This window comes from Bemisia tabaci, chromosome 4 (genome assembly GCF_918797505.1).
Source record: "Bemisia tabaci chromosome 4, PGI_BMITA_v3".
In the NCBI taxonomy this organism is placed as follows: Eukaryota; Metazoa; Arthropoda; class Insecta; order Hemiptera; family Aleyrodidae; genus Bemisia; species Bemisia tabaci.
This window is the reverse complement of record NC_092796.1, coordinates 53,158,235-53,302,413: the sequence shown is the minus strand read 5'-3', so window position 1 is coordinate 53,302,413 and position 144,179 is coordinate 53,158,235. Positions and strand designations below refer to the sequence as shown.

At 38.5% G+C, this 144,179-nt stretch overlaps 3 protein-coding genes across 12 annotated transcripts; 2 read left to right on the top strand and 1 right to left on the bottom strand.

The window, feature by feature from the left end:
- Positions 1-33,626: 33,626 nt before the first annotated feature.
- Cul3 (cullin 3) lies at positions 33,627-64,469 on the bottom strand. 2 transcript variants are annotated; one of them, XM_019047093.2, is made up of 17 exons: positions 64,271-64,469; positions 62,532-62,795; positions 59,761-59,958; positions 57,740-57,925; positions 56,853-57,056; positions 55,935-56,114; positions 53,677-53,871; positions 52,856-53,032; positions 51,505-51,675; positions 50,750-50,857; positions 48,490-48,614; positions 46,931-47,192; positions 45,674-45,843; positions 44,920-45,058; positions 43,761-43,888; positions 42,355-42,394; positions 33,627-38,220 (listed from the first exon to the last, which is right to left on the bottom strand). In XM_019047093.2, the coding sequence occupies exons 2-16, from the start codon at positions 62,586-62,588 to the stop codon at positions 42,370-42,372; spliced, it is 2,325 nt and encodes a 774-aa protein (XP_018902638.1). In that variant the 5' UTR covers positions 62,589-62,795; positions 64,271-64,469; the 3' UTR covers positions 33,627-38,220; positions 42,355-42,369. The 2 variants fall into 2 exon arrangements, with proteins under 2 accessions (XP_018902638.1, XP_018902637.1); XM_019047092.2 differs by lacking the exons at positions 62,532-62,795; positions 64,271-64,469 and adding an exon at positions 60,529-60,861.
- LOC109034129 (putative protein MSS51 homolog, mitochondrial) lies at positions 61,216-70,213 on the top strand. 2 transcript variants are annotated; one of them, XM_019047096.2, is made up of 3 exons: positions 61,216-61,570; positions 66,159-66,285; positions 67,664-70,213. In XM_019047096.2, the coding sequence occupies exon 3, from the start codon at positions 67,832-67,834 to the stop codon at positions 69,167-69,169; it is 1,338 nt and encodes a 445-aa protein (XP_018902641.2). In that variant the 5' UTR covers positions 61,216-61,570; positions 66,159-66,285; positions 67,664-67,831; the 3' UTR covers positions 69,170-70,213. The 2 variants fall into 2 exon arrangements, with proteins under 2 accessions (XP_018902641.2, XP_018902639.2); XM_019047094.2 differs by lacking the exon at positions 61,216-61,570 and adding an exon at positions 64,780-65,023.
- Positions 70,214-74,435: 4,222 nt separating this feature from the next.
- On the top strand, positions 74,436-143,904 carry Hmgcl (hydroxymethylglutaryl-CoA lyase). Of its 8 annotated transcripts, none has more exons than XM_019047111.2 (7): positions 74,436-74,673; positions 86,896-86,977; positions 127,366-127,529; positions 136,615-136,738; positions 137,315-137,527; positions 138,160-138,348; positions 139,141-143,904. In XM_019047111.2, the coding sequence occupies exons 1-7, from the start codon at positions 74,564-74,566 to the stop codon at positions 139,429-139,431; spliced, it is 1,173 nt and encodes a 390-aa protein (XP_018902656.1). In that variant the 5' UTR covers positions 74,436-74,563; the 3' UTR covers positions 139,432-143,904. The 8 variants fall into 8 exon arrangements, with proteins under 8 accessions (XP_018902656.1, XP_018902658.2, XP_018902661.1 ...); XM_019047116.2 differs by having other exon boundaries at positions 74,523-74,869; XM_019047112.2 differs by lacking the exon at positions 74,436-74,673 and adding an exon at positions 78,561-78,619.
- The last annotated feature ends 275 nt before the right edge of the window (positions 143,905-144,179 follow it).

Sequence of the window (144,179 nt, the reverse complement as noted above, 5' to 3'; positions counted from 1 at the left end):
ATATCGTCATCAGCCTTCGGTTTCCGTCGACTTTTCATTCGACAAGTTGCGTCCAAGAGTTGGATGAAAAGTTCGATAGTATGAATTGGGCTTTAGATTAAATGGAAATGTTGCATGTGCGAGGAATTGGCGATTTGATTATTGAGTTTTATGTTAAAGATTGCGAGAAACACGATGGTCCTACTGATTTTTCCTGAAATCAACTCCCAAGCTCAAAAAAAGCTCTCAAAGTTGATGGCGTAATGGAGGGGATATCCCACGCTATCCTGAGAGTCGACGTCTACATCAATACAAAATCTCCATGCAAATATAGGGAGCACATACATTGACACGGCCGCCACTTTATTTGGGGACTCTAAAACTGAAAACACGGCATCCCTGCTACTGTATATTTGCTCCCAATCTTTACATGGAGAGTTTGTCTTGATGTAGACGTTGACTCTCAGGACAGCGTGGGATATCCCCCCCCCCCCCCCCCATTACAGCTTCAACTCTGAGAGCGTTTTTGGAGCTTGGGAGTTGATTTCAGAGAAAATCAGTGGAACCATCGTGTTTCTTTTTTTTTTTTTTTTTTTTTTTTAAAAAGAAATTTTATTTAAATATATCGTAACTACTACAAGTGTTTCTTGTATCTATCTACGTGGCTTAAAACTAAAACTTAACAAACTGCATTAATTTTATATGTTAACGTTAGATAATACTATGATTATCTAAAAGAACAGGAATTGTAAATTCTCTGCCTTCTTTCTTAAATGTATTATAACATAAAGGTTTTTAGTTTAATGGTTTTGCATTCTTCCTTTCACCCTCATTCACACTCCATTCACACTCTCACTCATACCTTACAGACTACTTAAATCTTGATGGGAGTTCAAAGGTCTCCCACCTTTTTAACCTTTTCACAGGTATTGTACTATCTAAAAGGTTTAAAGCCTCTACATTGATATGCTTTTCAATACGACATTCATATCTCTTCGTTGTCTCAGCAATTACTTGTCTAACCGTGGGTACCTCTAATTCTCTCCTTATGTCTTCGTTCCTTACGAACCATGGTACTCCAATAATTTCTCGTAGAACCTTCGACTGGAATCTTTCTACCTTATTTATATTAGATTTGCTTGCACAACCCCATAGTTGTGAAGCATACTGCCATATAGGTTTTAATATTTGATTATACAGCAAAATTTTGTTTTTCTTTGACAATTTTGATCTTTTGCCTAACAACCAATACATTTTTTTATACTTTTTATTTAATTCTTTCACCTTGATTCTGATGTGATCTTTAAAAGTAAGTCTAGAGTCTAAATAAACTCCTAAATATCTAGCGCTTGTAACGTAAGGAACTTGTTCATCTTCTATGAGAACTGGTAATTGTGGTATTTTCCTATTTGTAAAAACAGTATGAGCAGATTTACATGCGTTGAGCGTGGCGCCATTGTCAGAAACCCACTCAACCATTTCATCGATAGCTTTTTGTAATCTATGATTAGAGATAAATATGTCTTTGTCTCTTTCTGCTAAGGCAGTATCATCTGCAAAAGTGCCGATAAAGCCCCTCTTCGGTTTTGGGATGTCGCTAGTGAAGATATTGTATAAATATGGGCCCAGGCATGATCCTTGCGGTACTCCTGCCTTTATTCTTCTATATGTTGAATAACAATTATTAAATCTAACTCTAAATTTTCTGTTCTCCAGGTAAGATTTGATTAGCTTATAATGATTAAATGGTAAAAAAATTCGTGTTTTGAAGAGAAGACCCAGATGCCAGACTTTATCAAAAGCTGCTGAAATATCTAAAAAAATCATCGAACATACTTCTTTATTTTCCAATGTTCTCTCTATAAGACTCACAACTCTGTGCACTTGTTCTATGGTAGAATGTGACGCCCTGAAACCGAATTGGTGATTTGGTATTATCTTTCTTTCTTCTAAAATTGGTAATAGTCTTTTTAAGTAAGCCCTTTCAAATAGTTTACTTACCACTGACAATAATGAAATCGGCCTGTAGGAATCTACCTTTTCCATGGGTTTATTTGGTTTCGGGATAACAATTACTTCCGCAGTCTTCCAGGATTCTGGCACATATCCTATTGTAATAATTGCATTAAAAATTTCGGCTAGTTTGGCAATCACTCTCATTGGGAGCTGTTTTAGAATCTCACCAGTGATCCCATCAGCGCCCGGGGCTTTTTTTAATTTAACTTTATATTTAATTAGATCAAATAATTCTGTTTTTGTAATTTTAGGAACTTCCAAATTGTCTCGCTCTTCTATTTCTAGCAATTTGTCAGCAAGATCGCATTCGTCCTTAAGACTTTTCCTAGGAGTGAATATACTTTCCAAATGATCAGCGAAAACTTTAGCTTTCCCTTCATCGTCTTTTACTTTAACATTATGTTTATCTAATATGGGCGGTGAATAAAAAATCTGATTTTTAAGGTACTTTGTCGCCTTCCAGAGGGAATAATCAGTAGGGGCCGTAGGTGTTAAGTGTTTCAGATCGTGTTTCTCGCGAACTTTTACATACGAATCAGTAGTCAAATTGCAAATTCCTCACACATGCAACATCTGCATTGCGAACAAAATGATCTGAAAAATCGAACACTGGAAAAAAATCACATTGGATCTAGAGTCCAGACTCTTAAAAAATCGACAAGAGAAAGTACTCTTGATTCAGTCAGAGTCTAGCTTACATCAAGAACCAAGCCTCTTAATTTAAGCGGATTTTGTTTTGATTCAAGCAAAAATCCGATTGAATCAAGAGTATTTTTTCTTGTCAATGTTTTTAAGAGTCTGGACTCTATTTCCAATGTGTTTTTATTTTTTTTCCAGTGAAAGAAAGATACTCATAATGTCCCAATAAGATCGTATTTGATCAAAGGAAATCTGGCAAGGCCTGAGGGTTCATACGACGTTTTTGCGGAGCACGAGAGTAAGGGTGGCCGGGTGGCGCGGGAAAGGGACGGATTCGAGGCGACCAACGAGCCATGACGCCCCCGTTGTCCGTCTTCCGACACTAAGTGCTCGCTCTTCCTGATTAAAAGGAATTAATCACCACCACACTGGATTCGCGGAAGCTGCCTCCTCCCCGTGTCTCCACGAAATAAATCAATTACCCCATAAGAAAGTCACCCCTCGATTTGCGGCCAGAGAGAGGCTCAAAAATAGACAGCGTCAACTCAAAATGCAAGAGGATACCACCGAAAATAACGGAGTCGGCTAAACAGTCCGCCCGAGTGAACGTTCAGAACGGCAGACTACTACATGATAGTTGCGGGGATTTTTGATAGATTTTCTTGGGGAAAATCGAAAAAATTAATTGAATCGTGTCAATTTTATTGGATTTGATTAATCAGACTGGAAAAAAAACACATTGGATCTGGAGTTCAGACTCTCAAAAACATCGACAAGAAAAAGTACACTGAAAAAAAAGTTCGGTAGGTAAATCCGAACTAGTTAGGATCATATGGAACCACGATTTTGTTCGGTACACACGACCGAATTATTCGGTCTGCTCAGCCGAACTGTTCGGTCCACCGAGCCGAACTGTTCGGTCCACCGAGCCGAACTGTAAGAATTTATTATGGTTCGGTCGCACAAACCGAACAATTCGGTTGAACAGACCGAATAATTCAGTTGTTTGTACCGAACAAAACCTGGTTCCATATGATCCTAACTAGTTCGGATTTACCGAACTTTTTTTTTCAGTGTACTCTTGATTTAATCAGATTTAAGCTTAAATCAAGAACCAAGCCTCATAATTTAAGCGGATTTCGTTTTGATTCAAGCAAAAATCCGATTGCGAATCAAGAGTATTTTTTCTTGTTAATATTTTCCAGAGTCTGGACTCTAGATCCAATGTGGTTTTTTTTTTTTTTTCCAGTGTACATTTTTTCTAATATGAGTTCGTCCCTTAGTATTTCGTGCAGTCCAGTTTTTCTTCTTTTAGGTTATAAGAGACGTGGGATGAATTTTTGCAATGCTGAGTGGCAAGATCGGAGAAAGATCAACCCGAGCAGCATAAAAGTCACCGCAGCACACCGAATTCCGAACGCCCCGTGTCCTCTCATGCGACGGCAGGTGGCGAGGGATGATTGAATGGCCGCCTTTTTCCTGTGAGCTTTCTCAGGTAGAGTCTAAAAGTCAGTGATGCCACACGAAAAAATATTCTCGATTCCCGTTAGAACCCCCATACAAAATCGCGACTCTGCAGACTTCGCAACTCGGTATCGAAATGCTGTTTTTGCACGTGCAGCTTCGGGAATCGTCGGTCGAATAGCGTGGTTACTTCGTGCCAAATTTCCAGGAAACCGATCGAGAGCTGCAGTATTGCGACCGGAAAAGTCGGAACTTTATGATAGATTTGAGCGGTAAAAATCCGGAATCGGACGTGCCCGCGAGACTGCTTCGCCACGCACTTTATACGGCTGACAGATGTTCCCGATTGTAAATCAAAAGTGATTTTCCTCCTCACCTCTTCGCTCATCATCCTCTTAGACTCTCATCGTTTCCTCCTGATTTCGATGGAGGCTGTTTTTATCAATCAGGCGATACGTATTGCCCGAGTTCCGATGCGCGAACAATAACGCGTTTCATGTGGAGTGCAGTATCTTAATATGGAGTGAAATCTATCCTAAAGTATTTACAGCTTTTCTTTTTTTCAATAGAAAAAGGGGGGGTGGTACTTTGAAGTGAAAATATGTTGAGCTGTTAATCATTTAAGTGGTCGTGTATGATTGAGCTGCATTTAAAGTTTAGGTCTCATAATTTTCCTCGGTGTGATCATAGTTTTTATCTATATACTACAAGCTTACGAATTTGATAAACTCCGTACCTGCTTTAATCGAGACACTCTATGAGGACTTAACAATAATTAATTATAAAAAGTGAAGCATTCAAACCCAGGTTTATAGGACATTTCGTCGACGATTTTTTGTCCGCGCACCTGTTTTTTCCAGTAATTTACGTCCACGCGATTTTTCGGCATGGAAATGAGAAATTGAGAGGGAAGGAGGTGTTGTTATGGTTTCTCATTTTCTAAATGAAATGTTACTTTCTCCTTTTCATTCATCTTTTTAAATTGTCATTGGTGAATATTTGGTTTTATTTCTATCCTTAAAATATTCGATGTACAATATACCTTACATATGTATAGATACTTTTTTTTCATTTTTTTAAAATTTTTTTTACGAAATTACTACTTCATTTTGTAAACATTTATATTTTTAAAACGTGACAAATATTTGTAAAACCTTTTCCAAGCGATGGCATCGATATTAATCTCAATGAGCCGCAGTTGTGCCGACGGAAACTGCAAAAATGAATAAAAGAGGGGAAAAAACCAAGAAGCACACAATCTTTAGTTTTAACCCATTTGTACATCGATATTTTAGAGTCAAATACATCAAATTTTGAGCGTTTGGTTGCGCGTACTAAGTGTACCTCGCTGCAACACAATAAAAGCACAAAATGTAAAAACAAAAAATTAAAGTGCTTTGGAAATCATTAAATTTGACACGGAACCACCAGTATTTAAAAAAACACATTATATTATTATTCTACTTTGATAAATTGATACATATTTTTTTTCCATCAATTTAAATGAGAATAATCAATGCAGAGTGTGCAAACATTTCAAAATCATGAGTTAAAAAACGCTGACTATGCGAGTATAAATATTAGAGCCTAACAGAGCGGAGCGGCGCGTGCTGCCAGCATGAGAGGCTCACTGGCGCCTACAAACCTAAGTGGATACTCCACGCATTGCACGATGCTTGAAGTATCCACTTAGGTTTGTAGGCGCCAATGCGCGTTTCGCGCTGGCCGCCCGCCCGCCGTGCGGCGGCGCCTGAAGCAACTATTTCACAACAGAGGTGTTGCACAGTGTTATACGAAATTGAACGTATTAAGAATGACAGGCATCCTTAAAGAGTACAGATCTTTCCTCGCGAAAATAAATCAAGGTACTTATCGTACACAGGAAAAATCAGCCTTTAGCTGAAGCAAATCAAGAGGTTTATCCGGTTCAGGTATAACAAGGTGGGAATTTCTTGAAAGATAATTAAGTCCTGTTACACCAAAGAGGTGTAGAGAGTTTTAGTGAATTTTGTCTAATGGAATTGACGCTCCCCCATTTTTACCAAAAACCTCAATTATATATTATTCTCCGTTGGACCAAACAAACAAACAAACCCTCATTCTTCCAAGACATTATACATTTTCATCCAAAAACGCCGTGAGCAATTGTCGTTTGTATTTACATGTGGACCAATTAACTTTGCGGGTCTCAACTGGCACGTGGACCAAAACGCTTGGACTAAGTCACTGTTGCTTATTATACGTGTGGGCGTAAACTACGGACAAAAGTGCGCGACAAATATCGTTGACAAAATGTCATGAAACCAAACCGAGAGTATAACGATCTACATGTTGGCTCACAATCAGTGGATTAAATTATATCTGCGAGGTACAAACAGGTACAATTCAATGCGGTCGACTTTTTCCGGACTGAATTTATTCCCAATAGCACTTCTTTTGACACGTTTTATAAGGGTACATAATTCAAAGACACTCGTTTTTAAAGCATTCTGAACTCTCAGGTTTTTTGAGAAAACTTCGAAAGAAGTTGAACTAGTATTGAATTGCAAAATGAGACAATAATTGATACAGAAATTAGTCTATTCTAAATTATGAGCGTTTCAGCCATGGCAGAGCGGGCTCCTTGAACATCTCCAATCTTTTAATTTTATTTTCCTGTCGAACACTTCAATGTTTAGCATAAGACAGGGAACTTTTCTCGTCTGGAGAAAAAATATAAATAACTCAAAGACTGCGCGAAATAGAAATACTGTCGTGCTATAAGGAAGAACGCCGTATGAACATTCGAGAGTTGCCAAATTTTCCCGGATTAAACATGTACTTTTGACGTAGTCTATGTATATTTTTCCTCAAAATTTTCAAATGTTTTAAATTAAATTGCGTACAAAATAGTCTCAAAAATCGGAAGAAAAATATTTAAAATTTCCCCGATAAATTTTGTATCTTATCATAGGAAATTTGGCAACGTCTGGGGGTTCATACGGCGTTTTTCTTTAGTATGGCAGAATAGGTCGATCGACCCAACAATAGGGAATGCAAATACGCAGCAGTGAAAAGCGGAAGAGCTGTTTACTCCAAATGAAAAGTAAACTTCGATGGACCGAGGAGAAAGTTACAAGTTTCCGAGGGGGAAATAACGAAGAGAAAACTTTCGGAGGGCGCAATGCCACTACCTTCAGCCACTTCGGAAAACATGTGGTGCAAATTAGATAAAAATAATTGTTACGGCGCCAGACATTTTTCTCGCCCGACATTTCGTAAACAAATTCAATCTCCATTTGATTGCCGCGCCTGGGAGACACCTCGATTTTGCCGAGATTAAATCGGCTGAAATAAACCAGGGAACATAAAATTCTCGCTCCTGAGGAAAACCTGCTCTGCGTTCCGGTGGCGTGGCGTGAATTGCGATGTATCGATTGTTATGCCATTTAAACCTATGGTAAAGAATCGATTGTTAAGGCATTCGCTGCGAACACCCTGTTTATCGATCCTTTTCCATAGTTTTAAATGGCATAACAATCGATAGATCGCAATTCACGCCACGCCACTGCAGCGTTCGTCTCTCTGCGTGTGTCCTAGCACATTCGTGCTCAGAGATCGGCACCAATGCACTGTAAATGTAAGAATCTCCTTTAAAAGTAAATTACGGAAGCTACGGAGTGTTTCTTTGGCCGGGGGAAAAGATACCTGTAAATTCACGCTAACAAGTCTCGGAATGATTAGGTATTTAATGATTCAATTGCCACGATCGTAATTCATAATCCAGTGATTCCTAATCGTAAATTATCTTATGGATGATCCAAGTTTAAGAAAATTCCTTCACGAACGAAAAGTAAGGGTAGTAATTTCAAATGACCAGAAGCAAGAGCTAACTATCCGGATGATCTTTGAATGCAAATAAAATTTTAAGACATTAAATATAAGAAACAACTTAAAACAAAGCCATGCTAATTAAAATCTATTTACACTGTAATATTGGAAGATACCCTCAACAAATCATGATTTTGCAAAATAAAAAGTGCTTACCTCCAATTTTGAGCTGATAATGTTGACTGGTATTATTTCAAAAATTAGGAGCGAACGAAATTTGTAGGTATGTACCAACAATTCGGATGAATGTTTGCAGCATTGAACTATGTATAAACCAAAAAAAAAAAATGTTAAAATTAGGCGTGGTATTCAAAATTTTTAACAAAGTAAACAAAGTACGTACTAAGGTATGAAGGATATTTGCGAAAGTCATAAAAAACTTGAAGTTCAACTTTTTGGGAATAACAGTTGAATGTTAGAAAGGAAAATATGCTTATGATACCTAATAATGAGGGAGTTTCAAAAATGTTGACACAGCAACTTGAGGGGAAAATCCCATAAATTTCTCCATAGGTTTCTTAGGGACCCTAGAAAACATCTTGAATTTTACGATTGAAAGTTTATTGACGTGCTCAACATGGAGAAAAAAACCAACCGTCAATTTTAAGATTGACCTTCGTCTTTATTTTTACATTCCGAGATTTACGTTCCAAGGACTGAGAAAACTCAAAACTGATGACCAAAAAACAGGGGCAGGAGTAGAATATCAGTCAAAGTTTGAACGCTTTCTGTTCAATTTTTGGGCATATCTTATTTGGTGTTTCCCGATTTGCCTGTCATGTTCGTATAAATACTCAGAACTGTAGCATTTATGAAAATATGACAACGAATTTTCGTCACTGTATTTTTCAAACGTAATAGAAATAAATATAATACAGCTTCCCTCTGGTGCCTCACTAAGGAAAAAGAACTCCAGCCGTGGAAGCTGTACTTACGGGCTAAATGGATATACCGTCCACGTTCCGGGCTCGGAGGCCGAAAGTTCCAGGCGTAGCACCATAGAAGCACCTGAGGCTACGGCTCCAGCACCCGGAACTTTCGGCCTCTGAGCCCGGAACGGACAGTATGTCTATATAATCTGTATATTATTCAGTGCTTATACTGATTTTGTTCTTTAAAAAAAAAAAAATTTAATGGGAGTATTTTTATTTCGCTGGTAACTTTTACAGATATTTAATCATAAACAGGATTAATTTCATCGATATTTTCTCAGGAAATACTTTTCTGCACGATCTCGCTCCTATTTTTCCTGCTGCTCCGACCTTCACTGAAAAAAAAGTTACGGACTGTATAGACATACCGTTCGTTCCGTCCTCAGAGGCCGGAAGTTCCGGGTGCTGGAGCTGTGGCTTCAATTGCTCTGGGTCCTACGCCCAGAACTTTCGGTCTCTGAGCCCGGAACACGGACGGCTATCTTATAGCCCGTAAGTACGGCTTCCACGGCCGGAGTTTTTTTTTTTTTTTTTTTTTTTTTCAGTGTTTGAGAAAAGTACACTAGAAAAAAAAAAAACACATTGGATCTAGAGTCCAGACTCTTGAAAACATTGACAAGAAAAACTACTCTTGATTCAATCGGATTTTTGCTTGAAACAAAACGAAATCCGCTTAAATTAAGATGCTTGGTTCTTGATTTAAGCGAGATTCTGATTGAATCAAGAGCACTTTTTCTTGTCGATGTTTTTAAGAGTCTGGACTCTAGATCCAATGTGGTTTTTTTTCCGGTGTATTGGATCGAAAGGTCTTTTTGGGGAATGGATTTGCGAGAGGGGAAAATTGCGGCAGATGTTTTCACGCGATGGGAAAATCTAGAGGAATAATTAATGCGAGAGTCGGCGAATTCACGGCCGCGCGGTGGAATTATTACGTGACCCCTGCCCTGACTTTGACCCCGCTTCGCAGCCTCTCAACAAATCGTTGGTCACTCTGGAGAGAGCGGCGGCGGGCGGGCGGGCGTGCTCTTGAATATTTTACCACTTAATTGAGCTCGGCAGACACTCTAATCTTTTCAACCAGTTTTCAAGCAGTTAATTGAAATCCCGGCCTCCGATTCCTTAAATAACCCCGCGGACAAACTCGAATTTTCGGTCGGCGTAGTTTTTCATTATTCTAATATGGAATTTTGGATGCTTTTGAAAAAGAGTCGACTTTTAAGCTCACCAGTAGGGCTCGCTTTTTGAAATTACTAGGATGTACCATAGCACAGCTACAGCACACCAATAAACCAATGCTATTCAATGAGCGGTCCAAATTTGTTTTCCGTCGGATCCATTTTTTCGTGTTTGAACCGTTATACTGTCCAACTCTCATGTTCACTCACCGAAGAACCGAATCGACTTCTCAGGGGAAACCCTTGAAAAGTCCTTCATAAAATCAGCCACATGTTCCCCCACAATAACGATGTCATTTTATTTTTTCAATGAAGCTAATTTACATTCATTTTTACATGATGATTAATATATTTTCCTGAATGTAGCAAAAAGTACTCATTAATACAAACAGCAAAGACATGAAAATAGTATGTCTCCAACATATCATGATCCTTATATCACCCCAACTTATAATGATCGATGGCATCTTTCAAAAGCACGAAGTTCCCTCGCAAATTAAATCGAGTGACGACAACAAAAAGAGAGCGGTAGTCGAAAAACTTAGTGTCCTAGTATCTGTATTTAATAACGTTTAGAATGATTTTTAACTTCATTAAAGGAACAAGTGACCTAATTTAAGGAGAAATATCCTTAAATTTACCGCCGAGAAGATTTCCTTATGAGTTAATAAAGGAAATAATGTTTTCTTAAAGAAGTAGAGATGCTTTTATAAAAAGGAAAGTCACTTACATCAAGCAGAAACCCGCTTTTGTTCACCTATTTTATTCTTGATTCAAAATAAAATCTTCTTGACGGGATACTCAAGAATGTTCCTTTCGCTCTCTTATCTCGACTTATTTTGCAAGGAAAGTTTCGTACTCAGCAAAAATTAAATGTCGTGGAGAGTTGCCCGGAGGTTTTTTTCGTCACAAAAGGGCTAAAACAAGGCTGTTGTTTGTCACCAACACTATTTAAGGTTTACCTAGAGCACGTGTTAAAGGAATGGAAAAATAAGGTTGCGGGAATGGGCGTTCCACTCGTTGATGGGCAGACCCTTTATACTCTATGCTTTGCCGATGACCAGATCGTTGTAGCTCAAGATGAGGAAGATGCAGATTACATGACGCGGAAGTTGGTCGAAGAATATCGGAAATGGGGCATGGACGTTAGTGTGTCCAAGACAGAGAAGCTGGTCGTGGGAGCAGCGCATCAACGGCAAAGCATAGAGCTTGAGGATGGACGGCGCATCGAAGAGTGTGACGAGTATAAGTATCTCGGTGTTTGGCTCGATCAGGATGGAAGGATGGATAGAGCAATTAAGGACAGGATCATCCAGGGCAGGAGAGCCATCGCGATGCTGAACGGGGTGCTCTGGGATCAGAGCATCTCAAAGGCAAACAAGCACCGGATATATGACGCCATCGTTAAAAGTATCGTGCTCTATGGTAGTGAAGTGTGGCCTTTGACAAAAAGAACGCAAGAAATGTTGAGGGCAACTGAAATGGATTTTTGGCGGCGATCTGCCGGCATTTCGAGACGGGACCGTGTCCGTAATGAGAGAATTCGCCAGGTGATGAAGGTTGAGAAAGATATCGTGCACGACGTCATGTCCAGGCAGTTATGCTGGTATGGACATGTGCAAAGAATGTCGGAGGAGAGGTTGCCCAAACAAGTTTTGGATTGGGTACCACCTGGGAAGAGGCGACGGGGACGTCCCGTAAAGGGTTGGCGGCAGGGCGTTGACGAAGAGATGTTGCGGTGTCAGTTGCCCGATAACCTCTGGGAAGACAGGCATATGTGGCGTTTGGGTGTCGTAGAACGCCAGAGTGCGTTATAAAGCGACTTTATATATATATATAAGTTTCGTACTCCTAATGGATGCCTGAAATTCTTAATATGTTGGGACTTCTTCAATCATATGATACTGTACAACACCTCTATTGTGAAATAGTGCAGCGCCGTGGGTGGCACGCTGCGGCGGCGCGGCGCGGCCAGCCAGCCAGCACGGAACGCGCATGGGCGCCTACAAACCTAAGAGATACCTCAAGCATTGCGCAATGCGTGAAGTATCTGCTTAGGTTTGTAGGCGCCAGTGCGCGTTTCCTGCTGGCAGCACGTCGCATCACTCCGCTTTATGCTAGGGCCTATTATTTAAACTCGCGGAGTCAGTGTTTTTCAACTCATGATTTTTATATGTTTGCACACTCTGCATGGATTATTTTGAGTTGATTTGAATTGATAAAAAAAATATATACATATGGAAGGAAAATTTAATGTGTGTTTTGTAAATATTAAGGTGTTACCTTGTCGTATTTAATGATTTTCAAAGCACATTAATTTTTTCTTTTATATTTTGTGCTTTTACTGTGCTGCAGCGTGGTGTGAGCGCAACCAAACGCTCAAACTAGGACGTATTTAACTCTGAATTTCTATGAGTGCTCTGTCCTATGATGCTAATAACACTTTAACGGGATCCGATTTCCACAGGAGATCAAGAATTCTTAATTTATAAAATTGATCATTTTTTAAAAAAAACGGGGTTTCCTGCTAAAAGATATCCTTGATCTATTGTATATTAATGTAAAGATTTTGTTTTGATTTCTTTCAGGAGATTGGCGCATATTTCAATAAAATACTTTCTAATAAGCGGAATTAAATCTGCTTCCTTGTGCGTCAGAGGTGGCCATTGAAGTAGCTTAGGGTTTTTTCTTTCATTTTCTTCTCGAAAATGAGGGCACTTTTTGATCCATTCTCGGTAGAAATGAGAATTTTCGGCTGGTCACCCTTGCGTAGAGAGATACATCTCTTTTCCGACCGTACAGAATGAAAGTAGGAAATAAAATTAAAGTACCAACAAAATTCCCGATTCCCGGAAGAGGGAGAGACGCTTCGAAAAAGCCACCTCAAGAATTCGCAGCTACGTTGCCGATTGTGATCGCGCAGATGAAATATACGGGTCGATACGATACGCAACTTGACGAATCCCGGGGCAGTTTGACAAAGACTTGGACCACACATGAGAGAAGAAACAATGGCTGCGATGTCTTAAATGAATAATTCCATCAAAGCAAGCACATTAGTGCCGACTTAATGGCGTTTTGATATCCCAGAGCGCGCACTTAAGCGCATTACCCCCGTGGAGTATGGATCGGAATGTTGTCACACTTGACAAAAAATTCAAATTAATTCGTCGAGACATTTGACCTATCGGTGCATCGTAGATATTTTAGACGTTTAATTGGGACAAAAAAAGCTCCGATGCGCTAAATAGTGACCCAGTATTGCATCTTTTTTGTTTTTCACAAATATTGAATCAGTTTGCTTTTGGATTTTTCCCCCTTTTTTAAATCCATACGATTGCGAACGTGTCAGTCAAATTATTTTGGTAATTATGTGTTTTTGTAAGTTTTTGATAGTTGTTTTCCCTCCCTATTAATATTCAGTCCCTATACTGATTTGTAATACGTGGAGACGCTTTCCATGATAGCAAGTAGTTTCGTCGAAAAGAAATTTTAAAGCAGACCTTTTCTTTTGAGCGGAAGGAGATTGAAGAAGGGAGGGTGGCTAATTTTTTGCAGTATTCCACGCGCTTTCCCTGCAATGCGCAGTGTCAACACATGTTGATCTACCAGCTCCAGAAGCCTACTGGTATCAAAAACGTTCGACAAGACTTATAAGACTACTGCTTGACAGTGTTCGAACTGCAGGCCAATCTCGCTAAATGGCCTAAAAATCGCCATGGCGCTCTATAATTCTGCGCAGCTGGATTGTTGTTTCTGGATTCAAGCAAAAAAATCCATCTATTAGAATCAAAAACTCAGTATTTTCAGCTCAATGTTTGTGAAAGCTTTCTACTCTTACGATTCCAGCTAGTGCTTTTGTCTTCCCCAGTTACATGGTACTATGTGTCACATCATGTTTCTGTACCAGCTCCACGAAGCCTACCTGGGTCAATCAGACTAATATATCGTTCAGTGACCATACTTTCCTCATGAAGGACTACGGCTATGAAGAGAAATCCGATGGAAGAACCGACAAATTGATGCCCGATTTGGCAGTGGCGGAGTGTTGGGCCACTCTCTCCACGCGCTTTTCCGTACAGCATCCGCGATTTCCTTGGGCAGCGCGAGACTTTTACATGAAAGCCCCATAACATTTTTATTCCCGTGCCTTCCGAGTGCGCGCGCGGTATCATAATGTATTGTTCGCCGCCACCGTGCAACTGGTGAGGGGCTGAGAGGTTCAAAAGGTTGAAAAGGTCCCGGTAAAAAGCTCGTTTCGGCCGTGCGCCCCTCCCTCCCCATCGGCCCCGCGCCCTCCTGCCAATCACGATGGGATAGGAGACGGATGCTTTGGGCAACCCGTGGATCTTAATGGGCGCCTTCGGCGGTCCAACATCGCGGATATAATAGCCTCCGAGAGTAGGGTTATTTTGACCTAAAAGGTACTATCCGGTATCGCTCGCAATTACCGTGTTACATCGGCGAGTCAAGAATGGGACCCTTTGGGGTTTCGCTATTACCTAATCCGACATCGATGATGTAGACACTGGATTACATGAATCGCGATCATCCGAACTACGTAAGTATCTGATCTCAATTTTCAGCGGATTACATCGAATAAATTTCTGTAATTGTCGGAGCACGTGTCTAAAGTTATAGATTTTCATTTGATCACTTAAATATTAGATTTATACTTCATATAACTTTAATTTATATCGTTAGAGATATTGAAATTACAAGCACGTGGAACTTTATATGTGACGTTGAAAACTATATGCCATTTCGATGGCCAAAGTCGCAAAATGCGTATCTCCGATTGCGAATCAGTGGCGTGGCGTGAATTGCGATGTATCGATTGTTATGCCATTTAAACCTATGGTAAAGAATCGATTATTAAGGTGTTCGCTGCGAACACCCTGTTTATCGATCCTTTTCCATAGGTTTAAATGGCATAACAATCGATACATCGCAATTCACGCCACGCCCACTGTTGCGAATCTCTACTAATGTTAATAATTTTTTAAAAGAGGAGTAATCAATACTTCCCTTAAAAATTGTTGTGAATTTTCTTCGCAAATTCAAAATATTTAAGGGAAATCTCAAGAGAATATGTTGGTTTTCTTGTGAAGAATAATATATGTTTGGAAAAATTGATATTGTTTCAATGGGAATACGCACTTTTCGACTCTAACCATTATTGATATTATAATTCAGTGTAGTAAAACTGACTGCTATTTTAATCAAAATATTTTGTAACATCTTTTTTCAGTGAAAATTCAAGAAATATTGCGGTGATAAGGCTATCAAGTGCCAGCTCAGGCGTCAGTCTTTCTCCAGCGATAGTCGGCTCACGGTTCTCCTTCAATTAGCAGGATAGGCAAATTGAGCTCCGCGCTGCTCGAATAGTGGTATCACAAATTTAGCACGTTTATATATGGTAGAACCGAAGGCGAAATGAAAGCTTTCCAATTTTCAAGTTGTGTTTTTCTTTGCCCATTCGACGTGTAAGGAGCCATAATAGTCGAACACTTGACATGACATGACATGAATGTAAATTATACTGCATCGGCATCGGTAAAATCAACTGATCTAAACCAACTTACATTTTTTTCTTTCCAAATTGCAGGCTGGGTGTATGTGAATGACTTTCCACTGGAACTACGAGACTATTCTGATTTGGTTTGTTTTAAGTGTTTAGCAAAGGGGTTGTCTTTGTGTAGAAATGAATAGCTACTTTGTCATCAGATTTTATTTCTGTTGTGCTTGAGGAGCTTGGGGGAGATGCATGGGTGCAGTCTGCATAAAAATTAAGATATTAACAATTTCAACTACGACTAGTTTTAACATATTATATTCTCAGAAAAATTCACTGCTAAAATCCAATTTTCTAACTTCAAAAATTGAGTTCGAGTATACTTCCCGCCATGAGTCGCCACGTAATTTTAAAACTTTAAACACGTACTTCCTGAATTACCAAAAACTGCACAATAAATTTAAATCGATCTAATCAATTTTTTTTTTACTTACCTTAATGTAAATTACATTTTAGATTTAAACGATTAAAAGCTTTAAAAGATAAATGTTAAACCAAAATCAATGAAACCAAGAAAAACATGTATTTTGTCCTCCAAGACCCTCATTTCAATTTTGTAGTTTTTTTAGCCAATTTCGTTAGGGCACGATGTTGTTGAGTTGAATTTACATTCTTTTGTTTTCTTATACTGGATTTTAGCCGGTCCGTTATTCAATAAATAAATAAATGGCAGCACCCTCACAATTCCTGTGAAATGTGCTGTCGTCCTTCCAGGAAAAACGCCACGTCCTTTTCGCAAGTGAGAAGTGTCCTCTAATTTTTTGGATCGCGGCTAGATGGAGTTCGCGTTCTATGCTACCGTGCTGAGGAAGAACGCCGTATGAGCATTCGAGAGTTGCCAAATTTCTTTCAATAAAATGTTAATTTTTGAGAAAGTTTAAATATGAATATTTTTCCTGAAATGGAGAGGTTGCATGTGTGAGGAATTTGCGATTTGACTGTTGATTCTTAAGTAAAAGTTCGCCATGGGTAAAAATGGTGCCACTGGTTTTCTCTGAAATCAACTCCCAAGCTCAAACAAAGCTCTCAAGTTGAGGCCAAAATGGAGGGGATATCCCACGCTATCCTGAGAGTCCACCTCTATATCAAGACAAACTCTCCATGCAAAGATAGGGAGCAGATATATTGACAGGGCTGCCACTTTATTTGGGGGACTCTAAAACTGAAAACACGGCAACCCTGCGAATGTATTTCCTCCCTATCTTTGCATGGAGAATCTGTCTTGATATAGAGGTGGACTCTCAGGATAGCGTTGGATATCCCCTCCATTTTGGCCTCAACTAGAGAGCTTTTTTTTTAGCTTGGGAGTTGATTTCAGAGAAAACCAGTGGCACCATCGTGTTTCTCGCGAACTTTTACATAAGAATCAACAGTCAAATCGCAAATTCCTCACACATGAAACATCTCCATTTTCAGGAATTTCCGGTGAAATTGCAAGAAAAAATTATCTAAAAAATTTGAGGAAAATATTCATAAGTTTACCGGGAAAGTCGTGTTTTAGCTAGGGAAATTTGGCAATGCCTGAGGGTTCATACGGGGTTTTTCCTGAGCACGGCAGTATGGCGGGGTTACGAGCCAGCGAGTCCGGCGATAAAGAGGCCGCAACAGTGGTTGGTCATCGCAACCCATTTACTTTTATGCCCTTTAGCGCCTTTTTATCCCGTCGCGGCTCCTGGCACGTCATCAAGGACGTTAAACCGCTGCAAATGTCGACTCCGCCCGACGCCGCTGTATCTTTCGGCCGCTTTTACGGTCCCCGATTCAATTGAACGTATTTATGCTAAAAGGAACTACGTCTCACGGCAACCCTAGGCGCATAGTCCCTTTTAGCATAAGCACGTCCAATTGAAGTGCAATCAACATGAACATGGGGCTTTAGGACGCAACACACTCTCGTTCGAGCCGGAGCCGAACCGCAGATTCTATCCAATGACAAGCGCTAACGACGGAAATACGAGCGCCAAGTCCAACGCTAGCTCGTTTGTGATGGATGAATAACCGTTGAGCGGGATTCATAAAATACGGAATCCCCCGGATGTCGATCACATTCAAAACTAATGTTTCAGAAGGAAGAGAAGTGTACATTGAAACTATCACGGTTCGGAAAAGTAACCGGCACTTTGTGTTCAATTGGGAAGTAGAACACGAAGTACACTGTAAAAAAACACATTGGATCTAGAGTCCAGACTCTTAAAAACATCGACAAGAAAAATACTCTTGATTCAATCAGATTTACGCTTAAATCAAGAACCAAGCCCCTTAATTTGAGCGTATTTCCTTTTGATTTAAGCTTAAATCTGATTGAATCAGGAGTCCTTTTTCTTTTCAATTTTTCAAGAGTCTGGACTCTATATCCAAAGTGTTTTTTTCCAGTGTAACCTAAACGAGGGGTTTATATTTTCACTGAAACATTTTTTTCTCGAGGTATTATTCTGACTGAAATTGTCGTTTCTTGTCGACAAAATATGGTTGCGGAGCTTCTTTCCCCCGTTAAATCCGTGCAGATTTACCTAAAAGTCGGTTTATTTTTGTAGAAGAATCGTTTTTTCGTTGTCGTTAAGGTTAAGTTAAAAAATGATGACAAAACAACGTTTCTTAAACTCGGAAAAACTGACTCTAAGTTAAATTTGCACGGATTTAACTCGAAAAAATCAAATTTTATCGACAAGAAACGACGCTTTCAGTCAAAATAATATCTCAAGAAAATTTCTTTTCGGCGTTTTCGTCAAGTTTTCTTTGGGCTGAAAGTCGACAATATCGTTAAAAATGGGGTGTGAACCGCCAGTAGGCTGATCGTTGGAATTGATAGACAAAGCCAAAGCCGAAGAAGACAAAATGAATACTGAGCGATCCTATTGATTAGAAAAGTTTGTTGTTATTGACTAAGGTATACAATGATGGACTAATCAAAGGGTCTCTCGTGGGTTGCCGTTAGTTAGTCTATTACTCTCCTCTTTTGACATTACATTCATCTGTTCCCACCAATTTCCTCGCATTTCTGTTTTACCTAATTGTCTATGGCTTTCCCTTTTTGTCTATAGCTTTACCTTTTGTCTATAGCTTTACCTCTTTGTCAATAGCTTTGTCTCTCAATTTTAAAGACCAGCCCACAAGATTGAACCTGGATCGCATTGATGAGTCTATTGTGCTGACCACTCGCAAGTCGCAACCTTTGCGTGACATGGAGAGCAACAAAAGTACATTGGTTCAACAGGACACTTTATTCATCCCAAATGTCTCAGCTAACCTACAAAACCGGAAACTTGATGATCAAACAAGTACTTTCAGTTGATGGGACCTGGAAAAAGTAACTCATAGTAACCTTAAACACGGACACGTTTAACTTTGAGAATTCACACTCCTATAAATGAGAACCACCCCGTCCCTGTAAATTGTACTTCTATACGTGCGTGTGTTTAAAATAATTGACAGCTTTAATTATAAAGTGCGCCAATTGAATTTTGCGAAGACCACTGAAGTCCATTTTTCTATCTTCGCGCTTTTCTAAGTTTACAAAACTTTTCAAGAGTCGCGATAAATTAAAAAAGTGGCGCATGGACTCGTTCTAAGGTTGAGATAGGTAAACCCAGAACGAGTGTTTACACCGCTTTCATGAATCTGCTATCTTTCTTTGAAAATTATTATCAATTCAAAATAGCTAAGGACTGGAAAGGTGGACATTAGCAGTGCTAAACGTGCTATCTCGTTGCCAGCATTGAGCGGGGCATTGCGAATTCTCGCCTCGCGCCATCGCGCCTTCAATTTTGCAGATGCGACACAGACATCCATCAAGCACGAATAGTTGTATCTCTGCGCCGTTGTCAACGCGAGTCCTTCCTTTCGCTCTATTTCAATACTGTGTTTGTTTCCGTTGGTCTCAGTGAGTTCGAAAACACACCAACTCGGGGAAAAAAAATTGTTCAGGAAACACCTAAAACTGCGCAGCGAACGAAGAAGTTAGTTTAAGAAAAACCTTTTTGGTGCCAAAGGACAAGAACTTAGAGACTTTGTAAAGCACCAAGTTGAAATCGATACACAATGTTTCATGACAGAGACTTAAGTGTTTCAAAATTTCCGAGTTGGTGTGTTTTCGTTCTCACCGACTTTCAGATACTGATTTTTCATAGTCTGCCCTGAAAAATGTATATTTTTCGACCTGGATAACGCTTGAATATTTATATAACTTGTTGGTACAAGGTATACTGAACCGGAAAAAGAAAACCGCAAAATCGGATGGTCACCCGTTTCCCCTGAAATGGCCAAATATTGGTATTTCCAATGAAATACTTCGATTTTCCCCTTTTCCCGTCGCTGTTTCGAGGACTTCCGATTGCAATTTCGAAATTCCCTTTTGCGTGCAGATGCTTCTATCCATAAGTGTTACTAAACCGTAGAAAAGTGAAAATCGAAAAAAACCCGAGTTGGTGTGTTTCCGAACTCACTGATTCATTTATAGACGACGTGCCTTGATGAAATAAAATAAAATACCCATAACACGCAGACCTAAGATGTTTCAAACGAATGGGTCGAGAGATCTTGGAGGCAGAATATTACTACGGATGGCGCGAGGCACGTTACTTCGGTGCGTAACTAAAAAAGAGAGGAAACGGGGGGAACAAGAATATACCTTTACGATAAGTTATCTCTCACCTCTACTCGTGACAGCACAGCCCCTCGGTTCCTTGCCGCATGGTTTATTTCCCGAATCGTCGGCAGATCAAGGTCATTAAGAGGACATTAAATTGCTATAGCTTAAATTGTGGGGTGCGGTGGTTAGCACGTTCCGTCCCTCCGCGTTGCCGCTAGAATGCGCGTAATTCGCTCATTTTTCCGTAACAGGACGAAATCGATTGACTCCAGTTAGTGTCAAGGTAGATTTACACAGGTATGGAAAAGTTGAAAATTTCCCATGAGCCTCAGTACGTGTCACATGACCTCGTGACGTAGGTTAAAGGGCCCGTTTTTTAATTAAATTACAATCAAATTAACATTCAAACGTTTGTGCGTTTAAACGCTAAAATTAATATCGCATAACCAAAATTGTGCAAAAAATCCCACAAAATTTTGACAAACGATAAACCGAACATAATAAATCAAAATAATCAAAACATCCAAAATGGCTGACGTTAAGGGGCCGCTGGAGAGCCAATCAGAGGCCAGTTGTTTAGTTCTGTCCATACCTGTGTAAATCTACCTTGAGTTAGTGTGTTCTAGTGGAGAGGAATCAAGTTACGTCCAGCTACGGAGGTTTGCCGTTTGCAGTTCAGAAAACTTGGTTCTCGAGAAAAGCCTCTAATCTGCCAGGCTGATTATTGAAATTGATCATACACAAAGCGACAGACAAAGAGTACACGGGGAACATGGAGCAATCCTATTGGTTGAAACGGGTGATTGTTATAGACTAAGGGGAAATGATGGACTAACCATAGGGTCTCTCGTAGGTTGCCGTTAGTTTGTCTTACTTACCTATTTTGTCAATTGGAACCACCCCCTTCCACCAATAGGATCGCTTTATTTCCCTTTTGTCTGATTTTCTTTTTGTCCATAGCTTTGTATATGATTGTCGATAGTCAGCCCAGGGGGCACAATTTCCGCATTATAATGCAGATTTACACCCTCTATTAGCACAAAAATCCTCGCTCCTCTAACATAACGGCGTACTTTGTTTTTTTAAATGAGCCCCAGAAAGCATGGATTCATACGTGAGACAGGGCTCAATTGGAAATTGAGGTACGCCCTTACGCCAGAGGGGCGACAAAATGTGATGCTTCCTCTATCTACTCCTAACAGTAAAGTTCTTAACACTGGGTAATACGTTTCTTCTAATTGTCTTGATTTTTATTGGACAAAATGTTGATACTTAGGAAACTATGCAAAGCTTGGACGCTTTTGTGCTGGAAGGAACTATGTATGAATGATTTCCATGTTTTCGGTGTTGCTTTTGACTCCATTCATTTGTAGCTCACGTAGCTCTTTTTATTATGAACACGCTCTGTTTAAGTTAGGTAGATCACTCAAAAATATGCAAAAGCAACATCAATCAATTATTGAACTATTTTATTCTTGATTCAAAATAAAATCTTCTTGACGGCATACTCAAGAATGTTCCTTTATCTCTCTTATCTCGACTTATTTTGCAAGGAAAGTTCCGTACTCTTAAAGGATGCCTGTCATTCTTATTGTTGGTATGTTGAAGTGCCTTCAATTTCGTATAGTACTGTGCAACACCTCTATTGTGAAATAGTGAAGCGCCACGGCACGTGGCACGCTGCGGCGCGGCCAGCCAGCCAGCACGGAACGCGCATTGGCGCCTACAAACCTAAGGGATACCTCAAGCATTGCGCAATGTGTGAAGTATCTGCTTAGGTTTGTAGGCGCCAGTGCGCGTCTCGTGCTGGCAGCACGTCGCATCACTCCGCTTCATGCTAGGGCCTATTATTTAAACTCGCGGAGTCAGCGTTTTTCAACTCATGATTTTAATTGGGGGTTGGGCTGCGTAGCGGCCAGGGGACAGACCCACTAGTGACCGATTATTTAGATTTCCGTGCGGCTGATTACATTTAAATACGTGATACTAGAGTTTGAAAGTAGCCGACTCCAGGTTATTGATTCGAGTCTATAGTGTGCTGGAGTGAAATTTGACAACCGAGCGATCTGTTTTCTTATTTTTAGGCGTGTTCGTGGGCTAGTGCGGAAAGCCAATGTTTTTCATCTCGATGTGCACGGCAGACAAAGAGGAGAAAATGGGGAGGCTGCTCGTAGCCTAATTTTTAGCCTCGTCCCTAGCTCTTCATTAGGTATCAAAAACTCATTAAAGGATCGCTTGTCTTTGCTCTCGGGGTAATTTTTATCGCTTCTCGCCCCTGCTGCCTTAGTTGAGCCATCCTTCCCAACTTTCGAGATACTCGAGGGGATGATTCCTCGCGACGAGACAACGTTGATTTCAGCGACTGCTGGTAATTGCCGGTTTTATTCCCGACCTTTCCGTGCTTCATTAGTCGAAATTAAACATAAGCTCCTCGGGGCATAGCGAAGAAGCAGTCTGAGAATAATTTTAATAAAAAGAGGAAACAAGCGGGCTTGTCTATTTTATGAGGTACTTAAAGGAAAGGTTTCTGATCGGGCTTCGTTGTTTTACGCACGGAATAATTTTATCGGAAGTTGCTCCAGTCACGGAATCTTATTTTAATGGTCGAAGTTCATATTTTAGAAAAAACATTGGAATCGGCAAAGATACTTTCTCAGTCCGGCTAACAGAGGTAAAGACTTCGAAATTCTGTTAGACGGTCCGCAATGTTTTCCTTCACACCACGCGTGTTTTTGTATAGAGCCTAGAAAGTATGCAATCCCCTGCGCGTTGATTCTTAGAGTAGTTTGCCTGCAAGATCGCGATTGTGCAGTCAGTCTGTTAATCTCCAAGTCACCGATGAAGTGTTTACTGTTTACGTCATTTTTTTCGCAATTTAAGCGAAAATGTCAAATTTTCGAATATCGTCAAATGGAGGTACTGAACAAATACAGAACTTTTCTGTTGAGGAGGTACTACATTTCTCGAGAATGTACTGAAAAAGTACTGTGGAAGTACCGATTTTTGGCCGGCCTGTTTCATTCGATAATTTGATCTCAATAATTAATCCTTTTCCATAGATTTACATGCCACATCAATCGACTTATCGTAAAACACGCCCTGCTACTGTCAGATACTCCTGTTATTTTCAAGGGGACGTTGAATCCGGGAAACGTAAAGAAGCAGTTGCGAGGTATTAATGGTCGATTATCGATATTTCCCCATTTGGAGGTGTGGTAAAGAATCGAATATTAAAGTGTTCGTTGCGGACACCCTGATGGAGATGTTGCATGTGTGAGGAATTTGCGATTTGACTGTAGATTCTTATGTAAAAGTTCGCGAGAAACATGATGGTGCCACTGGTTTCCTCTGAAATCAACTCTCCAGCTCAAAAAAAGCTCTCAAGTTGAGGCTAAAATGGAGGGGATATCCCACGCTATCCTGAGAGTCCACCTCTACATCAAGACAAACTCTCCATGCAAAGATAGAAAGCAAATACATTAGCAATGCCGTGTTTTCAGTTTTAGAGTCTCCAAATAAAGTGGCAGCCCTGTCAATGTATTTGCTCCCTATATCTTTGCGTGGAGAGTTCATCTTGATGTAGAGATGGACTCTCAGGATAGCGTGGGATATCCCCTCCATTTTGGCCTCAACTTGAGAGCTTTTTTTGAGCTTGGGAGATGATTTCAGAGAAAACCAGTGGCACCATCGTGTTCCTCGCGAACTTTCACAAAATAATCAACAGTCAAATCGCAATTTCCTCACACATGCAACATCTCCATTATCGATCCTTTTCCGTAGGTTTCAGTAGCAGATCAATCGATGCATCGCAAAGCACGCCACGACACTGTAATGAGGGACCAGTATCAAAAGAGTGATATAGGAGGAAAAGAAGAGGAAAGCTAAGAAAAAAGGGAGAGATGGAAATGAAAACAAATGAGTCGGGGGCGAACAAGATTAATGGGAGATTGAGATTGTAATTAAAACTAAGAAGACGGAAAAATAGAGGAGCCGGAGAGAAAAGTAAGAAAGACGGCGTTGGAGAAAAGGAATGGAGCGGAGGGGGAGAGGTTAATCCGAATGTAATTACGGGCACCATGTGTTTCGTGCCGCATCGTGTTCGGGAGTGCATCTTCCCCCGTAATTTATCGCCTCTTCATAATCGGACTTAACTTTATTTCAGTACCACACAAGTGTGGGTACTCCCCGAACGTGGCGCGAAGCCTGGCTCACTCTCAGACGAACCTGCGTTTCCTAACCTACTCTCGGTTCATTGTATACGCACCTGAAAATGTTGCGGGTATACATTTACTGCCAACGAGTATACTGCCGTGCTAAGGAAGAACGCCGTATGAACATTCAAGAGTTGCAGAATTGCCCCGGATAAACTATGTATTATTAAAGAAAAGTATGCGTATTTATTCTTGAAATTTTCAGACGTTTTAGATAAAATTGCGAACAAAATTGTCTGAGAAAATTGAAGGAAAATACTAACGATTTTCCCAGTAAATTAGGTTTTTATTGAACTTAAAAGTCAGAAAAAAGTCACAACTTTTGTTTTTAATACATTACATTTTGAATTAAACCACATGTGTTTTAAAATGTCTGATGCCACTTAGCGTGTCGGTACAAATGCCTCCTTAATCATATTGTTGCGGGTGTCCACTGAAAACAGATTTTGAGTGTCGCACTAGAGAAAATTTCATCTAATAAACGTCTTATTCATACCGCGAGTGACAAAAAATCGTGCAACGATGACGTATGAATGTAATGAGTGACACATTTTGTGATCACAAGCGAAAAAATAGACGGTCCTCCAGCTTTTTCTACGACCAGGTCTGGATGCAACTATTCGTGTTCTAGGGATATGTCCGTGTCGCATACACGACACAGTGTAGGCGCTCTGGTTTTCTTAAGCACAACGCGTGGCTGATGCGTTTGTTGATGCGTAAAGTGTACCGCTACCAGGGAGTTCTTGAGCGTTTCCAACTAAAAATTTTCACCGATCTTTTTTCTGATTACACGCAATAAAAATCAAATTTTGAACAAAAACTGCAGTCATTTTTTGGTAAAAAAACTGAACTGTCAACTTTGCAACTTTATAGGATGGCAGAGTTGCGTTCTTCTGCCTAAAAAACGAGTGACTCTTAATGTAGAGGCTTGGAAATTTTGACCGTGATGCCACATTAATGTTCTCCAGGGCGAAATTTATCAACGTTTTAAACCCAGGAATGCCGGAGCTTTCCCATGCATTCCCACAAGCTATAGGTTTTGAGAATTTAATTAAATTCCCTACATTTGCGGCTAAAGGAAACTTACAATTTAGAAATTGTAACTTAACGAGGGAAAAAAAGAAAACGAAGAAACTCGGGAGAGTTGGCCTTGCGAGATACTGCTTGGCAAGGATAATTTTCTTGGCCATCGATTTGTCAATATATCCGGGAGCTGTAGCAAGTAATTATAAGCAGCAGCGCTTGAAAAATGATCTCACTAATTTGCGGAAGTTTCGTGGAAATTTAAACGAGAAAGTTGAACGGCGCTGTTAATTCCCGAGTGTCGAAAAAAAGGTAGAGAATTATTTAAAACTGTTTGGAAGTTTGTTGCTTGTTAGGTATTTCATAATTTATCAACTGCGAGGAAAAATGTGCGAGTCTGAACGAGGCTTGGGAAAGAAAGTTGAGAACTTGGGAGGCTGCCGGAGCGAAAGCTCGGGCCGCTTTCACTTGAGGCTCGGGAACTGGGAAGAGAATCAATGTAAATAACACGCCGATTCCGGTCCGTTTGAAGAGAGCTCATTTAAATATTTGTTACTTGAGAGGAGTGCGGTGCAACTTCAATTCACTCAATGCCCCTCAGATTTCCCCTTGAAAAAGGGAAAGGATCCCGGGAAATGGGACACGAGTTGGCCGACGTCTCGCGGAAATACTTACCCTTCTCAGTTAACGTCGCTCCCCGAGCATTTTTGCCCCCGTCCCCTTGTGCAGTTTTGAGAACCTTACCTACTTTTTTTATCCCTCCAATATATTCGCCGCGACTGAGATAGACAAGTTCATTAAAGATACACATTTGAAATTTCAAGGTGAAAGAGCTTGATGCAAAAACGGCTTTTTTCGCCCCCCCCCCCCTCTAGAAGTTCTTCAGACTTTGTCTATTGATTACTCATGCTTGAGCGCTTCTTTTCCCAAATTTTCAGACCCCCAAAAAATTTTGGAGGGAGCTAGGGGGGGGGGGTGGAAGTCAAAACCTGTGAACCTCGATATCTCTTGAACAAAGAAAGATATCGAGGTCCGGTTTGGACGAAAAATCGTCTAAAATTGCATTCTTTAAGATTCTAAAGGTCGAAATCCCGATATCACATTTTTAAGTCAACATATGTGCTTTTTTCCACTTTTTAGGTCTAGAAATTTTCTTTTAAACGAAAAATTTACAAAGATCTCAATTTTTTATTTGAACCAAAACCAGTTTTTTAAATTGTTCGTCTTTTTCCGCATCCAACGAGTGGTCCATTAAGATGGGGAACCAAACGGTTCCGGAGTTATGATCGATTGAAGTTTCCGCTCAACGCGCGCCAACCGATTTTCGCGCGCAAAAAAGTCGGATTTGACTGTTATTAGATCAGATTGAATGTTCAAACTGAGCAAAATGCTTTATTAGGGACTTTTGAGGGTCGCTGAGTTCAGAAATTACAGATACTTCCAAATAATTTACGTTTTTAAAATTACAGCTCCGCAGCGCTATTTTAGAGGCCCACTGAGCGCCGCCCGGTCGCTCAGTGGTCCTGTCCGAAGCTGCAATTTTAAAAACGTGAATTTTTTGGAAGTATCGGTAATTTCTGAACTCAGCGACCCTCAAAAGTCCCTAATAAAGCATTTTGCTCAGTTTGAACATTCAATCTGATCTAATAACAGTCAAATCCGACTTTTTTGCGCGCGAAAATCGGTTGGCGCGCGTTGAGCGGAAACTTCAATCGATCATAACTCCGGAACCGTTTGGTTCCCCATCTTAATGGACCACTCGTTGGATGCGGAAAAAGACGAACAATTTAAAAAACTGGTTTTGGTTCAAATAAAAAATTGAGATCTTTGTAAATTTTTCGTTTAAAAGAAAATTTCTAGACCTAAAAAGTGGAAAAAAGCACATATGTTGACTTAAAAATGTGATATCGGGATTTCGACCTTTAGAATCTTAAAGAATGCAATTTTAGACGATTTTTCGTCCAAACCGGACCTTGATATCTTTCTTTGTTCAAGAGATATCGAGGTTCACAGGTTTTGATTTCCACCCCCCCTAGCTTCCCCCCAAAATTTTTTGGGGGTCTGAAAATTTGGGAAAAGAAGCGCTCAAGTATGAGTAATCAATAGACAAAGTCTGAGAGTCTTCCAGAGGGGGGGCGAAAAAAGCCGTTTCTGCATCAAGCTCAATTTCACGAGACATTTCATGAGATTTTCCCGTGGGATTTCAATGCATTGAATTTTTAGCGCTGAGCCCTGATACTTTAGGTAAAATAGCACCAACTACAGGCAGTAAGGCTGAGCTCTACAGCTTGTAAGGCTAGACCTAAAAGCTGTATGGCTGGACCCTAAGGCTGTGGGGCTGAGCACTACGACCTGTGGTTGGCGCTCCCAAGTAGCACAGATTGCAATAAGTAGCAATTGCATGGTAAAAATATTGCAATTCCACTGACCGAGTGTTGTGTATGTTGCCTTACTCCTATTTGAAGGAGCCCCATTTATTGAAACTTATTGTTAGTCAAATTGAAACTTGTTGCAATTTTTCATTACATTGCACATTGCCTATCTTTCTGACACATGAAGCTCATTTTGTTGCTTGTTTAAAATCGGCATAAATCGACTAAATGATGTAAAAATATTGCAATTTAATGTTAAAAAATTACAATTTTATTGAAACCAAATTGCAATGTAATTTCAATGTGTTTGTTGCACTGTGCTACTTGGGTATATTTTACCTTAAGTGTTATGGCTCGGCGAAGTTGTTTTATCCATGTTCATGAACTTTCAGGCTGTTCTTCATGAAAGTTCAGAAACTTTTTGAAATATCATTAAATTTCATGTGAAACAAAGATAAGATCAGCGCCGCGAGAGTAAATTGCGCTTTATGCACCTCGGCAATTATTCAGTCTGCAAACTAATGAAAACACTAAAGAACCAATTGTAGCGTTGAGACCTACACTGTGGTGCTGAGCCAACTACACGCAACTTGTGCTGAGCCCCGGACGGTTTTAGGGTAGGTCACTGAGGATACTGTGGAGGGTCCAGCCCTACAAGCTGTAAGGCTTGAAGTACTTGCATACGGGAGAGTATTGCCATCTCTGTGCCGCTCTTTGATTGGTTTATCAGTTTTAGGCTATCATGGAGCTCCAAAGTTCGACCAATGTAGAGTAGTAAGACAATCCCGACAATCCGTGTCCCAAAGGGACAAATTAATCGGGACGTATTATCGGCTGAAAAATGAATGATAATCATATCCATATCCATCGAAGGTCGATCCAAACTCCTCAGAAGTTGGATATGAAAAAAATTTACATCACATCCAAAATCACGCGTCTAGAACTTGGTAGAACTTTGTCGTCATCTTGTTTTCGATCGTTGCAGGTTCCGTTTCAGCTTGGAATAAAGAAATCGAACGGCCGTAGATGCCAATTCTGAGGTGAAGGGATAGACACGACGATACTTACTTTCCCTACGAAGATAATCCCAAGTGATCTGACGTTAATGTGGAGCTAAGCGAACATCTCACGGTATAGACATCGTTGGATTCAAAAGGCGAGGCGTCGATGATCGATTATCGACATTTCCCCATTTGAAGCCATGGTGAAGTATCGATTATTAAGGTGTTTGTTGCAAATATCCTGTTCATCGATCCTTTACCATGGGTTTAAATGGCAGATCAATCGATATATCGCATAGCGCGCCACGCCACTGGGCGAGATGAATTCAAACCGCGGACGGGTATCAGGATGGAAAGGAGTGGGATTAAATTTCTCCAGACCAGAACTTGCTTGCAACATACCTTAACAGGATGACGTGATTTCAGAGTAAAGCTTACCTTTCATGCGAAGGCCCAGCGAACACCTAAGTACAAAATTAATGAGAAACAGCCGATTTCCCTAAAAGTTCAACAAGTTTGACTCAAAGGCTTAATCTAATACGGTTCTACGAGGTATCTGGATGGGTCAGTTGCGGTGGTCACAGAACCGTATTTTGATGCTTTCTGGTAGATTAGCTAAAATAATAAGTTCTGTTCAAACCGCAACTTTGTGCTTTCAATATTAACCGAGCTATCGCCCTTTGAAAGGTCGGGTTTTTGACGTCATCCACCGCGGTAGTGACACCCTTGGTTTCTTCCACCTTGCCAACATCCGAGTTTCACGTTGAATAACTGGTTCAAATGTGCGTCACACTGACTGATGAAGGCAAGCTGGAAGAAACCAGCAAGGGTGTCACTCCCGCGCATTGCGCAAAGCGTGAAGTATCCCCTTAGGTTTGTAGGCGCCGTGGCACGCTGCGGCGCGGCGCGGCGGGCGGCCGGCTAGCGCGCATTGGCGCCTACAAACCTAAGGGGATACTTCAAGCGCGGCGCAATGCGTGAAGTATCCCCTTAGGTTTGTAGGCGCCAATGCGCGTTTCGCGCTGGCAGCACGCCGTTCCGCTCTGTGTTAGGCTCTGATATTTAAACTCGCGGAGTCAGCGATTTTCAACTCATGATTTTGAAATGTTTGCACACTCTGCATGGATTAAACTCATGATGGAAGAAAATAAGTATAAAAGGAAAATATAACGTGTGTTTTGTGAATATGAAGGTGATTCCGTGTCAAATTTAATGATTTCCAAAGCACTTTGATTTTTTCTTTTAGATTTTGTATTTTTACTGTGCTGCAGCGTGGTGTACGCTCAACCATCCGCTCAAATTTGGACGTATTTCACTCTAGAAAATAGATGTACAAATAGTTTAAAATTAAAGATTGCGTGCTTCTTGATTTTTTCCTCTCCTCTATTCATTTTTGTGTAGTTTCTGTCAACCCAACTACAGCTCATTGAGATTGATATCGATGCCATCGCTTGGAAAAGGTTTTACAAATAAATAAACAATCAATCAATCGATAAATCGCATAATAGCACGCCACGCCACTGGATTTATCTACTTACACTCTTGCGGGGAGGGATGGGGATTTTTTGGAAAAAAATCGATTTCCTTTCGAAAATCAATAAAAGCTGAATCGATGTAAGTGTAAAAGTCGATTTTTCTGAAAACGGATTCGAAAAATTTGACTTTCCCGCATCTAACGGAGATACTAAATTTCATATCGCTGATAAGCGAACTTAAATTTTCCATGAAATTTCCACGATTTTCAGGGGTGGAAAAATCATCACAAAACAGAAAAGAAAAATGTTGGTGAAAATATTGGCAGCCCAAAAAAATCGAAAATATCGCAAAATTGCATCGATTCAGCCTAATAATATGTATTCGATTTAATGGATTTTTCAGTGGAATCGACTAAAAGCCCGCAACTTAAGTGGAAAAGTGAGGCATGATGAGAAAAACATGACAGGAAGGAACACTGGAAAAAAAACACATTGGATCTAGCGTCCAGACTCTTAAGAACAGAAGAAAGAGTAGAAGTACGAAGTAGGTACCTAAAAGTTAGAAAAAGTACCTACTCTTGATTCAATCAGAATCTAGCTTAAATCAAGAACCAAGCCTCTTAATTTAAGCGGATTTAGTTTTGATTCAAGCAAAAATCCGATTGAATCAAGAGTATTTTTCCTAGTCAATGTTTTCAAGAGTCTGGACTCTAGATCCAATGTGTTTTTTTTTTTTTTTTTTTTCCAGTGAAGGTTTGAGACGGCGCGGCGCGGCACGGGGCGAGGGCCGATAGTGGCGGGAAAATGAAAAGCTCGGAGAGGCGAGACGCTACGGTGCGGGTCCGACGAAAGGCGCCCTTTTGTCTGTTTTGTTTTTAATAAAAATGTAATTGGAGGAACTGCCGTTCGCTTATACGTCTTGTCTCCGGCTCTATTATTCGGGTTGACATGAAAGGAGTGTCCTTTGAGCGGAGAGCTCTCTTTTATTCACCTCGCGTTGGGCTCGACGCCGTGCTCGGCATGCACTATGCCACCCGCTCTACACCTCCGTCTTCGTCTTTATCCGCCGCCGCCGACGACGACGATGAGAAAGGTGAAAGCAACTTAACTCCACCCAAAGCCTCCCTCCTCCCGGCATCCCAAACTTGAGAGTAAAGCCCCAACATGTCGGCCAACTTTGAACTTACTCCAGGTGTCTCGTATCGTGTTGCCGGGCTCAAATCGCCCCCGGAACCAATGTTGTCAAATGGGGATGTTGCAGGTGTGAGGAATTTGCGATTTGACGACTGATTCTTATGTAAAAGTTCGCGAGAAACACGATGATGCCACTGGTTTTCTCTGAAATCAACTCCCAAGCTCATAAAAAGCTCTCAAGTTGAGGCCAAAATGGAGGGGATATCCCACGCTATCCAGAGAGTCCACCTCTACATCAAGACGAACTCTCCATGCAAAGATAGGGAGCAAATACATAAGCAGGGTTGCCGTGTTTTCAGTTGTGGAGTCCCCAAATAAAGTGGCAGCCCTGTCGATGTATTTGCTCCCTATCTTTGCATGGAGATTTTGTCTTGATGTAGATGTGGACTCTCAGGGTAGCGTGGGATATTCCCTTCATTTTGGCCTCAACTTGAGAGCTTTTTTTGAGCTTGGGAGTTGATTTCAGAGAAAACCAGTGGCACCATCGTGTTTTTCGCGAACTTGTACATAAGAATCAGCAGTCAAATCGCAAATTCCTCACACATCGACGGTGAAACTACCAAACCACGTATCTCGTTTGCGGTGTTTAAAAATCTACGCTCGCATTTTATTTTTTTGAGGTAGACCAAATCAATATCATTCCTTGAAATTTTCACAGAATTTTCTCCGCACGAAGAGGAAAAATCACAGAAATTTTCAAGACTGGACGTTAAGTAGTTTTTCATTTAAAAAATAAAGTATGACAGGAAGTCTGCGACGTCGCAAACCGAGATACGTGGTTTGGTAGTTTCACCGTCGACATGCAATATCTCCATTGGACTACAATTCGCCTCGAGGAACTATATTATCTATGCCTCATTTTAAAAACAACGTACTTGTAGTTAATTTCCCGGTGCGGTCAGTTGATTTTATGAATGAGCCATTAATATTACACGTACTTCCTTGATACGAAGTGTGGTCAAATTGATACGGCGGACAGGGTTGCCACAGAATTTAGAGAATTAAATTCCTCGACAGTTGAAGAAATATTAGGTGGTTAAAAAGACATAATTAAAAGCAGTTTTCAGGCAAAATTTGATGTTCGAAACGTCAAACCCATTCTAATAAGCAAATAAAGGTGACCTCACAATTTTTCCCCGACATTCCTGTCATTTTCCCTCACATTTCCCGGTATTCTCTGACTATGGCAACCCTGAAAATGTGCTTCTAATTTATGATGGACATACAATACAGAACGCTCAATACTTTTCTTCTGTCGACTATCAATTAAAACAATTTAAAGGGGTGGGGTGGTGTGGAATAAAACCAATCAAAATTCGAACAAAAAACGAAATTAATCATGTTATCAGAATATATGCTGGCAAGGGCGGATCCAGCGGTTTGGCAACACTGGGTTCCCTCAGTTTAAACCTGTGTTGAATAAACGATTATTGTCGGAGAATCAGGCTCCTCCGAAAATCGATACATTTCCAAAGGTTTAAAGGTGAAAAAATATTGTTGCCAACTTCTTGGATCCGCCGATGCATGATCTCATTCGAAAAATTAAAATTGTTTCCATGTACTTTCACTACCTAATGTTTCAGATCGAATTGTAACTCCTTTAATACAATTTTTCGGCCCTGTTCACAATCTTTAGGGGGAAAAAATGAAAATGACAACCCAGAGGAAAATTTGACATTTGGTATACCTACCCAAGGCTTTGGTTTGGATTTTTATCATGATAAAACCCTGTCATTATAATGTCCCCACATCATAAGTGTCTACAAATGGCCCATTAAAAGGCCAGCAATTCTCAGCAAGTTACCATTTCCAGTAACTACACTCTGTAAGTTGAAATGATATCTTTCAAATTTGAAGAAATGCAGCACAACTACAAAAGAACCTTGTTCAAAACCAATCCCTGCATTGTCCTCCTATCGACCATGACCGGCCTCTAAGTACGAATGTCCAATTCTTAGATTATGGAGTGTGTTCCAGGCACCATAGACAAGTAGGGGTCACAAGAAAGAACGTTAAGAGGAGGTGGAATCAAAGATTTGCTGGCGAAGAAAAGGATAACAAAACTATGGAGGCAGACATCAGCCATGGGAAGAAAAAAGAAAAAAAATCGACTCAAATTGACAGAGTTTATTAATTTAATTTCTTACACTTAAACTTTTAAAAACTATACATACAAAATACAATATACATATACGCATTCAATAAAAATTGATTATCACATCATAATGCAACGATGGTTTGAATTATGATGAAATTTGGATTTCATCAAAAATGTAAACGCCGACTGAAAAGATGATCATTAGTAATAGTTTTTACAGTAATTATCTACAACTGATGCAAGACATTGGATGGCGATGACTATTCAATGAAACATGACTGTAAAGAAAAGCGACAAAGCAAGTACTTGGTTCTTTATCTAAGTGACAAAGGAAAAAACAATTTTTTCACAATGAATGTTTTGCATGTGCACAGAAAATTCATTTTTGTCATTTACAGAGCATTTTACCTAAGATTAGCTAGTGCACAGTCTTATCAGTAACTTTTAAGAGACAAAGTTTTTATCTTAAGCAATTAAAGCAAATTTTTCTGACAATTTTTAGAACGAAAGAAAAAGAAAAAATAGCAGTGCTTCATAATTACCTTAATTTTTTCCAGCCAAGTTTATCCTGAGGTCTAAATGTGATCACTAAAATTTTGTGCGAAAGAAACTTAGTGGGGAGCAAGTAGGCAATGAAATCTAAGACAAAAAAAAAATCACCATAGGCACATATTTCAATGGCCAAAGTGCTAAGCCACGTATCTCCATTTTTGATGTTGCAGACTTTCTTTCATATTTCATTCTTTGATTTTGGAGACAGGTCCACTTAATTTCTTGAAATCTTCCTTGATTTTTATTCTTTATTGAGCAGAATACTACCCAGTCATTACAGATTCACCTGAATAACTGTTTACTGACTTTGACTTGTGTTGTTTACAAAGAGAGGTGAGGGACCAAATCTTGTTGACCAGTTTGAGTACGGCTAAAAGTTGCGGCAAGAATGTTGATTTTGTAATTCGATCGCTGATTAAGGGTTTGCACTATTCAGGAACTAAGGATCACTGCTGGAAAATGCTGCAAAAAAAGCTCTACTTGCATTCGGTTTGAGTTTAGAATATAATTTTCCCTGTTCAAAGTCGAACTTAGAGGTCAGGTTTCACGACTTGCGACTGTAAACCAACAAGATTTGGGCCAAGATCTAAAAGAATAATTCATTGTGTTACGCACTTGCAACTTTCTATGATCAAATGAGTTAAACCAAACTATTTTTCTTGTTATACCTACTCTTTTCAGACAAAACCATAAATATAGCCACAGATGATGAAACAATAAGAGCAAATGTTATGGATGGTAAAGAAGAAAAAGGCACAGGGATGGATCTAAAATCTTCTTGAAAAATACTAAAAAGACAAAAAAAAGAAGCAGATTTCTATCCCATATCATATCAGATAGAATTTAAAGGCTCGCAAAGAAGAATTACAACAACGCACAGCAACAGTAAAAATTTATGAGGCTAACTGAGAAATACCTAAGACAGAGCCTCCACTACAAAATTCAGAAGTATATAAAATTGGGTGAGAATGCAGTGCCAAATATGTGCATCAGACTGTGAGAAAAATTCAAAAAAAAATTTAAAGAACACATGAAAAGCACATAGAAGGGGCTTAATTGGACATTCATCACTTGCAGATCATCTTCCAGACACAGATCATGACCCTGGGAAACACAGGATAGATCTAATGAGAGAATTCAGAAAAGGCATTAAACTCAACTAGTTAAAACATCTAGAGACTGAGGAATAAGAGCTCAACCGGCTCTTAGATTCGTAATTAGTTAGCAATTCAACAGCACTAGTGGCTTTGCACTCTCTCCAAACTAACTCCACAACGGAAGAGATGAGAACAGATCAGCTTAATGGAAAACAATGATAAATCTAAAATTGCAGCACAACTCATTCAGATTTCATTGCTTATCCCATTTATTAATCTATGTTCTATTATTTTAAATTTTCATTTTCTGAAAATAGAATTTAGAGGGCGTCAAAAAGGCTGGTATAACAAGAAAATAGTTTAGTCCAGGTGAGTCAAGTTAAGAATATTACGAGAACATTGTTATCGACACCTAAGCCTAAATTCACCTGATTGAGTAAAGCTGGTGTCACGCGATCAAACCGTGCTATCAATATATCAAGGTTAGGAGTTATGATTGGCTTACTCAATGATTGGACCAATCATGACACCTGACCTTGAAAAATTGATAACACGGTTTGATCGTGTGACACATGCCTGAGAAACCGTTGCACATTTCCTGTAAGCATTCAATCAGAATGGAAACGATCAAAATGAAAGGCTAATCCTGGATACCCAACTGTACTTCCATGTTCAATTTGCTATGGACTACTTATCATCTATTATTTATCGGGTTTTAGTGGCACAATTTTGCTCCTTTTCTTCCAGGAAAGAGTACTTCATTTCCTAGTTTCGTTGTGAAAGCAGAGGAACTATAAGAAGAAAGATAAATATATTTGTGAACAAAGAAAGCACCTCAACAATCTAATCATTTTCTTGATTTTTCAGAGAAATAAACAGTTGCTTTGATGACTTGCTCTAAGTACCGTTTGGATATGAATAATTTTTTCTTTGAAGGAATAAGGGTGAGGAGTACTTTTGGATGCACCTTTTGCAAAGAAAAATATGCCAACAGGAGTGCGTGCCAAGTTTACTTGATGATACCACCCTTAGAAAATTAAGGCACTGGCAATAGATTTCAAAAAGAAATAAAGTCAAGCAACCAGATGAGAAAAAATCAATCAAAAATTTCAGACTTTAATGGCCTTTCAAACTTGCTTTAGCATTTTTCTAGAAAAGGAAGCTTGATTATCTTAGAAAATAATGTGCTGGCTGATAGTGAAAACCCTCTTTACATTCTAATTTAATTCACAAGTGTTCTACTTGGTTCTTTTCAGGCAGATTGCCAATTCATCATGAGTAATTTTTACGTAGTAGGGGAATTTATAAACTTAAATAAGAGTAAAAAGTTATCATGAACCTTATTTTAACTTCAAAGTGGGTTTAAAAGAAATTTAAAGCAGCATACCAGTGATACTGATGGATGGTTTTAAACAAATGACTTAATCAATGGTCTAAACTCTTCTTAGATGAATCCTTGCGATGATGAAAAACATACCTGATAAAGATTCAAACAAGGACAGAAAGTCCTTTGATTCTGAGAAAACACTTTTTTCTGACTGCTTGATAGCAGGCCTTTGCTTACCACATGCAATAATCACTTAGTTTACGAGACCTTAAGCTAATTTCAACTAAACAACTTGGCTGGAGGATTACTTGCAGGAATTTGACATAGTTACGTAATTGAGCATGACTGAGAGTAAATTTGATTACAGATTATTCAAATGGAACTAAATTTACTCGAAAAGTTTGAAATAAAATAGATTTACCTACAGTAGGGAGAAAAATAAAATATTATTTCAAATAGAAATAAAGGGTTCAAAGATAAAAGGGAACTTCAAAATACTTTAACTACTTCTGAATTCAATAAACGACATAGGCTTGTTGGAGCATTGATTCTGAATTATCAAAAAGAATGGACAAAACTTAGAAAAAAATGTTCAATTTTGATGCCTACACGCAGAGTAGGGAGCCATCAGGGCTTCGGTTGCAATTTGGTCAGGTTCACTTTGGGCATAGATGAGCCAAACGATCAAATTTGTGTTAAAACTTTATTAGTTTTTGAACAGAAAGTAACTGGGTTCACCAAAGTAAGGATAGATGATTTTAGAGACCACTCACATTTGAAAAAAAACCTTGAACTGAACTCATGGTTTGACCATAATGAAAAAATCTTATATTATTAAAACTTGATAGTCAAACAAAATCAGATTTGCCAAAAAGTTTGATAAAATTACTGATTACATCAGAAATAAGAGAAGGATAAGGAAATCCAAGGTTGGGTCTTTGACAAAGTAACACGACTAATCTTCCTTCCATCTTCTTACTCATTAAAAGTAAGTATGCTCCTGAGAAAAGTTTGTCAGAGTAAAACCTCCATTTAAAAAGTAAAGAAATGAAAAAAATAACCATTGAATTGAACGGAAAAATGATAAAAATAAAATATTCAAAGCCTTTTTCTTAACTCTGTCACAAAACTGATATATGACAGAGCCTCTTCAAACTTAGCTTCAAGAATCTTGAACAGCATTTGCATCCACCAAAATATAGTTACACCTTCCTGCATTTCCATCTAACAAGGAATCACAGATATTTCACAAATATATTTTACTAAAGAGCATTATTAATAACTAAAATTATGTTGATAAATGTTCATCGTCCACCTAGTCTTACAACTGCGTCAAAATCGCTAGGAAAAGGTGAGCGACTTAAAAACGAGTATCAGTTCATCTACACATCTAATAAGGTTTAGGAAGAACTAACCGACAGAAATGAAGCTGAGATATCGTGAAAAGCCAATGAAACAGAAAGAAAAAAAACAGTGTTAACGCTATGTCCTTCGCCGATTAGCAGGATTGGACGCGAAACGAGCCAACGTGAAATGACTGCGTGGAGCCAAAATGAGGTGGGAAAACAGTCTAAAAATGCCTGTTCCTTTGCAACAGTCCGCGAATGTCAAGAAAACTATTACGAAAATAATCTGAAAAACAAAAAAAATTACTGAAGAGAGAAATAAATGTTCATTAAGAGATGAATTAATGAAATGAAGCATCCTTAATGAGCGAATTCCTTAATTCTTTTTGAAGATTATTTCTGAGATATAATAAATACATATTATAACAGGGCACGGTTAAAATGGTTGTATTCTGAATTCTTAGTTCTTGATAAGGACAAGAGGGGTCTTGAAGGATCGCACAACTAAATTAAATCAGAACTTTGATTGCTCCTCGACAAAGCCCTGACTTAACTCCCCCAAAGAAATGGAGCGGTTGTTGAATTTAGCTTTTTAGGATAATACATAATGCTCAGATTAATGCAGCCGAAATAAAACAAAATATGATAACTTTCATGGATGATTACCAATTTTTCAACAGGATTCTCGATTTTCAAGTTCTTTCAACAAAATTTTAAAGATTCAGGGACTAGTGCATTGGGTAAAAATTGTCTTCCGAAAATCCTTGGACAAATTGACTCACACATAGCACAATCTAAAATCACCTAAGGATAAGCCTCTATTGAAGGTGGACTCAAGTCTATAGGATTACTTAACATAGAAGATAAAAGAGGAATTATTACACACATACATTTTACTACGACAGGAAACTTCATTTCTTCGAAATGAGATGTTAAATTCCAAATTTGGACGAATTTCAAATACTTTAAAGGACATGAAAACTAAAAAGACATATCCAAGGATGATCCAGAACTTTTAAGGCCACATGAATTCTGTATGCGTGAACTTATGGAACCTAGTGAGTGCAAAGGATACTTCGCTTCAAAACTTCGAATTACTTTTCTAAACTATCTAACATTTTTTCACAAAATAACAATTCCCTGAGAAGTAGGGGAAAGCTGTTTTTGGCTGTTTCAGCTCATGAAGGACATTGGATTGAATGCCTCACATTACTACCAAATCAAGTGGCGTAACAAAAAAGTAAAGGTATTGTAGGCTTTGTCCACATGCGCAAAGTTCTTGGAACTTCTGCGGAAAAAGTTAAAGCGGAGTTGTAACTTATTCCGTACGGAGACAGAGGAGGTACAAAAAACAATGCGCAGCTGAAAGTTCCGCCAACCATTGCTTGTGTGGACAAGGCCTTTGAGAAGCCTAAGAATTCAGAATTTTTTTAGAAATAAAATTAGAAGCAGAATGGTCTAATTGGCTTTTAAAAGCCTGAGTAAAATTTTTAAATTCAACAACGAGTTCTTACTTTGCCACTCACATTAATGAGATGACCAATGCTACTAACTGATTGAAACTTAGATGGCTTGTTGCTAACTGACTTTAATACAAAAACTGAGAAACTCACAAGAATGAGCTGCTTCAGAGAAGATAATTCGAATTGCGAAGCATTCCGGAAAAGGGGCACATACGCGTTTGTGCCCTTTTTCCAGAAATGGCAGAAATGGATTCCTTGCATCCTAATGTACCAATGTCCCAAGTTTCAGCTTAATTAATCAATTTTTGGAGCTAAGAGACCAAGTTTTGTGAGGCTAAGTCAGGGGCAAGACCCATCCACACAGGTCAGTCATTTCCGAGGACGAGTTTTGGTACTCTACTGCGCAGTGACGTAGTATTGAGTGCCTGCAATGTATTTCTTATGGGAGCACTCAATGCTACGTCACAATGGGTGCTGCGAGTTAGGGCCGGGCGGGGGAGTGGATTTCAAAAAAGCTGCGCAATGACTGACCTGTGTGGATTGGTCTTGGTCAGGGGTCACAAGCATATTTCATCTATTTGCCTCTGCGTACGGTCGCCGCGACGTTGAGGAGATAGCGCGCAAGCAGGTAGGCAGGTGATGGGTACTGATATAAAGATCCCTCACTACAGGTGCATCCCACTGATACTGCTAATCGATGCAATGTCATCGAGTTGCAGTGATTGTTTACGCGTTGCACCAGCCACACATGAATTTTCGTAATTATTAATAATTCAATTTTTCATGGTCTCTTGTGAGTTTGAATTTTTCGATTATTTCACGTGTTCCGCTGTCTTTTTCATTACAAATGATCAAAGATGATCCACCCGCGCATTCACGATGGAAATTGTTATTTATTAATTTATCGGAATTATTTATTTTTGTTTGGAAACTCGTTAAAGTCTCGAAAATTCAGCTTCAAAAGCCAAAACCTATTACCACCAGTCCATTTCCGGAAAAAGGGCACATAACGGAAAACTTTAGAAAATTCCTCCCACAACACTAAAAGAAGTGTAAGTTTTACCGATGGTCGTTATTCATTCTAGGGTGTATGAACGTTGATATGAGTACCCCAGTTCCAATGTATGTCATCATCAGTGGCCAGAAAGTAAGAATGAAAACTTCAAATGCGTTTTTCTCACGACGCGTTTTTTTGGTATGTGTCCTTTTTCCGGAAATCTCCTCAATTTATACTTACAGTCCGCGCCACGAAAAGTGGCGAATGGGGGATGGAGCGAGTTGGCCGGTCTAGTCTATCATTGAAGGGTTGAAGCGCAGGTATTGGCCCAGTCGTTACCCTGTCGGAACTACGGGCCAGTACCTGCGCTTCAACCCTTCAACGATAGACTAGACCGGCCTACTCGCTCCATCCCTCACTCGCCACTTTTCGTGGCACGGACTATAGCAGAATTTGCTTGGTAGCACTGCTAAGCTTTGCTTTTTCAAAATCTTTCCCAGTGGTTTCCCAGTGGTGGAGCAACTCTTTGGTTCATCACAAAAAAAAAAAAAAAAAAACCTCCCTATTCCATAATGTCTATAATCACAGTCAACCAGTGCTTGTTTCTAATCATTCAATTACAAAATTGGCAGATAAAATCGACTGCACAAAGTTTGAACTTCTTGCTCAAAGCAAAATAAAAGAAAATAAACCGACAGAGAATAGGTTGAGATCATTTTACTGACGATCACACAAACTTTATTTTGTTACCCACAGTATTGATTGACATAGCGCAGGATTTTGCATGACAGCTCTAAGCAATATGAGTTGAATTTTGAACACACATAATCAATCCGCAAAATTAGTGCTAAACCTCATCTACTCGCGATATGTTAGTTACTTTCTTATAATTGCAACCTGCTTTTCAACTGGTAGACATTTCACTTAAACAGGGGCCTCAGGTACTCAAAACACAACATCAACTTGTTTACTGCTGTGAGGGAACTCAGTGCAGCAGTCACAATGGGATGTTCGACAAATTGTCGGTAAACTAGCTGTTCCTGCTTGTTTCGAAACACCGTTACACTGCAATAAGACTGCTCTTGTCAGAAACTGGCAGCTGTATTGAAACTGCACAAGCTCCGAGTAGAAGAATTGTTGCCTAATGTGTCTGCCCTTTTGGGTTGCTTGGCCCATAAAACTGGTAAACATGACAACAGCTCATTTTTATAATGTCCGAAAACTCCAATAACCATCGGTAAGAGTCTCGTTGTTGTCGTGACTACTTTTTAACAGAGCTGTTCCGATATACTGAATACCAATAGGACGCCTTTATTCTCAGACTGTGGGCTGCTTTATATCTTTAATGGATGATAGAAGGATTGGCACGATGGAATAGGGAAATATCAATGTGATAGGGAAATGCAGATCCTGGAGCGTGAGTCAATAATCTTTCAAAAAACGGTTGTTTTGGAGAGGTAACTTGTGGTAACATGTTTGAAAAGGCAATCTTGAGGCAGTTTATCAACTGACACTCGAAAATTGAATCTTCTTCATTCACTAATTCACAAACTTAACCAGAACTTTGTTCGTTTTAGGAGTGCTGAATCTAGATAACTTTGACTAGACAGTCACATTACAAGTAAAGAGAAACATCGATCAATACAAAAACTATACCTGTGACGACAGTTTGATTAGAGCATTTTAGGTCCAACGCTTGCATAAAATTATATTATATTGCCCATCTAATTATCTCAATGAGTTTGTTGGGAATTTAAAATTACAGAAAAAAACAAATAAATAAAACTACATGATTTTATATAATTAAATAGTACCTATTTTAGAGTTCCAGAAATTTAAAATAAATGTAAATAAGAACAGTGAATCTGATCTGATGTTCTTCACGCTATAATTTGTTGATTTTTAAAAGGATGGTTTCAAATTGACCCAAGCACCCAAAGGAAATCAATTGCTTACTTACCAGAAATTTGATGTCTCAAGCGACGTACACATATAGCTTTCTGCAAAAGAAAATTACAGAGGATTTTAATGATACAATTAGCACAGTGAAAGAACGGAGGATTATTACTGGCAACACCTGTTGTAAAAACGCGTCACTGAATAAATATGGGTTTCAGTCGATTAATTTTTGTTTCATTTAGGATGTGGTCAAGTATATTTCTGTTGTCTTTCATGCCAGTGAGGTCAAACTTTCGAAAACTGAGAAAATTGTGAAAATCAGCTTTTGATGGCCATCTTGTAAAATAGCAGCCATAGCTGTAGGAAACATGACACACCCTGCTTGTGCCTCCATTAATTTGTATTCTGGGTATCTTGCATGACAAGGATCACTAAGTTTCATCCGGTACCTCTTCAAAATGCACCATTCAGACCCTGAGCGATCCCAATATTCTTATCATATATTCATGTCAATGCAACTTATCACAATAAGTACGAGGGAGGACCCAAAAAAACCTGGAATTTGGCTGTAACTAGGCAACGATGGAAAGTATTCGGGTTCCACCGCTAGGAGGTGACACTAGGAGCTATGAAGGGTCACTAGGCCAAATTTCAACATCGTAGCACATTTTATTTCATTTAGGCGAGACTTGGCTTAAGGGGTGTTTGGCGAATTTGTCATTTTTGAAGATGGGTAAACTTCAGTAACAACACTCAGCGCTCAAATTTTTCTCTCTTAATCGATGAGAACACGGCTTCCTCTGTTGATCTTTTGAAGTGCTGCTTGAATGAAGATTGTTGATGATCATTTAATTAACTAGCAGATATCACTTGGATGTAATACAGCATATTCAGAACATTGCTGTGAAAAGTGTGGGCCTAAAACGCGTTGTTACCGAGTTGATCCCCCATTTAGCGTTCTAGCCGGTGACGGCCACTTGATTTCCAGCCAACGTTTGAACAATAAATCACACTTTAAAACGAAGAAAAACATTTATTCACTTACATCATAGGTAAAGCATATCATGTCTCCTGCAAGATTCACTCCAAAAATTGACAGAGTTACCCGCACATTGCCTATGAAAATCACCTATTTTCAAAAACAATAAACTCAGCAAATATCCCTCATGCGAGGGCTCGCCAAAATGAAACAAAATGTGCTACAACTTGAAAGGCCTGTGACTAATATTAGCTCCTTGTTTCACCTCCTAGCAGTAGAACTCAGATATTTTCTACCGTTGCCAAGTTACAGCACAATCTCAGTTTTATTTGGGCCCCCCCTCGTACCTATCTGCTATCGAGTATATAAACTGTTAGAGCAGAGTTCTATTAGAAGTTAAATGTCTTTTGGATTTACTTGGACAAAAAGAAAAAAAAAGTGAGGAGAAAAACGAGAAAGTAAAACGTTAAGAGAAGAAAAACACTTACCGATCTTCAGGAGTTCGAGCTAAATATTCTCTTTCTATAAGACCTTCAATACGCTTTTTAATAATTACTGGCGAAGGCAAGAATCTAACCTTTAATTGTTCAGTTACTTCAGTTATGAGAACATTATGCTGAAATTTGAAAAAAAAGATGAGTTAGTGGTCAGAGAAAAATTTGAGAAAAACAGAATAACTTTTAGCTCAAAGTAACGAAAACTTAGAACTTATAGAACAAAGATGGTAATAGTACTTGCAAAGATTACCATGATAAGAATTCCAGTTTTATTATTCCAGAATATTATTGGTAATGATACTATTTGAGTAAACCAATTGAAACTATTACTACAGGAAATTTTCAAAGTTCCAAACTTATAGTACAGAAAATGTCCTCAGAGTCAACTCCTGCGAAAGTCAATTTTCAGTCTAGTTTGGCATTCGCTCTTCTGTAAGAACTGAGGGATTTATTGCTGGATGAATTAGTGCCAGACAGGATATGTGTATGATTGTACCCACTAGAATCACAATATATTGATTTCTGGCTTCCAAATTGTAATCAACTTCAGTCCAGGTGGGATTGCACACTCAAACTTGACCCTTCCTTGTTAAAGTAAACTGCAGTGCTGCCAATACAAAATTGGAGCTAAGAATACATGTTTCATTATTCTGATAACCGCAGCATTATATTTAGCATTAGCATGTTATATTCCACATTCTGATGTGTTTTGTCTCCAAAATTTCATAGAGAACTTGATTTGTGCCACAAAAATGATTAATAACTCCAAATCAACGTAACGTATAGTTTTCAATTAGCATTGGTTACGAAGAAATAGATTCCCCTCTTACAAGAAAAACAACAGTCTACTTGAATTAAATCGTGCACTCCAAGGATTTTGCTAGGCTCCTCAACTGAGCTGTGTTCCTTTCCCCAGTGTTACTTTCAGTAATATTCACTATACAGATTGTATTTGACAGTGAAATTTTGATGACAAATCATACATCATAGTGCTTGAATTTGCATCTTGTCTAGTAGTCCACTGCTGCAGAAGTTAGCTAACCATCACAGAGCAGCCAAAATGTTCAAATATACAAGACAAATGTATTGAACATTGTGCGGCAGCCACTTTGATGGTGACAAAAGATGAAATACCAAAGAGTATACTTACAGCCATCTTTTTACGGGCTTTCATTATCCTAACTATAGCAGCTTCAATTTCGTGCTTCCTATCTTCATCTACTTTATTTCTTGTTTCTCTACGTTCAGGCTCTGATTCACCTTTGGCAGCAACCGTCTGAATCTTCACACTAAAAAAAGAAAAATAAGGTTCTATGACAGAGAGGGAGAAAACCTACGGAAGTTTATTTTTAAAGAAGGAGGGGCTGCAACTGCTCTTGAAACCTGTCTCCTTTATAAAAGAGTCAATTTAGTATACGCTTAAATTGGTTAGACATTAATTTGAAATTTGAATTCATGAATTCTTAACCTCAAAAACTGTGCATATTTAAAAGCAATACAGAACTGAGTAAATTTTGTCATCTTTTGATATTTTTTTTTTAGAACCCACCGAGTATATTGAGCCTTTAAAATAGGACTTCTTCTTTCTTTCTTTTCTTCTATCATTTTGACCTAAGCAATGATTAAGTGAATTTTTAAGCACATAATCAAGAATTTACCAATAGAAAAGTGGCAGTATTGGCACAATTGAGGGTGAAACTGTAGAGTATGATTTCAATAGAAATTTACTGGATTAAAAGTTTAAGAAAAATATTTATAGATTTAACATTTAAAAGAAACGTTTCATAAACCCAGAAGCTTCCTGAGAAATTAAAAATTTTAAAAAATGTACTTTCCAGTGCAAAACTATTTGCTGAGCATTGCTGGGTGAAAACTTAAGAACAAATAAAAGCAGAATGACTTACCGATACAGCCTGGAAGAGAAGGAATCATTAACATAGAATACATGACTTGGTTCGATTTCTTTAGTCTTTGGATTTTTAATTAAGATCCTCTGCGTTGCTTTGCCCATCGCTAAAGACTGAAGAGCTCGAATGAGATCTCGTTCTGGAATATCTGTTTCGTTCATCATATCCTGGTGAGAAAAACAATCAAAGAATTCATGTCAAAGACTTCATAGGGAAAATTCAGTATCTTTTCAATTCCACTTCCTAATCTTGGGTTTTAAGAGCCTTCTAGAAAAGTATTCGAGGATGGCATAACAAGAGGCGGCAGGAGCAACACAGCGAGCAGTGATTAAGAAAGTATACAAACCTCCTTGTTTTGTAGTTGTGTCAAAAATCATCTTTGACACATTAATCCATTCATATTAATTGATGAGTATACTTGTCATGGCACACCATCTGGCAGCGTTGCTAAGCAATTGCTTCTGTCATGTTCCTCCGACTTTTTGAAAGATAGCGCTATTAGGATTGTTTTAAATATCATTCTGGAGTATTCTGTTACTAACCTGAATGAATCTAAGTGATTTTTTTTTTTTTTTTCATATGAAGCAACAAAGTATTTTTATTGAAAAACAAATAGTACGGCTAGGCGCAGCCGACGCATTCTGAATGACATGTGAATGGGTGAATACAGGATGAAATTACATTTTGCCCAACGAAATGATTTGCAGAGGTTCACATTTTTTCATGCACTCAGTATAGGAAGAGATATGATTTACGAGCACATTTTTATCATGTTACTTATCACGGCTTAGAAGAGAGAACTGTCCAAGTGAAATTTTTGGGAAATACAAGGGAAATAGAATGATCCACTTCGCAATATGAAATAGACAGCTTGAATAAAGGAGGCTAAATAAAGATGAAATTCAATAGGATAGAATTATGGCACAGATTAGTGAGCTTTCTATCTACCTGACCTGAATGACAAAATATCGTTTTTTTCACTCTGCTATCAGAACTTTAGAATTGAAGCATACTGTTTCTGATGTGATGTTATGAATTTAAGGCTTCAGAGGCCTTTGATTTTTCTTTTTTCGAGCAAAATTTCCATCTATAATGAAAGCATTTACAAGACACTATTTTTAGCTATAAAATTGGGCTCAAAAATAACTAACTTTTTTTTTGCATATTTAAAAACTCCTTACTCCTCCTCTTAAAATGGTTGAAAGTATTATCATAAAAACAAAAGAAAGAAAAAGATACCGAAAGAGATCTCACCTCATAAGAAAGTTTATCACGATTATTGAAGAGCATTAGAATACACATTTGATAAGTAGAAACTTGAATAATATGTTTGCGAGGTAAGTTGCTCTTGGCAGAACTTGATTGAGGAGACACAATTAAACTAGTTGACGAGCTTGCTCCATCTTTACCCTCAAACTCTTCTCGCCTTTGCCCGTAGAACACAGCATTTAGATCGGCTGAACCTAGTTGAGGTTGAAGGGTTAACTGACGACCACTATGCTTGGCTAAATAAAATCTGAAAACAGATAAGTCAGAATGTGCTTTAGTGTCTTGGAGCAAAATATTTAATACTGAGCTACTGAGAAAGTGTCTGTAAGAAAAATAAAGAAGGAAATGGACATTGAAAGTCACAGAACACTGATTCCACAGGTTTCTGATGACAATAAACCAGAAATGCATTCACCTACAAAATTCTTTACATATGTATAGTATAGAGTGTCTACTGAATTTTCAATTTGTATTCATCTAACATTTTAAACGAAATTGCCCAATTTTTTGGCGCGAATAAATTGACACGTGTTTGGTTTTACAAACCAACTATTTAATGAATTGAATATTGTACATTAAATATTCCCTTATTGCATGTGTTAAACTGCATGTATTTGGAAAATGCTTGACGTGCTCCGTATTTCCTAATCTGTAAATGATTTTCCGGATATTTTCCGTTTTTACTGATGGTAGACACTCTGTCGTAGCACCATATTGTTCACAATTTTATGACTCATTAATAAAAATTATTCTCCTTTTCTTAAGATGAGCTTTCATTGCCTAAAGATTATACATATTATAATTTAAGATAAATATATTTTGTGAAACTTAGAAAATTAAAAAAAAAAAAAAAAAAAAAAAATTGGGAATTGAGTTTTAGGATTATTTTGAGGCTGCTTTCAGCCAATTCTAAATGAATGAGGGAACGCTGCTGGTTAAGAAAATGTTGCATATCCGACAGAAATTCCCTTGCAATTAGAAAGACTTTGAGTGGTCTAATGAGAATGCGTGTTGAAATAATTGAGGACACCGCACCAAGAACAGCCTAAAACTGGAGACCGCGTTTTGAGAAAAACGCATTAGAAGTTTTGTTTTTGATGTACTGCGCAGACTTTTCTATGCAGGTACCCTGTTTTGGTGTTTTTGGGTGACCTAACCCTTCTATTGAAGGATGCCGCGTAGATTTTGCGAAAGAATGTCGATAGTGAGTAAAGATAGTAAATAAAGGGGTAACTAGCACCTTATAGGCCTGTTTATAGGTCGTTCTTGCACCCATTGATTCAGAGGCGTGACTTAACTCGGAAAAAAAAGGTTTTTCGACCTCGAGCCGTTACCTATCTATATTCTATTGCTACCACAGCATAGTCCAGGGTACGTAGAATCCAAAAAGCAGATGGGCGTAATAACGACCTATACGCCTATAGGCTGTTCTTGGTGCGGTGTCCTCAATTTATTGGTTGACTTGGTTGTAAATTCTTCTTTTGGCTTAGTTGACACAGAAACAAGAGTTTGGAGAGAGTTTATGGTAAATGATTGATACAAACCTCCTAAAAGCTTCAAAGGCAGATCTAGGCATAGATGGAATACTGCATTTTGGAGTGGCACTCTGTGTTGGCCAAAAACCAGTTGTTAAAACTCGCACACTTAAATCGACCCCAAAAAGATTTGTCTACACAGAACATCAAAATATTCAAAATTAACTCACTGAACATTCATGGAAAAATCACTGTGGCACAGTTTATGGAAGGAAAAAAACAGTTGTTTCTTGAAAAGAATGGCAAGGAATCAAAGAAAATGATATGGAGCAAAACAATAGATATCTAAATACAGTCAAATTATGACCAGAATATCTTATGAGCAGAACTTAAAAAAAAATGCAGGCTAACTTTACGGTGATTTCAGTATCTGAGACTAATACTCAGCTCAAGTTGTAGCTACTAAAAATGAGCATCTGGAGCTTTTGGACCCAAGGTTTTTTTTTCCTTTTTTTTTTGCAAACCAGGGGTGATTTGATTTTTCTTTTTGCATTTTTCTCTTCTCAATTTAACAAGTTACACCTTCATTTTCATGCACGATACTTTTAATCTAACTCAACTTCGACTCAGAAAATGAAGTACGAACTCTTTTAGGAAATAATCCACTTTACTAGTGCTAAACCCCTTGACAGCTTTGCAGTCTAACCCCCTAAAGCGCTTCGTGCCTTGGACATGTTATGTTACTCTTATGATTTTAAATTATAGGGTACAATTTGATACCTTAACAAATACAGCCTTATTTTATTAACGAGTGATTTTCAATTTAGTACAAATAAAACAATTTATCAAGCAATGAAGCAGGGTAAAAAGCTCTTTTCTCTTGAGAAACTATCTTGGCAAAAATTATTTGAAAGATCATACAGTTGGTGGCATGTTCCGGGACAAAAATAAAAATTTCAGAGATCGGAGATCAACTCAGTCAAAAGGTTTCTCCAAACATTGCCGGTTATTACAGACATTATCCCAATAATGGTGATTCTCTTTTTTTGGCATTAAAAATGATAAAAGATTTTGCTCTGTTATTCTATTAAGAAATTAATTTTTGTTTCCCTTTTTTAGAAAATAACTCAAATAATTAAACAAATTAAACAAAAGTTGAAACGAATCAAACAAACGGAACACTGGACCCCCCTTTTTTTCTTCTTCATATTCATTTTGTTTTGTTTGATTGGTTTTTTATTTATACCTATCAAAAATTTGTTTTAAAAAAATAAATAAAATAAAAAGATGTTAAAATTTTGATGCAAAGAAAAGTGAAATGAGACCAATAAGTAGCCTTCTTATTAAACCTCTCGAACTCGAGTCTCAATACTGAGTTTCTACGTTTATTACAACCAGACTTTTTAAGTTTGGATATGCTGCACTAGAGCATGCTTGAGACTGAAGCACAAGTAAAAAAATCTGATTGGAGATAAGGCTCCTCGGCAACACCACCTTGCGTTCAATAAACGAATCATGCATGGAGAGTAAAAGTGATTTATTTGCAAATAGGCTGGTGCAAAATCACAAGGAGATCACAGGATGAAATGGAAGGGAGCACGGAAAAATTACCAAAAAAACAAAGTTGGGACAGAACTAAACAGAAATGTTAAAATAAGGGACTAGATTCACATCACAAAATGACAGAGGATAGAAAGGAATGTAGAAAGAGTAGCGGAATTGTGCTAAGTGGTTTGGGTCATCTGATTCTCTTGGACAAATTACTCATTGATGGGAACAGGCGTTGGAACTGCACTCAAAGATAAAATCTTTCACTGTTTACACACGGCAGAATTTCACAATGTTATCGTTCTTGCGCTGGGATTTAACATTTATATCCCTAGGTGAAGGATTACATTCTAGAACACATGAATATTTACAATTAAACCCTACCTTCAATCTATAGACTTCTAAATCAACTTAAACTTTCATTATAGAAATTTAAGTGCAAGTTCTATATTTCATTATGGTTCAAAAGTACCAAACACTATGATAAAGCATTAAATCCAAGTTAAAACTTACACCAACAGGCTTAAAAAATGAATTCAAAGCTCAATACAGCCACTTGAACTTAGTAGGGAAAAAACAGGAAGGATATTTTGCGGAGGTATACAAGCTTCGAAAGGTTTTTCCTATTAAAAAAAAAAAAAAAAAAAAAAAAAAAAAAAAAAAAAAAAAACAACTTCACCTGCTAGAATAACTAGAATTTTTCTCTTGTGTTTTTTGCTAGAGGCAGGCATTATTGAGGCTAAAAATCAGATTTGAAAAACGGAGAAAGAAAACTTCTTACCCCTGAAGTTGTGACGTGTTCCTTAAACTCTTCCATTATTGAATTAGAAACTGTCATATCTTTGAACATTCCTTCTAGTTTTGATGTAAATTGGCAACCGCACTCCGTCTAGAATTTGAACACACACAACAAATTAGCAGGTGGCAGAAGCAAAGGGTGCCATTGCAGGGCAGCATTCTCAACTCCGAGATTCATCAGATGTTAGCAACTGGCAGTGAATATCAGACCCTTAAAATTTTAAATATCTTTATCCATATATTGTGATCTTCGGCTCTACAAAATGTCTTAGATACATGTTTATTAATTGAAGTTTAGAGTTTCAGCTAAATTATAACTCTAGATCACAAATGAGAAAGGCCAAGATTTGAACCAAAGGGGCAATTTATATTGAATACTATCACCGTGAATCTTAAAAAGTGATGTTTTCTTAAACAAACGCTGCCTTTCATTCAGGATTTTACAGGTAACCATGAGTTACACTTTTCTTATCATGTTATAGTTTTCTCACACATTAACTGAAAACCATCTGAAAAGAGGTAGCAATTCTTATAGATGTTCTTACAAAGTATCATTATTACAAGCAACTTGCTAAATAAGCTAAAAAATTGTGATATTTCGGTTCAACTAAAATGTAAAAAAAGATTCTAGGTAATTCTGCTGTTGGACCTTCACTAATAAAATGATTGAAAAACATCCATTGGTAATTGCAAAAAGCTTTAATGATTAAAAAAAGGGGGGTATGGACCGCTTCTTACCTTTAATTTTGAAATCATACTTTTTTCACTATCGTCACTAACTGATTTATTCAAAAGTAACCGTTTAGCTAAGTGTTGCTTGTAATATCTTTCGAAGACATCTTTTTCCTGCAGGAACCGGAACAGAACCATTGTTTTATCCAAAATAGTTTCTATTTCTTGCTCAGTCATCTGGAAATGAAAAAAAAAAAAAATCATTAGCTTCATCAAACGTTATATTATGTCTGTGAAATAACTAATCATAGATTAGAATTTATTTAAAGGTTTAAAAAAATTATTAGAACAGCATTTTCAGTGCTGCCAAGTACCAGGTGGAAGTCTGTGTGCTGCACAGCACTACTGGTCGTGCATACATAGCTACGCTGTAACTTGCATGTGTGCAGGCATTCTGTCAACATCAATGACCTATCCTTTTTAGAAAGAATGGCAGAATCCATGAGGCAAAAATATCAGACGAAAGTTTAAAATAGGGATGCAGAAGCCAATTCTTAGAGTTGATGATGACCATCACTCTTTTTACACCTGGTGCAGGGAGCAATTCCATATCAATAACAAAAAAATAGAATGATAAAAATGTTGGATGTGTCAACTAGAGATGGCCAGGAATATAAAAATTACTAAGAAAACAAACATTCATGATGAATCACCAAGAAGAATCTGTAGACGTCGGAAAATTAAATGAGCTTTGGCAGAGAGGGAGGGAAGGGTTAAAGGTCTAGAGAGAAATGAGTGTTTTTTTTGCGTGGTATCATTTTCAACCCAATTTTCAATTTTCAAAATAGGTGAAACAGTAATACTTAATTTTTATTTTCCTCATTCCTTAAAACAAGAGACAGAAAGTTCCATAGTTCCCATTTTACCAGATAATTTGTACTAAGGGTAGTTTGTTCCTTAATACCTTTGTAAATGTAATTAAATTCTATCAAATTCAAGTCATGTAGATAGATACCAAGCATGCAGTTCTTGTAGTAGCTACACATTTACATACAATTTAAGTTTAAAAAATCCAATTTCACTGATTTTGGTTAAAGGATTCCATGATCGGAAACATTTGTTTGATGACCCCTAAAAATAAATAAATTGAAATTTCAATGTAGATTATAAAGATGCGAACTTCTGCAGACACAAAGACTTTAATGAGATGTTATCCATCTATCTATCTGATAATGCTCCTCTTCACTGGCCAGAGGAAAAGCGTAAAACAGCACAGGTTCAGTATCAGCTGTTAGATTGCAGAAGATTCAATTTGCTGAATTTACTTTCTCAGCATGAGTTACGATTGTGGTTAACGCAAAATTTACCCATTCCACGATCTCGACTAAAAGGCAACCATAAAATTCATTTTACTTACCCCTTTTCCTCCTTTCTTCAGTTTATCGTCTATGAAGAGAGACAGATATTCGGGAGACTTGGAATTTAGATTTAAGAAGTATTCAAAATCTGATGCAATCATTTGTTTGAAAATCTTATCGTTTGCAAATGAGTTGTGCAAGAAATGATCTAATTTGTCCTTCAGATCCAGAAGATTCTGAAAAAAAATTGGTAAGGAATGGATGTAAGTTACTTGAAAATATGAGTTACGGTGATAGTGCAACACATCATAAGACAAAGGTTTTGATATCAGTATTTACGGATATGCCAAGAAAATCATACAACTTTTGTGACATGGAATTTGTTTTTTTAATTACAAAATATCTTTGTCTCCTGAACTAAATGCAGGGTGGTAGGTGCATGACAAAGTTAAAACCATGAAAATGTATGCTATCCCATAACAAGAGCCATGCATTTTGTATTTGTGCATTAATTACCTGTCTAAATACTAAAATCTACCTTAAATGACGATGCCCATTTATACCTCTTGCATTGTGAAAAAGAAGGAGAAAATCCTTAAGAAAATATTGAGTAAAAAAAAAATAATAATTCACAAAACTAACAGACAAGACTAAACTTGCAGTTGCATATTATTATATCGTTTCCTGCAGTAATGTTTTCCAAGATACAATTAATCTATTCAAGTCCTTGCCGACCATTTCTCGTTAGAATGTTGCTTGAAAAAGCGTTTTTCTGAGAGCAACGTTCTATTTGTCATTTCTTTTTAAAAATGTTATCACCAGATACAACTGTATTTAATATTTTTTAATAAAAAAAGTATGGCAATGTGCAATTTATTACCTGTACAAAGTTGATAGCATTAGCGCCGCCTTCTTCCTCTTGCACCAAAGCTTTTCCTTGCTCACGAAGATACTGACTGACACAGTCGGACATAGTTTTCAATCCATCTGTCACTCGACTAAGAAGTTTGTACATACATGCCAAATCCTCTGTTTTCTTGTTTTTCAGCATATGGACCACACCAGAATTTTCCATCTGAAAATTTTAAAGAAAGGTAAAGCCCAGTGTTTTCATCAACTCGATAATATCAATTTAGGTAATGATTTGGATGAATCTTGAGCTATAAACTAATGTAATACTCGCTGCAGAGCGAAAAAAACATCATGACAACGAGGAAACTGTTAACTGATACATCTTCGTTAGTGACTATCTTGTCACGTTTCATTTTTTTGAAGGGCAAGTCTCAGGGAATCATAGTTAAAAATTCCCTGTGATGTTTAATAGGCTTTCTGAGGTCTTCTTTAAAACGAAAATAGCTAAGAATTGGAGTTCAGGCTTACTGTAGCATTACACGAAAAGAAATACCTCATTAGTATCAGAGTTTTGACTGAATTGACAAAAGCTGTTACTATATCATGAAAATCAGTACATTAAATATTGTTACATCTAAATTAAATCAAGTATACATAAACATCAGAGATAGAAAAACAAGGAGGAATTAATGCAAACCAAAAGGCATTTTTTTACAACAAGCTTCAATAAAATTAAGAAAGCTTGGTTTCTGCATTAAGGTACCACTTTCTCTGGATATGTTTGCTCAATGGGCCTGTTGCAAACTTTTGCTAGAGCAAAAATAAGAGTTGTTTCTTCTAGATAATGCCTCAAAAATCACAATGAGCGCATCGGCAAAGTCTGAAATGCACTCATAACTTCACAGTCTGCGTAAGAAATTTGCGGTTTTTTGAGCTTCCCGCTTCAAAAGCGATACTACGGCACAGGTGAACATTTTGTAAAAGGAGTCGTTCCATCGTCGGCAATACTCATCATGGCCGACGCCAATCCGCCAAAACACGTGTGATGGGACGAGATAATACCTGAACTGGATTAGACCAGATAACAATCGGCGTGTTTTAACGTTCATGTTTTCCACGCCCAAATTGATTGACCTTGAACTCTCCTTGAATTACGCGCAAGCGTCGGCCATGATGAATATCGCTGACGATGGAGCGACTCCTCTAACAAAATGTTCACCTGTGCCGTAGTATCGTTTTTGAAGCGGGAAGCTTAAAAAAACGCAAATTTCTTGCGCAGATTGTGAAGTTATGAGTGCATTTCAGACTTTGCCGATGCGCTCATCGTGATTTTTGAGGCATTATCTACAAGAAACAACTCTTATTTTTGCTCTAGCAAAAGTTTGCAACAGGCCCATTCATTAGCAATTTTTGGACTCTCAAACTTCCTGATGTAATCTCTAATTTTGACATCAAAAAGCTGCATTTGCATATAAATGATAAAATTGCATTCTGACGTTTAAGATACAATACTGCCTATCTGCAAACTAACAACTTTGCAGGAAGAAGAGAAAACTTTGCCATTTTCATTTTCATAATTTTGAGGCTAGATATCGACGGTGAAACTACCAAACCACGTATCTCGGTTTGCGACGTCGCAGACTTCCTGTCATACTTTATTTTTTAAATGAAAAACTACTTAACATCCAGTCTTGAAAATTTCTGTGATTTTTCCTCTTTGTGCGGAGAAAATTCCGTGAAAATTTCAAGGAATGATATTGATTTGTTTTACTTCAAAAAAATAAAATGTGAGCGTAGATTTTTAAACACCGCAAACGAGATACGTGGTTTGGTAGTTTCACCGTCGATATACAGTTTTTAATACTTTCTAAGGTTATTACAGCGCTCCCATGCAGCATTGGAAAAAACTAAAAAATCAACTTGCATATTTTACACTTGAGAAACGGGAGATTGGACTGCACAAAAAATGGTTAAAATAAAGAGAATTTGTAATTCACTTGTACAAATTGTTTAAATCTAATTCATACAATTTATAAGATTTAAATAATTTGAGCGAGTGAGTCTCATGTTTTCTCTCTATTCTTTGTGCATTTTAGGTATACTATAAAATGCGAAACAGACACTGACTCAATTTTGCCAAATTTATCATTTAGGCAGCATTGCTCCTTAGCTCTTGATATGTGTTTGAATGAATATTGAAAAAGAGTTGGTTAATCACTAAAGAAAATCGAATATTTTCAGCTAAGTTTGGCACTCTTTTAAGTTATAGTTTGTGGAAGAATTTACCTCAACTATGGTTTTCATGTGTTTTTTGATGAGTTCTTCTTCAACTACTTCAACAATCCGGGTTTCTGTGGATTCATCAAGGTAGTGTTTTGCCCTTTCAGCTTCTTCATTGATGCGTGCTTCTACTTTCTTGATGTACACTGACGCACTATTTTCTCCTAGGAACTTCTGGCTTTCCATCTGCACAAAATCAAGATTATTTCATTCATTTTAGTCACTGATTAGTACTCAGCCAGGTAAAAAAGATAGAGACCTTAATAACTCTTAATGTAATGACGCAAGTCAACTCGCAGACTATAGTACCTTTAAAATTCCCTAAATCGTTCAGTAGGAATCAGTTGTTAGGTTCCAAGGAAGAGGAAAGAAAACTACTAAATTTAGAAACCGGCAGGTAATAATAACTGACAGAATTTGAGTATAAGAAAAAATAAAAGAACTCAAATTAACCAACTTAGTATACCCGCATCATCGATATTGATTATCGCATTTTTAATGCTGGTATAAAGTCCACTCAGTTGGCTGTGTGGCTTCTGGGCAATATATTTATTACTTGTGATGAACGACTACATAATTACTTTGAAAGAAAACTCTGTGCCCAGGATTTCCATAATTTCTTCTTTTCAAATTCCCTGACTTTCTCTAGCTTTTCCTGACTTTTTTTGCTTCTCCATGACTTCAAAATTTCTGGATTCTTTGAGTTTTGAACAAAGTCCTCCACTGAGATTTTTCCTTGGAACTTTTGCTGAACGCTGCTTGCAAAATTCCCTGACTTTTCCTGCGTTCCAGATTACTATAAATTTCCTGACCATCCGCTTTCTCCAGACCACCAGGTTCCTACCCTAGTGTAGTAGTAGCTTTCACCAAAAATGAAAAAAAAGGATGAATAATTTGGCAGGTTGTTGAAAAAATTATCTTTACCTTGAAAAATTCAGCAGACTGTTGTAGAAATGGTCTTTCGAAGTCTTCTTCATATACTGCCCGATTGTTGATTCCCAAAACCATCAACATCTGACTGGCATTTTTTATCGCTATTCTATCAACGACTTCTCCTTTTCGCTCGCGCATTACCAAACCTAACAATGTGTCCCGCAGGTGATCTCGAATGCAGCCATATCGGACGACCTACAGAAGAAAATTAAAATAAAACATATGAAGGGAGCAAAATTGCAATGAACACCATGGAGGGACAAATAAAAGTATCCTTACATCTTATCATCTCTGAAAGTGAAAAAATTTGATTGAGGGCATAAATGTTTCTGGTTTTTGAAAAAGAAAACAAATTAAGCTTATTACATTGTGTCAAAACAGTTTATTAGCTCTGGACTAAAATGCAGAAAGTTGTTTCCATTAAAATTTTCTAAAATTCATGAGTACAGATATAGTTTCGCCAATTTTCAATAAAAAAATTCTCCAAGACTTTAAACAAAAAAATTAAAAAATTTGGGTGGCAGGCAAAAAGCACAATCTGTTGCATCTAATTGCCACGTAATGCCAAATTATCTGACCAGATTTGTATACCCGCAAAAATCATGTCCAGCAAGATAATATAGCAGAGCACATAGTTGCTGGATATTGCGTCCAACTCTAGTAACATTTACCTCTGCACTTAATGCACATTGTGCGTGTTTCCAGCTGCTTGCACATGATAAAGTGCTCTTACTCTTTTAGTATTAATATCCTAAGCAGTTACCTGCATCAATTGTCAACTAATTGTAACATGATTAGAGTAATTTGCAGAACCAAATGGGGCAGAGGAATATTTTGCATCACATTTATTTTTTATTTTTTATTTTTGAATCCTGTACCTGATCCCTGAAGATGATAAGACCAAGGTTGTATACATTGTCAACATCGTTTTGCTGAACATACACACGATCCATGTACATTAGGATATCACGGATCATGACCATTGACGTTTGGTGATCATTCCAGGCTTGGTTTAACGTTTGCAGGAAATTGTTGTTTAGTGATTTTAACACATCTTCTCGAACCTGCAAAACAACAAAAAGGCATCTCACAAAACCTGGCAGATATATAGCAGAGTGTTTGTGCAATTTGCGCACTGAACTTTTAAAATAGTACTTAAGGGAATAGATTCAATTATGTATTTTTTTCCCATATATTTCTTTCTTTTAATTTCTGTTTTGTGACATAGGCTCTCTTTGTAATTTAGTCAACTACTTGGACAGCAAAATGAATTTTAACAATGAGGAGGGACGAGTCAAAAGGCTCTGACTAATAATAGTCAGTTTAATATGTATAAACATATTAAATTTTCTTCAATATTTGTCCAGTGTAAAAATTAAGGGTTTTGCTTACTCAAGTGCTTTTATTTATTAATAAATGAAAGAAACAAATATTGATCTTTTAGCCGATTTTCTCTTTAATAATATGTAAACTAAGGCCATGCTTAAAATAGACAATGTGCAAGAGAATGTTTATTTAAAAGTTACCTTAACATGGTGATAAAAGCAAAAGTTTTGTAATTTTTTCTCTTGTTTGCTTCCTTCCAGTGTTTTTCTGCCTTTGTTCTTTGCACTAGTGTAGGTCATCGTCATGGCCAAGACGTTTGCTTTTATCGCCATGCTAAGGTACTTTTTAAATAAACATTCTCTTGCATACTCTTTTTTTAAGCATGGCCTAAGTTTACATATTAGTAACGAGAAAATTGGCTAAAAGCTCAATATATTGTTATTTCATTATGACTGGCTGAAAACCCAATAATTTTGTTAATAAATATAAATGATTAACTTTCAGATTCAAGGAAATTGTCCATTGCCCTGAAGCTACTTTGTAGTAGGTTCCTAAATGCAACTCGTTTTCTTCAAAAGATGCTGACGATTATTTATACCACAAAGGACCCAGCACAGAGAACCAAAGAATTCAGAGTTGGCTGAATTTTGTGGAGTAATTATTAATTAATATTATGTCCTTTACAAACATGTCATCTCTTCTGAAGCACAATGAGCTTTAAACATCAAACTTTCTAAAAGCCAATTTGCAGAAAAGCGGGGCTGAGGAGTGAATTTTTCAGCGTTTATAAACGCACCATTCAGCAGAAATGTTATGACATCTGATTGGCGATCGAGGAGAGCTTCTGTTTCTTTGCTTGTTGGAGAAATAAGATAGACAAGAAGATCTAATTATTCCAAAATAAAAAACAACGTGCAGAGCAGCATCCACACACACACATAGCAACAATCCCACATTACTGTATGAAAACGAGTGCAAGAATACTGAAAATTTCACTTTTCAGCCCTTTTCTCTCGAAGTTGACACGTACAAAGTTCAATGTAGAAGCTTACTGTGCTCCAAGTGTTGCAAAGAACAGTGTATCAAATGATAATAAAATTTAAATGTGCAATTCTAGGTATTATGTGCAGAAGTCTTTTGTAGACATGTCCTTCCTGCAAATTTGTTGCAAATAATTTTAAATGATTTGTGTGCTACTGCTGAAAAGATGACAGTCATCAGACTAAATATGGGCCCTCATCCCCTTTCTTTCTTCCTATGGAACTATGATAAGCCTTCATTTCATTTCATTACAGCTTGACTTAGGTTTAACTGATATCTTATGCTCTATACATTCAAATTACTGTAGAATAAACACAAGGGTAATTTGGAAAATGAAAAAATAACTTCACCACAAGATGTGCATCCAGGATATGTATAGCTCATTTGAATAGATTGGTCCCCAGACCGAGAAATCCCAGACTCCCTTAGAATCTCAACTCGAGATTTCGGATCTAAAAAAGCACCTTAAAAGCTCGTATTGATGCTAACAACATTATGTATCTATCTCAACGACAACAAAAAAACTACTTGCCTTAGATTCAAGATGCTGCGTAACAACTTCTTTCAACCCAGTGTACAACCGTTCACCAAATTTGTGAAGTACCATGGTGTAAGCATTTCTGTACAGCTCTTCAAAACTGAGGCCGGAATTATTTTTCTTCTGGATTTCTTGAATAGCATTCTTAAGAAGGGCCCAAATCCTCTCCACATACTTCTCATCCATGGACATCTGAAACAGAAATTTAGATCCGACAGAGTGAGGAAAGTTCTTGTGAAAAAGCTGTATACAACATGATCATACAGCAAACGGGTCAAAATGGGAACAGCAACAAATTAATTTGACGAAGAATGGTTGAAAAACTGCTTCAATGGAGAATTGAGTTGTTCCAGATTAAAGTCCATGCCAAAAAAGAGTACGCACTTTTAGACTGTGGCAAAAGAATCAATGCATTCAATGCAGTTCAGCATTGAAAGTAAATGCAAGACATAAGATGACAGATTTTCTGTCGCATTCTAAAAGTGCGAAAACTTATTTGGCAAACATTCTACTTACAACAATGCTAGTGCCTTGATTAACTCAAGAGAATCAAGCTAGCAGAGTATTCCAACTACTTGAAAGATTTTGAAATCAAGATAAATATCAAAATTCTATGCAAATTGTGTGCTTTAAAAGACCGTGTAGTCAGATTAATGAAGACGTCTCTTAGCTCTATCATATATGACATTTTCCGATGTGGCACACCTGCACAAATATCCACATTAAACACGCGATAAAGGTTGAGCTCAGCAGAGATCTTACCCCATTGTCAAAATGCTTTTGAAATGGTGGGTCGAGGATATTGAGATCCCATATTCCAATTCTAAATTTGCTCCTGAGGCCGAAGGGGTCTTTTGAATCTTTCGAATGAGTTGCGCCATAAGTCTGAGACCGATCATGGGTTCTCGACATGTGGACACAAAAGCTGTCAAGTGATGAAGTCAACAAAAATGCAAACTAGACAAAACCATGGATGTTTAACTGCATTGAAAATTTGGAATCACACATTTATGAAGTCTTGCCAAAGCATGTTTTTTGCGAGCTATGAAACAATTTTGGGGGGGAATACAATGGCAAATCATTGCAGAAAAACAAGGCAGATTTGAAAGTAGAAAATGAATGAAGGCTGAACTACAGGAACACTGGAAAAATTGAAATTGCACATAAGAAGAAAAATCAAATTTTCTCAGTTATTTTAAGCCAGATTTTCCGAGTTTTTAATGGCACAGCAAAGAAAATTGAGTCAAAAAAGACCTACACTGAAAATTTAGGGTTGTGTGATTTGGAAATATATTAAAAAATGTGCCCAGTATAATTGCATTGTTATAGAGATTGAGGTTCAGAAGAACAGCTGACAAATTAGTGGAATTGAAAGAAGGTTATACGTCAGCTGTTTAAGAGGAATCTTCCCCTCTGCTTGTTCCACAAAAGAAAATTACATACAAATAAACAAGGGAAGTTCTTCAAAGGAGACAAAACTACTGATCTTGTTTTTCACTCTAATTCAGCAATATGTTTGCAACTTATTGCACCTGATTGGATTAAAAAGCAGAAAAAAATTAATATAAAAAGACGCATGCACGCAGCTGATTAAAAGTTCAACACATTGTTCTGTAATTTGAATCAACCTAGAACAACAACAACGAGGTGTTTTGTTTTGTAATTTGAAGATGTAGAGAGCCCACATACAACTCAAACTTACATCAAAGTGAACAAGAGTTTCTGGTAAATGCCAAGTAGCCCGGATTGAACATTTGAACATCACCAGTGAAAGAAGTATATTGACGCACTCAAGGACCATCAGGTAGCTAAAATACTTTTCGTTTCCTTTTGACAATAACCAGTTTCAGGCACTCTGTGCCATACGGACCAAATTTGCTTTATACAAGGGACGCCAGCCAGATGGATTAAGAAATAAATAAGGATTAAGAGATTCTAGTGAAATTTTGCGCCTAAAAACTCTTGTAGCTTTCATTCCTAATACATCTTTGCAGGTTGCAAAATTTCCTGCTAAATTTTTGAGGACCTTCATTGCTCCCAAGAAAATTATTGATGGTGCCTAAAGGTTACTTTTGCTGGACAGGTACCTTCTAAAATTTTGGTGGGGAAAATCATTGGATACTTAGTTGATGCCTATGAATTAGATACGCTAAAGATTATTGACCTTTAAGTAGACTGCACTCATAACATTTCACTCTTACTGCTTGATTATAATTTTTTGTTATTTTCTCATAGTGGCATTGAACTTAAGTATGTATCCATCATTAAAAGTTATTTATTTGTGGAAAAAAATCATAGAAAAGAGGGACAGTTTGATTTTTAGTAGCCTACATTGATCTCAATCACCTATTATCTGGATGTGTTTTTGCTTAAAAGAAGTAAGTAAGTAAGTGCATACAGTTGGCGTGCAAAAAAGTTTTTTTTGGCCTACGTACGTCCATCTGACACAATAAAAGGGATCACATCTCACAAAATCCAAAATTTACACAAATCGACGGTGAAACTACCAAACCACGTATCTCGGTTTGCGACGTCGCAGACTTCCTGTCATACTTCATTTTTTAAATGAAAAACTACTTAGCGTCCAGTCTTGAAAATTTCTGTGATTTTTTCTCCTCGTGCAGAGAAAATTCTGTGAAAATTTCAAGGAATGATATTGATTTGGTCTACTTCAAAAAAATAAAATGCGAGCGTAGATTTTTAAACACCGCAAACGAGATACGTGGTTTGGTAGTTTCACCGTCGAAATTAAGTTTGGTACTTACAGGAAAAGAGCGGATTCGCATCTTCGATTCCTTCTTCGGGAGGCCTCCTTTCATCATCTTGATAAGATTGTTGCTGAACTTGGCAAGGAAGGAAAGGTATGATCAGAATTTCATTTCTCAATTAGACCGTGTCGTGTCTGGTCATTGCCAGAAAGCTGGTTGTAGTATTCCTATTAGCGTAAACGTCTAAATCAAGTGGTGATTCGGACATAGAAGAAAACTTAGGAAGACCGAAGACTTCTGGAATGCATTAGGGCCAAAAAGCTGGAAAAAAAGAAAATTATTAGGATTAGAGGATAAAATGAACTGAATGATAATCTAATGCCGAGTGGATGGAGTTCTGTTAATTTTTTATGCCAATAAAGGCTACTAAAAGTTACCAAATAAAATACCTCAGTACAGTAACAAGGTAACTAATTAATAAAAATATGGACATTGCTTTGTTCTCGATCTAGAATTTAGTTCATAATTATTCATACTTAAATTGGTGCAAGAATGTTGGCATGTAAAATTGAAAGATCGCGATATTTTGATAATGCAATACTTAGGTATTAAAACACCACAAATCTATCTTTTTAAAAACAGAAAAAAAAATTGTCACGAAATCAAAGGGGAGGATGGCTCATGCTCCGTTTACGTAGTTCATCTATCAAGGTTCCATCCTCATTCAATACAAACTTTAACTTGACAAAGATAAAACAAAATTTAGGAGGTATCTTGCTGATTCAGCAGAAAGTTTGGTAACTCTGTGCAGGAATTGGTTACTTACAGTGCCTCAACAGCAACAGACCTTGAGCTGTAGATAAAAGTACAGCCACACCATCCCTTGAGCTTCCTCATCAATGATTTATAGACTTTAAGTTTGACATTTAAGAGGATTTTCTGAATTTAAAAAATAAACACCTGACTAGATATAGAAACTGAGAAGGCAAAGTGTGATAAGTTCAGAACACCTGTCATCTTTGGCACTATCAAAGTTGTAGAGTCGAAAATGAGTATTGCAAGGTAGATGGAGATACTGATCATCATTAATGTACAAATTGGTACAACATTTTTGAAATTCTAGATGATGTGCCACAAAACTAAGGCAACATATAGTAAAAAGAGATACTTCATTCATAGGCAATGAGAGGTTAATGACCCTCGTAGAACTTAAGAGCAGTATTAGTGAGAGAAAATACAGTGTTCATCTAGAGTAAGCTTGATATTAGAAAACTTAACAGCAGCATAATGCAGTCAGTTGAAAATAAAGTTGAGAACTCAGACTGGAAATAACAGTGTAGAAAGGGAGTTCCATACCACAGGCACAATGAAGATGTCGCATAACCCTAATAAGGCTTTGTCAGAAAATGACATATGAGATAGATAAACATTCTTGCACTCGCATGGAATAATCCATAAATAATAGAGAGAGGAAATTAGGGATTTTAGAGAGATTAATCAGTGATAAATATGAATAATTTGGAGATGAGCATCAGTCAAATACTAAAGTAAACATAGTGCTGAGACTCCGATAACCAAGCTTGATACCACAGAACAAAGCTGTGTTTGACAAAAGCCACATAATCAAGGCATGTTCAGCTTTTAGACTGAACCAGTTGTGGAAGGAAAGTGGTGAAGCCTTGTCTTACGATCAAAATAGAATAACAGGATTGAAAAATAAGAATGAAGTGTAAATAGTGGCCTAGTTTGATTAACCCTGACTTAATCACTAAAGTGTGAAGGGAGTTCATACTCACAATTGGCCATAAGATAACAGTATAAACAGCACTAAAGGCATAGGACAATGAGAACTGTAGAATGAGGAAAACAGAAAAGCACACACGGTTCTTAATCAATTAATTGCAGAAAAACTTTAAAAAAGCTCCCAAACATTGACAAAAGTTGTGAACAATCCCCTCTACAGCTACTGACAAGACAACACGGGCCAGATGATCGAGTTGGTAGACAGATAAAGCTAGAAGAAGATGTAGGTCGACCTCAGCACCCTTGAACTCCTCACTTTTCAATTGATTATTCTGTGATTTTATGGATTGATAGAGCATTTTTCAAAAACTTAGCTTTCAAGTATGAGAAAAAAATTCTAATATGGTGAAATACATGATTGATATATTTACTCAGAAAGCTGTAAATATAAAGAATTAAGAAACAAATTTTCGTGTTGAGCACAGTTTGCAATGCATTAAAGTTCTGCAAGTTGCAGAGCTTTCAGGCCCCTCCTCTGTCAAGGTGACTACTCTGCCAAAATCACTAGTCGATAATCTAACCTACAAGAAATGAGAGCCAATTTCAAATTTGTAGAATAACAAAACCACAAAACAGTATCATTTGCCTTTCTTATCATTTTTTCTCACATTTTTAACCTTTTGATGAGAGAACAATATTTTTGAGTTATCTGTAAGAACTACTACTGCTATGTAAACAGTGTGCATTGAATTATCAGACCGAGAATATTTGAATTGCCAAGTCTGATTGCAAAAACAACACAGGATGTAAGTTAAATTTTTGGAATTTGATTTGTATTATTTAATATTATTTGTCAACTTAAGAGAGAACTGACCTCATCTGCTCCAGGTCTACTAGATAAGTTTTAAGGAGTGGTGAATTAAACCTGCTTCAGGCTCCCAAGGTAAGTAGGTAGAGGAAAACATATCTGTGTACGTGTACGTATCGCCACCACCTTGATCAATGAACATGAGTTCTATTTGAGTTTTTCCCTAAAATTTGGTTTGACAATGATCAGATCAACATCTCTCTTAAAAATTTGTAATTTTTGATGTTACTTGGCTTCTAATTATGGTCAGAAGTGCTATCAGTAACATTTCGTAGATCAAAATTGATTATTGATTAACAACACTTTTTTGAAGACATTATAACTTATAGACAGTGCGTTTCCTTATCTCGCCGTGCTTGCACGCAGTTTATCTAAAATTTACTATCAGCTTATTTCAAAACAATTCTAAAAATCTCTAAAGCTTCACGCTAAAATTTGACTAGAACATGTTCAGACAAGGCTTGTCCAGCACCAAGTGGAGCCTTGATGCAAATTCGGGGGCTCCGGCCAAAGCGCATCACCGATGGATGACTGTTGCCGCATGCGCACTCGGTTGAGATGGTGACCGCGCGTTCCGGGTACCCACTGTCTATGCATTTTTTCAGTATCACTAATGAATCTTTTTGGGTTAAGTGACTTACAAATTTAATTCTTACCCTGAAGACATGGATCCATTTCCTATCAATCCAATTTTTGATAATCCGAAGAAACTCATAATTGATCATACTTGCACAAGTGGTCGCAGAGAAGCGGTATCAATAGTACATAGAACCAAGTACCTTGAATCACCCTACAGGAGAAATATGGTTCCTATATTGCAAGCCCCATCACCCTAAGCCGAAAAAAATCAGCATTCAGTGTCACAGTTTCTCCTTCTTGCAATGTAATGATATGTTAACTTACTTTGATGAGAAACTGGTGGTAAGAACTGAATGAGGAAATGTGCGCAATCTCATAGGAAACTTTAAGTAATTGTTTTGGATGCTAGGCAATTAAAATAAGAATCATGCCAAAAATTGCAGTATCTACTATGTTTGATTTATATTATATGTTGTTTGTTTGTCATCTTTCAGGGGCCTCCGATGAACTTTCTGACAGAAATCGGACGTGTGCTAGTCCATTATGCCAATTGATCAGTGCATCCCATTTTTTATGCACCATAACAAAGAAACTAAATTGTCTTCAAATTTGCTTTTCAAGGTTGGTATTGAGAGAGTAATCATATCACCTCTATGTGCTCTGCTAAGCACCAGCGCTTTGTAGCAAAGTATTTTTATCTTACCTGATTGATCATTGGCTTTTGTTCAAACATATATTGTAAAAATCTTGCTTAATATATCCATTATCAATTGATGTTTTCCATGGATATCCAAGTAGCTTCATCTGTTAAAGATTCCTCTTTGTAAGATGATGAGTAAGTCTCTAAAGATTACCAACCTACAATTTTTGCCACCATACATTAGAAGACAGTTTCTTTAAGAAAATTTTGGCCTCTCGGTGTAGCGTTAAGAAGCTGACCAACTTTTGGCAGATTGATTTTGTTCTTAACATTTTCAATTTTCAAGGGATTTTACCAGTAAGTCTTACTTTTTCCATTAAGGTTAAAAAGGTACAAACCATTCCTCTTACTTTTGCTGTGAGTAACTACTTACTCAGTGAACAAAAAGCTGTAACTGCTTTTTTTTTTTTTTTTTTTTTTTTTTTAATTTTATTTTTGCACAAGATAATAATAATGCACAATTAAACACTTTTAGACAAAATTCTTGTCTTTGAAAAGCTTAATCTATCCATTAAGATTTATACTTAACTCTATATACAATTTTTATTTTAAATAATAAATATTACTACCTCTGATACATTGAGGAGATAATAAAGACAAGATTAATTCTAATTAATAAATCTTTTTGTATTATCTGAAGAACAGCGGACGACCGAACCTGGTCAAGTCAGAAGAACCCCCGATCATGTCATGCTTTCTGCATTTTAATCGCCTTCTACATTGGTCTAACTCCAAGAAAGCAAGTGCTTCTGGATTAAGATGCCAATGAAGTCGAGATACGAAAGAGTTGTATATTTTAGTAATGTGCTCCTCTACCAAGTCTATGTTGAGGTCAGGGCGAATATCTGCGTTTCTCTCATACCATCTTGCTTTAACTAAGCCTCTTAGTATTTTCATTTGCATGATTTCAATTTTGTCGAGATTTGACTTGGCTGCACAACCCCACAATTGGCAGCCATAACTCCAAAACGGCCTTAACATTGACTTGTAGAGGAGCAGCTTTAGTTGATGGGGTTAGCATGATGTTCGGCCTTAAAGCCACTGCATATTTGCAAATTCCAGGCGCAGTTGTGCAACCTTTTTCTTTATATGTGCACCCCACTTGAGCCTGGAATCCAAGTGAAGGCCTAGAACTGCTGTATAAGATGTATAAGCTGTCGATTATTCTGTTCTTTTCTAACTATAAGGATGTTTCTCCTTTCTCTCAAAGATTCTTACTACTAGTACAAATATCCTAAAATGAATCATTCATAATTTGTACATTTACTCCAAGTTTTTTATTTTCTTTTTCTTTTTTAGGACTTCTATGAAAAAGGAAGCTGAGAAGAAGATTTAAAGATATCATCCAGCATGAACGAATATTGAATACCTATTCTGCCAGTTCTAGCTACTTCAAGATTTTTTTTTTTTTTTTTTTTTTTTTTTTTTTTTTTTTTCGTAAGTAAAAACTTTTTGCTCGGTTTTTTAATGACAACTATGAAGGCGATAAACGAAGACTTAGATATAGAGAGGAGAGATCAGGCATTTAATGCTTTCTTGTGCCACATCTGCAAGAGCAAAGCATCTTTCTGTCAATCGAAAGTGTGTTCAGGATGTAAACTTATTAGTTACTGCGGCATTGATCATCAAAAATTTCACTGGAAGAGTCACAAAAGCTTCTGCTTAACTGCTCAAAAAATATGCCGTGAGTTAAAATTAGACAATGTGTTTGCACTGCCCTTTTGCTCTAATGGCTCAAATTCTGATTCACTGTGGTGTCAAAAACGATGGAAGTTAAAAACTATTTTTGAGCAGCATTTGAAACGATGTTTAAGTTTGTACGAAGTGAACATGTTGTTCTTTCCCAGAGTTTGCAAAGTTTGTCATTCAACAAAAATCTTAAAAGATTTAACATGCTTGAAATGTTATAGTGTCTCATACTGCTCAGGTGAACATCAAATCATAGATGATCATGAAAAAATTTGCTCAGATTTTGAAAAAGTTCTAGATTGTGATTTGTTCATGCAAAATGTAGATTTACTTTCCTTGGAATCTTACTTGATTGAACCCAACACTAAATTTGATGCACACGATACCAAAAGTTTTCTAACCAATCATATCCATTCTAGACTAAATGCTGGATTGGAAAGTTTAGTAAGTCAGTATTACTCTGGTATTTTAACTGTATTTCACATCATCAGCGAGATGCCAAACTTTACAGTTGGGAAAAGATTAATCATCCACCTCGTAGGTGCTAGTTCATCGTATGAATTTCAATTCATGAAGTACTGGGAAACTTTGTTACACTTACTTCCTGAGCTCCATTCTCTGTTGCTAATTCACATAGGACCAGAACTAGAAGACTCTCCGTCTATATTGAGACCATGTGATACTTGTTGGAATGCCAACAAATCAATCCAAGTTCGTTTTCACTCGGAATTTTATCATCAATATTGTGATTCTTTCCATGCGAGCATACCTAATATGATTGTCAGCTTCAACTGCGGTTTACATGAAGATGAGGGTACGGATAATGATATGTGGAAACAGAGTCTACCCTATTTCCTAAAACATGTAGATGTTCCAATTATGTTAACTGCTTACACCAAGGAAGAGGCAAAGCGTGACCTCAACAGACTTATAAACGAAAGTATAGAACATAATATCAGGGTAAAAGTCATCAAAGAATTTGAGAAAAATCCGTATAGTTGTGTTAGGCCAATCAGAGATTGGGAGAGTCCAGGAGATTCTGTTTTTTATTCAAATCATTATGTCTCTGCTTTGGCTGTTGAAAGAGATGATAAACTTTCTCCCTTAACTCTTTGATTCTCGATTTTCATCTCGGCTACTAATTAAAAAATGTTACAAATCAGTAACAGCATTTTCCTCCCTCGCACAGATGTAAATGAAAGTGTCATCAAAGGAAAAATTGTTCTTTTATCATATGAAAACATCCTTTTTTGTGTGTGTGTTTCTGGTGTACTAATTTCAAGAGATGGGATCAGATTATCTTTTTAAAATAATATTGGAAACGATCATAATAACCCAAGATTTTTTAACAAGACTGAGATAAAAATAAAGGCCTGAATGTTTTAGTTGAACTATTGACGGTGGAACTCCCAATTGAAGAACGTATCTCGTTTGTGGTGCTTAAAAATCTTTGCTCCTATTCTATTTTTCAAAAGTAGACAAATCAACGTCATTCCTTCAAGTTTTCATAAAATTTTCCTTGCACATAGAAGGAAATTCATAGCAGTTATTAAGAATTGTCCACTAGGTTTCCATTTAAATATAAAGTATGATAGGAAATCTGCAATGTCGCAAACTGAGATACATACGTCTTTTGTGAGTATCACTGTCGGTATGTTGGTTTTTAGTTACACTTCTAAGAGTCTACATTGATGACAACTCAAAATGCTGATTTTAAATTCTTAATAATTTCTGGGCTTTCAGTATTGCTACAGAAAAAAGAGAATCCATTTTCTGTAGAGGAAAAGAGTAGAATTAAGGGAGAGTGAGAACAGAAAGAAACTCGAATCTTCCTGGACTCTGTCTTTTAGTTGACCATTTTCAAGTGATAGTTCACCATGAGGGGTCTTATTAAATGATCACTTATTTAATTCGGTGACAAATTTGTAGTTTTTTTTTTATTAGTTTCCATAAAAAGCCATATTGTTATGCCTGATCTCACATTGTTGTAGAGTCCTGAAGTACAAAATTTTGCATCTGTTAATAATTTACAAATGTTTGTATCAGTTTTTGCTAATTGTGATTATTCTTCGATATTTCTGAGGAAAAGTTTCTTTTGTTATTTTTGCAAAATTGTTACTTGAAATACACATTTTTTATGTTTTGTAAGAAACAAGTTCATTTATTTCCGTCCCCTCTCGTCGTCACAGACCCTTTAATTGAGGTTAATTTTGCAGAGATCTACATACTTTTCTGATACCTAATGATTGAAACTATCCAAAAACCTGATCTCTTTTTAAAAAGGAAGAACCTTTGTCAGGTCAACTTTCCTTCTCTCTGAAATTTTTATTTTTGTTGAAAGCAACTCATTCTTGGGTCTGCAAATATTTTTCTGCTCTCATGTGACATTATCCAAATCCCAAAATGTTAACGGTCCAACAGACTGGCGTCTATAGAACCCAAAGGCTTCCCTTTTTTCCTTTTTTTTTTTTTTCAATTATTAATTTTCATTTTTTATGCAATGCCCCGTTAAAATTTTGTCTAACGAGCAGATCCATAAAAAACCTCAAAAATGATATTTTTTTACAAAAACATACAAAAATACCTAATGGACATGAACGCCGCGCGTCGCTAGTAATAGGTACAACTGGAGGGCCATCGAGTGATAAGCATTTCGCAACTTTTCAAAATCAGCGAATTCCTGAGAATAAATAAAAACAGAACAGCAGATCAGCTATTGTATGCGCTGTTGACGGGAAAGGCTAAGGAGCGCGCGGTGTGCGTAGGGCGTAAGGCGCGCCGAATTAAATGAAGGGGCCAGAACGAGAAACGAATTTCTGCACTTAAGCCTGAGATACGCGGAAAAAGTTCAACGGTTTTAGGTAACTTCCCGATTTTTTTCGATCATAATCTCTTGCTGGCAGATGGACGACATCTTCAACAACACGTTTACGCATCCAGGTACCTCAAAACTGTCAAAAATTGAGATACGCACCTCTGCACTTTCACCATCGAGTAGTAAATCCTAGGCGCTGGATCAATTGCGCGTGGTCTCGAGGCTCCCCGCGCGATTCACCGGGCTCGGGAGCTTTTCTGACCAGAAAATCCCACTTACAATTAGTGGGTCATTCAGCGGCGTGCTGCCAGCGCAAACGGGCGCTGACGCCTACAAAGACAAACCCAGCAGGGATACTTCACGTATTGCGCAATGCGTGAGGTATCCCTGTTAGGTTTGAAGGCGCCTATGCGCATGTAACGCTGGTCGCCCGTAGGCCGCGGACGCGGAGTGCCACGTCGCTTCAAGCAACTATCTCACGATGACAGAGGTGTCATAAGAAATTCAAGGCGCTCCTACGTTTCAAGAATGATAGGTATCCTTCAAGAAAACAGAGCTATTCTCACAAGATAAATCAAGATGCTGAGGAGGAACTTGCAAAGGGCTGGAAATTTAACTCATGTGCATCGTTCGCCTATCAGAATGTCTGCGCATACCGCACCTCGCACACCGAAAAAAAGTGAGGACGATTTCTTATTCTGGATAAAAGAGTAAGCGAGAACTAACAAAATGCTAAACTACCCGTTACAGCAGTTAGTTTTACATCTTGTCATTGCTGAAGTAACTGCTGTAGCAATTAATTCAGAATTTTGTAACTACTTGCACACTTTTATCCAGAGTGTTATGTAAATCAACTTTACTTTTTTTTCGGTGTACATATAACGATCAGTCTCGTGTTCGTGGATCTATTAGATATATTCTATGGATCTGCTCGTAAGACAAAATTTTAACGGGGCATTGCATAAAAAGTAAAAATTAATAGGTAATCAATTAAAAAAAGAAAAAAAAACCTCGCTCATTATTTTGAAGAGGAGAATGTGAAAAATTGGGTCATCCTGATTTGATGAAGCTGTAATGAATGACAATTATTTCACTCACTAGCAGACATTCGATTGGGTAAATAAAGTGTGCAAACCAGGCCCGCCACAAGGGGGGGGGGGGATACTGGGTCCCTGGCACCGGGGCCCGGGCCCTGGAGGGGCCCGTGACGCAGGTGACAAACCACTACGAATTCATGTGTAACCCTTGTCTCGTAGGGAAAAGTGAAAAAATTACCCTAAAAATTCCGCAGAAGGTGAATACAGTTTCAAAAACACGCTAGGGCACTATAAAATTTTTCTTACTTTTTTAGAGATTTTCAAGATTTTGAGTATATGTAGAATGATATTTTTAGTAACGGTGTTTCATTTTCTTCCGTTGTTGGATGCTAAGAGGCTCCTTTCTGGGCATCCTCGACTTCAATGGCTTAACTCCCTTGCCATAGACGTACGAAAGGGGAGTCCAGGGGGGCCCGGCTCCCCATAGAATTGAAAATTATCATCTGCCCCCTCAAAAAAAAATTTATAGATGTTTTGAATGCAACAATTCGAAAGTTTTTGGTGCCGAAAGTAAACAAAAAGGCGTAATTATTCTGCAGAAATTGATGGAAAATCTCCATCATAAGAGCTTCATAATGCGTCCAAATAGATTTAAAATTTCAACAATTTCCCGGGGGAGGCCCCCCGGACCCCCCCCCCCCCCTCCTGTGCTAGGGGCCCGGGCCAGAAAATTGGTACCAGGGCCCGAGATGGGATGTGGCGGGCCTGGTGCAAACTACCGCTATATAGCGGTAGTTTTAATCTAAAAGCGTAAAGCGTAATATTACGCTTTACGCTTTTAGATTTCGCTATTACGCGAAAAATTGGCCACTCTCCGTCGTAAAATTAGTTTTGAGGCATTGAAAATTCTTCTCGATCATAGTTTTCGAAAAGGAGACAAAAAGCGTGATTAAGTAAGGAAATCAGACTAGCTCTTGAACTTTTGTCAAGTGTCCAAATACCTATACATTCCTATAAAATTTCTGAGAACGGTTGAAAGATCCTTTCCTTCGAAATGTTCACCTTTTTGGTAACATGGAGACGCTTTATCAGCCCCTCCCCTCTCCCTTCATCATCCGCCATTTGTCACTTTCATCGGAGTAGGTAGGACAGTCAATTTTTAGACGTGCGCCCTTTTGATCGCTTGAGAGACCTCTAAATTTTTTTTTATTTTCAAAGCGATAATTGATTAGGGCGCATCCTGTTTTCGGCTGTGTTGCTCACTTAGCCCTTGAAGCACCACTACAAATGTGACAAACGAAAAGAGCACAATATGAAAATAGAGCTAATTGAAAGACGGCGCAGAGATACAACTATTTGTACTTGATGGAAGTCTGTGTTGCATCTGCAAAATTGAAGGCGCAATGGCGCGAGCTGTGAATTCGCGATGTTCCGCAGCTCCGCTTTAGGCTGCCAATGATGTGTCGAGAGAGAAGTTAAGAAACGAGGCTCGATTATTACGGCTCTCCTATTTAGGGCTGTGTTGCTCATATAGTCCTTAAAGCACCGCTAAAAATACAAATCCGACAAACTGAAACAAACACAGTATGGAAATAGAGCAAATAAGTAAAAGGAGGCGCATTGATGACGGCGCAGAGATACAACTCTTCGTACGTGATGGATGTCCGTGTTGCATCTGCAGAATTGAAGGCGCGCTGGCGCTATGCGTGAACTCGCAATGCTCCTTTCTATGCTGCCAGTGAGGTGTCGCTCCGATTCGAGAGAAAAATATAAAATGCCCGATTTTGTCTCGACTCTGTTGTTCCTCAATTTCGTCTTCTTTTTCCAATTTGAGGTTTGATTCTTTTTTTAATGCACAAATATTTATACAGACCTACATCTACGGCTCGTATGTACAATGTCGAGGTCCCTCACAACTCGCGTGGCAAGTGTTTTAAACAAGCCTCCTGTCAATTTGACCGGGCTTCAGCATCTGAGGGTTTATGGAAATATCATTATAATATGACAGCACCTGGTTCGCCAAAAACTCTGGATTCAAGAGGGGAGCCAAAAGAAGCCATGCACACTCGGTCAATGAATTTTAATGAAATTAAGTTATGATTTTCCCATCATTGATCCACCCCCCCCCCCCCCCCCCAAGAAAAAACAATATAGGAATAATAATTGAAAATCACTTTCCCATTATAGGTATAGATATGCTAGAGAGGACATTCTGCTTGACTAAATCTTAATAATTTACTTATCATAATAATATTAATAATAATAAAACACATTCTAAACAAAATTTTTATGCGTTCCATTAATACACGTTCTATATTCTGTTACAATAAATAGTGTGCGCATAAGACTTTTTTATTAATGGCACCAGTCAGATCGCGCACCGCTTGCACAAGACGCGTCAATTTAAAGATTTAAAGTTGGCGCCTCTTGAGTTCCTATTAGTGCGTCATCAACATGGCGCCGAAATGGGCTATTTTTTGTGCCACGATCAGCTGATAACCCTCCAACTTCTTATCAAAACAATTAACGGTTCTCCCCGCATAAAGTTTTCTTTGACGGTGAGTCGGTGACGGTTCTCTTCTTCTCTTTTCTTATCAGTGAGCATTAAAATTTACGAGCAACACTAGTCAAAATTAGAGCCCTAGAAATCGGCGCTTCATGTTGCGTGTATCACCAGAGACATTTGCTCGATATTTTCATTTCCCTGCTCTTGTTATCACTTATCAGCGAATCTTAGCGTTTCTCGTCGGTTCATTTCGCTCGCTCCAGTAAGTTTTTGTTCTCAGTTTTTAGTTACCTAGAAGGATTTCAGTTTTAGTAATCTTTAGAGTTCAACTCTGATCCTCTTGCTGTGGTTGATATCGAGTTTCCACTAATCTTAACATGACTCTGTCTCGTAAAATATTCATGTGTGGTTTAAACGTTAATTCGCAGTTTTGGCTGTCTGGAGTTCATTGTCTATCCGTGAGTATACCCTTGTATTTCTAGGACTATTAAACTCTTCTGCCCTTCCTTTCTTGATTACATTGAGTTTCATGGTCTACATAGTAGAATTACTGGTCATTGCGTTTTCAATCCAGCAGCCTGATTGTTGGAATTTATGTCGTCACGACAAGAATTGAAAATCGATTCATTACGCGGCGCAGAGAGGGCTATGTCTTGTCTAATCTTGCCGATATAGCCAGTTAAAGTATCAACAAACAGGCTGCAGGAGACAGTTATTCTGTCTAGGAAAGGCTGTGCTCTGTTTTGTAACAGATTACTTACCTCATTCAATTGGACTGCAGTGAGAGTCATAACATTACATCGCTCCTGATGTACTCAAGTGCACATACTCATTGGCCTCGGCCCAATACATCTTACGTCAGCTGCTAACTGTATTCAGCGAGGCGCAGCGAATTGCCTCACATCCGTTTTTTTACAGATTTACTCACGCTGATGGAGGTCCCTATATTTTGGTAATATTGTACCTCTAACTGTCGCATGGATACATCCAATCATATTATTAAGGCTAGGAGACTGCTGAGAGATACGAAATTTATACGTAATATTTTGTCTTCTGAACTACCAAAGTCGCAGTGTGAGTAGTATTCGCCTACGTAATTTACGAATTTTTGAAGTTGATTCGGTAGCACTTACTGTGTTTTGATTTCGTTGGCTTGGGTAGATTTATTCTAAATGTTTAGTTGGTTCAATCGTTCAAAGCAAGCTTAATGAATACCTTTGATTTTAAAAACATGGAAGTGATAAGGTATTTTTTAAAGCTGATTAAACGCGGCTATTTAAATGAAATGATGTTGAAAGAATCAACCAACGAGTAAAATTAGGGAACTCGTGAGCTCTTTTCTTCAATTGCTCATTTTCTTTTAAGTAAGTGAGCAAAGGAGCGGAAAGCACCAGATATACTTAAAATACCATATGAGAGACTCTTTTTATCATTTGTGTGTCCTACTTCGTGTTCTTCTTTGAGTCCCTCAAATCTTTCGTCACGTGCGCTTGAATCAATCTTGCTCCATGTTATATAATGCATAAAACCGACTCTGCGGGATGATTATTGGCATCGATAAGCAAATGGATGGACAACGAAGACGACGGTAAAACGGAGCGAGGAGTGATCCTGTGATCCATTTGATTGAAAAAGGTGGTTGTTATAGAGTGGTGGAGAAAATGATGGATAAACTGCAGGATCCCATGTGCGTTTTCGTTGGTTAGTTAATTATTTCTTGTCCATTGCAACCGCATCTTTCTTACCAATACTGCCTGCTAAGAAAAAACGCCGCATGAGCCCTCAGACGTTGCCAAAGTCCCTCCAGTAAAATATTAATTATCTGGGAAATTGGCGAATATTTTCCATCGAGTTTTTTTTAGAGGATATTTTATTTGTAATAGATCTAAATCACCTGGAACTTTCAGGAAAAAATATCCATGCCACTCCTAAATACTAAGCATTTTAACGGAGGAAATTTGGCAACTCTTGAATGTTCATCCGGCGTTCTTCCTTAGCCCAGCAGAATCGGATCACTCCGTTTTCTCTATGTCTATCGTTTTTTCTATCAACTTCAATGATCGAAGTGCAGGTGTAATGCCAGGGAATTTTATATGAATACGCAGGGGTACCTATACAGAATCTTCCAAGCTTCCACTTTTTCACACGCTCGCCCGCCGGCTTTCCACAATTTTCTTCATCGCTTTTCCACAAAATTTCCTACCAATTTCACTAAAGATGACCTTATTGTTCTGTTTTGCGTTGATTTTCGACCTTTGACTCTTCAAAATTGTCCCTCCCTCCACATTTTTGGGGGCTTTCACATGTGTTCACGCACCCGGGCGGGCGCGTGATGGAGTATTATGCGTGATGTGCGTGATGGGTACAGCACCCCTGTAAATTCGTCCGGGAAATTGGGAGGATGTGGGGGAATTTCGTTCTCTGTTCTGAATCCCCGAAAAACCCCATAATTCCTCATGGTTTTCAGGGATTCTCCAGTATGGAATCAAATTCTTCGGCCGTGGAACATAACTGGCTACGCCGCGCCGCACAGTGGATCGAGTCAATCAGAGAAGTCGCCCTGGTAAAAATTGACAGTAGGTAGAATCTGTGTTCCAAAATACCGTAGACCTACAGCCGGCTGTAAGATTTCCAATAGCTTCTATAGCCGGCTACCCAATTTCTTATAGCCTTTTATAGCCGATGGCGATGAAGCAACAGCCAGGCGATAAAGTGTATGCTAAACGTTACTAATTACGGATGCTAGGACTTAGTGAGTTTTTGGACTACTGCTCTCTTTCTGGGCCGTAGTTTCTTGATTTATTTTGCGAGGAAAGCTCCGTACTTTTGATGAATGCCTGCCATTCCTAATATATTAGAGCGTTTTCAGTTTCGTATGATACTGTGCAATACCTCTGGTGTGAAATAGTTGCTTCAAGCGCCGTGGCAGGCGGGCAGCCAGCGCGAAACACGCATTGGCGCCTACAAACCTAACAGGGATACTTCACGCGTTGCGCAATGCGTGAAGTATCCCTGTTGGGTTTGTAGGCGCCAGTGCGTCGCCGCTCCGCTTTGTGTTAGGATTTAATATTTAATCTGGCGGAGTCAGCGTTATTCAACTCATGATTTTGAAATGTTTGCTCACTCTGTATGGACTATTCTCGTTTTACTTGATGAAAAAAAAAAATATGTTTTAAAGGAAAATATAATGTGTGTTTTGTAAATATTAAGGTGGTTCCGTATCAAACTTAATTTTTTCCAAAGCACAAGCATTTCTACACGATTTCTTATAGCCCTTTGTAGTCGATGGTGAAAAAGCAACAGCCAGGCGGTAAAGTGTAAAGCCCGGTGATAGGAACTATAGCCCGGCTGCATAATTTTTTAACGCTTCGCATAGACCGGCCGTATGATTTTCTCCGCATTCTACAGCCAGCTATATGATTTTCTGTAGCCTTCTTTAGCCGGCTATAAGAATTCCTATGGTATTTTGAAACGCAGCTCTTATCGCCAATTTTTACCAGAGCGGACATGGTATTTTTGACTAAAACTGCAACTTTTGATGTTTACATCGTCATATTCTAAATTTTAAGGGGTGCCTCTAGAAGAAAATTTCACAAGAAAATCAACGAGACCACCTTCAGAACTTTAAAGTTTTGTTCAAACGGAGTTAATGAGCTTTTAAAATTTCCAAATTTTGTCCGACCTCTTCCATCGACTCTGTCTACTGCGCGCCGCTGCGCCGGTGGGAACCCAGATTTGACTGTCTTTGAGCTTCTCCAAAAGGCATTAGACTGACGACGGGGAATTGAATAGCTTGTCGCAAAGTCGCACCACCCTCCTCTCCCTCGTTTGAGAGTCCGTGACTTTGGTGGATTTTTAAACCGGAGAGAGCTTCCTGAAAATGTGTGTTGTTATTGATCCCCTTGCCCTACACGTTATCATATCGCGGTCACGGACAATCTCTGTATTCTCGTTAGCTCATTTACATAGATCGTTAAATACGGCAGTACCACCGCCCGATAAATTCAATGACTCTTTTTCGCGCACCTCGGCCCGGCAATTTCAGACTCCTAAGCAGTCCGTTTCGTTTCACATCGCGCTTATTGTGAAATCAACCGGGATTTTACCAGTATAGTTTACTGTGCGCCTTAGTTCATCGTTTCTAGCTTAATATACCTTGTCGATATGTCTCTAACTCCAGCGAATAACTTTAGCGTCGCCAGGAATCAGTAAGTAAAAGCCAAAGTCCTTAAGTGTCGTCCACTACCCTGCCGTGCTAAGGGAGAACGCCGTATGAACGTTCGAGAGTTGCCAAATTTCCGTCGATGAAATGTTTATTTTTGAGTGTAAAGATATGTATATTTTCCCCTGAAAGTTTTAGGAACTTTAGGTGAAATTGCGAACAAAATTATCTGAAAGACTGGAAGGAAAATATTCAGAAGTTCATTAGGAAATTCGTGTTTTATCAAAGGAAATTTGGCAACGCCGGAAGGTTCATACGGCGTTCTTCCTTAGCACTGCAGTACTCTGCCGTCCTCAGCAAAAATGCCGCAATTCCATCATAGATTTTTTCAGCATTTTACCGACAAAATGTTTCCTCACCGAAACAAACGACCATTCCTTACTCTGAAATAACCGTGGCATACCATTGTGAATTCAATTTTACAAAAATGAAGCATCATAGTGGTTGGGTTTTCTCGTAATAGAACAGTGTGTGGAAGAAGAATGCAAAATTTTGATTGGAGTCACGGCATTTTTCCTTAGGACGGCGTAGTACTATGAGGTGAGAGAATGTCGCTTTTTGACGTTGCCAAATTTCCTGTGGTGCCGTTATTTTCTGGGAAACCACTAAACCACTGAACATTTTTCTTTGACTCACAATCAGAAGTTTATTACCCGTCTGATTTAAAGTGCTTAGATTGTGGTAAAGTGCTTAGATTGTGGTAAAGTGCTTAAAATTATTGTATCGAGGAAATTTGGCAACATTCAATTGTTCGTAAGGCGTTTTTCCTTAATACAGCTTTATTCTAGCATAGTTGTATGGAGAGAGGGGGTTGAAATACTGCAAATCAATAAATGTTACTGAGTCAAACAAACGGGCCTTAATGTCGTGGAAAGTGGAAACTCAAATTGTCCTATAGGTTCAGCAAAAAAAAAAAGTGTTTGAATCTAAATTATAGATTTTCAATTTTCGCTGCTAAAGGCTTATTTCTAATACCTTTAACCGAGCCTTGGCCTTGGGTCACAATTCCTAGCTATAAGCGTTATCATTGATGTCATAATTATGTGGATTGAATCACTTAGTTTCTAGAACTGTACCATAGGGAATTTCATCAGTGCAGTGTTTTTCCAAATTCGCCATCTTTCGTCTCCTAACTACAATATTCTTAGAGGAATCCTTAAAGGGTGAATGTTTATTTGGTTGGGCGGATTTTGTGTCAAATCTTGGAGAATGAATCTCTTTAAGCAATACGTGGTGAGTGTGGTAATTATAATCTTTTCGTTTTATTGCCCACCTACCTGAGGGGCCCTTTTGCCTGACCTCGCCACAAATTAATCTTATTTTAATCTGAATAATATTTACATATCCGAAAATGGAATCTATGTACTTCAATCAATGCTTAACGTTACGGCGGTTGCTCCGATTTGCATGGCAAAACTTTCTCAGATGTCCACAACAATTAAACAGAGTCTAATGTCTGTTTTCTGCTAACTCAGAAATTTTAACGCAGAGAAGAAAAGTGGGATGGGACGAAACCGTGATACAAATTGTGTGACTTCCAAGAAGATAAAATTGCATATCCATCAAATGAAGGAGAAAATAGTGTTCTAGGTATATTGTCCCAACTATTCGGTTCGTCAAAGCCAAATTTCAGTTTGTGTAACCGATTTAAAAGAGCTGATGAAAGAAGTTCGGTTACCTACATGAACCGAATTCTCTGCTACACGAATCATAAAAGAGTGAACACTCAGGGCAATGATTTTTACGAAAACTTAAGACAGGGATGTTGATATTTTGTAAAAATTAGTGCAAATACACAGATTTTTACAGAAGTAGTACAAAAGCGTCAAATTTTTGAGAAAATTACCGCGTCTAAGTGTAGAAGTTTTGAAAAATCAATGCCACCGCGTTCAATTTTTAGAAAATTATTGCGAACGCGCACGGCATCGCCGGGTACCGCCGTCAACGCCCACTCATCTCCAATGTTACAGTGCGTAAGCTGAAATCTCAGTTGCTCGAAACTGCGTGGACCTAAGAACTTGTTGCAACCCTGTGGGTGGTGCGAATTGCACTCCTATTAAAATGCTCTGTTGAACACGTTCCGGTATGAAAGGTCTAAATATAAGTCATTGATTGTTACAAGGGGAGAGTTTAACCGAAGTTGCTGGTTAATTTGGAGAGAGAAAAAAAATAAAAAAAATTAAAGAGTGTTTTTCTTTCATGGAAATGGTTGAATTCTTATTCTAACTTGGCACCAGTCCCTCGGTGATTAGTTTCGCTTGGTCTTTTACGGGGAGGGGGGGGGGGGAGGTTTGCACCCACTTGTCCCTTATTGCTGAAGTTGCAGATATTTCTCTCTGGGAATCGGCTCTGTCCCTTGGACGGCTAGCTCTCGGCTTCAGTCTGTTTTGCGTGTCTTTACGTCTGCGTTGTTTCGTGCAGTGGCGTGGCGTGAATTGCGATATATCGATTGTTATGCCATTTAAACCTATGGTAAAGAATCGATTATTAAGGTGTTCGCTGCGAACACCCTATTTATCGATCTTTTTCCATAGGTTTAAATGGCATAACAATCGATACATCGCAATTCACGCCACGCCACTGGTTTCGTGCGTCTTTACGTATTACGTGTGGAGTAAAGTGCTAGGAAAATGTTTCCCGCTGAATTTCGTGGTACTGGACGCGGGTGGTTCGAGGTCCTGACCCTCCTCCGCGCGGCGCTACTTAGCTGCTTTAACTGCGTTTTAAAACCTCATGCAGATGGACTTGTAGTTTTCTATCTCCGTGGTCGGGTTCGTCGTGATTTTGGCCGTAATCTGGAGCACGTGTGTCGTGGCCATTTGGACAATTTCAAGGGAAGTTCGATACCGCATCGCCGATCCCGATGAGCGCGAAAATGCGGGGTGCGGGTATTTACGTTTCGTTGTTGAGTTCGCGCCTGGTGATCAAGAACTTATCAGTTGGTATAGCGCGTAAAATAGAAAATGTATAGATGGTCAGGTTCTTCCTCCAAGACAAAAGAAGTTGCACAATTTAAGCAACCTTGTGCAATGCTCTTGGTTCCTTTTTGCAAAATGCAATCCAATTATGTGTGAGAACGATTTAATTCGTGTACCTCGTAGAGTGGTCCATTGTTTGAGTCAATTTGGCAGCCTTGAAATGAAATTTCCTTCGTTTGTCTTGAAAATTAAATGACGACTTGGGTATTGAAATGACGGATCATTGAATGCTTAGAATTTCACTCGACTGAAGAAGGCTTGAAGTGCATGGTTGCGCACTCATTTCTGCGTCAGTGCCACCGATCAAGCACACGTACCCGTACCGTACACCATCGAAGCACCGTTGTCTATGCACTTTCCACTTTAAAATTCAATATAGGCATAAGGGTACGCGTGTAGAATTTATCAGTGTAAATTTTCTCACCGACACAGGCTCGGCTCATACTTATCTCTGGCGCCATCGGCACTTCTCAAGACACCATATTCCAACTTCTAAACAGGGACTTCCGGTAATCAAGTTCAATTCGTCGTTTTTTTTTGTCGTTATTTGTCGAAACATGATTTGACCCTAATCGATATCCCCAATGTACTGCTCTGCGCAAGTATCACTCGGAGAACAATGTCCCAGAGCCAGAGCATATACAGTAGGATCGACAACAGAAATTCCGATCGTTTTATTAATAAAGTCGATAAAAAATGAAGAGGACGTTTCCTATAGATATTTCCGAATATTTTTCTTCGTGCATGACGACTAATTAATATCCGGTCAAGGTTAGTGATATTCATAAGCGTCCAGAAATCAATATTTCATCAAATTTTTCCGAGTAAATATTCACTCAAAGCACAATAGCTATACGTGTTTATCGGTCTTTTTCAAATTTTATAATGTTCCAACTTAAACTGGGCACTGCTTCCGACCTCCAGAGTACTTTTCAACAATATTGATAAATTAAATTTCTTATTCTCTACTCTTTGAATTGAAAATCAAACTCTCGAAGCTTTTCATGAGAAAATTTAGCGCTCTAGCAAAAAAGAACAACTATGTCTGATATTTTAAATCCGTGTCATAACTTGATGGTACCTAGTACTAACTATACTTCTACTATAGCATTGAGCAATTCGTGGTTCCTGGAAATATCTACAGCAGTAGTAGAGCCATTCTGCTCTACTTCTACGCAATAGGCTTCTTGGCCCTAGGAAATGGGCTACACTCACATACAATTCTCATTTAATGTGCCTAACGCTTTTACGATCGAAAATGATCACTAGACGACTATAGCTGACAATTCTGACGCTTATGATTTTTTCCCGGTATCCATAGCCCTAATCATTCCTAGAGTCCCTTTATACTGAGAGTGAAGACAATGCGAATCCATTTCTGATTTGTTCCCGTATTTTAGGCCTTCACCGCGTCACAAACGGGAATAAAGATCACAGTTTCAGCAATTGCAAAGATTATAAACTGGAATGGACTGGGGAATAGGAGGTACGGCAAGGAACACATTAATGAAATAAGAGTGAGAGCGGAGACGGAAATTCGGGAATGGGTTGATCAAAGATTACAGCAAACGTCCGATTTGTGTAATCTTTATTGCCGTTTGTGACATACACAAACCGCGCTGTCTCAACTCTCTCCATAAAGGGACTCTAATCATTCCCAATTATTAATGCAGCCAATTTTGTACGTAGAACTATGAATAATCATTGGTTCAAAATTGCAAATCGATGGCTGAATGCGGAAAACGCGCATCGTAATCGTAGCGTGTTAAAGTTAAAATCTCCGATTATTATGTTTTATTTTCTTCAAGGAAAACCTATCAAATAATGTTTCTTTGCAATTTTGCGTGATTTTTTTAGAATGAGTGAAGAAATCGCACAACAATCGCTATTGAAACTGTTGGTCAGTTTTCCCTTAAGGAAAATAAAAATTAAGCGGAAACTTGCAACGTCGCAACTTGTGGTACGAATTTTTCGACGCAAGTCATCGAAATGTCAGAATTTTTAGAACAGCTGGTAAAGTTCAGGTGCAGGAATTAACATTTTAATTTGTTGGTAGCTACGTATCTTCAAGAGGGAAATGAAATATGAATATAATACTCCGAGGTGCATGCAAATTATATTCGAGTAATTGGACCTTCGACAGTTCAGCCTCCATTTTTACAGCATACCCGTAATCGCTTGATTGAAATCGCATGATGCATTGCTTCATCCACTAACCGAAATTGAAATCATCAAAACATTTTCCGTAGCCCTGCTGAACATTCCCCATTAACAAGCTTCAAAAATGTAGCCTTTGGTGGATGCTTGCGTAATCGAGTTAGTTTCTTTGGTGTGAATGCAATGGAGATGCTGCATGTGTGAGGGATTTGCGATTTGACCACTGATTTTTATGTAAAAGTTCGCGAGAAACACGATGGTGCCACTGGTTTTTCTCTGAAATCATCTCCAAAGCTCAAAAAAAGCTCTCAAAGTGAGGCCAAAATGGAGGAGATATCCCGCCCTACCCTCAGAGTCCACCTCTACATCAAAACAAACTCTCCATGCAAAGATAGGGAGCAAATACATTAGCAGGGTTGCCGTGTTTTCAGTTTTGGAGTCCTCAAATAAAGTGGCAACCCTGCTAATGGATTTGATCCCTATCTTTGCATGGAGAGTTTGTTTTGATGTAGAGGTGGACTCTGAGGGTAGGGCGGGATATCTCCTCCATTTTGGCCTCACTTTGAGAGCTTTTTTTGAGCTTTGGAGATGATTTCAGAGAAAAACCAGTGGCACCATCGTGTTTCTCGCGAACTTTTACATAAAAATCAGTGGTCAAATCGCAAATCCCTCACATATGCAACATCTCCATTCTGTGGGCGAATTGGAACCGATTGACATTAACCAGCTATCGCCAAAATTATAATCTCACAACGTAACTTTTCACAGCAGAATGACTATACAGTGTACAGATTCTTTTGGAACTATCAAAACATTTCCTCCCTCGGCCTGAAACAGATTTCCAAAAACGGAAAGTTCCTTTTTGGTTTCCTTTCTTTAGACGCGGGTGGGTTTTAACGCAGAAACATGGTCAGCAGTAGTTACTGTAGGTATTCTGTTATGTATGCAGCAGTTTTCTTGGCCCTGGAAGAATCGCTGTGAGGACTTACATACTTACAGTTGGACCTCATTTTGCAACAAGGTACTAGTGGTTCTCGTTCATCCATAAAAGCCCCTATCGACATGAGGAAAATAAAGGCGCATATATTGTTTCTAATATGAGCCATACATCGTATAGCTCCTATTGCAAAATATAATTCAAATGGACGTATTTGAATCAAAAATTCTAAAGGGACTTTCTCCATTATTTCAAGGGCCAATGGGCCCTATCTAGCATGTATTCTTACTGTTCCTAAGGCCCAGGCCATAACGGAGACAGTTTCTTTCGATTTAAATACGTTCCGTTTGAGTTTACATCCACGATGATTTTTCAACTTTTGGTATCGTTGTACGTTTTTTTAATAAGTTCGATAGATCTTCCTGGTTCTAACAGTTTCATTTTCTGAGTCCATGCGGCAGTCTTCAAATCAAACGTTGATCGCAAAAACGGACGATTTTTTTCTCAAATTGCCCAAATTGATCTTTTGAAAAAATGGAATAAATGTACCGAATAATTTAAAAACAAACAGCTGAAAAAATGTCAAATGCCATTCCATTTTTTCCATCAAAAAAGGTAGTCCTAGGCCTCGAAGAGTCCTATCTAACTCAATCTTGAAAAAACGGAACCGATCAACAGATCAATGGACCACTAGACAAGGTACGAATTTCAGCATTCTGATACATGTATCTTAACCAAAATTTCACGTAGAACACGATTCGCGCAACGAAAATTACTGAAACCAACTCTTAACGCAGCTATTAACATTTTTATTTCACATTGGTTACGAGGAATTTGAACTGCCCGCTCACAAGAAACTCAAAACTCTACGTGAGTCAAATCCCGCACTACAACGGTTTCAGCAAGCTTCTCAATCGAGCAATGTTCATTTCCCACCATCTGTCGTTTAAACTATAAGCAATTTGCTTTAGCTGAGCCAAAGCGTCAAGATTGAGGTTGCCAGATTATTTTTATCGCAGAGACGTTTATGATAACATTTAGCGCGCGATGTGAATCACGCAGAGCATTGAGTTTTCATGAGCGGGTGGTTTCAATTCACGCATCAAGAATCATTAAATATCTTCGTAAGGAGTTAATTACGGTAATTTTCGTTGCGCGAATCGTGTTTAGCGTGAAATTTTGGTTAAGAAACATGTATCGGAATGCTTAAATTCGTACCTTGTCTAGTGGTCCATTCTTTCTGATTTTCGCCGGGTTTCTTGAATGTAATATTTACCCTCTAACAAGAATTTTATACCTATATCTAATCTTGTCTTGCAGTGGCATGGCGCGTTCATCGATGTATCTATTCATTTGCCAGTTGAACGCATGGAAGAGGATCGATCATTAGGGTGGACCTCGATAATCGATTTTTTTTATCATAGTTTCATACGGAAGAATATTGGTATAGTCGATCACTCACGCTTCGCAACTCCTCGCAGTAAATCGTTTCACATGCCATTTGAACCTATGCAAAAGTTTCCACTATCGGGGTATATACCTTATTATTCGATTCTTCGTCATAGATTTAATGGGAAAATATTGAAAATCAATAATCGATTATTCTCGCCTCGTCATTATTGTCTTGCTCGTTGTGTATCTGATGCATGCCTTGCTGAATACTAAAAAAATTTCAATATCGTCCCATTGGCTCGGATTTGCGCGTGCATCGGAGGGAATCGTCTTTTGGTAGTCGAAATTCTATGAATCGGCAAAAAATAACAACAAGCTTGTCAAATCATCAATTTCATTAAGGGTGAAAACCAAAATATGGTGCTTTAAAAAACACGAAGAGTCACATCATGTCCCTCATAATGCAAACCATGGTTTCCATTATCTTGGATTAATTTGATTCACGAGATGCGATCAGTAAGAATGATCCACGGGACAATGTATGAAAAAAAAGCACTGCGTTGTTTGTTTGTTTTTTTTTTAAATTTTACGTATTATAGAGCCATTTTTACAACGGAGAGCTTGGAGATGGTAGTCCGTACACTTAACACCCATCAAATCTATCAAAAATCGATTCTATGACACATGCACGCGTCCGCACCCTCACACATACACGCACAACTCACTCAGAGAATGTATGATATGCATGCCTTTCGTGGAGTCTAATTTATCGTAATCGTATTTATTTGTTGGGCACAGGTTCTGGGTCGCTGAGTTAACGCTCTTCAAAGCTAAACGCTGTGGCGTCCGTCTGTCTAAGTTGAGAATGCCAAATAAATATGTGAGTAGCAGCACAATTTTTTCTAGTTTGAGCTATTTTCTTAAACATTGGGATCGCTTGAATTTGCTCGGGATAAAAGGCTGAGGATCAAACTTGCATGATTCTTGATTCTCTACTCCATTCTTCTTCAAAAAGCATTAGCTGCGATATTTCTACCACTAACCGTCGTAAAGTTCGAGAAAATGGAACCCCGCCAGGTTTGTGTTTTCTTCAATTATTGCTCACTGTATATTTATCCTATAAGCAAAATTCAAAAGTTTGAAAAACAAAATTAATAAAAAGGATGGATAACTATGAACAAATGCGTCGCGGTGGTCGGCATGAAACACATAGCGCCTACAAGACTGCATAAATGCTTTACGCATTGTGTCAAACAGTGTGGTCACTTGGTCAGCAGCGGTCGGCTTGAAACGCATGGCGCCTACAAGACTGCATGAATACCTCACGCATTGCGCCAACACAGTGCGATCGGCGCAGCGCGGCGGTGGAAATTAAAATTTTTAACCACATTTATGTTTGTTCTTTCATAATTGTTTCGTTCTTTTTTATAAATGAAAGGCCTTGTCCAAATAGGGATGGGTTTACGGAACTGAACTTTTGTTAGTGTTGACACGGCTTTTACAAAAAATGTGCCTAACACGAGTAAACGCGTGTTATACACACCTTTCCCACCGGCACGTTCACCTGATGGTTTTTATAGATCGTAAAAAAATTAATAGCTCAACTGAAAAAAAAGGAATACTCATAGATGTCAAGGGGTATAATGGTCTTTACCAGATTGAATTTTATCCCTGGAAGCGGCAACCTTTTTCTTCCTCTTTCATTTCTTTGCTGCGTACAATAAAATACTTTTGGTCGCCTTCTTAAATTTCAAATAAGTGTTGTGTATTATAGCTGAAAATGAAACATTTCTACTGGTGCAGTTGGCATTTTGATCTTCGTTAATTTTGACGAAAAATAAGGAAAGAAGTCTCCTTCATGAGCTCATTAAGTCCTCCGAAAAGCGGGGAAAAGCCGGGAATGAGGACGTGGGAAAAAACTAGACACTCTGGTCAAGGAATGCGATGCATCGGTTTATTACCATAAATGCAGCTGAAACTAATTTCCCCTTTGTTTATTCGCGATACGGCAGTTTATCAGTGGTTCTGTTTCCGATTATCAGCGGAAATGATTTTCCCGATTCTTCTCCACACGTAGTAATCAGTCATCAGTCACCATTCGAGCACGTCACTCCGATTTTTTTGTTCATGCGGTGTACACAGTCAGGGACAAGTGCATATAGTGCAGCGCTTACCAGCGCGCACCTTCCACTCCGTCGATACAACTATACGTGCTTAGCGTTGTTTCTGGGTATCTCGCGCGATTGAAGGCGTTTTTTCGACGGTGCGGCTCCACGTGGCACTGTACCGCCGCGCTGAGGAAGAACGCCGTATGAGCCTTTAGACGTTGCCAAGTTTCCTGCGATAAAAACCGAATTTACTGATAAAAGTGTGAATATTATTTTCTACAATTTTCAGATGATTTTGTGCGCAATTTCATCTAAAATATCTGAAAATTTCCAGGGAAAATCTGCATGAATGTTGTCAAAAACACATGTTTTATCAAGGGTAATTTGGCAACTCTCGAATGTTCATACGGCGTTCTTCCTCAGCACGGCAGAGTATCCGTAGTCATACATGGAGATTTCCCTTGTTCGTGGTCCATGCACATCGTAAACCTTGAAAAATTATCCATCTACGAAATTCAAAAGTCGCTGGAAACTTTTAAAATCACTGAAATGTTTCAAATGCGGGCGGAAAAATTTACTTGATATCTGGACCTCAACAAATTTTAAAAAGCCTGAAGCGCCCTCAGTCATTAGTGTTCGACTTGTCTAAATCTTCACACTCGCTGATGAGCTGCAATTCACTGAAAATCCTTTTGATTTTTTTTTTTCGACTTAATAGCGATGAACACATTCCCGCTCGGAAACTTGGAAACATCAATTATTTTATTGGAACACCTCAGAGAAAAAATATTAAGAGGTCAAATCTGGGAATTTTGGTACCAAACATTCCAAACTTTTGTTCACATTTCTTATCGATCCATATCATCGTTGAAAGTTTTTCTGAAATGTTTCCCTTGATTCGCATAAAATGTTGCACAAATGTCGATGGCCAAAGTATGAAACCAAACCAAGTATTTCCGTTTGCGACATTGCAGACTTCCTATCCTACTTTATTTATTCTTTGGAAAACTATTCGACGTAATTTCTTGAAAACTGAAAACTTGCTTGATTTTTATTCTCTGTTAGCAGAATATTTTTCATAAACTTCAAGTTAGCTTGTTTCTCGGCAAAAGAATAAAATAGGATCGGACATTTTGAAACACCATGATAAAGATACGTGGTTTTGCATCGTGGCCATCGATATTTATGTCCAGCTCCTACAGCATAAGAGTTTTCCCTTCATGTGGCGATATTGAGTTCATCCTCGTATAAAAGAGTTGCCACAGTCAGGGAAAACCGGAAAATGTCAGGGAAAATGACGAAAATGTCAGGGAAAATTTGTTAAATCACCTTCAATTGCTTTCTTGGGTTTCTTCTTTCAAGGGTTTGAGGTTTCGAGCAACAAATTTTGCCTGAAATCTATTTTCAATTATGCCTCCTCAACCATCCGTCACATCTTCAACTGTCAGGGAATTTCACCAAAATGTGTCAGGGAAATGTCAGGGATTTCATTTTCTAAATTCTGTGGCAACCCTGGTATAATCAACTCGAGCGTCCTAAAAAATAACTGCTGACGCGTATTTCTAAACGTCAAAATGTGCTCGATTTTTGCAATTTATTCCCAAAGGAGTAACTGGAAGTTTTTGAGCGCAACTTGACACAGGAGCATGCGTTGCGCCGCAAACCGAATGCAACGTTATTCGCGTTAACCGACGTTTACTACGTTGTCAAATCGAGGAATTTCTTCCACGTGTAAGTGCTTGAGTGCATACAGTTTCCTCAAAAGTCACTTCATTTCTGTTCGTTCAGCATCTACGCTAACTAGGTTGCCAAGCAGAAATTGCAATGTTATTTTCGTTGTATGGATAACTTGTTTTTCTTCGCTGTGCAATCTTAATGGTTGCACACGTTGGACTTCTGGCGTAAGATCAAATGCGATTATGCTTTCAATTGGCATAACATCAATGAAAAATTGCCAGCTTCTCCAGTGAGAAAAGTTGGCAAATTTTACTCGCGATACCGTAAAAAAAGGATCAAGACTGCAAAAATAGCTTTGCCCGACAAAATGAATGAATAAATAAATAATTTGTACCTAGGAAATAATTCCATGTTGATTTCAAAGTTGTCATTATGTTCCTTTTAAAACCCGAATATTTTGTCCGAGTAATCAATTGAATTTTCTTAGAGTTTGAGCCTAACTCTGCTTGATATTAAGTCATGGGATAGTCTAGTATCCCACCATTTTCACCTGAAGCTCATAAACTCACCATCGCTTAGATTTCTGTACATGTAATATCGTACTCTAACGCTGATAGCCAACGATTTTTGTAGAAAAAAAAGGTATTTCCCTTTAGGGCATCGTATATAGGTCCATGACGGAAGTGGGTAGACACTTTTGTCGTCAATTTTTTCGAAAATTTTGGTTTATGGTAAGGAAATCTTATTTTAGAAAGTTTTTAAAGCCATATTTTGCGTCCAATTACGCCAAAAAGCGAACGTCACGGTCGATTGTCAATACTTTTGACTTTAGGATTTAATTGCAGGAATAATGAGCTCCATACGTCACGATTGACACAAATTGGAAACTAATTTTTTTTCCTGTATGAAAAATGCAATCCTTCTCATGAAATTTGCTGCTCATTTTTGGTGTGAAACCAAAGCATTTTCCTGAGTGTACGCGGATGGATGCATCTGGCAGAGCAGAAGATCAAGTTCGTTTTAATTACCTCCGTTGATCGACATGATGAGTTCATAGAAGTGTAAGGTTTCTTTTCCCAACGTCAGACAGGGAGAAAGTTTTTTTTAAAGCGGAGTAGGTGTACGAACAGGAAAGTTAGAGCAGCACAAAATTGCATGTGGGTCAGTGAGTTGGTTCATTGGTGAAACTGACACCAGCTCAAGTGCATTCTCCAATTCCCCGACCTATAGAGTGTATAGAAACGCGAAGGCTGATGATGAACAATGCACCTAGTAGCGATTTGCAAGGCTGTCTGTCGCTGATTTTCACTGGTTTCCTCGCTCGATTGTTCTGATTCCACGCAGTCCTTGCACGTCGGAGCGGACAGAATCGTTGAAATCAGTCTTTCTTACTCTTTTCATCGGATGAACCAACTCCATCGGGTAATTGCACAGTAGGTATTTTGCTCCTCGGCCAACCACACACGCGAGGCCTTCCAGAGCTGAAATGTGCAACGATTTCCCGATCTCCGTTCTAAAAACCTCAGTTTTTTTTTTCAGAAAAATTTGAAGGAAAATATCCATAAATTTACCAGGAGATTTCGACGGTGTAAGTCGGCAATCACATAACTCGGTTTGCGACGTCGCAGACTGCCCGCCATACTTTATTTTTTAAACGGAAAACCACTCATCGGCAATTCTTTTAAACTGCCGTGATTTTTCTTCTTCATGCGAGGAAAATTCTGCAAAAACCTGAAGGAATGATGTCAATTCGTTCTCCTTTTAAAAAAATAACGCAGAGCCGGAGATTTTCAGACATTGCAAACGAGTTATGTGATTATTGCCAACTTACACCGTCGATTTGTGTTCTATCGAAGGAAATTTGGCGATGACTGAAGGTTCATACGGCGTTTTTCCATTGTACGATACACTGGGGGAAAAAAACACATTGGATCTAGAGTCCAGACTCTTGAAAACATTAACAAGAAAAAAGAATCTTGATTCAATCAGATTTTTGCTTAAATCAAAAGGAAATCCGCTCAAATTAAGAGTCTTGGTTCTTGATTTAACCTAGATTTTGATTGAATCAAGAGTATTTTTTCTTGTCGATGTTTTGAAGAGCCTGGACTCTAGATTCAATGTGTTTTTTTTTCGAGTGTAGTATTGGGAATCCGCATTTTTGCCGTCGTGTCGGAGCGGCTCAATGAGGGAATTTTCAGGCAGAAATCGGCAAGACGACGCGAGAAAACCGAGATTATCAACGTGAGTGAAAGGGAAAAGATGTTCGGAGCCTTGGCAGGAATCTTGGCGTCTTGGCGTCTTGGCGGCTGGAACATGAAAATCAATCGGCGATCAATGGATAAGCTACGCGGCTGTAGCTGTGCAAGTCAATTCTCGCTCGTCATAGTGCATGCGTTTTTTTATACCCAATGACCCGTTTGATAAAATGATTTTCACTGAGCGTAAATCTTAGGCTGTTTTTAGACGTTATCAACGACCGAGTTGCGCATTGTTTTTTTCCCTTCCCCCTCGATGATTCTCCAGCAACTTGACCTCCTCATTCTTGTTTACTCGTACAGCCTGTGTGCGTAGCTACACGTTTAATCACTCTCTCACATATTGGCGATGAGCCGGAAATGTAAAAACAAAACAAAACGCTAATTATAATACTATTCAGCCACCCAATGTAGGACCCATAGTATATGCATTGAAAATATAATGAACTTTTGATCCTCCCCCCCTTCTGTCCCCAACCCCTTTATAAAAATTCTATTTACCAGATTATTTTGAGTTTACTAAAGAAGGCTCTCTTTTTTGCAACACTTTTTTTTGTTTTAAATGAATTAAATAATTTAACGGAAAAACTGCAACTGAAACGTCGAAAGTAAAGCCTGTGTTCGGCGTGTCCCACGGTGAAATGTACTCATCAAATGCAAGATGGCGGAGATGCGCACTGGTTTCCTCGCAATCAAAATTTGGCGGGCCGTCAAATGTTGATGAGTATAGAGCCCGTGCGGACTTGCCTGAAAACCAGTGCAGTGCAGTGCGCGTCTCGGCCATCTTGCATTTGATGAGTTCATTTCATCGTGGGACACAGGCTTGAGTGAGACACGTCAGTGCAGGCGAACGAATCGGGATCACACTTCGTGCTGGTGTTGAAGTATTCCACCAGCGGGCCAATTGTCGACATTGATAGATAAAGCTATAGACAAAGAAGACAAAAATGATATGGAGGGATCCTATTTGGACAAGGCCTTCCTTTCATAAGAAATGAACGGAAAAATTATGAAAGAACAAACATAAATGTGGTTACAAATTTTAACTTCCACCGCCGCGACGACAGCTTCGTGTTGACGCAATGCGTGAAGTATTCATGCAGTCTTGTAGGCGCTATGCGTTTCACGCCGACTGCTGCTGACCGCAGTGTGTTTGACGCAATGCGTGAGGCATTCATGCAGTCTTGTAGGCGCTATGCGTTTCATGCCGACCGCCGCGCCGTTCCAGGTCAAATTGCGTGTATGGTTTCTCTCTTAACTCGTCTAATTATTCGTCGTTTGTCTCTTGTATCACCGAAAGACGACAAAATTAGAAATTAATATACTTTTACTCTCAGGATATGAGAGATTTTGTCGCCTTTTCTCGTTTGCAATTTATTTTCTGAATCCGATTTTTTTCTCTCTTTTTTTGATACCTACATTCAAAAAGATTTCAAAATTTGCTGCCCCCAACATTTTGCCGCCATGGGCCGCGGACCATGTGGCCACCCCCTTAATCCGGCCCTGGACCCTACACTCCCTATTGTTTCCCCCCTCACTCGATAAGAAACACCCGTTTCAACCAATAGGATCGCTCCATACTCCCTATATCTTCTTTGTCTTTCGCTTTGTCTATCAATTTCAACAACCAGCCCGCTGAATCCGTTTCGTTGAGGCAAAAGTTAAGTTGAAAGATCAATGATATTTTTCGCCTAACTATCCCTCCAAATGGAAGATACCAGTGCGGGGTCTCCTAAATCTCTAAATATATTGTCCTTGTCCGTTGCTAGTATGCTGTACAGAGGTCCTGTCACATTAGTGAGTTGGCCTCCTATGGTGTAGTGGTTGTAGCGCTAGCTCTATGATCGGGAGCTCCTGGGTTCGATTCCCGGCCAGGCGACCCGAGTTTGATGGTCTCAAATAATGGTTGCCTGGGACTGGTTGTAGGGACAGAGGGGGACGGGACTGAAGCGCAAGGATTAGCCCTCGTAGGTTATTTGAAGTAGTAGGGGGAGACAAAAAAATATATTGTTTTCCTGTGATCCTTTCATTGAACTAATAAAGAGTCGTTCTATTGAAAAGTAGCCACCACCCAGTGGATCGAGTCAATTAGAGAGGTCGGACACTAAATTTGTTACTACCTAAAACTGCAAATTTTGATGTATATATATTCTGTCACATTTGAAATTTCAAAGGGTGGACGTAGGTGTTAATTTCACGAGAAAATCAATGGAACCGCTTTTAAAACCTCGAAGTTGTATGAATGGAGTTAAAAGTGTTTAAAGTTTCCAAATTTTGTCCGACCTCTCCTCAGACTCGATCCACTTTGCACCGGGTGAAAACTTAACGTAAGTAACGTACGCTAGCGGCGATTACGAAACGCCCGCTCTTCGTTTTACAGACGTAGAAATAGGCAGGTAAACCATATTTTTATCATGTTTACATATTTGAGCCCCCAAGTTTATTTTTCATCGCCCACTGTTATCGTTTATCGTTGTCAACAAACATTGTACGAGAATAAACGAGATGCAACCATATTTTTGTTTGATTTAATGATCGGCTATCACTCGCTCCATTGAATAACGGCCTTTGTCAATATCTCATTTCTCGTAATCTCATATCGTCCCTCACTCCGATCTTCATTCTCTCATCATAAGGCCGAAACTACTATGTATTGGAGTATAATCTTTTTAATGAGAGGAATTTCAAAAATCGATCAAAAATAATCGGACGGATTTCAGCAGGATCAGCCTGACTCTACACCAGACTGTACAACTTCTTCTCATGTTTGATTTTTATTGCTGGAAAACTAAAAAAAATACCTTGACGTGAAATTGTGCGATTCCCTGAGAGAGTTTCTCTGAGTCTCTTTCTTCCAAATGAGCCTTTTTATGGCCGCTTACGAAGAACATGAGGATTTTATCGACGGAACCCTATGACGATACAAGCCTGTGGCAAAAATAGCTTGAGCTCAAGTATTAAATTGATGATATAGCGTTGTAAATTTTACATGCATTAGTAGTATCTACCAAGAATCTGAAAGTGAGCGAAAAATGTACAATCTACATTTCTCTGTCGCCAAAACCAGATTTAAACTCAAAGTAATAAAGGAATCGGGACGTGCGAAAACCGCTAATGTCCATCTTTCCAGTCTTATGTTTTTTTGAGTTGATAGTACTTTTCGGAGTTGGTTGCGACCACGAAAGTGGCGTTAAAACTCGTCTTCGGGTTTCCTTAATCCCAAAACGAGTCCTTTCATCACTTCTATGGTTGTATCAACTCTGTAAAAGTATTATCAACTAAAAAAAATTCAGGCTGGAAAAATGGACATTAGCGGTTTTCGCACGCCCCGATTCAAATGTGAAGAAGGCTTTTGGCATGGCGAGATTTTATTTTAACCACATTTCGATTACTTTCCCCTGTTTCAAAATTAAGGGGCAATTTTTGGAGGCTCTCTCTCTCAGTGTGTGTTGCAAACACCCCCTCCCCCTCCTGGGAATTACCCTTTAGAAATGAGAAATTTGACCCAAAAAACTGGGTTGAGCCTTGAAGAAGGATCGCGAAGGAGGTAAAGAATATTGAAATTTTAGGAGCGAGAATATTCACGAAATGGTGGCGAGACTCGTGGGAACTCGTTCTCCTCCGATTTAAAGGCGGAAGCCACTTGGACTTGATGGCATCAAGGTTGAACGAACCGCATCTCGCAGCCGAGACACCTGCGACCTGCAGTGACGAGGCTCGCATGATCCATCATCGATATTTCCCCATTTGAAGCTATGGTAAAGAATCGATTATGAAGGCGCTCGTTGCCAAAACCCCGTTCATCGATCCTTTTCCATAGGTCTAAATGGCAGATCAATCGATGTATCGCAAAGCACGCCACTCCACTGCTGACCTGATGAACGTCTCTCACCTTTTTTCCTCCGTTCCTCCTACTGTGTAGACTGCCGTGCTAAGGAAGAACGCCGTATGAACATTCGAGAGTTGCCAAATTTCTCCGGATTAAATAGATATTTTTGAGAAAAGTTACTCATATTTCTACTCGAAATTTTCAGATATTTTAGATAAAAATGCGAACAAAATTGTCTGAAAAATTTGAGGAAATATATTCGCGCTTCTCCAGGCAAAGTCTGGTTTTATTGAAGTAAGTCTGGCAACGTCTAAAGGCTCATACGGCGTTTTTACTTAGCATGGCAGTTGTCTAGTTGATCTTGTTTTTCCTTAACTGTCGTCCTGAGGGAGAACGTCGTATGAGCATTCCGATGTCGCCAAATTTCCTCTGATAAAATACGAGTCGTCCGGCAAACTTGTGAAAGATTTCGTTTGAATTTTTCCCAGAACTTTGCTCACACTCTATTCGAAGCATTTTTTAAAATTTTCAGGCAAAATGTTTGTAGCGTCGCTTTGAAATAATTATTTTACTGAACACAATTTTGCAATATTAAAATGATGATACGGCATTTTTACGTTGCTCGATAATACTTTTAGCAGACGTCAAAAGTTGTGAACCCTTTCTTATTCTTCGTGATTTTCTCTCTTCCTACTGTCGAGTTTTTCTCCGTTCCGTTGTTTTTTCTTCTTTTACTCAATCTTGTTCTTGTCCAATATTTTTTCTTCGTTTTTTCGGCTGTTTGTATGATTTATATGTAGGAAGCCCTCTTTTCCTCTTTCTTCTCACTCCAGATTTTTGACTCACAACACAATAGCATCATTCATTAACATAATACATTTGTAAATGTCGCTTGAGGTGAATGAGTATCCATAAAAATACTGGGTTCAGTCTTGATTCTATATTTTGGCGTCGCGTCGTTAAGTATCGGCTCAGCGCAGCACCAAAAATTGTTTATTTATTATTTTTTTCCCCAGAGTTGAATGTATGATAAATAAGTGCCGATTATTTTGGGTTTTTAATAACTTTTATTTCGATCAGTTTTCTTAGAGCGAAACGGCTTCACAGAAAAGTGAATCGGTATATATCAATCGATATTCTTACGTAATCAGTGCTGCATGCGAATTTTGAGACAAAATCTGAACCCGACCTGTAAATATAATAAGCTTATTGAGTCGTCACGATTTTTTAACATCAATTAATTGTCAAACAAGAAAATACGTATTTTGGTTCGAGACTGTGCAAACTTCCCGCAACTTCGTATTTAAATGTAGGAAAGCTAATGTTTTTATTTCGTTAACTTAGGAAATTATTATTTTACCTGCCTAAAATATTCTCAGAAATTTTCACCAAACAATATAGCTAGGTTTTTCGTAAAAAAGTTAAAGTCGTGGGAGTGAAAATTTCGATATGCTGCACTTGAAAAGCATGTTTTTATCAAAGAGACTCACTCTTCGTCTCAGTAATCAGAATTCAAACTGAAAGTATTCTGAAGCAAGTAATCGTAGATTCGTCTGTCAAGGAACAGGGCAAGATTTCACCAGAATGTGTTAATAATTACTGATTTTATAACGTTTTCAGTGTAAGTAATGGAATCGATTAGCATATCAATTCGATCTATTTGATAATAACCTGCTTCAATCTTTCTAAATAGTCGCTTAGAGCGGTCGGAGCTGGCAATCAGTTGGAATGTATATAATCAGTTATATCCTCAAAATAGCGTCAAAAAAACACGGTCTGAAATCCACACCACAACTCAGTGCGTCTTAGCACGAGCATTGATGGGGAAACTGGTATTATTATGCAGCTGAAACTCTTTTAAAGTTTAACTCGAACTCAATATGAAGTTCCATCTCCGACGCTCTCGTGAAATATCTCTCGCCAATCACTTCACCTTTTTTCACTTGGAAAATGGCTGTAATTTTGGGGTTTATTTTATGGGGGGAGGGTATGCCACGTGCTAAGGAAAAACGTCGTATGAGCATTCGAATATTGCCTAATTTCCTCTCAGAAAATATTTACTTTTGTGGTAAGTTACGAACATTTTTCATCGAAATTTTCAGACACTTCAGATCCAATTACGAACAAAATTCTCTGAAAAATCGAAGGAAAAGTGTCGATTAATTTCTCCCGAAATTCGTGATTAGTCGTGGGAAATTTGACATCGTCTGAAAGCTCTTACGGCGATTTTCCTCAACACGGCAGTATTGCTGCAAACAATAACTGGTTCTGACTCCATCACTCATGAATATAATACAGAGGAACCTCGATTATCCGATCTCTGAATATCCGACCTTCGCATTATATCATACATTTTTTTCTCTTTTCTTTTCTTTCAAGTAGATTGAAATTTTTGTCAATTTTCTCAGTTCATCTGCTGCCAGAACGGAGTTTGAATTGATTGAAGCTGATTTAAATGAACACCTTTTTTCGCCTATGTGTTAATTTTGGGAGTGTCCAGTCTTTCTCCTGTAATTTAGCATGAGAAAATGTGATACGCAAACTTATCTTGTTGTGCTTTGATTCGATTCGAGACAACACCCCTCATAGAGTCACAAACGGGAATAAAGATTACAGAAATTGAACGTTCTTTGTAATCTTTGATTGGGCCATTCTAAACTTCCTTTCTCCGTTCCTTCTCTCATTCTGTTTGTTCCTTGCCGAACCCGTAATTCCCTGGTCCATTCCAGATTATAATCTTTGCAATCGGTGAAAATGTAATCTTTATTCCCGTTTGTGACACTGTGAAGGCCTAAAATACGGGAACCAATCAGAAATGGATTCACATTCTCTTGTCTCTCAGTATAAAGGGACTCTAGGCCGCACTACGTTTGACGCAATACGTGAAGTATTCATGCAGTCTTGTAGGCGCTAATATGTGTTGCATGCTGACCGGTGCGCCGATAGGGCTTCTCCTCTCTATCTCAAGTTCTCGCCATCATTGCTCTCTGCGCCGTGTCGCTCCAGGCCAAATTGCGTGTTTGGTTTCTCTCTCAACTAGACTAATGAAAGGCGCTGTCTCTTGTATCACCGAAAGACGAACAAATTAGAAATTACTATACTTGATCTCTCAGAATATGAGAGATTTTTTCGCCTTTCCTCATTTGTGATTTTTTTTCTGAGCGATTGGTTGGTCAAAAAACAAAAACCGATATACCGTTAGAAAGCTGAGAGTATAAGCTTTTCAGTCATATATTTACCATTTTTGTAGCTTTTATAGTTCTCGAGAAAAAAATAGGGAAACTTACTTTCTGAACGACCCTCGTATATTTAAGCACGGTGGAAGGATCGTTAAAATTTGGCCCCTGCCTCAATTTGTATCTCTGGGCCTAGCCAGGAGGTGTAGAGCGCAATGCTCAGGTACTAATACGCTTCGATCTACCCGTCTTGTGTAGCAAATGCATATTTTTTTTTTTTTTCTTGTCATAATTAATATATCCTGATTCCTCATCAGTCATTCTAGCATGCTTTTAAATTGATGAGAGGGAAATGACAGTAGCAGAAATATAGCTCCGTATAGCAAAATGCAGTCCGTTCGGCATTTTATCCTTTTCGTGGGTACTCGCGTATCTAATACTTGCGATTAGTACCGTATCTGGTGCTCGGAATGAATAAGCAACAAAATACTTAATGTGATGAAATATAAAACAAATTGTACGTCCTAGCCCGAAGTGCACATTTAAATTCGATTTTCGTATGATTATTCGTTTGATTGAGCAACAAGTGAGCAAATGTCCGAAACCAACTTTTTCGGCATGATGAGCGTATGTATTCGAACTGATAAAATAATCCAGCGTTGATGTGGCTTCCACCACGCGGTTCTTATCTGAAATATTTCGGGCGAAGGTCGTAGACAATATGAAAGCGTTGTCGATGTTTTAGCAATATTATTAGCAATATTATATGCAATATTGAAAGACTTTAATGAGAGGACATGAAGGAGTAGCTGTGAGAGAATTACCTCAGGTGTGATCAGCTAAGTATATTCCAATCCAACACTTCCGTGTCAAGGAAAAACGCCCTATGAATTTCCCTGAATCCCCCCCCCCCCCATTCAATCCTTGTTTCCGTGGAAAGACATCATCATTATAAAATATGAAAAATCGGAGGAAAAATAAACTCATATTTCCCCGAAAATTCGTAGTTTATCCTAGAAAATTTGGCATCGTCGGAGGCGGAGGGCTCATATACGGCATACCTCCTTTGCTCCGCAGAAAAGCAAGATGACATGCACTCTGCCGTTCTGAGGAAGAACGTCGTATGAACATTCGAGAGTTGCCAAATTTCCCTCGATAGAACATGCATTTTTGACAACATTTATGCATAATTTTCCTCGAAATTTCCAGATATTTTAGATTAAATTGCGTACAAAATTGTCTGAAAATCTCGGAAAAGTATGTATGGAATTCTCCCAGTAAGTTTGATTTTTATCGGAGGAAACTTGGCAACGTCTGAAGGCTGATACGACGCTCTTCCTTAGCACGGTAGTGTACATGCCTGCAAGTGAAGAAGAAAAAGATAATTTCGATGGGTTTTTTCCCGCATCATCTGTAACATTTTGTAAGTAAGGCGTAATGATCTCTTGGCAATCGTAATTGCCACGGGCAGAATTATCGAAAGGAAACAGTAACTGCGGGATTTCCGACCGTAACGACAGTTACTTCCCATCTTTTTCTCACGGAATAACACATCCTCATTCGTCAACATGTTTACCCTCCGCTTCTTTACCGGTGTTCGTGACGTCATGCTGCAATTAGACCTCACCTCGAAAACCACGTCTAGCCAAGTCTAATCATCTGAGGAGCCGAGTTTTCAGAGTCGCCAATTTTCATGCGAAAATTCGTCCATTTTCCATCTGTTCTGACTTTAGTGTGCGAGATGCAAATTTGGACAAAACTAAATAAATGGATTAAGAAGAAATTAAGTATTTGATTTCGAAAAACATTTTTGGTTTCATTTTTGCAAACTGAGATGCAACTAACAAAACTAAATAAACGAATAAAGAAGAAATTAAGTATTTGATTTCGAAAAACATTTTCGTTTCATTTTTGTTTCTTAATAAAAAAAAATTAGTTTTTACTCAAATAAAGATTTTCTTTTTCTTACCCAGCTCAAATGAAGTATTGTCTTTGGATCACAAAATTCATTTTCTTTAATTTTTTTTTTATTGTAAAAAATTCTTCCAATCTTTTCTCAGCAAAAAACAATTATTAAACTTAAAAGCAAAATTTTCATTAAGCTACAAATGACGTTTTTTAAGCCAAAAAATTTTCTCTGTGTAAAAAAAAAAAATCGCAATTATAAAGAAAATCTTTTTCAGCGTATGGTCAAGCTAGGAGTTTTTGCGGCAGGATTCCTTGCGAACTGGCAACTCAGCGCTTTTGCCATTCATGACAGTTTTCCGGCTCCGGTCGCATCCGTTTGGACTTAATCGTAACGATCGTGAATCGTAATAATCTGGGATTTTTCTCAGGCCCCTCTGCTCGTCAAATCCGGTTTCAATGAACTGCTAAGTGATTATGATGATCGGAGGAAAGTTCGATGATGTTACAAAATAAACGCGTATTAGCATAATTTAAGAGCATCTTGTCTCCAAGGCATTTTCGGCAAAAATATACGGACCTCTTCAGCATTGCCGCTCTTACCGAAAATTCATTAATATTTTTCCTGGGAAGTATTGAAAGTTGGGTGTATTTCACATACGAGACGACAACTCTCGTTTCAACCTGTTGTGTGTTACTGAAAAACATTTCCAGTTTCCCGTTACACCGAAACGGCATCTTGTTTTTGCAGACTCTTTATGTAGTATTTTGCATAGTGTCCATTTTATTCTAAAAGAGGAATCAGTACTAAATCCGACGTTTTGTGGACGAAGGAACTTTACATCATTCCGAGGGCACAAAATTGATAGGAACAACTCCATTTTTCATAAGAATTGGACCGTGCAGTTTTTCATAAAAAAAATGTGCTTATTTTAACGCGCTGTCAGAGGTAAAATCTCAGATATTTTCACTCAGAAACGTCCAATAGTTTCCTAATAATTTAAAAATGCGATTTGCAGGTGGACATTTTGCAACACTAAAATGCAGTTAAGTTTTATTGTCCGAAATTACAGTCTCCATATTGCTTTTTTCCAATTCCTCCACCTTCAATTGGACTACATTTTGCAATTTGGAACTATACATTTTAGCCCGGTTTAAAAACAACGTATGTGCCATTAGTTTCCCTACGCACATGAGCGTTTTTCCAGAAGAGCCAGAATTTATAGTTCCAAATTTCAAAATGCAGTCCAATTCAGAATCGTATCCCGCAATAAGGTATAGCTGATGCACGCTCGGTCGTTATTCGTGAGTTAAATAAAAATAAATCCTCGTGTTTATATAGACTGTTTGGCAACAAGCAATATGAGCTTATTCTCTCTTTGCGTCAGTGGACCAGGAATCCAAGTCTGGTAACCTTTCCTCTTCCCGGGAATTTCCCACCAAAATCTACTTTTCAGGGGAACTTTGGAGGAGAAACGCATACACGTTCACATTCACACAGAATACACACACACACGCAATCAGAGAAGTAACCGTGAAAGTTCCTTGGGACGCACGCGAGAATTCCCATTCTTTCCTCGCGAATTTTTTTGGACCTGTGCCGCGGTAAAGAAGGAAAATGAAAATTTTAATGTTGACAAATTTTCCATGATACAATATTTACTCTTTAGAAAAGTATGCATTTTTTAAGGAAATTTCCAAATTTGCTCGATTAGCTTGGAAGTGAAATTCGAAAGTTTTCAGAAAAAATGTTTACAGTTTTTCCTCCCTTTAAGCACTGGAAAAAAACACATTGAATCTAGAGTCCAGACTCTTAATCGACAAGATGAAATACTCTTGAGTCAATCGGATTTTTGCTTAAACCAAGAACCAAGCCTCTTAATTTGAGCGGATTTCCTTTTGATCTAAGCAAAAATCTGATTGAATCGAGAGTATTTTTTCTTGTCAATGTTTTCAAGAGTCTGGACTCTATATCCAATGTGTTTTTTTCCAGTGAGAAATTTGGAATTCATCAAAAAAATTAGGCACCTTCCAGATATTCTTACGCCTTTTTCCCGTGACAGCAGTGTTATCGAAGCTTTTCCCATTGTGTTTCTCGGTTTAATCTAGATCGCATCGTGGGCGCGCGTTTTTTTTTTTTCTCTCTCTTGCCTCCAAGGGTTTCAAAAAAAAAAAATATTACCGAGCCCGTTCTCCCCTCTCCGCGTTTGTTAGGAATCAATGACCCGAGACCTGAGCTCATCAGTCATAAGATTGGCAACGATCTGAATGTGATCGTAGCAGTGGCGTGGCGTGCTTTGCGATATATCGATTGTTATACCATTTAAACCTATGGAAAAGGATCGATAAACAGGGTGTTCGCAGCGAACACCTTAATAATCGATTCTTTACCATAGGTTTAAATGGCAGAACAATCGATACATCGCAATTCACGCCACGCCGCTGCATCGTAGGTCACGTCCATTGACTTCGCAAATACTGAGTCGCCTCGCTTCACAGCGGTCAGGTGCAAATGTTAGTCAATCTCCCCTTGTATTGCAAACCTCATTTTAAAATATAAAATCACTGTCGAGATTACGCTATGAAATTGCGCGGTTACATTGTTGCCAACAGAAAATCAGGATGGACTCTTCTGAAGAAACCTTTTGAACCGTGTCCTTTCAACATTAATTATTCTCGTAAAAAAAATTGTTTAGAATCGCATTTTATTTAATTTAGGAGGAATCTAATTTTTAAAAATAATCGGCTTGGTTTTTCATATTTAGGGAAGATTTTTAAAAACACGTCTATCATTTTTTTTTTTTTTAACTCCAGGAAAATTAAATGTGTCATCTATTATGAGGTCTCATTTAAAAAAAATACAAAAGAAAGAAACAAACAAAAAAAAAAACATCAAAGCAAGATGTCTCTCTCAGGGATTTACACTGGAAAAAAAAACACATTGGATCTTGAGTCCAGACTCTTAAAAACATCGACAAGAAAAAATACTCTTGATTCAATCAGATTTAAGCTCAAATCAAGAACCAAGCCTCTTAATTTGAGTGGATTTCCTTTTGATTTAAGCTTAAATCTGATTGAATCAAGAGTCCTTTTTCTTGTCAATGTTTTCAAGAGTCTGGACTCTAGATCCAATGTGTTTTCTTTTTCCAGTGTATAATAAATAATTCCGAAATCCAAAAATCACTATTGATCCATCGACTTTTGAACAATGCTAGAAAGTACAAAAGAAGCACCTCAAATATTTTCCTCTTTGTTAAATGAGCTTATATGTATAGATTGTTTCTTCAAGTAAAACTGAAAATAAGATGGGAAAATTTTATTGTCTCGGATCAGTAATGGATTCTACGTCATTGTGTTGCAACGTTGACGTCGGCGCATTTATTAGCCCTGCGCTCAAGTCTCCGGCCCACTCCATCCAACTTCATTGCTAGTCCTATACTCCCGTGCGGCCGGAACAACGTCGTATCAACATTCGAGAGTTGCCAAATTTCCCTCGATAAAATGTTTATTTTTGCAGAACATTATCCATATTTTACCTTGAAGTTTTCAGGAGTTTCAAATGAAATTGTGATCAGAATTGTCTAAAAAAATTAGGTAAGAAATTTTCAGAATTTTCCCAGTAAATTCGTGTCTAATCAAAGGACATTTGGCAACGCTTGAATGCTCATACGACATTTTTCCTTAAGACGGCAGTATATCAGATTAGCCCATCGCATTGGGTCGCCACTCATATCGGGTCCAGCGCAGCAACTGGTTCACTAGCTCGCCCCCAAGGGACTTCAACTTGAAAACGAGTGTTGCGTTCTAACTACAACGTATTTTATTGATGATTGTTGCACTTCACATGATTTTGCAAGAGTGCATTGAACGACGCCAATCAATGTTATACTCCGATGAAGTAACGGAGCCCAGTTATGAGTGCGTCAACAGATCTTTCTCCACCCCTGGTAGCGAAGCACGTCAATTTTATACCGTAAAGGATTTTCTTCGACGTAGCGAGAAGGGTCGGGGATCATTCCTGAGACCGTAGGTAGCGTTACAGTATACCATGAATAAACTCTGTGAAAGATAAACGGACCCTTTAACCCTCCACCCCCCACCCCTCCCACAATATTTTTCTAACCACACTTATGAGGATTTTTAGCGAAACAAAAAACTAAAAACCTGTCACCTTCGCTACACGAAAAATCTAAAAAATAGGAGTTAAAAATTATAAAGTGCGGAAATTCTGTATGGTCCGGAATTTTTTCATTTTTTGTCATTTTTGTCGCATTTTGAGCAGGGCCGGATTAAAGGGGTGGCCACATGGGCCGCGGCCCATGGCGGCAAATTTTGCAATTTTTTTTTAAATGTAGGTATAAAAAAATCGGATTCAGAAAAAAAAATTACAAACGAGAAAAAGCGACAAAATCTCTCATTTCCTGAGGTATAGTAATTTCTTATTTTGTCGTCTTTCGGTGATACAAGATACAGCACCTTTAATGTGTCTAGTTAAGAGAGAAACCAAACACGCAATTTGGCATGGAGCGGCGCGGCGCAGAGAGCAATAATGACGAAGACTTGAGATGAAAAGGAGAAGCCCTCAGCGCGGCGATCGGCATGTAACACATGTTAGCACCTACAAGACTGCATGAATACTTCACGCATTGCGTCAAACATAGTGCGTTCGCGGCGGCGCCGCGGCGGAAGTTAAAATTATTAAACTACATTTATGTTTGTTCTTGCATAATTTTTACGTTCATTTCTTACAAATGGAAGACCTTGCTCACACAGAGATAGGTTTACAGAACTTAACTTTCGCGCAAAGTGTCGAGAACTTTTGCTAGTAGTGTTGACAGGGCTTTCGCAAAAAATGTGTCCAACACGAGTAAACGCGTGTTACGCACCCCTCCCCCTCCGGCACGTTCTTTTGATGGTTTTTTTTGATGTTTCAAAACGAATGAGAAGCGGGCGGCAAAATACAGGCGGCCCATGGGCGGCAAGTAGGTAAATCCGGCCCTGATTTTGAGCAAGAAATTCAAATTTTTTAAATTTATCGAATTTCGTTCATTGAAGGTACTGAAAAAGTACCGACATTTTCTATTGAGGAGGTCCTGAATTTCTTGGGAATGTAGTGAAAAAATACCGTAAAAGTACTGATTTTTAGCCAGCCTGTTATAGTAAACACCCTGCAGGAATTTGGGAATGAGCTGTTTAAAGTGTACGAACAACGTTCAATTTGTGTAACCTTTATTCCTGTTCGTGACATCCATGACTGCCGTGATAGCGAAGAGAGCCATAAATGCAAGAATGAAGTTTTGAGAAAACGGGCTCTGAAGCTTCTGACCGGAAAATTTTTATTGAAAGGAGCCTCCGTCTTTCGTCAAATTGCCACTAATCGTCCGAAAGATTCCTAGAAATCGTTTGGATGATTAAAAATCGACCGATTTTATTTCAATTACGTAAAAAGGGTATTTTTCATTTTCATGCTAGGTTATTGTCAGGCAAGACAGCCGTAAGTGCTATCTTCTGCATGCTTTCGTGGTTGCGTGTTGGACGCACAACAAACACATTTTCAGGTTAGAAATTGGCAGAAGAGCGCGGCACTTTACTGGAAAGCTCTGTTTTCATTGGCTCTCATGCACCTACGGCTGTCTTGAAAAAAAACTATGTCATTTTTTGTGCACTTACGGCTTTCACATACGTCTCGTTTTCATTAAATTAGGATGAATTTTGCTGTTTTAGCTGTCTCAGTAATTTCATCTAAAAGAGTTTAGACGAATTTTGAAGAAAACTCGATTTCGAAAATTTTGCTTTTGCGGCTCTCTTCGCTATCACGGCAGTATAATGGGGCTCTAAAGTGACCAATTCGGCAGCACTGGAGCGGTTGCATAGCTGCGCGGCACTCCTCGTTGGGGGTACCCCCGGGGGGGGGGGGGGGGGGGTGCTGCCACCGCGGCCGCGGATCCGGAATCGGCTGTGGCGATCAGTTTAGTTTTCCAAGTTGGACGCGGCCTGTGAGACGTTTCGTCGCCTCGCCTCGCTCCCGAGCTTTGGTTTTCGAGCTTTCGGTTTTCGAGCTTTCGGTTTTCGTTCTCCCTTCGAGTGAACTTCACCCGCGCGGAATCCTCGCTATTCTCACATCAGAGTCGCTCAAGACCTTTCGGCGTCGCCGTAAGTGTAGTTGTGTCCGATTTTGGCCGGCGGATTGAGAGCTTTCCGCCCAGAATCACCCGAGTTTCCTTTTTTCGTCGTTTTCGTCAAGTTTTCGAGATGGTTTTCCTGACGGACGTGTCCAAGTTGCTCTTCAGTACTTCCAATCACCGGAACCACCACCGCAACAATAACAACGTGAGTACATCCTCATTCACTCTTTCACGCACTGGAAAAAAAAAAAAAAAACACATTGGATCTAGAGTCCAGCCTCTTGAAAACATTGACAAGAAGGAGGACTCTTGATTTAATCAGATTTAATCTTAAATCAAAAGGAAATCCGCTCAAATTAAGAAGCTTGGTTCTTGATTAAAGCTTAAATTTGATTGAATCAAGAGTCTTTTCGTTTGTCCATGTTTTTAAGAGTCTGGACTCTAGATCCAATGTGTTTTTTTTTTCTTTTCTTTTCTTTTTTGTTTTTTCTCCAGTGCGTGTGCAATGGGTGTTGTCGTCGGGAGCGGAAACTTTCGATCGAAACCCCTTTTCCCGTCTATCTGTACTCACAACTTCGAGCATGAGATCACCATTTTCCTATTATCAGGACTAAAACATTTGAGTACCTAGATAGATCACCCCCCCCCCCCTCCTTTATTCTCATCACCCTCTCTGTAATGAAAATTGACTTTAGGAATAATCTACGTGAACAAAAAGAACCTTTTTCTTCCTCGGTTTACAACATACAGGGTTACCAGTCAGGGAATGCCGGGAAATGTCAGGGTATTTTTAAAAGTCAGGGAAAACCTGGAAATGTCGGGGAAATTTCGAAAGTGTTAGGGAAAAATTGTTGATTTACCTTTCTTCGCTTTTTAGTATGGATTTTACGTCCAAAACAGCAAATTTTATCTGGAAACAATTTCAAATTATGTCTTTTTGGCCGTATGGCATATCCTCGATTGTCAGGGAATTTTACTCAAATATGTCAGGAAAATCAGGGAAATGCCAGGAAATTTCATGTTTTTAATTTTGTGGCAACCCTGAACATAGGCGCATCCAGACATTTCGACGCAGGAGGAGGGTCCGGGGGGCTCCCCTCAGAAAAGTTTTAAAATTTTAATACATCTAATATGCAGTTTGAGTCACTTTCGTCACGAATAATTTCCAAATCTAAGGGTCTTTCTTTCTTATTTTCTCCATTCCTTCCTTTTTTTCGAGTGAACCGACACCACGGGTGTTTGTCATCAAGTTTTACTTGATTAAATTTGATTACTTTTTAATAATAGACCAAAACACTCATTCGAGTATTCAAGAGAACCGTTTAATTTCGACGCAAGCGCCTCTATCTTGTTTGGTGATCTTAGTGTTCTGGACAGCGCTAATCGTTGATTTTTCGTGCGATGTCGCTGGAAGTCGCTGAAAAATCAACCTGTCATGTGAAACTGGGCAACAGTGGGCATCAGGGCGTTTGCTCCATTGCGTTCACTGTTGTCAGGAAATTCGCTTAAATGTTCTTGAGCAAGGTGTCTGCATCTCGGATCTTCTTAAGGAGTTAAATATAGCGACCACTGATTAATCCTAAGCGGAATGAACGCACTCGTGTTGCCATGTTTGGCGTTGCAATTAGATCAATCTTATCCTACATTTAACCCAGTCATTCCAAACAATCATTCAGCCACTCCGTGTCTGATTTTCTAACGCTTGTTTCCTGTTACAGCGCCTGCGTTATTGTAAGGTTGCCTTTCCGTCGAATTTTCCTTTTTCGAAAAAAGTCCTTACTATAGGGTCAGTTGCAAGGTGTCGCGTTCGTTGCTGCAGACAGTCAGCAGTCGCCGGCAATTTGCAAGCGGCATGCGTGTCAACAGACTCGTCAAATTGCAACAATTTGCATCGATGTAGCAAAGATTTCAGTGGTAAAGGACTTTAAAAGCACTACCGCGGCCTCTGAGCGCCTTCAAATCCTCGCGATACCTTTCGCTTTGCCAGGCAGTTAGTTTAGTTGCCTACCCGAGCCAAACCCAACTGAGAGCACTGACTTCACGCACACGCGAGTGTGCTGGCTAATGCAATGCATTCAAAAGAAAAAAACGTCCGTTCAAATTCCAAGCACAGTAATCATTCATCTTGTTTCTGTATACGTCTGATTTTCCACTTTTTAGGTTTGCCACAGCCAGTGGATTCCGGGAAAACCGGGAATTGTCAGGAAATTTTAAGAAGTCAGGGAAAATCGTGAAATCACCTTCTTTTGCATTCTCGAGTGGGTTTGACGTTTCGAACAACAATTTTTGCCCGAAAACTATTTCTACCGATGTCTTTTTAAAAATCTGGCATTTGTTCAACTGACAGAGACTTTCACCAAAATGTGTCAGGGAATTTAATTTTCCATAATGCCGTAGCAACCCTGAATTTGTTAATTTAAAACCAATAAATTGCAATTTGCCGGCGGTTGCCATTTGCCTGTGACATAGACATACTCACAGTATTCAAGTTTCAGTGTTGCTTAGGGTTCTGCTTAAAAAATCTTCAGAAAAAAGTAGACAACGTCTAATGTAGTTAGGCTTACTTCCGTTACATCTGTCCAACTCTGGGAAGTCAGGTTTTGACAAAGTATAGTTGGGTGATTAGTATGTGTGAATTGAATGGGCCTGTTGCAAACTTTTGCTAGAGCAAAACTAAGAGTTGTTTCTTACAGATAATGCCCTAAAAATCACGATGAGCGCATCGGCAAAGTCTGAAATTCACTCATAACTTCACAATCTGCGTAAGAAATTTGCGGTTTTTTGAGCTTCCCGCTTCGAAAACGATACTACGGTACAGGTGAACATTTTGTTAGAGGAGTCGTTCCATTGGCGGCAATACTCATCATGGCCGACGCCAGTCCGCCAAAACACGTGTGATGGGACGAGATAACACCTGAACAGGATTAAACCACATAACAATCGGCGTGTTTACGTTCATATTTTCCTCGCCCGCCTTAATTGACCTTGAACTCTCCTTGAATTACGCGAGGAACTGCGCAAGCGTCGGCCATGATGAATATTGCCGACGATGGAGCGACTCCTCTAACAAAATGTTCACCTGTGCAGTGGTATCGTTTTTGAAGCGGGAAGCTCAAAATAACGCAATTTTCTTACGCAGATTGTGAATTTATGAGTGCATTTCAGACTTTGCCAATGCGCTCATCGTGATTTTTGAGGCATTATCTATAAGAAACAACTCTTCATTCTGCTCTAGCAAAAGTTTGCAACAGGCCCATTGTATGTGTAGGGAATTATTCAGTCGCAGTTTTACATCACATACTACCAGATAAATGATTGTCATTTGTGTTTGGTAATTCTATTTATATTGACAGCATCGCATCGGCATTTGACCCAAAAAATGAATTATTTTCTGCGCTCGGTGGCGTGCATCCATCTCAACGCAATGCGCCATTCCTTAATTCGCGGGCTGAATGTGTGTTAGCGAAGGTCGACTGGGTTGTTTGTTTTTTCCCCGTTCATTTTTTTCACGTGCCCGAAATGAACGGCCTCATTACGCTCGAGCACACTCAAGTGTGGGTGAAAACACACTCGGCTTTTTCAGTTTTTGCTCATGTTTTGATGATCAGATGTTACACAAGAGCTTGTCTAACTCTTGCTCAACAATCCAACTAACGGGGCTGCATTTTATACAGAGTATACTAATATCAGAATCGACATTGGATCAAAATAAGCCCCTTTTTCCTAAATAGTTTTCTCTAAACTCACCTCCCCCCCTTCGGAAGAGTTACAGTCCCTCATTTTCCCTCAAATTTTTGCCCAAAAACGGTTTTTTCACGATTGTGACAAAATTATAAAAACTGGCACTTTCACACGCGTAACATACATTTTCAACCTAAAAGGAAAGGTTATATTTTAAGGTAGGATTTGAGTGAGGGGACCCTTCCTCAACACCGTGAACAAGCAACTCCACAGCTCTGAAGGGGGGGGGGGGTCTTTTTTGGGCAAACGTCGGGCAAAAAAAAGTCGTTTTCCCTAAAAATCAATTCTGAAACTGTTCACGTTTAACTTCGGGACACCCTGCATTAGATTCCTCTACAAGGCGTATGAACCCCTCCGATTTGTCATATTCCTCAAAGTGAATTTCATTTTGAAGAATCAGGGCGTGACCGATGGACTGATCATGGGTCATTAAGAACATTTTAATGGTTCAGTTGTGTATGTCAGAATCGTGTTTTGTCGGTGAAATCCTCACACTTAGTAATTAACGATAAGATCTGTCTGAAACGCCATATTTTCACGCCCATTATTATCGGAGGTATTGTCCTTCAGAAACCTCGATGGACGAGGTCGTCCACCGTCGGAATGTGTGCCATATTTTCATGGATCATGATCGAGATTTGCTCTGCATTTCCTCATTTTAAGTAATCGGCAGGACCTATAACGGTTTGAATGACGTCAGCAAATATTTTCTGTCATTTCTTGTCACTTTTTTACTAATTTATAGGATTCAGTCATTAATACACGCTCCCTTGGTGTAGATATCAAGCTTACTAATAGGTCAGGGTTTACACAGTCAGTGAAAACCGGGGAATGTCAGGGAATTTTAATAAGTCAGAGAAAACCGGAAAATGTCAGAGAAAATGACGAAAATGTCAGGGATAATTTGTTAAATCACCTTCATTATTTGCTTTCTAGAATGGGTTTGAGGTTTTGATCAAGAAATTTTGCCTGAAAACTATTTTCAATTATGCCTTCTTAACCTTCCGTTAGATCTTCAGTTATTGTCAGAGAATTTCACCAAAATGTGCCAGGGAACTCGGGAAATGTCAGAGAATTTCATTTTCTGAATTCTGTGGCTATCCTGTATTCATATTCCGCTCAATTTGATGAAAGGGCGCTTCTCGGTTTAGAAGACGGATCCCTTAGTCGTTTGAACTTGGGTTCACCGCATCCAAGTCTCTGCTCGTTGAGCTCAGTCTTGAGTCCATCGAACCACAGTTCAACTTCGTAAACCTAAAAGGTTCGTTGGCACAACCATGAAGCGAGCAGCACCTACTGAATTTTACGGACTTTTTTTTCTCGGCGCAAGCCTCCTTGCGAGTAGCATGTCCATTGTCCAAAGACTGTAGTCAGAACCTTAGCTGGAATATAATATTGAAGAAGCGGCAGTTTTTTTTCTCATGCAAGTTGAAGCCTTAATAGGAGGTGTGGATGTCCGGTGCGTTGACCCAGTGTAATGGAAGCTCGTGCATGTGCCTCGCTCGAGTCGTGCGCCTTCGTCGTGCAATTCCGCCGTACTAAGGAAAAATGCCGTATGAACCTTCAGGTGCTGCCAAATTTCCTATGATAAAACGCGAATTTCCCGGTAAAGTTATAAATATTTTCCTCCCAATTTTTTAAATAATTTAATTCGCAATTTCACCTAAACTTCCTAAAAATTTTAGGGGAAAATATACATATCTTTACACAAAAATAAACATTTCATCGAAGGAAATTTCGGAACTCTCGAATGTTCATACGGCGTTCTTCCTTAGCACGGCAGAATTAGAGTCTCGAGCAGAAGAAAGAAGGAACCATTTTCTTTTTGGTGCCAGCCTCGGCGGCCGGGAGTTCCTCTGCCATCCAGGATCCGTCCATAAATTAATTTTTTCAAGTTCTCTTCAATTACGACTCATCTTGTTTTCGTCGTCTTTCGTCACGTTCGGTTTGGCCCATTGTCAATGCTGCCGTGCTATGGAAAAACGCCGTATGAACTTTCGAGACTTGCCAAATTTCCTCCGATATAATGTGTATTTTAAAGAAAGTTATGGATATTTTTCCTTGAAATTTTCAGGGACTTTGTGTGAATTTGCAAACAAAATTATCTAAAAAATTGGAAGGAAAATATTCATAAGTTTACCAAGAAATTCGTGTTTTTTCAAAGGAAATTTGGCAACGCTTGAAGGTTCATACGGCGTTTTTCCTTAGCACGGCAGAATGGCACTTGCACCTGCCGCAACACAGCTTTTCGCGAGGTATCACTCGTCCGTGCGTTCCTCGCACGTGTGTTCGTGACGTTATTGACCTTCACACCTGCCACCAGCTCACCCGTGGAAACGCTCTAACGGCCCTGCTTCAAGGAATGGGCCAATTCATAAAAATTGTTTTTTTTTTTTAACAGCAATCAAACTATCTCGTGTTAGGTCTTTGGCATATGAAAACCATCGGCGGTAATTTCTCTATAACTTCACTTACAGGCGGACGGTAAAATAGATCGCAGAGTCGAGTACTATTTTGTGATTCCACGGTATAGAACAACCGGCATTCGTTGAATTCAACTGTGATGGAAACGGGTCAATTGCATAGAAGAGGTGTAGCTAAATGAGAACATTTTCAATTGGTAAAATTGCACAAAAATCACGCTGAGAATATCAGAAATGTTCAAAAAAAACCCTCTCCTGAACGCACAGTTCGTGCATTTATCTCTCATATTCATTTACCGCAATCGTGGGCAGTTTTTTTTTTCCAACTCCGAACTTCCATGTTTGCCAAAGCCAAGAGTTTAATTGTGAATGTATGAAAATCTGACCAAAAGTAACAAACAACGCCGTAAACTGTTTTTCGCGTACCATTTCCATCTTTTCCAAGTGTTTATTTCCTCCTTATTTCTTTAAATTGCTTCAACGATAGTGTTTTAAATCCACGCAAAAAACAAATGGAACAATTTTGCGAGCTAAACTCCTTGATTTACGTAAGGTTTTCTCATGCTCTCCTTGCGTAAACCTGATCGACTGCGGCCAAGAAAATCTGCCCGGAGACGCGATTTTGAAAATTCACGTTATGGATGCAAAAAGTGCACTAAAGTGTGGATTTCAGATTTTTGTTAAAAGTTCTCAACGTTATTTCATGCGATGTTTACGTCTTAGACGTCTTCTCAGTCGGCTGAATCTCCTGTACGCAAGAGGCCCATTGAGTTTTGATGGGAATTTCTCTTGTTTTCGCGGAAAAATCCAAGCACTGATGGCGGGACGCGATTTTGAAAATTCACGTCATGGATGCAAAAAGTGCACTAAAGTGTGGATTTCAGATTTTTGTTAAAAGTTCTCAACGTTATTTTCATGCGATGTTTACGTCTTAGACGTCTTCTCAGTCGGCTGAATCTCTTGTACGCAAGAGGCCCATTAAGTTTTGATGGGAATTTCTGTTGTTTTCGCGGAAAAATCCAAGCACTAATGGCGGATGCACTTAGGGACGAAGCTCGGCTTTTCTTGTTTGTCCGTGAGTTTTTATTGCTCTTTGAGGCGTCATTTGCGCTTTGTTTTTCACGCCTTTCGAGCTCACGGGCCTGGCGCCGCGACGCGACGCGACGCTATAGTCATCGCTCAGCCTCCGTCCACTCTCGGCCACCGCTGTCACCTGTGTCTTAACCTCAAGGTCGCCGTGCCAGCGCAAGGTCATCCTTGTTTACATGAGGAGAATGAGAATTAATTTATTCGTGTACCGCGATCTCTATGGTATGCATTCAGTCAGGTCTAGTAAAGCATGTGCACAGTATTCTGCCGTGCTACACTGGAAAAAAAACACATTGGATCTAGAGTCCAGACTCTTAAAAACATCGACAAGAAAAAATACTCTTGATTCAATCGGATTTTTGCTTAAATCAAGAAGCAAGCCTCTTAATTTGAGCGGATTTCCTTTTGATTTAAGCAAAAATCTGATTGAATCAAGAGTATTTTTTCTTGTCAATGTTTTCAAGAGTCTGGACTCTAGATCCAATGTGTTTTTTTTTCCAGTGTAAGGAAGAATGCCGTATGAACCTCTAGGCGTTGCCAAGTGTCCTCCGATTAAAACGGAAGTTACTGGGAAAATCGTGAATATTATTTTCCAAAAATGTTCAGATAATTTTGTACGCAATTTAATCTAAAATATCTGAAAAGTTCAAGGAAAAATATGCATGAATGTTGTCCAAAATACATGTCTTATCAAGAGACATTTGGCCACTCTCGAATGTTCATACGGCGTTCTTCCTTAGCACGGCAGAGTAATGGACGACACTTAAGGACTTTGGCTTTTACTTACTGGCTCCTGGAGACGCTAAAGTTGTTCGCTGGAGTTATGCCGCAATCACACGCTGAATGTGGGAGCTGAATGTGCCCTGAATGTGGAAGTCATCGGCCCGATGCCTGAATTTTGCGCGTGATGCGCAAAATTCAGCAACGATTCTCAGCAATCATCGGACCAATTTTGAATTTGTTTGAACTATTCGAGTAGATTTGATACACACCTGGATGAAAATAACCCAAATTCGCTAAATTTCAGCCGTTGGGTGATGACTGTTGACTTCCACATTCAGCTGCTAAATTCAGCGTGTGATTGCGGCATATGAGACATATCGACAAGGTATATTAAGCTAGAAATGATGGACTGAGGCGCACAATAAACTATACTGGTAAAATCTTGGTTGATTTCACAGTAAGCGCGATGCGAAAGGAAACGGACTGCTAAGGAGTCTGAAATTGCTGAATTGCTGAAATTCAACTCCTTTAGCTTTGAAAATATTTATTAGAAAACTCAATTTTCTTGTCATGAAAAATCTCCCTTTTGAAAGCGTTATGAAGTATTATTGTTCGCACGAAGGTCTGTGCGCACTTAACCTTCCTGATTCCCTATACGATTCTAAAAATCATCATTGACTCGGATCGAAAATTGTTTCCCGCAATTTTGCAGAGACCTTTGTCTCGGTGTCTACGGGTGGAGTCAGAAAAATGTGGTCGAGTAGGTACTTCCAGCGGTAGAATTCTCAGTTCACTCTCAGTGCCCTACGGAACCAACTCCAAGGTCAAGGAAATCCGCGAAAACTTATTGTCAGTGCAGCTTGCCATTTTGCAGCAATAGATCAAAACCCACCTTAGTAATCACATGCAAATAACCGTTATCACGTGTCGTATCGCCATTTTAATTCCAGGGCAGATTTAGTGAGCGTGCATGTTCCCAGGAAAAACTCAATAATTTCTCTGCAACAATAGTCAAAAATTGCTTTTTCTCTCTTATTCTAGAAAAATTTCTGTCAGAATTATTTTGGAGCGAATCTCACCATCTCACAAGTCCAAATTGACAAGTTCATGAAAAGGCAGGGAATAATTTCGCCCAACCCTGAAAAGTCACGTCATTTTGCTGCGGAACCTCGCAATTTTTTTTTTCATTTTAACTAAAAGAGCGCGTATTTACAATCTCAAGAAACTTTGTGCATAATATTTCTCGAACATAATTTTTATGAGATAATTAATATTTCATGTCTAAGTCCCCTATAAATACGGAAATTGAGTTAATATTTAAATCTAAGGCAACTTGTCACCCTGTAATCAGACAGTATCAGTGAGTTACCTACCACCACAATGTCACACGAATAACTGACGAACCGTAATGTAAGTTTTTTTGTCTAAGATGGCAGAAAATCTTACTGTCGATAGGATATTGGTGAAATTTGAAATTTTCAAAGTTCATTTCAATTGATGCAATGACAGAATCACGCGCAATTTCGAAAGTCATTTCCCCTGTCAATTTGAATAGTTGGCCTCGTTTTCAGTGGGTAGTAGTGGACTATGATGATTGAAATGTGTCTCTAGGAAGTACTCATTTCCCGGTCATAAGTGTTGAAAAGTTTAAACTATGAATCACCATCCCACAGATTTGCTCCTCTCGCGGACATATTGATGATTAAATATTATGAATTTGGCCTCAACAGGATTTTGTTCCCTCCTTTGCGCAGCAAATCCTCAGTGGCTTCCCAATGCTCCCGCTTCAGGAACTTGAAAGCACTACACCAACGCTGTTGGAAGTCGCCCGTGTTAATGATGAGTTCCGGGCGAGAGGAGGGTGACTAAATTTGGCCTAATTTGCCCTATGAACGTATTTAAATAAGAGGGAACTCTCTCTCTATTGTGACTTGGGCTCTGAGACCCATAAGAATACTTGCATGACAGGGTCCATGTCACAATGGAGACAGTTCCTTTATTTGCACATGTCAATATTTGTATCCTGAAATGCCGCGTGGGATGATGAAAGGCACAGAGGGTGCCAATGCTTTTTATGAGCTAGAAATTACAAATTAAAACCCATCCTGTCATTCGATCGTGTATCGAAAACTTTGAAACTCTGGTGTGCAACTCTGCAACTACTAGAATCTTAAAAAACACATTTTTTGACTTCAGCTATCCTCTTAATTTAGGATCGTCATGCATGCTGATGGACTGTATTAAATAGGTGAGACAAAGTCACGTTTTTGGGGGGGGGGGGGGGGACAAGTTTTTAAGCCCATGTACCTTTCCTCCTGTCCAAAATTAAAAGCCGAAAAGATATATTTTGAATTTGAAAGTGGCGTTGAATTTAATCTCTTTTTCTATTCGATCTTCATGCGACTTGATTCTTTTCTGTTCAGATCCGTTCGTATCATCTGCTGCGCTTTTTCTAGCATTTTTTTATCTTATGCCTCAAAATTTCTCCAGACTTCTCTCTCTCTTTACACAAATTTGAAGTCGAATAACAATAAACAAATACGGACATTTTGGATGTTTTTTTCCTGCTCCTAATCTTTAATGGTAACAGTTTTCGAAAACAATATGTAATAATGTCTCCTTTCTTAGGCCTTGTATACGACGGATCATTTCGCTAAAAATCGTTGTCTCTCTTATTTCTTCTTTTTTTATTTTGTCAATTATTATCCAACTAAACAACGTCCCATTTCGTTATGAATAAACAAGGTAACTGAATGTGCAAGGTGATAAAAACGATTGATGCTATAAATCTGTCAAGATATCTTAGTACTTCGGCTGTTTTGGAATGGGATTTAACGTCACTTACATATGCCGCCCGTTAAAGAAAAAAAAAACGATAAAATAATAAACACCAAATTGGTAAGGTCGTTTGCGGATTAATGATGATTTAAAGACTCAACGCGCCAGATGCAAAAGATTTTATTAATGAGTATTAAGCAAGAATTGCTTTGTTTTTTTTTTCTGCTCACATGCCTGTAAAATTGAGTTGCAAATTATGTAACCCGCATGAAAGGGTCAAGGATGTCTTTGAGCCCGTTCGCTGAATCAGATCCATGCGTTCATTTTTTTATGATTATCGTTTTGTTTTTTAGGAAAAGAATATTTATCGCGTCAGCAAATATGCATGCACGTGCGTGTGTACTCATGCCGATAAAATTGAAATTGAGTGTTTGAGAAATGATTGCGTTTTCATTACCTATTTGTTCGGTCGAAATTTTATCTATCTCGATTCCCGATCGATTAGAAAAGAAGCTCAACGATCTATAGATGATCATCTTCTCACGAATATTATCTATACTCGTTGTATTGGAGCTATTTTTTGGTTGATGAGATGGATTAGCCTCGCATTGAAGACGGGCAATTCTGTATTGCACCCCTGGAAGGGCTGACAAAATTCCTAGAATACTCGCAATATTCAAGCCTTCGTCGGTGAAATCCAAAAAGAAAGAGCGGAAATGGTCGCTATGCAAATGAATTTTCCAGTCATTCGATACAAATTTTGAATACTTCTAATTGTACGAGTACTTCTTATTGTATTACAGTCAAAAGTGTAAACGCTCTTTTTTTGCCATTGCGGGAGAGACGAAGCGAATTACGCCGTGTTAAGGAAGAACGCCGTATAAACCTTCAGGCGTTGCCAAATTTCCTTTGATAAAACTCAAATTTCCCAGTGAATCCATGAATTTTTCCCCCAATTTTTCAGATACTTTTTTTTGCAATTGTACCCAAAGTTCCTGAAAATTTCAAGGAAAAAATTCATAACTTTCCTCAAAAATAATCATTTAGCCGGAGGAAATTTGGCAACTCTCGAATGTTCAAACGGCGTTTTTCCTTAGCACGGCAGAATTGGAGAGAGAATACAAGCGGTTACAATTTCCTTTCAGCAGTTTTACCCAGAGACCCCACCCTGCCATCTTCCCTATATTGTGGAGGGAAGTTTTGGAAGCTAGCGCTCAAATTTGTCCGATCATAACTGACGACGAAAGAGTTGAGCAATTAGTTTAACCTAATGTCCCAAATATCTTCGAGAAAAATGCTCTCTTTGATACGCATGAGTCGTCATAGGCGATTTTTTTGTTGAACAAGTTGTTCACCAACCATCATTTTTCGAAACGTAGCCCAGCGTTGACCTCCGAACTTGGAGGGACGCATGGAGCGAATCTGGGAATTTCCTCCAATTTAAATAGGAAAAATCCTGATTCTGAATGAGCCGGCAACTGAAGTCTGCAACCTCTCGTTTTCTTCCGGAGTCAAGGTCGTCTGCATTGGACACTCGACAGTCCCTGACCAACTACTCCTATCTTCACTCTTCTGGAGAAAAGTCGCCTCCTACCTCCGCCTCCGACCCCGAAGAGAGTAGACTAGAAGCGTTTTCCTCATTTATTCTTGCCACAAATCCTTATTTTGCTCTGAACAATGCCAAGTTATTGCAAACCAACTCCCAGAGGGCGCTTCGCGCTCTCTTAACGCCCGCGTCGACAAAAGAACGACCAAAAAATGAAAAGATTTTCATACCCGACTCTTCATTGTCCAATCTCCCACTGGCCGGGAGCGATTGGACCAAGAAGAATCGAATGAAAAAATCGACTTCATGAAAAATCTCCATTGGACTAATCAACTGTTGGAGAAAATTCCCAGTGGATTCTTCACTGAAAAAGATGATATGCTGTTTCAGCACCTAGGAATGCTCAAAAATGTGCTGGTGGTCCTAAGATGCTACCTTGATTGCCCACGTAGTTGAATTTTGCATTCGGAGGATGTAAAGTTAACAGCGAGGGCAGTAAAGGAAAAGCAGCATCTTAGGATTACCGGACACATTTTTGACGTTCTAGGTGCTAAAATATGCATAATTATTTTTTTCCAGTGGTTTTTTTCTCGGCGAAGGAGGCTTGATTCCCGATCGGTCCCAAAGCTGTGAGCTCCGTATCTCGTAGAAAACTTAACGGTGTCTGATGTTCAACGGGAGCTTGAAGCTCTTCTGCGCGTTTATCGAACGTGTCCGACGTCCCAGTTCAGCGACCCCATCCGTCTCAGGTCGCTCCTCGTCAGCGGTCAGCGGTCAGTGGTCAGCACCCTCAGCAACTCGATCCATCACGGGCAACTGAACAAGCGACTGGCGCCATCTCCTCCTTTCAATCGTCGGAATTTGTCTTTAGGCCCCATATTCCGCACCTATAACTCGACGTTCAACTGGTCCGTGTCGAAAATTCTTGAATTTGCATTGCATAAGTTGGAAAATGCGTGTCTCCAATGCAGCGTTTAAATCTCCGATCATTTCTATTTCTTGTTTTTTTCAGAAGGAAATTAAAAATATATGTTTGAAATTTTCTGGGAATACTCTTGAATAAATGTAAAAACCATCAAGAAAACTTTTTTTTTTTTTTTTTTTTTTTTTTTGAAAAGAATGAAAAAATATGAGCAAAGATATGTGATTGTGATATTTCTTCTTCAGACTTTTAGACGGAAGAAACCTAAGCAGTGAGCCGTTTTATCCAAGGGTTAATATCATTTCCGGATCAGTTTGCCCCTCCTATATCAAGGACGTGGCATCAAAACAGGTTTTTGCACGCTAAAAACAATATGCGTGAAGTACGAGCCAATTTTTCAGCTGGAAACAGATTTCAACGATCATCTGTTGTTTGTCCTCACGGAAAAAAAAAAACTTCGTGCATGGGACCCGAAGTTGAGGTCATATGGATCTCTGAAGTTTTCGGATCACGTATCTAAAAACTTGAGGTCGAGCTGCCGAAGTTCGGGTCAGACATCGTCGAGGCACTTCGATATGTACCGGAGTACTTCAGATGTGTGACCCGAACCCTTCGGTACATATCGAAGTACTTCAAATGTCTGACCCGAACTTCGGCAGCTGGACCTCAAGTTTTTAGATACGCGATCCGAAAACTTCAAAGATCCATAAGACCTCAACTTCGGGTCCCACGCGCGAAGTTTTTTTCTCCTTGTGCCAGTCATCATGGATTTCTCTCACCGTCGAAAACGTACGTTCGCACGTAAAAGATGCACGGAGAAAAAAACTTCGTGCGTGGGACCCGAAGTTTAGGTCATATGGATCTCTGAAGTTTTCGGATTGAGCATCTGAACACTTTAGGTCTAGCTGTCGAGGTTCGGATCACGCATCTGAAACTTCAGTTCTTAAATCTGAAGTATTTCGGTTTTCACAGCCGAAAAACTTCGGTACATCTGAAGTACTTCAGATGTAAGAACTGAAGTACTTCAGATTTGAGAACTGAAGTACTTCAGATTTAAGAACTGAAGTTTCAGATGCGTGATCCGAACCTCGACAGCTAGACCTAAAGTGTTCAGATGCTCAATCCGAAAACTTCAGAGATCCATATGACCTAAACTTCGGGTCCCACGCACGAGGTTTTTTTCTCCGTGTGTAGCGCTGCAACATGTGGTGAGGAAATTACGTTTCACGGAATTCGCTTCCGTAATAACGTCTTTTTATGACGTCTTTATCAGATTAAGGCAGGTGAAATAGTGAAAAACTGATGGAACTCATTACTCGAAGTAAACTTGTTGCCCTTATCACCTGGCGAGAGTTTTTCATCGAGTGAACTTGTTCGATGCGACAATCTCTAAGAGTATTACATTAAGTCATGCTGTAAACAAGCCGCATCCGCCAGATCATACATGACCGCTGATTTCTAATATGCTGAGAAAGAATTTCTTTGCGTCATTATTTTGTGTCCGTTCATATTACCCTCTAAAATGTGCTTTATCATCGCCGAACCCAGAGAAAAGAAAGAGAAGAGACATATGGACGTATTTCTGCCAAACGGAACTATGTGCATTATGACATGAGCCCTGTTATGCATATATTCTTATGGGTCTCAGGGCTCATGTCTGAATGCACATAGTTCCGTTTGGCAGAAATACGTCCATATGCTCATGTTCATCTTCGTGTTTATGTGGTAACTGTGACGCAAACCTTGTTGATTTTATGCAGGGGTCAGTGATCAGATTTAATGTCAGATGTGAAAATTTAGACTTCCCTGAAATATTAAGGTTTTTCTTCTCTGAACTTCAATTTAAATCTATCTCGTCAACGTTAAGTTTATTGATGTGAATAGAAGTCTTCATGAGTGACAAGATAAACTCCTCAATAAAATTTCAGGATCAGTGATGAATTCTAAGAGTGGAGAATTTCAGGATCAGTGATGAATTTTAAGAGAGGAGAATTTCAACATCGGGTACAGGCTCAACCTAAGGTTATCAGCAGTCTGGGAAAATTTAAATTTTTAGGAGGAATATCTGACGTGAAAACCTGGAAAAGTCGCTGAATGTCCCTGAAAAGTGCGCATAGTTAAGTCATTTTTCTACAGACTTAATCGAAATAAAGGAAAAGAAATGGCTACTGTCTGATCCGTCAATTTTCGCACGTATGAAAAAATTAAAGAAAATTTTAAATTTTTTCCTTTACCGACCGAGGAATTCATTACTCGGATATCGTCAGGGAAAAATTGTAATCTGGTTTAAAAAATCTGGAAGAGCTAAGGAAATGTTTTCCAAAATCGGCCAGGAACCCTTTCTACTAAATGTATGTACGATTCAGAAAAGTAGATACAATTTTTCTCTTCAATGGCAGATTATACCATGTTAGCAATTGATTTCCTCATTATCGTCGTCAATTTTGAAATTGTCAGTAATCTAATCGGCCATAATATAGCTCGAATCGTATACTTTTCATCGCGGGAAGATGTTCAAAACACTGGAAAAGGAGAGTTTGACGCTTTAATTTAATCAATTTTGCCTCGAAACATTGGCTGATGAAGTCCTTGAAGAATTTACGGAAGGAAAAACAAAGGGGAAAAACTCCAAGTTAGGGGATAGGAATCTCGGTCTCCAGATTTTTTTATGCCGGCATTCTCACGTTTTTCGCCACCGTACGTTCGCCGGGTCAGGATGATTGTGAATTGCTCATTAATTTATTTTTCAGAGATTTTTTGCAATTTCCGGCTGCTTCGTGCCTCCCTCAACATAATATATCACCACTTCTCCTCTTATCTCCCTTTTGCCAAGAGTCACTGACCTGGAGCAACGATATTAAAACCAGTACAATCTCATGAAAGCTGACAGTACGAGAAAATGTAGAATTAATTGATAGGAATTGAAAAACCGCGTCGCTTTTATCTGTCATTGGATTATCGGGAAAATAATTATGACTGCTATAAATAATAATGCAATCTTCGGACAAAAGTAAGTGGGCACTTGAAGCGACGGGCTACTTATTATGGATCCAAGTAAATCCAGTGTTTAAACTCGTGTTTATGATTTATAAACCAATCAATCCTTAAAATGACCTCGTGAGTACCATTTAGATAATTCAGGTATCTCAGCAGTACAAGTAATAGAGAATTCGAGGTGTCTGAAATGTGAAGAATTTCGTCTTTAAGTGGAAACTATTGAGTGAACTGAATACGAGGATACCCTTGGTTCATGAATTGAACAATTATTGGAGAAGATATGACAAAATGATCTAATCTGCCAAAATACATGTGTTTAAATGGGAAATGCCGCCAGATGACGTCACTAGGCGGTGCATTTTCTCACGTTTAAATCTATGTTTATACTATTCCCCATATCAGAAAAAAATTATAAAATAATACTGTAAAATCAGCTCTTTAAGCACTTTCAGATGAAGCAATAAAAAATTTGCATGCAAATTCTCAATTCGATTATGCGCCGGCCATAGCCATAATGACGATTTTGTACGGCTTATTTTCTAGTCTAGAATATTTTTAGCTGAATATATCGATCATCAATTCAAAAAATCAAATTCAACCTCAGTTTTTATTCAATTCCCCAATCGGCACGGAAAAAATTAAATTGCTGATTTAACAATTCAATTGCTTAAAAAGTGACTGCAATGTTTCAATGTCTTGATTTTACAACAAAAAAATGCTACTTTAACCAGCCCCGTGGTCTAATTAGATGGTAAAAGTAGGTGGTAATAGTGGTTAAAGTAGCATTTTTTTGTTGTAAAATCTACGTTGTAGTTACTTTTTTTTTAGCAATTGAATTGTTAAATTAGCAATTTAATTTTTTCCGTGAGGTTGAGGCGAGTTTTATGATGCAATTTATTTTTACGTGTTAAAGGATAGGCAGGCACCTACGTCACACAAGCGTTACAACGGGGGGAGGTCGAAAAAACCGAAATTCACCGTTATTCATACGTATTTTATAAACGGCCCCCCTTTTTTCCCTCCTTTTTGTTACGGGAGCCAAAGTAATGTATCCCTCCGGAAAGAATAACTTTTACCTTTTCGTGCCATTTATTATTTACCAAAACGTTTCGTCAAGTTTAGGATCATGACTTTACTTGAATCCTCGGCTGATCTCCGATGTCTGACTCTGATGTCGCGCGCCAGTCCATTAACCCCAGGCTCTTATGGTAATTTTATTTTATTTTACTGAGGTAACAAAAACTCGTGTTAATGCCAAAACACTCTTACTCGTTTTGTTCGCGCTCGCGAATAATTTTATGACTTGAGTCTCTCCCGCCGATTTCGTTCACCCTGCCCGCCTCCAACTCTTTTCTCGCCCAGCCGGTTCCGAACCCGGCTTGCCAAATCATGCCAATTACGATTTAAGTGCACCAAGAAATTAGCATTAATTGCAACGTCAATGGATTACACACCCCTCGCCGCGAGAACTTCTGTCAGTCCAACTAGTTACACGTGCAAGCGTGGAATTAACGGCAATTTCAGTGTTGCCTAGTTTTGATTCGTCGCTGAAAACAGGGTTGCCACAGTCAGGGAAAACCGGGAAATGTCAGGGAATTTCAATAAGTCAGGAAAAAACCGGGAAATATCAGGGAAAAAGACAAAAATGTCAGGAAAAATTTGTTAAATCACCGTCATTTGCTTTCTAGAATGGGTTCGAGGTATCGAACAACAAAGGTCTGAAAACTATTTTCAATTATGCCTTTTTAACCATCCGTCACATCTTCAATTGTCAGGGAATTTCGCCAAAATATGTCCGGGAAATCAGGGAAATGTGATGAATTTCATTTTCTAGATTCTGTGGCAACCCTGGCATTCATGTCAGAATTTTTCGAGACGGTAGACACGAAATCTGATTGTGAGGCTTTAATCACGAAAAGTTGCAAATTTTGTCTTGCCATCGACCAGATTGGATCGATACGTTGCAGAAGCCCGGTGGCACGCGAACATGTAGCAATCGGTCGCTTACTCGTAACTTTTTTCCCGTGGTGAGTAAACAAATTTCTATGCTAATGAGTAGCATGCATTTTACGTAGCTTCTGCTCCATGTTCGCCAACACCTGCGATTAATGGGATTCTAATCGTTGCAATCGAATCGTTGCATATCACCTTTACCCGATACTACTGTGCTGTAGCTTGTCCTAAAAGCGAATGGACCACTAGACAAGGCACGAATTTCAGCATTCTGATACATGTGTCACCACCAAAATTTCACGTAAAACACGATACGCACAACGAAAATCACCGAAATCAACTCCTCTCGAAGATATGAAATGATTCTTAGTGCGTGAATTGAAACCACCCGCTCATGAAAACTCAATGCTCTACGTGATTCACATCGCGCGCTAAACGTCATTATAAACGTCTCTGCGATAAAAAAATCTGGCAACCTCAATCTTGACGCTTTGGCTCAGCTATAGCAAATTGCTTATAGTTTGAACGACACGATGGGAAATGAACATTGCTCGATTGAGAAGCTTGCTGAAACCGTTGTAGTGCGCGATTTGACTCACGTAGAGCTTTAAGTTCCTTGTGAGCGGGCAGTTCAAATTCCTCGTAAGCAATGTGAAATAAAAATGTTAATATCTCCGTTAGGAGTTGGTTTCAGTAAATTTCGTTGCGCGAATAGTGTTTGACGTAAAATTCTGGTTAAGTAACTTGTATTAGAATGCTTGAATTCGTATCTTGTCTAGTGGTCCATTGTCTTGATTTTGGTACGTCATCGTCACAGTTAATCGATCGAAAACTTGGCTTTTTCATTGGTCTTACGGTAGAGAGTATTTGGTGCAGCAATTTAAATCATCAAATGGTGCTGAGTCTCAAGTCTTTTACCGCGCAGAAGTAGAAGTGCATTGTCACAATGCCGCGGCTGTGGGGTTGAGGCAAGTCGATGGGAAGCGCCTTCAATTTCGTCCGTATGCAACATGCTCATCCATCAAGCACGAATAGTTGCATCCACCCGTTAGAATCCACGCTGTGCTCTGCCGTGCTAAGGAAGAACGTCGTATGAGCCTTCAGACGTTGCCAAGTTTCCGTCGATGAAAAACGAATTTACCGGGAAAATTGTGAAGATTTCCCCCCAAAATTTTTAGACAATGGACCACTAGACAAGGTACGAATTTAAGCAATCTGATACATGTTTCTTAACCAGAATTTCACGTGGAACACGATTCACACTATGAAAATTACCGAAATCAACTTCTAACGAAGATATTAACGTTTTTATTTCGCACTGATTACGAGGCATTTGAACTGCCCGCTCACAAGAAACTCAAAGCTCTACGTGAGTCAAATCGTGCACTACAACGGTTTCAGCAAGCTTCTCAATCGAGCAATGTTCATTTTCCACCATGTGTTGTTCAAACTATTGGTAATTTGCTATAGCTGAGCCAAAGTGTCAAGATTGAAGTTGAAGATTTTTACATCGCAGAGACTGTCATGATAACGTTTAGCGCGCGATGTGAATCACGTAGAGCATTGAGTTTTCATGAGCGGGTGGTTTGAATTCACGCATCAAGAATCATTAAATATCTTCGTCAGGAGTTGATTTTGGTAATTTTCGTTGTGCGTATCGTGTTCTACGTAAAATTTTGATTGAGAAACATGTATCAGAATGCTGAAATTCGCACCTTGTCTAGTGGTCCATTGTGTACAAAATTTAATCTAAAATATCTGAACATATTAAAGAAAAATGTGCATGAATGCCGTCAAAAACACGTTTTATCAAGGGAAATTTGGCAACTCTCGAATGCACATACGGCGTTCTTCCTAAGCGCGGCAGCGTTGTCCTAGCGTTTGTCAATGCGGATTTTTACTCACGATAACTGCCCTTATTTTCGTTCTTTGGTGGCACGCAATACTTATCTTTTTTAGCTAGGGTGGTTTTTTTTTTGTCTTTCGTCTAATTTTTCGGTTTATCTATTTTTCTGTTGCAGTCGCAAACAGCGAAGTACTCAGGATATCCAAAGAAAGTGCGGATTGTGGAAGTGGGCCCTCGTGACGGACTTCAAAACGAACCAAATATTGTTCCGACCAACGTCAAGATTGACTTCATTAACCAGCTCTCCAAGACCGGTCTACAAACTATTGAAGCCACAAGGTGTGTAGTCTGTACTCTTATCACCTTATTCTACGGCATATTTTGCGTCATTTGCACCGAGTTTAATAGGAACGCACCAAGTCTCATTTTGGGGAAAAAAATGAGTCGTAAATATTATCCTGTCAAAAATTCAAAGTCGAGGAAAAATATTTCCAACGTGAATGAAGTGTTAAAGTCCTTTCAGAAATGAAATTGCAAACCTTTTTCTTGGTTTGAACTTGATGTGACCTGGCGTGCTTCGCGATATACCGAATGATCTGCCATTTAAATCTACGGAAAAGGATCGATAGACAGGGTGTTCGCAAAGAGCACCTCAATAATCGACCTCTACCTCAGGTCTAAATGGGGAACATTGATAATCGATCATTCACCGGTGGCTCGTTGCCTTTCCTTTAAACTCTGTCCATTTGTACATTTCGACTCCTCTTTTTTTTTTTTTTTTTTTTTTTTTTTTTTTTTTTTTTATTTGAGGGGGCTACAAAAAATTAACTATGACCCGAGTGAATCCAGAATTCCGAATTAAGTAAAGGACCAGTTGATTGAAACGACAGTGTTTCTTCAAGGCAATGCAGTTGAAAGTTTTGAAGTTTTCCTTTGCGCGTATAAATGAATAAATACTAGCATGTGCGCAAGTTTTCAAGAAGTATTTAAATAAATCCTGGACACCGTATCGTATGGAATAATATTGTGACATAACAAATAGAGTGGCGCTGTATCAGAATTTTCTGCTCTCCCTTAAGTACTTAAAATTGTGTAATTAATCATGGGAATTTTCTCCTCCTTGCCGTTAGAATTCTTGAGCACTCAACGTCAATTAAAAGTATGTTTATAGAAATTTTACATTGAGCATTTATTTACGAAATAACTCGAATGCCAAAACTTTTTGATCCTTGACTTCCATTGAGATAGGCTTATGAGTTTTCAGACTTTACTAGCCACTTTTATATCGTTCATACGTTGAAAGGAAGATCTAAAGGTGTCTCATACTTAAAATCTCAATCGGAAGTATTCTTACAAAATTTCGAGGAGATTTTCCATTTTTTTACGCATTTAAAAAAATTCTTTATTACAAAATCCCTAAATCACGAAGAAAAACAAGTTTTGCTTGAACAAGGCCCTCAACAGACTCCAGGTCCTACCTAATTATCCAGTCGTACTTACAATGTTACTTTTGTGGTAACACAGGGTGTCTAGCATCAGGAAAAACCGGAGAAACCGGAAAATGTCAGGAATTTTGGCCGATCAGGAAAAAAATCAGGAAAATATAAGGAAAATCGGAAAAATCAGACGTTTTATCAGGAATTTTTCTTACGCGAATCTCCTCAGCGGAGAAAGTCTTACTGCTTTTTGCCTACCGTACCAGGAGTCGAGGAAAATCAGGAGAATATCAGGAATTTTCAAAATGAAAAAAATCAGGAATTTTTTATAAAATATCAGGAAGAATCAGGAAAATATCATGATTTTTCAAAATTAAAAAATACTAGACACCCTGTAACAGTTATTCGAGTCGCGGTAACCGAAAAAGTAAAATTGAGACTACGCATAGAAAGCAGGTATGACCTGGATTCCGCAACGAGCATTGTAAGGGCAATCGTTCTTTTTTTAATCCGGTATAATTTGCAAGAAAATGTTTCGTGTTTATCTCGAGCCAGATACTCGGAATTTCCGCCTCGTATGAGGAGAAAGGAAAAAAGTTTGGCAATGCATCATATTTAGATTCATTATTGGAAATCCGCATTCCAATCCCCCGGAGGAAAATATTCGCCACTAAAATTAGCTCAGATATTCCAAAAATGTTCTCTTTCCGTTCGCGCGGCGCCCACGTCCACCCCCTCATTAAAAATTCCGTCGAGCAAGTCTCGGGAAAAATCTAAATATTATCTTGAGGCTCCTCAATCATCTGCCCAATTTTTTCGCTTTTTTGCGACGAAGCTCTCTCCGGGCAACGACCACTTATCGATGATCGATTTCGCGGCGCAACGCACAATGGAGCGAGTCAATAGGTGAGGTCGGACAAAATTCGGAAACTTTAAACGCATATCACTCCGTTTATACACAATTTTGAGGTTCTATAAGTGATTCTATCGGTTTTCTCGTGAAATTTTCTACTACTAGCACCCCTAACAGTTGAAATTGTGACGATAAATACATCAAAATTTGCAGTTTTAATCAAAAATTTCATGTCCGACCTCTCTAATTGACTTGGTCCACTGTGCGACGACGCGTTCGCACTCGACCAAGACCATGAACATGAAGGCATGAGAAAGTTACGATGGGTGAACGTCCCCCGCAAAATTTTTCAGCGTCGAATCATAAAATGCTCTTGGACCCGAACATGCCATCAAAATATTTCTGTTTTTGCCTTCTCGTTCTAGGCACGTGTCATAAGACTTGTGCACTGAAAAAAAATTCTCGGCGTTTTTACCAAGGTCCGTTGGTACCTTTACCATCTCGCTTTTTTTACCAATTATTGGTAATTTTACCAAGACAGACTAGTAAACTTACCCAAAAACCGGTATTTTTACTGTTTTTTTCAGGTAAGAATACCACTTTTATTGGTAATCAATTCCCGGTAACTTTGCCATTTTATCTCGGTAATTCTACCATAGTCGATAAAAAATATTGGCATTTTTACCGGAGTCCAGTAAAATTACCGAGAAAGTCAATAATTTTACCGAGATTTCTCGGTAAAATGACCAATTCCATAAATGGTAATTATACCAAGAAAAAGCTGGGATCAAATAGAACCCTGAATTCTTAGTAATTTTACCCTTTTCTCAGTAAATACACCGAGATTTTTTCTTCAGTGTGGCGAATCCATTTCCGATAAAGCTCTCACTTTTCATTTGAATCTAGGCTCTACTCAGGATAGTTCGAATGTGCACTAACCAATTACGGAAGAAAACCTAAATTTTCTCCTCGGCGATTTGTTTTTTTGAGCGAAATTCCTAAATCGCCCGAAAATCCATGAATCTCCCAATCACACAAAAATGTGCGTTATCGCGGAAAGAAGTTTAAATACCTATGTAACATCGTTAATTTGCGCTTCTTAAAATTCTAAAATTCCGAACTGACCAAACTTACTTTGTGAAACTTCCTCTAATCAGCTTCAATAAGCTTAAACCTCAACGAAAAAATAGCTTTTTTTATAAAACCTTCACTGGAAAAAAACACATTGGATCTAGAGTCCAGACTCTTAAAAACATCGACAAGATAAAGTACTCTTGATTCAATCAGAATCTAGCTTAAATCAAGAACCAAGCCTCTTAATCTAAGCGGATTTCGTTTTGATTCAAGCAAAAATCCGATTGAATCAAGAGTATTTTTTCTTGTCAATGTTTTCAAGAGTCTGGACTCTATAATGCAATGTGGTTTTTTTCCAGTGTTGTGTAAAGATATCAAGCCCAGCCGTCCAGTGTTTGATGATCTTCTTTTAACTTACACAAAAAAAAAAACACAGTAGAAATGGAGGGGAGGGGGGGGGGGGGGTTCTATCAAGACTGTTAGAAATTATGCACCAATTTTATCGTCCATGATTGCCCACTGCACTGTATTTCGTTTAACTCGCTTTGATTTGAGTCCGAAATACAAGCAGAGCTAATTCCGTACAGGGAAAGTCCGGAAAAACATGAACGAACTTGAGCAGGATATTGAACGTCAGTAATCTTCTCACACAATATTTAATTCATAAATACGTAATAATGCCAATGCTTAGTTGTGACGCCTTTACCATCGGCATTGCCACATCATCCCGTAAAATCTGGCAATTTTCGGATCGATTTTTTAGAATCAGTTAAATATCCAATATAAAGTATATCAGTTTTTTGTATATCAGTGACTGGTGTGTACCATCTACCATCAAATATTTGCGGCCTGCAAAAATTTGACCGCCATTTTTGTCATCATTTTGATCGGAAATTGACGGAAATTTGAGCGTGTATCCAGGCCTTATAATTACTCAAAAGGACGGCAGTGATGATAGTATATAGTAGAAGAGATTCCGATAAATTGCAGAAACAAAATGTCGGACATGGTTTTACATAAATGTCGGCTTTAAAGGGCGGGGATTTCGTTCGCTACTTCCAGTATGTAAAGTAATTTGGATCAAAAAAACGAAAACATCCAAGAGCTGAGTAAAATGTTTGTTTGTCAGAAAAATTCATATGGATAAGGGTATTAGATGACAACGGAAACGAATTTATTCATGCTCGGATCATATACACGATAGGATTTCGGATGCGAAATTTGCATCAATTTGAAATTGTTAAGCCGATTGAGTCGCGAGGGTGTAACGCAACCGGCAGTTGAAATGGAATTTTGTGTAATCCAATTTCGGTTGCTTTCAAAAACAAGCTCCAGTTTAGCTGTACGTTTAATATTAAACTGAAAATTGACTGTTCTCGTCGCGGAGAAAACGATTCCCACTAAAATAAAGACCTCGGCTCGTTCCGACCACTAACAAAGGTCTCCAGGTACACTTTTTTTAACACTCACAAGATTGAATATGAGTCTGTAATTTCAATCGTGAAAATACACCTTGAATACGTGTCTTCTCTTCGCATTCAAATTTCGGTTAAATTTGTCTTTTTTTACATGAAATATCACGCAAATTCCGTCCTCTAAAATTTGGTCATGAAGTGAATCCAAAAAATTACACAATTTTTAAAAAAAAAAACATGCGGAACAACTACAGTGGTCAGTCTTCCCATGAGAAAAAATAATTGTGAATGAACTTTTGCTCAGCCCGTGAAACAATCTTGTTTCCTGTCCTCAATCAGGGAAAAGTAAATGACAATGGAATTGGAAATTTTTTGTACTCAAATCTACGAAAGTTTTATTTTTCTCTTAAAGATGCGATGTGAGGAATGTTTCACTGTGTATAAATCCGTTGGGAAACGGACGAAATAGTCGACTTGAAAGAGCAGTGTAGGTGCAGCGACTTGCACAAGCGCGTCTCGTAAGTGTATGAGCTGCGAGGGCTTGAACCCAAAACGCCTTCAATTCCTTGAACGCAACGCGGGCAGCTCTTGAGCTTCAATAGTTGCATCCATGCGTGTGCCTCACCGTGGTATTGTATGCCTTGCTATCGGCAAAGGTTCGCCTGCCTTTCTGGATTATCTACCGCTTTCGCTTGTAAATGAAACACAATTCACACCGATGTGAGTTCGCCATTGCAGCGTTCAACATTATTTAATTTCATACATAGCTGACTATTTACATTCAGCATTTTAAAATACCGCACTCGACACAAATGAATTAATCTTATCTAATCTTTGAGAGAAGGATTTCGTTGACGGTATCTAAATGATTGCTCTGGACTTTTTGCTCAAGCATGGATTCACCCAGCTCCTGTATAGGCTAGGTTTAAACTGAAACCAATATTATATAGACTCAGTCTATCGTTGTCGGTGACAGGTCTTTAAAATAGAGGCTCCATTCCCCTAAAATTGCCAATAATTTTGCCTCCTCCAACTCAGATTTGGTGCTTCGCGCTATCAGAAGGCTGTTTAGTTTTACCGTAATAGATCCCCGACTCATCTTTCGAAAATTTAAAGTCAGCGGGCTCTTAGACACATTCGCGCCATCTGTGGATACCCGAAAAATCACGAGAATCGATCCGCTGCATTTGACTATGATATCAAATGAAAATTCGAGGGTCAAAGAGCCTAAATTTAAAAAAAAAAAACACCTCCAGAATTGCAGAGCTATGACGAAGTAACTATGACATTTAAAGTATTTTAAGGCCATATTGCGAAGTTAATAAAGTGTGTTCCAGTTAATTTACCTTTTTGAATCAAAGAATGACTGCGAGTGTTGCTGAAAAAGTTTTAAGGACTCTCCTCCTCTCAACCGAAGAAGCTTATTGAATTGTGTTAAAAAAACAAAACATGGATTTTTCTTTTAAAAATGGTAGTGAATCGTGTGAAGAAATACTGCATTGCTGTATTGAAGGTACGCCTCCTGGCCTTAAACTACCTGATTTCTTCCTCGGCCCACGGCTAGGACAAGGTCTTTCCTCTTTTATCCGACCTCATTCAGCCTTCTCAGTCTCAGCCTAATTAGACACACGGAAAATCTAAGCTCCTCGCTTTATCTCACCTTTTGTAGCTCTGCAGTTCTGGAGGGTTTTTTTTTTTAAATTTTAGACCCGACTTTTAAATTTTAACCGGAGAGTTTTTTGGACCGCGAGTTTTGACAAAAAGTAACGAAAATAATATTTCCAAGTCCATCCTATAAAATTTAATTTATCGCCTAAGCTTAAAAAAGGACGATAGCCCCTGCACAGTAGCTGTCGATAGCTGAATCGAATGCGAGATTTTTTTCCAAACACTATTTTGCTTTCATTTCTCTGAATTTTGCCGATTTTTGAGTTCAGATTGATTCTTTAGGCTACTGTGCAGGGGCTATCTTCCTTTTTTATGCTAAAAATTCAGAATCTGCCGAGACTTTTTACCTAATCGATGCGATATATCGCATGCCACTTGGACCACGTCACTTGAGCTTGACGAATCACCTGAAATTCCAAATGAAAGCGAAATTCTGACAATAACAACGGTGCGAATCTTGACATACACTGGAAAAAAAAACACATTGGATCTAGAGTCTAGACTCTTAAAAACATCGACAAGAAAAAGTACTCTTGATTCAATCAGAATCTAGCTTAAATCAAGAACCAAGCCTCTTAATTTAAACGGTTTTCGTTTTGATTCAAGCAAAAATCCGATTGAATCAAGAGTATTTTTTCTTGTCAATGTTTTCAAGAGTTTGGACTCTAGATCCAATGTGTTTTTTTCCCAGTGAAATATGTATCATGGAAATGTAAGTGTAACCGATATAACGACGATTCTCTTACATATTGCAGTGTGTCTTGGAAGTTCAAACCGCACACTCTGCACCTTCGGTCCTCCTAAACTCCCGCACGAGTTTTTCAAAGCTCAGTAGGTAATTGTATTCTCGCAGCTGTCCAGGCCTTCTTTTGCTGTAGGTCAAACGCGGCTCATTAGCAATTTCAATTAACTCTGGAGCATAATTCGATTCTGAGACTGTGAGCGTGACCACCGAAAATGCAAAGCACGTGGTGTAGGTGTATGAACAGTTGGACACTTCGACCAATTATCATGACCATCGTCGCGAACGCGGCAATACTTTACATAACAATTGAACCAATTAGTTCTTTTGTGCAATATCATTGTTTGCTGCCGCTTACCTCTCGCCCGTCTTTTATTTCTCGAGGCCTCAAAAGGAAGTTCCGAATGAGATTCGCAATTTGCATGCTTCTAAGTCTATCTAAATTAGTTTTTTCGCGCTGTGTTGTATGAATTCTACCCTTTTTTCGAACAGTTCTCCAATGAACGTGTTAATGCACCATAGTTAGCGTATCCACAAAGTCGACCAGCATCACTATACATGCCGTGCTAAGGAAGAACGCCGTTTGAACCTTCAGGCGTTGCCAAATTTCCTTTGATAAAACAAGAATCCCATCGTAAACTTATGAATATTTTTCTTCCAATTTTTCAGACAATTTTGTTCCTAATTTCACCTACAGTTCCTGCAAATTTCAAGGAAAAATATTAATAATTTTCCTCAAAATAAACATTTTATCGACGGAAATTTGGCAGCTCTCGAATGTTCATACGGCGTTTTTCCTTAGCATGGCAGTATACGACTGTCACAATAAAGTAGAATAGCGATTTTTTAAAGTAGCACACGTTTACCTACGCGCAATGCTACTCTCGCAAATCATGCTGGCAACTCGCGCCGCGCCGCGCCGCCGTTCAGTCGGCCGGCGATGACGAACCAATATCTGAAGCGTATATTAAGTGAAAGCGTCGTCGTAGTCCCGTGGAAATGTGTCAGTTTATCGAGCGGTCCATCGATTATCGGCCAATTCGTATGTGCATCGCGCATGCAGTTTCTTCCGAAAGTGGCGTTCTGCCTTGCGAGACCCCCTTCGCGCAACTTAGTCGAAGGACATCGGGTTCATTACAGTGCGTTTGCATGAATAATTAGCCATTGAAATGCTCTGTGGACGTGCCGAAATGAAAGTTGAACAGGAGCTGAAGACACTCGAATTGTTAAGAACTCCCAATCTTCAACGAACGTGCGGGTACGTGTGCGGCCGAAAATCCGCACCTCTCTGGCAAAAGGGCGTATCTCACTTTCCACGTGAGCTGCGCTTCACTTGAAAATCCATTATTTCTGGGGCTTAGACGGAAATCCAGGGCCGGATTTACCTACTTGCCGCCCATGGACCGCCTGTATTTTGCCGCCCCCTTCTCATTCGTTTTGAAATACCAATAAAAACCATCAAATAAACGTGCCAGCGGGGAGGGGTGCATAAGACTCGTTTACTCGTGTTGGACATATTTTTTGGGAAAGCCCTGTTAACACTACTAGCAAAAGTTTACGGAACTTTGCGCGAAAGTTAAGTTTCGTGAACCTATCTCTGTGTGGACAAGGCCTTCCATTCATAAGAAATGAACGAACGAATTATGAAAGAACAAACATGAATGTAGTTTAATGATTTTAACTGCCGCCGCCGCGCAGACTGCACTGTGTTTGACGCAATGCGTGAAGTATTCTCGCAGTCTTGTAGGCGCTAAGCGTTTCACGCTAACCGCACTGTCTATGGCGCAATGCGTGAAGTATTCATGCATTCTTGTAGGCGCTATTCGTTTCACGCTGACCGCAGTAACCGCACTGTGTTTGATGCAATGCGTGAAGTATTCGTGCAGTCTCGTAGGCGCTAATATGTGTTACATGCCATTGCCGCGCCGAGGGCTTCTCCTTTTCATCTCAAGTCCTCGTCATCATTTCTCTCTAAGTCGCGCCGTTCCAACCCAAATTGCGTGTTTTGTATCTCTCTTAACTCGATTTATGAAAGGTGCTGTCTCTTGTATCACTAAAAGACGACAAAATTAGAAATTACCATACTCTCAGGAAATGAGAAATTGATATTTCTAGCTCATCCTTGAAAGTACTACCCGTTATAGGAACCTACCTCGTTATTTCATATATCTCTCCACTGATTTTTTCATGATATTCATTTTCTTATCGTCAAAACGTTCTTATTTTCTGTTCTCAGTTTTGTCTCTCCAAAATGGGTACCCCAGATGGCTGATAGTTCAGAAGTGCTTCAAGGAATCATGAAACATCCCCGCGTCAACTACCCAGTTTTAGTGCCCAACATGAAAGGTTTAGAAGCCGCTGTAAGTTTAATGTCCATCTCTCTTTATCATTCATTTTCTGCTTATGTGTGGCAACCCTTTGTTTCAAGTCATTTACCTGTACCGTCTCGTTCCTCAAGGGTGGCAGATAGTAGATTCGAAAAAAGTGAATATTAGATTTTCACATTATTTCAGTTCTTTATTTATTACCTTACATAAACTCTTCAATCCCTGATTGATTTAACTGAGTCACAAAGAAACTCTGTAAGTGTAGTGTAGTTGGTTGTCTCGTGCTGAAAAGTTAATAAGAAAACTTCACGTCGCATTATCTCCCCCTCCTCCCTTCATTTGCCTTACAATTTTGTCATTTTTGTATCTGTTTTGCTCATAAAGAGCCAGACAGAGCGTGCACTAATATTTTTCTAGACACATGATAACCGGGAAAGTAAAATAGTTTTCCTTTTTTAAGGTACTATTTCTTTATATATCAGGAAGTAGTTAGCACTAAATAAATTTTTACTTTTGTACTTTTTTTTATCGTGCTTATGTATTTTAAGTACCTGATTTCTTATTTACACTTGTGATCTTTCCTAAGTTGTAATTTTGTCTTTTTTATAGATAAAAGCTGGAGCGGAAGAAATAGCCATATTTGGAGCTGCCTCAGAGACCTTCAGTCGCCGAAATATCAATTGTTCAATCAAGGAAAGCTTAGAAAGGTTTCGAACAGTTGTGGCAACAGCTTTAGATAATGGCTTGAAGGTTCGAGGATATATTTCTTGTATCTGTGGATGTCCATATGAAGGCTCAGTTCCTCCTAGTCAAGTCACCAAGGTAAACGGAACTCCCATAACTTTGCTTTCTTTTTCGTGTATTTAAGGTCATCAATTTTTGAAGGGTTTTTAAAAATTAAATTTATTTTTCAATTTTAAAAGTTGAATCAATTTTTTTTTTTTTTTTTTTTTTAAATATTTGAGAGTTCTTTTAGGTGTGCCTCAATTTACACTCCTTTAAGCATACTTTGAAGGGAATACGTAAGTCCTTGATATTCTTTTAAGTCAACAAACGCTTTTCTCATATTCCTCTTCTCGTGTTCTCCCCCCCCCCCACCCTCCCCAATGAGACATTGTTTTTTCCTACCATAATTAATGGTAATAACAGCTTTTAGTGTAATAATATTGAAATGTGCAATGGAAGTATGCATTTTTGAACTTTAGCCATTGATTTGCATATTTATAACTCTGTGCATGAAACAGTATTGAATCTCCCCCTATTTAAATTTATTTCAAGGCTACTTGAAATACATGTTGGTAAGACTTTTTCTACTTGGTGTGAGCGCTGTGCCTAACATGGATCATTACATCAGATCTAATGTTGATGAATTGACATTGATTCGACAAGATTCTTACTGATATTATGATTGGGTGTGCGGACTGATACTCACAGCAAAGTGCTCTTTGTTTCAGATGGCCAGAGAGATGTATAATATGGGCTGCTATGAAATATGCCTAGGAGATACAATTGGAGTGGGTACGCCTGGTTCAATCAGAGCTGTTTTAGAAGATGTTTCAAAGGTGGTTCCTATTGAGAAAATCGGCATCCATTGTCATGATACTTATGGACAAGCTCTAGCAAATATCCTCACAGCTTTAGAAGTAAGTATATACAAAAGCATACTTCTATTAAGATCTTGGGCTTAAGATTTACTTAGATAACGGCTTATAATGACAGTTTTCTCTCTGTAAAAATAAAAGATTTAAGTTTTAAAATAGTCATTCACTTTTTTTTCAGTGAGGACATCTTAAACGTTGATTTAAATCATCACTCTTCAGTAAGCAGATCTAAAGGCTCGACTGCTGTGCGAAGACATAGTGTTTATAAGAATTTAGAAATCGTCGACTTCTTCCACCCCTGACCTATCGATGAATTATCAGTTTTTGAAAAGAATTCTCATCATTTTCTTGTGAAATTTTCCAACACATGAGATGGAATTGGAGAAAAAAATTACGTACATACTTAGAAGCCGCTTTTACAGCGCTCTTTGGCGCTCTGCAACTCCCAGCTGCCGAAGTTCCCCGCTCTCTCAGAGCCCTTCAGGGAGTCAGAGAACATTTTCTGTAAAAAAATTTTAACAAAAAATCGATCGGTAAATCACTTAGAAAATTTGTATTAAATCAAGTAAAATCCGGCAACATTTGAATATGCAGTCTTTCTCCCTAGCTTTACTGCATCGCAATAAAAGAGGCTCTCATTCCTACTGTTTGTCAACTTTTTAAATGTCAGGAGGAATATGCAATAGAAGTTGGTTCGTAAAATAGCATAGGTCCATAATTAGAAATGAAAGAATTGGTCGATTTCTGAAATCTTATGCCAGAAAATGTTAATTGATATGCTATCAAATTGCCAAGCCTAATAAAATTTTAATTTTTTGTTTTTTTTTGTTCTAGATGGGTGTCTCTATTGTCGATGCATCTGTAAGTGGGCTAGGAGGCTGTCCGTATGCCAAAGGTGCCTCAGGTAACGTAGCCACCGAGGATCTAGTCTATATGCTGGAAGGTATGGGCATCGATACAGGGGTTAACTTAGCTGCTCTACTCCGAGCTGGTCAGTTCATCCGCAAGCACCTTGGTAGGGAAACTGAGTCAAAAATTGGTCGTGCCGTCAGTATTGATAACATCAAAATTTTGGAGAATTACATCAAGAGGAAATCACATGACCAGATCTCCGTGGCTGACTAAAATTGCAAGACAGGATGTATGATTTTTATGAGAAGACTGATAGGAATATTGTAAATTAAGTGTGTACAAATGTAATTTATAATTTAAAGTAGGGATTTGAAGATTTCTCAGTCTTGCCGAAAAGTTTATTCGGTATCATATTTTGGCAGAGAATAGATATTAGTTGCGATAAACCGTCACCTCAGTTCAAAGTTGATAAAACTGTTTTGCTCATTTGCAATGCAGGCTTAGGATGTTTTTCACAATTTAAAGCTTTCGAAAGAGCCTTACGTAGTGAAAAATGATTTTCAGCAATGAAGTACTAGTACATACAGAGATATGCTTGTTTCCTTTTTTTAGGAGGTACGTGCATGGAGAAATCATTCATTTTGATTTTGTTCGCACAAGCCAGTCAAGTTTTTTCAATGAATGTATTTTTCTGTTGAATTGAGAAAAATTTGATTCAACCTAAACCTTATGTTTTTTTACCAGATCAAAGTTGCGGTTGGTCAACTCAAATATATATATTCCTAACCAATTATGTGAAATTTTCAAGTCCTACTCTCTAGAGTGAAGTGTTTCGCTCTAGGGTTATTTTGTTCTTTGCTGTGATTGTGAAGTCATAATTTAAGTCTGATGTGAAGTTTTGGTCTGATTCATGCAGCAAACTTCATCAGATTGTTAATAATATGTAATGTACTTATATGTGTTATCAGATTATTTATGAATGCCTCTGCCTATCTGACTCCAGAATCTGGATCTGTTTAATCGACTGTAAAAATTGAGTAGCACATGGAGCATGTTGCTCGCAATGAATCCTCATGTTTGAAAAATGAACTAACATTTGTGTTTAATATTGTGATACTTTTGGCACTAGTCACTGAAACTGTGATTCAACCATGTCCCCCCCCCTAAAAAAAAAAAAAAAAAATGACCATCTCAACTTTACCCTGTACACTTTGTTCTTTATCCCAGTTTAAAACTCTTTTGTCTGTTTGCTTCCCTCAGCAACAATTCTTAGCGGTTCCATTCATTAGCAAGAATATATTCCATTAACGTCTACAAATATTCAACGAATTAACACTTTTACATAAATGAACCAACTAGAACGTCTTTTTGTATCAATTCCAATATCTGAAGAATCCATTCAAGTTTCTTTCCATACTTTTACCTCTGAGTTGATCAGGTCAAGTTCAAGCTGAGAACATTCTTCACATTTTTCTCTTTGAGCAAGGCAGCTTACTTCTTTTCTCAGTGGAGTTCTGCACAAGACATTATGCAATTAGTGATCTAGTTGAGCCAGTTTTGAAGTAGAGTCAACATTCTAGTTCTGCTGCCTCTCCCCCACACTTTTCGCTACATGAGCAAACTGCTGTTGATTATCATAGTTTGCAAGAAAAACTTCTGTATATCAGTGATTCAGCGCACTTCAATGATTATAATTTTATTAAAGTATGGATCACATAAGTATTGATGAAATGGATTCATTATATATCGATGGTGAAACTGCAGAAATGTGTATTTTAGTTCGTGATATTGCTGACTTCCTGTCAAACTGTATTTTCTTCATAGAAAACTACACAACATCATTTCTTGAAAACTTCGATGATGTTTTTTCTATTTCATATATAATATTACATATGTAAATATTTTTTCCAAAATTTCAAGTCATGATGTTGTTTCGTTCTCTTTTTAAAAATTAAAATAGGAGCGAAGATTTTGAAACACCGCAACCAATGCTAGCACTTTTGCAGTTTCACCTCAATGTGTGGTATTATCTAACAGTGAATTTCAGTCACCTAGGAGCTAGTTTTTCCCTGTTATTTAACTGCAACTTTTTGCTTCAATACCTGATTTATTCAGTCAATTAGGATCTCCTCCTCAGAATTTATGTATGTGAGTACTGGTTGCCAAAGGTTTTTGAATCTGTCTTTTTTAAGATATTCAAAATTGCAAAGAAATTTTATTTTCACTATTGTGTGTGTATCTTTATCTTTTTTTTAAACAGTTATATTTTCCTTTCTTTTTCTCGTTTTGCCAATTTATTGTCTCATGCAAAATTTAAAGGAAAGTGTGCATCTAACTAATAATTTCTTTCAAGTATACGGTAAAACATTTTGGAAATTTGAGTGTCTGGATCTCTAAATGACTCAGATGATAAGGTAATCAGCTACCAGACAGCTAGTTATAGGCATTGCAGCTTAATTTTGCATTACTTGACAGTTTATTTTTTACATCTGCTCATTCAAAAGTCTTAAATAGGGACGAATCCCAAAATCAGAAGGAGATGAACGCAACAGAGTGTGTTTGGTGAACAATACTCTCTACTCATAGTGAATCATGGGGCTCAATACACTATGAGATGTGGTGTCATACTTACTTTTTAGAATGACTATATTACCTTAGCTCCAGCTCTCCTTTTGGTTTCTAGCACTTAGTGATGCACCATTTCAATCGGTAGCCTCTTAAACATTTCAAATTCAACCAGTTTTTTGGGCACATTTTTTGACAAGGTTGATTGCCTCACACTTTTAGTCAAGTTTGTTACCATATTCCTGTAGATACATAGTTACATCTCCTGAATTAGTGTCGCATAAACAGCTCTCGGCTACGCACAAACTGGAGCTCTCAAAGACGCTCATCAATGTCTTTTTCGGCCCTATTGGCCAGCACTGCAAGTCGGAGCAATTGATGAGTCTCTTTGAAGTCCATAGTTTTTACAAGGAGAAGACTTTTTCGATGGACTGAGTTTAATAGAAACGCACCAATTTCTGTCAAGTTCCGTTCTGTCAAGTTTGTTTCTGTCAAATCTCCATTTTTGGTGTATTAACTTCTGTTGTGTCATAAAATCAGCACAAAATTTAACATTCAAGAAAAAGTAAGGGCATTTCTTTGTCTCTGGAAGTTTGTAAGTGCACACTCAAAACTTATTCCCACAAATATCCGTTGTCAGACACACTTAAAATGCAATGTCTTCCCATATAGATTCAGCTTTTTCTAAAAAAAAAAAAAAATTCCTTCATATTTAAAGTTATTTTGCTCTAATCAAAATTAAGTCATTGCATGAGACTTCTCTGCATCACAATTTACTTACAAAGAAGAATAGTAACCGTAGACATCTGGCTAAGATTGCTGCAATATGCAATGTTAAATAGATGACTTTCATTTTAACACTTTAAAATCAAATATTACACTGTTACTTTGATTCTCTCTGATGAATTTTAGTGATACCTCGAATTGTGTCAACTGCACCTTTAAAAGTTGTTTAATTTTTACGTAGCTTCCAGACAAGTAATGCTTATACACTTTTTGGAAGGTTCTAATTCTCAGATGTATATTCCCCGGAGCTCTGCTCTTCTCGCTCATAATTATAAGAATTATAATTACGATTATAATCATATGAGATAATTAGAAATTTTCAGTGGTATGAATTACAGTGAAGTGAGCCCATCATGTGTTTCAACCTCGCTAATGTTTTTGGTGTGAGAGTTCTCCTGTTACTCTGCACTCTTCAGGCAAACATGAAATGTGCTAGCATAGAATATACCTCTTTTATTGTTCCTATGTTTTTATAATCATTTGAGTACTTACCAATATCTTACCTCATCTTGTATTGGAGTATAATATTTGGAAGGGATTACTTTACACCACTCCATCAGAACAATTTCTTTGTAATTTTGTTCTCTTTTCTCAATTTTTAGTATTCTTTTCTGTCGTGCCAAGGAAGAACGCCGTATGAACTTTCAAGAGTTGCCAAAATGCCGCTGATAGAAACGTGTAATTATGAAGAAAATTATGATTATTTTTCCTTGAAATTTTCAGACGTTTTTGATAAAATTTCGAACAAAATTGTCTGAAAAGATTAAAGAAAAATATTCACAACTTTCCTAGTAATTAGGTCTTTATTGTAGGAAATATGGCAATGTCTGAAGGCTCGTACGGCGTTTTTCCTCAGCACGGCAGTATTATTTCCTAAACCCTACATTCTAAATTATACCATTTTTGGTTTCTTCTTCCATTCTTAAAACTTAAAATTTCTTAACTCTGTCTATGAAATTTTCAAAGTCTGTTTGTTTCAGGACTTCAAATAATTTCATTAATCAATTTTATTTTCACAGACTTTGGTTAGCTATGTTATTTTTTCAACTCCTCCCCCCCTCCATCCTCCTCTCGCTCTTCATCATTCTTCTGATTCTATTATTTATCTATTTATTTTTCTTTGCGTATTTTTTTCTTTGATATAGTCTTTTCCAGTTTTTAGTTACATTTTGATGATTCTTCATCTACGTCATGTCTTTAGTTGATTTTTCTATCAATGATTTCTTCTTAATCTGTTAACAGTCTTTCTTTTTTGGATTTTTCCTCTGATGTTAAATTACATTTTAAATCTATTACCATAATGATAGCAATATCTGTAAATATAATGCATTAATGCTGATTTGTATTTTTTAAAACGTAATTTATTAAATAAAATGTGAGTTCATTTTTCTTTAAGATGCTGTAATTTCTTCAATGCCTAGAAACTTAGAGGTCTTTAGATCCTTCAGATCATTTCTTCAGTAGTTTATTCCTCTCCTTTTTTTTTAAGAAAAACAAATTTTCACTTGAAAACTTTCTGAAGAATAAAAAAGAGAGTATCAACCTGGGTGATCATGATGGCATTTCAAGATGCAAAATTTCCTTTTTCTTAAAAAAAAAAAAAAAAAAAAAAAAAATTATTTGAAAATTATGTTATCTTATATCAACCCTGAAACATTCTACAAATTCTC

Excerpts from the sequence above, each read along its gene's own strand:
- Hmgcl (XM_019047111.2), top strand. The coding sequence starts at position 74,564 with ATGTTGCGTGTATCACCAGAGACATTTGCTCGATATTTTCATTTCCCT. Across the intron at positions 74,674-86,895 it reads GGTTCATTTCGCTCGCTCCA|GTTCTGGGTCGCTGAGTTAA; the intron begins GTAAGTTTTTGT and ends TGTTGGGCACAG. Across the intron at positions 127,530-136,614 it reads CAAACTATTGAAGCCACAAG|TTTTGTCTCTCCAAAATGGG; the intron begins GTGTGTAGTCTG and ends TTCTGTTCTCAG.
- Cul3 (XM_019047092.2), bottom strand. The coding sequence starts at position 60,678 with ATGTCGAGAACCCATGATCGGTCTCAGACTTATGGCGCAACTCATTCG. Across the intron at positions 56,115-56,852 it reads AGTCTGCTGAATTTTTCAAG|ATGGAAAGCCAGAAGTTCCT; the intron begins GTAAAGATAATT and ends GATTTTGTGCAG. Across the intron at positions 51,676-52,855 it reads TGAAGAAAGGAGGAAAAGGG|ATGACTGAGCAAGAAATAGA; the intron begins GTAAGTAAAATG and ends TTTCATTTCCAG.
- LOC109034129 (XM_019047096.2), top strand. The coding sequence starts at position 67,832 with ATGACAACTATGAAGGCGATAAACGAAGACTTAGATATAGAGAGGAGA.